We start from the raw sequence: 144,179 nt of genomic DNA, 5'->3' as shown, positions 1-144,179 counted from the left end.
AAAATACAAATGACAATAAATGAAGATCAAAGAGTCCAGGAAAGAGAGGAGACAGCAGAAAGAATGAAGGAAAAGATAGAACAGACAAACCAGCAAATAAAACAAGAAGATGAGAAGGAGAAGACAATAAAGATAGTAATGACTGATGAAATAAACCAAGGGAAAAGTACTTTAAGAGATTGAAAATTGAAATTGGATAACTTGGAAGATACTTTTGAAAGGGAGATAGGGGGTTTGGGTGGACATTCTGGAGACCTGGCAGCTTAGGAGGATAGAGATGGGAGAAATATCCAGACTGAATGATGAAAACACAGATGCTGATAGAGACAAAGATCCAAGAGAGGAGTATGGAAAGCAAGCTAAAAATGAATAAGAATTGATGTATTAAAATGGGCAAGAGATGATGGATAGAAAGGAACTATTTATTTTTTTCTAATATAATGATGGCCTGATTAAAAACTGGAATAGAGGTAGAAATAAGAATATACACCTGTATATAAAGCAATAGTTAGATGGAAAGATTGAACGTTGAAAGATGGTATTATTAGGTATGTTTAAATAATAGGATGATTGGTACTAGAATGGCATAATGTGACTTTGAATAACAAAATAATGAAGGACTATGTCTTAATATAAACATGTGTATTAACACTAGGATTAGTAATGGTGGCCTGACTAGAAGCTAGAATAGAGGTAGAAATAAGAAATAGGGGAATATTATCAGATATAATTTTTATTTAATAGAATATATGTAATAATTAGATTGCAAGATTAACGATTGAAAGATGGTATTACTATGTACGCTTAATATCATTGGCATTAAAATGGAACATTGAAATATTGAATAACTACTCTAAAACAAACATGTATATCAATACTAGGATTATAAAAGTTTTATTAATGTAATTATTATTATTATTATTATTATTATTATTATTATTATTATTATTATTGGTTAATCTTTAGTGAGATTCACAGCCTTTGAGACTGGTTAATAGCTCAGCAGCTCGAGTCGTAACCAAGGACCTAGGAACTGTTAATGTATCGTCGGAGGATGTAAGCTGTTCCGAGTAAGGTGGTTTTTTGTAGAGTCAAAATGTTCAAGTCCGGCAATTTTAGAATTTCTAAATAGCGGGGTAGCCCTACATCATCATCATCATCATCATTATCATCATCATCATCATCATCATCATTATTATTATTATTATTATTGCTGTTCATATCAAAATGAATTATACCCAGGGACCACATTGTTCATGTATTGATATTGATGTATATTTAAAAATAAAAACACAATAAAACTTTAAAAAAAAATTCCACAGGAGTTGGAATCAAGCTTTCAAACACTGTGTTGTGCTATTATCACATCTGCACTATGACCTGCCTTGGAAATGATAAAGGAAAGTTTCCTGTTGCAGATGGCAGTGCATAAAAAAAAAAACACCCAATTTTTAAAAAGTATGATTTCCAACACTTTTGAAGAAAAATATAATATTATAGCAGAGAATTCAAACCTTAGTTTAAAATATCTCAAACCTTAGTTTAAAATATGTCACCTAACTCTGTGCAGTTTATTGCATTAATCCTATCTATAATTTCCTTTGGGGGAAGCTAGGACTGAGATCTGATGCTTTATTTATTTAAAAATAATATCACAGCTGGCATTTGCATTAGAATGAAGTCTTATACTATAAATTGATGTGTCCCCACAAATCAAATAATAGTTTTCCATGAAGAATTTTCCTCAATAGTATAGCAGAGCAGACAAAACTTACATTTCCTCTCCATTTTCACTCTGATCATGTTATTCCTAGCTCTCCTATTCAATCAGCGCTTCCAAAATTTACATAGGCACAGATAAAGTCAATGTGCTTTACCCCGGAGTCATTGTAGAAGGAAATGAAGCTTATCAGACCAACCATAACAGTTGAAACAAAGGTGACAAGTCAGATGAATGGACATTAGCTTGTCAAAAAAAGAACAGCTGATACTGGGAATGGGAGCTTGTCTCAAATTTTAATAAATATTTTATCTAAAATAAAATTAGTTCTGTAGGGTATTTTTAGCCATTCATAAAGACATGTATCTCCCTTTCTCTTTATTTCTTTGAATAGAAAATATTTATTTTCCTTAAATGTCTCTGTATCAAGAAAAGGGACAGATTAATATAACCTCTATTATATTTGTCTGCTGTGGGGTTTTTTAGGGATTGTGGAAAAAGTGAGCATCGGGGTATTAATCTACACTGGGAGTTGATCACAATATTGTACACTGAAATGATGCCAGTAGCAGGGCACCACCACTCTTTCCAGTGGCTTTTATTGCACATTTTGTTGGAGCATGAATATTTTATTTTGTTCTCTTCCACAAGAACATCTTCACTGATATGCACTTTAATAAAACATGAGACCATGTTTTTTGGCATCTCCTTGGTTGCCTCCAGAACAGGCCCCATCACAATTTCATTAAGCAGAACAAACACTTCGGGTTCATATCCTTAATAGCTTTGTTCTGAAGGAGTCATAGACCATGTAATTTAGCAGCAAAATGTGTTCCTGGGAGTCTTGGTTGTGCTAAGAATAAAACATGTGCAGTCATCAATAAAAACTCAAAATATATAACCCAAAATATGAGGAGATTAAGCATCCTTTACAGGCTCTCCCAGGTTCATGGAATTTAATATAGTTTCTTTCCTGTGGAAGTATCAAAAATAAAGGCTGAAGTAGGGCATAGATATATTACCAAAAAAGAGAACATTTGTAATCCAATAAAAAAAAAAGCAAACACAAAAACACAAACAAAAACAGAAAGACTATCAAGCAGCGGTGGGTTGCTACCGGTTCGCACTGGTTCGGGAGAACTGGTAGCAGTAATTTGGCCTGGGTTGGCGAATCGGTAGCAACCACTGGCTGGCAATGCCCCCAAACCAGTCACCCGCTCGCTCACTCACCCCACCCCATCCCAATCAGTCACTCCTCACCTCCTGGGTGGCTTGCCTGCCTAAGCTGCCTTTCCAAGTTCCCACGTGGTGCCTGCCTGCCCTGCACCCCAAATGAGCTGCCTCCTCCTGCCTACAGGTAAGTCGCGCTAGCCCCCCCTCCCCAGAGCTTGCTGCGCCCCCACCCCCACCCCCACTGGGCTCACGATGTTACCTTCTTCCCATGGCTGGTGGCAGAGGGGAAGGCAAGACAGCGCCCATGAGGAATGTTGCTGTTAAGGAGGACTTCTCCTTGGCCCCAGCCATGCATTTTCAAGCCCAGGCTATTGCAATAGCTTTTTACTCCAAGCAGCCCAGCTGGGGTTCCTCGTTTCACTCCAAAACGCATGACTGGGACTTAGGAACAGTCCTCCTTAATAACCTCCAAAACTGTTCCAAGCCTTGGTTCCTTATGTAAGTACTGGCCTTCAACCTGGCTGTTTCTCTGTACCTGGCTTTCTGGAGAGGTCCCCAAAGCGCTGTGCTGTGAAAGACGCTTCCCAGCAAGAGAGCAGTGGAGAGAAAAAGCAGCTGCTGATCACTTGGAGCATTGTTCTCCAGTGACCTGTTTTCTCTCCCCCACTCTCTTGCTGGGCGAGCATCTTTCGTAGCACAGTGCTTTGGATTCTGTAAGTGTAAGTCCCATCCAGAAAGCCAGGCAGAGAGAGTCACGTTGCAGCAAAGACCCTTCTTTACTTTCAATTTCGCTTTTTCAGCATAGCTAGGGGGAAAAAAATTTGCTCCAGGAATTTACCTCTTTACAGCTAGCTCTTTGAAGCCCCGCGGCAAGAACTTAAAGTTTTTTTTCCCCTCTAGCCATCAGCTGGGACTCCGGAGGCAGCAATAGATTGGGAGTGGGCGGGGTAAGCGAACGGCGACCGGGCGATCCAACAGAGGCAGAGGGTGAGGGTGAGTGAAGGCATGGGGGGGGCGAGAGAGGGCTTTGGCGACCCCTGTGAAATGGCCGTTTGACCCCCAAAGGGGTCGTGACCCCCAGGTTGAGAACCGCTGTGCTAGATGCTCTTACTGAAAGTTTTAAATTTTGGGAGGCTCAAAATGTAGGAATCGGGCCAAATAACTGCACATTACTATTCTGTAGGGTCTTTAAAAAATGTGGTAATAATATTTCATAATATGTCAACAATAAAAGGTAAAGTAAGGTAATTAGATGAAGGTAGCAAAAAAAAATTATGATTGTTTCAGGATAAAATAAAATATATGTATGAAGAGCAGAGTATCTATGGAGATTCTTGGCCATCCAGGTCATGGTTGTCCCAAACATGTTTTAAAAACTGAAGCCATCCATTTGTGGTGGGTGGAGTCTAGGGCTCATATAGGGTGCTAAGAAAGAGAGAGAGAGACAAGAAAGAAAGAGGAAGGAAGGGAGAGAGAGAGATAAGAAAGAGAGAGAGAGAGAGAGAGAGAGAGAGAGAGAGAGAAAGGAAGGAAGGAAGGAAGGAAGAAAGGAAGGAAGGAAGGAAGGAAGGAAGGAAGGAAGGAAGGAAGGAAGGAAGGAAGGAAGGAAGACAAAGAAATAAAGAAAAAAGAGAAAGAAAGATAAAGGAAGGAAGGAAGGGAGAGAGAGAGACAGAGACAGAGACAGAGACAGAGACAGAGACAGAGACAGAGACAGAGACAGAGACAGAGACAGAGACAGAAGAGGAAGGAAGCACCATAAACCCTGGCACTAGATGTGGCTTCAGAAGATGCTTTGAAACAGCACAGCAATCTAGGGCTGGAAGGGATCTCGGAGGTCATTCTGCAGCAGGAAACATTACATCCTCTGAATTATTTTGATATCTCTAACAGAGAGGAAAATTGCCAGAAAGGAGAAGGCATTCACTAGGATAAGGCTACCATGCAGAGGAAGGCAGAGATAGTCCTTGATTTATGATCACAATTGAGCCCAAAATTTTGGTTGCTAAGCAAGAGTGTTGTTAAGTGAGTTTCACCACATTTTATTCAATCCATGACCTCTCCTGGCTCTAACAGTCATGTTCAAGCTAGTGAAGAACATCTGAAGGTGTGTATAATGTTCTAATGTACAGAGGTTATGGTTAAATGTGTGGCAGAAAGTGGACTCTGGATTTGTTTTTCCAAATGTAGTAAATGAGGTTGAATGTGTATAGTTTTAGAAGACCTCTGTGTGTGTGTCTGTATGTGTGTGTGTGTGTGTGTGTGTGTGTGTGTGTACGTACATATACAGTATATATAGTAGATAATGTATCTTTTTGTTTGGCTATACACACTCTATATTATGTAATATGTATGTACACATATGATATATATATACATAGGATTAAATAGTATATTTTGGATGTTCAGTAGTAGTAAATAAATAGACAGAGAAACTATATCTTGTTGAGGCCTTTGAGGTGAGGAGAGGCCAGGACCCTAACCCTAACCCTAACCCTTGACATGAGTGACTTCAAGTTGGCCACGCCCACCCAGTCACATGACCAACCAGCCACGCCCACCCAGTCACATGACCACCGAGCTACACCCGCAGTCACATGACTACCAAGTCATGCCTGCAGTCACATGACCCCCCCAAACCACGCCCACCAAGCAAGCCACACCCACAGAACCGTTAGTAAAAAAAAATTGAAACCCACCACTGCTATCAAGGCTGATTAAAGCTTAGATCCAGAAAAGCATAAAATATACAATCAAATAAAAAAGATGTTGAGGCTTCAGAAAGAGCTCAGAGAAGAGCAACAAAAATGATTAGGGGACTGGACAATGAAACATATGAGTAACAGTTTCAGGAATTGAGTACATCTAATCTAATGAAAAGAAGGACTAGGGGTGACATGATAGCAGTGTTACAATATCTATTGGACTGCCACAAAGAAGAGGGAGTCAACCTATTCTCCAAAGCACTTGACAGCAGGACAAGAAACAATGGATGGAAACTAATCAAGGAGAGATCCAACCTAGAAATAAGGAGAAATTTCCTACACAGTTAAAAAAGTGATCAGTGGAATGGCTTGCCTTCAGAAGTTGTGGTCCTCCATCGCTAAAGTTTTTAAAGAATTAATTGGACAGTTATTTGTCACACATGGTATGTGTGTACCATATTTCTTGGACTATAAGATGCACCAGAGTATAAGAAACACCTACCTTTCTGGGGGAGGAAAACAAGAAAAAAAACTCTGCCTTTGCCCTTTCGCCGCCACCCATTTGCCGTGGCCAGTTCACCACCACCGTGGCGTGTTCAGCATGGCCCATTCACCGTGGCCCATTTGCCACCGGCATGGCCCATTTGGCATGGCCCGTTCACCTCCTCCTGTTCGCTGCTGCCCATTCACCACCACTGCCCATTTGGTGTGGCCCATTCACCACCGCCAATCCCCGCCGCCTGGAACCAGCTGAAAATGCAACACGTGGAGGCCAGAAATGCAACACGCAGAGGCCAAAAACAGCTGAATGGTGGGTGAGCGGAGCTTCAGCAACATTCAGTGTATAAGATTCACCACAATTTTCATCCACTTTTAGTGGGAGAAAAAGTACATCTTATACTCCGAAAAGTATGGTAGTCTCCAGCTTGAGCAGGGGATTGGACTAGAAGACATCCAAGGTTCCTTCCAACTTGTTATTCTGTTAAACATACATTGATGCAAGGAAAAACCTATATAAAACAGTTTATAAGTTCCCATAATGTGAAGCTAATAATAAAAACAACAACAATATGATGTGGCAGTAATAATAACAATAATTACAACACCAATGTACTATTGCATATTCTTTTTTAAATGCAGGAACACACTAAGATTCTGAATTGATCATTGTAGCTGGTTTAAGCCCTGTGCCAAGCATGTAAGATGTTTTTCATCATCTACTACTACTACTACTATTACAACTACTAATGCTTTATTCTACTGCAACAGAGAGAGTTGGAAGTCAACACTTTAGTTTTCTTTTCTTCCTCCGCTCCTCACTTGTCTTTCTCTTTTTCAATTCTGATGATATTGAGGATACTTCTCCTTAGCATGATCTATATGCAAGAGCACTTAGACTTATATACTGTTCCATAGTGCTTTACAGCAGTCTCTGAGTGGTTTACAAATGTCAGCATATTTCCCTCAACAATCTGGGTCCTCATTTTACCAACCTTGAAAGGATGAAAGGATGAGTCAACCTTGAACCTGTCAGGATCAAACTCCAGACTGTGGGCAGAGTTAGCCTGCAATACAGCATTCTAACTACTGTGCCACTGCAGCTCCTAAGCAGTGATTTATAAACCAGAAATTAACTGGAATCGGCAATAACATTTAAATAAAAGTGAGAGCCAGTTTAGCATAACAGTTAGGGTACTGGCCTAAAAACCAGGAGACTGTGAGTTCTCGTCCCACTTGAGCTATGAAAGCTGGATGGGTAAATTTGGATCAGTCACTCTGTCTCTCTCAGCCCAAGTCATTTCACAGGGTTGTGAGGAAAATAGGAGAAGGAAGGACTATTAGGCATGTTTGTCACTTTAAATTGAATATGAAAAAAAGCTTGGATAAAAATCTAATAAATAAACATTTCACCTAATCTTGTCTCCTAAGGCTCTGTCTTCTGGCAGTGGCTGCTCTGGGAGCGCACTTCCTGTTCTGTGGTTCCATCTCCATGTGCCTGCCCCAGCTCCCAGAAGATTTGACAGCAGGCGGCTGGCCCGACCGGCCTCTTCTCTGCTTCCAGCAGCTTCCAGACGGGTTTTGGAAGCCACAGAGGAAGCCATCCTCAGTGCTTGGATGGTGGCGGCAGTGGTTCAGTCTTCCCATGCAGGGCTGCGGCTCCCTTTCCCTTTGCCGCCTCCCTGCCCTGGCTGCTGGAAGACTCTCTGCTCCGGCTCCTGGAAGACTTGGCAGCAGGCGGCTGGCCCGACTGGCATCTTCTCTGTTTCCAGCAGCTTCCAGCCGGGTGCTCACTGCTTTGCCCACATAGATGTGGTGAGGCCTGGGAGGTGCACAAGTGGGGGAGGGAACATGGGCTCATGCGGCTTGGCGCCTTCAGGCCGCACGTGTTCCCCCCCTGCAGGAGGGGCAGAGCTTGATGGCACATGAAGGGAGCCTCTTTCTGCCAGACCCCCTGATAATTATTTCGGGGATCTTATTCCTGTCTTATTTTCGGGAAAACATGGTATGTGATCACAACCATTTTAAAGAGCAGATGTAATTATTAGCAATCTATTTGACTCACCAATCACTATCCACTCAGCTCAGGAGCAATTTTAAACACCAAAATGGGACCTATTTTATTTTTCTTTCTCTCTCTGAATCACGTAGAACAGAGGTGTCAAACTCAAGGCCTGAGGGCCAGATCCGGCCCACAAGTTCTGGCCCACAGAGTTGCCCTGGAAATAGTGAAGGACCAGCCCCAGGTACTTCTGTGAGAATGGGCTTCTGAACTCCGTTTTTGGCTGCCCTGGCCTCCTGCAACCCTCTGCCAGTGAAAACAGAGCTCGAGGGGAGGGTGAGCTCTTTTTTCACTGGCAGAGGGTTGCAGGAGGGTTGCAGGAGGCTGTGGCAGCCAAAAATGGAGCTCGGGAGCCCATTTTCACTGGCAGACTGCTCGGGCCACCACAGGCATCCCCAACATGAGTGACGTCAAGCTGGCCTCGCCCACCCTGGCCATGCCCACCCCAGGCCCCTGAGATCAAACACAACCCTGATGCAGCCCTCAATGAAATCCAGTTTGACACCCCTGATATAGAAGCTAGTTTCCGTGACATCTGCCTGTTAATTTTAAAATAAAAATCAGAAATGAGCATACCTCATTTCACAGTAATGAAATCTCAGTCACCAGTATACTACTGCCAAGTTTGCTTTCTTTTAAAATAATTACTTTTTGAATTTAGGACAACTAAGAATAAAAGTAATTCTAGAGAGAATGGCTGGTCCCAGAAGGGCATTTCCAAATGATACATTCTCAAAAGAAAATTCATATTTGCTCCAAATATTCAAAGCTATTCCAAAAATAAAAAGTGTCTTGCATTTTTCAGTAGCATTTTTTTGTGTCTGTGTGAGATGGAACGGGAGGGGAAATAGTCATTGGCTTCCTTTTTCCTAGTTACAATAGCAGCTAATCTTTCCTTATAGCTTTGAAATTAGTTACATTCCAGCACAAGAGCTGCTGGGTTTCAGTATTTATACCTATTACCTAGTAGCACAGTGGAGAAGATGCAAGGTCAGCACTTAGTGCTGACACAAAGGGGCCATTGTAGTGCTGAAGAACTGTAGGAAGTAAAAGAAAAAAGCATTAGAACTAGCTGTTATGTGAACAATAAAATGATTTTATAAGATTAAAGTCCAGTCTGTTAAGAAGTTCCCAGAATTATAAAGAGGTTAACTTTCTTGCATGGCTAAACTGAAACCGTTTGGACTGCTAGAAAGAAAAAAAGATACTAAGTATCAGCCTTCTCTAACTGACTCCTTCCTGAAGTCTTGGAATCCAATTCTAATTATCCATCACCCAATGTGCCTATTGATGAGATGGATTTAGACCGCGGGTGTCAAACCCGCAGTGTCACATTGCCATCAAGTGACATTTTGTGACATTTTCCCCCTTCACAGAGTTGGGGTGGGTGTGGCCTGAGTGTGACACATCCGGCCCACGGGCCACCAGTGTGACACCCCTAATAGACTCTGTCTTTGTGTCAGGTACATAAATTCAGTATTTTCTTGGCTATGTCATAATTTGCATTGTTTTCTCCTCAGCAGATGCCTGTATTTGAACTCTTGTATATTTTAAGCACACGGGAATCAAGGGGGGTTTCTCCGCAGATGTTCAGATTAATATTAATTAATATTTGTAGCAATGTTCTAACTGTAGCAGAAATATAACCTGGAAGACCTCAACAGAAAATAACTTCCATATTGTTCCCAAGAATATTCATGGCATGGCAACTGCATGGGACCCTCATGGCATGGGACCGTACTATCTGCGGGACCACCTCTCCCTAGTTACATCAACCTACCAGATCAGATCAGGTAGAGAGGACACACTGCAGGTACCATCACCTAGGGAGCTGCATTTGATGGGTCACAGGAGACGTGCCTTCTGCGCCATCTTGCCCACTTTATAGAACATCCTTTTCCCTGAAATTAAATTAGCTCCATCCCTCTTGATATTCCAAAAGACCCTCAAGATCTGGCTTTTTTATCAGGACTGGGGCTACCAGGCGACAGGAGATTGCTTAGAGAAGGGCTGTCAAACTGGCAGCCTGTGGGCCGGATGTGTCATGCGCTGGCCACGCCCACGCCCGGTTTAGCAAAGGGGAAAAAGTCATGACACATCATGTGATGCTGCCGTGACACTACGAGTTATCAGATTGTTGTGCACTGTCCAGATTCATTTTTGGTGAGACGAGTGGCTATATATGTTTGATTAATAAATAAATTTATAAAATAAATATATGTGTCCATCAAGTTATCAGAAGTCAGGTTTGACTTGAGATACACTATACTTTTGGGATTAGAAAACATCATTCAGAATCACTCAAAATTATAGGCTAAGGATAAACATCTTTTTGATGCTGTGGGCACATTTGGAAGTCATCAGTCTTCTCATAAAATAATACTGCAGCTTTTGTGGTCAGTCACAACCTATCCATTTATGAGAAGTCAAACTGATGAAATTGCTCCCTGCCACCATTTCTGATCGATTATTTCTCTAAGATTGTTTCAATTTTATTTTCCTTTCCAAAACAGGAATTGCTCAAACTGGCTTTCAGAAATAAAACAATTCAGCAAGCTGAAAACAGCAGAAAAGATTAGAACTTCCATATTTCCCCTCACTTCTGATTAATCTTCAATAAGTAAGATTAAGCAGTGGGATGATATCCTTGCTTTTTTAAAGTTTCTGACTGAACACAGATAAAAAATCTAATCTAGTAGGCATCTTTTATGATCAATTGTCAAATCTGCTCTTGCCTTTTGAGGTGAAGTCAGTGCCACCTCACTTTTTGGATAAAGGAGTTCTATATACAAAGTATTGCTGCCACAGAAACCCTGCTGTAACTTTTGAAGACAGCTGTTCCTGCAGGAGATGAGCATCTGCTGATATTCAAAGGTGAATGTGCTTGCATTTCTTATGAAGTTTCATTAAAAAATAAAAATAAATACCTCCATTTCATGGTGTGTTGATCTCCCATGATTTTAAAAGGGTTATTGAAGTAAGCCATAGTGAGTTTTTCTCTTCCATGTGTGTGCCTTAGATTTCTACCAATATATTTAAAGCAGAACTTAGATTGGTGGAAATATACATTCTCTCTTTCAGGGATTTTTGTTAATGAAAACTGGTTACAACTGGCTATAGGGGCTACATAGTTGATTTCAACAAGAGCTTAGAAAATGTAGCAAATCATTTCTAAATTGTATGCCATTGTGTTATTTTTTTTAAAAAATAATAATAATATTACATTACAAAGTTACATGTTTAATTAAGATCCATAATTTCACATTTGTTTTCTTTAACAGTGCTGGCCGACTGAGTTTTTGTTTATTAATCTGTCAATTCTAAAATGGCACATCCCATTTTGTTTATTTAGTATTGCGAGAGCCAGTATGGTGTAGTGGTTATAGTCTTAAACTGGGATCAGAGAGACTCATGTTTGAGACTCTATTCCACCACGGAAATTATAGGCTGTCTTTAAGGCTTTGTCTGAGACCTACCACCTCTCATGACTGCCATGACAAGTTAAAGTGGCAACCTCATGTGAGCCACTTCAAATTATTAAGAGGAAGAAATATGCTATACTTTAGTTAAGTATATTTATTCCTTTACCCTTAAAGGAAAAGTAGTAGGATAATTAGACATTTGTCCAAGAAATTTCTCCTCCATTTTTGGAGGAGGTGTCCCAAGCACTGTACACATTCCTCCTCAAAACCAGCAAAATGCCCAAGTTTCTAGGAGCCTGACCCGGACAGCAGGCTAGCAGACTACCATAAAGATCAGGAAGCTCATTTTACATGAGCAGTGAGGTAGGAAATAATTTCTCCATTTTCCATTAGTTCCATTTGCATGAGTATTTTAGTAGGACCACCATATCAAGGCTGCAAAATCCATTCACAGAAAATAGCTATGACTTACCTGTGTATGTTTGTTTCCATCTAATTGTTGTCTGTAGTTTTGTAACCCAGATATAGAAGTTCATATCTATTGCTTATTAGACATCTATAAACTAGGTTAGATCTGGACATAATTCTACACACAAGGTAAAAATATAAACTGAAAGTATTGGAATTACAGAAAGCCACTTCCTTGTGGTAAAGCATTTCCAAACATTAAATTCCATTGTTTCTTCTTGTTGTAATTCTGGTTTTAAAATGTTCACAGAGTAATGAATTACAATTAATTGTATGAATGTATAAATGTATACAAATCAATGTATCTCAGTTCTTATTCTGGAAAATCTGGTCACTCCACCCAGTGGATATTATGTGCACCAAACATTGAATATCTGTTAAGTCACATTCTTTGTTTGGTGTTCTTTAGCCATCTTCATTGTAACTATTCAAATCATTCTAAGAGTTGTTTTATTATAATACCTTCAATGTTAAATATCATCCTAGTTAATTAACTTACTGGTTTATTACTGAACCTTTACAGAGCGTACAAACAAATGTTTATTCCTGATATGTATGCCTAGGTGCTAATTCTCTTTCCATGACAAAATGAAAGTTTCCCATCACTAGCTTTCTTCAACTGAATTTGGAAACCTGGAGATTTTTGAGTGTTTATGGAATATGAAATGACAAACAGAGACTGTAGGCAGAAAATCTCCCCCTTGTCCAAGTGGAGCAATTGAACATTCAAATGTTTCTCTTTAGCAAAAATTGTTTATACAATTGCTATGAATGCCCATAGCATTCAGGACATCCAAGAGAGTAAGAAGGAACTCAAGTGAAGGAAAAGGCTGCAAACTGTAATAACCGTGTCCTATGACCCAGCTGTCTTATTTCACATAACCAGTAAAATGTGCTTTAGAAGCCACTAATCAGTTGATTTCCAGTGGAAAAAGGTAACAATTCCTTTGCATTCAAAGGAAAGGAACAAAAGCAGAAACTGTGGGAGTCAGAACAATGGCGCCCAGGGTAGGCAACCTTATGTGGTAAAACTATTTGATTGCTATAAAGGCATTCTAGGCCTACCCCCCGCCTAGGGCAACTCCATAGCTTCAGCATTTCCATCCCCCAAACTCTCACAAAGCAGTGGGAAACTGACTGCTGAACATCTTGAATTGTGCTGACTTTGAGATGCAGGGAACCAGCAGAAAATTAGTCAATGCATATTGTCTTCCCTTCTGGCTGATTAACAGTAGAGGGTAAATAACATCATTCAATTAATGACTTGCCCCTTGAGTTTCAACTGACCCTAGAGTCACAAAAATCTCTTCACTCCCATTCCAAACCACCAGCCAAATAAACACAGATAGTGGAAAAAACATGAATAAGGGAATAGTAGAGAAGCAGTCTTTATTTTATTTCTTTTATGTGTGGAATGCAAGTGATGAGATTAGTTGGACTGGGAGAATAAACAATGCAGAGAGCAAAAGACGAATTACAGGAACAAGATACTGAACCTCAGTATAGGGACAGTAGGGGTAGAGATTAATGCTTGACTTGAACCTAAGAGATGGCAGCACCAGTCAAACTAATGGGAAAATAGACCACCCAAAATATTGACAGAACCCCACTGACAGAACCCCAAAATACCAGTTTTGTTGCTATTTCAAATAAACCAGAGAAAGAAATGGATTCATCTCCTCAAACAAACATCATGAGATAAAACATTTCTAGATTCAATAGAAAAATAAGCCAAGTAATGGTATGGAGATGCCCTCATCTTTGGGAAAATGTTGTATTTAAAGAGCATTACAGTTAAGTAACAAAAAGCCCAGGTTATTTTTTCATCATCCTCATCTGCCTCCTTCAATGAAGAAGAAAAAAAATACACCTGTCTTGTATAAGAAAGCTATTTATGGAGGATCATCCTGCTTGCTCTGCCTTTGTCTCCCATATGTCTTCATTCCTTACTTGCCACCTAATTTTAGACTCAGCACAAGGCAAGGACTTTTTTACATTTTGCCAGGGAGAGAGGTCTAAAAAGAAATCGAGTTGTTCCCTCATGTGCCTCATGGAACAATTTGTTTATTGAAGATTAACCCCCATCTGTTCCTGTTTTCATCACAGAGCACATTTGGAAATCTGACACACTTTGATGCCTCAAGGGCAGGCTGTAGAAGACAACCCCCTCAGATATCACAACCCCCTCAGATATCACACTGCATCCAAGTCCTACCACTAGAAGCAAATGTCATCGCCTACTTCCATATCCATAACACTTGGAGTTAATTGGAACTGGTGCATACCTACCCTAAAGGTGTATTACAGACTTAATTGCTAGGAAGAAGCTTCCATACTAACTTTAAATGTTTGATTTCTTCCAAAGAAGCAACAGCAGTTAAAAAAAAGCTAATGCTGTTTAAATTAGAGCATCCTTTCCCGGAGACCAATCAATTTCTTTTAATCTTTAGATCTAGTCTTTTATTTTTCAGTCCTATAGTTGTCTTTATAAACCCAAGCTCACTGCAATTGCCAAGAATCCCTGGCCCATTTACTTTTACTGTTCAAAACTATGTTCGGTGGTTAGTATAAGAGCCAATGATGATCCTCTTGGAGCAAGCCATGGGCCCATCTAGCTCAGCATTCTGAGTTGCACAATAGCCATTTGGGAAGCTCACAGGCCTGGACAAAAGAGCAGTAACTTACTTCCTATTGTGCCTCTGAATGGCTCATGCTCCAAGTAGTGACTATGGGGAGACAAGCCAATACCAGTAAATACCAGATCTCAGAAAGTTCTAACAATCACCATGTAGACTGCATTTGTTGTGACTCCGGCTCCCAAGCCTGTCCTCATGGAGGAAGATGACTCTGAAAGTGATGGGGAGGAACTGACAAGGCCTCCCTCTCCAGGACCCTCCTTTCTGGCAATGCCTCAGGTTCCAGCTGAAGGCCAGGAGGAAAGCATGTCGGGGCACCTACTAATAGGGAGTGATGAAGATCAATCTTGGATTGATCCCAGGCAGTGTCAGAGGGAGAGGCGTGCGTAGCAAAGGAAGAGGTGGGGAAGGGCCAGAGATTGCTGAGTCACTGAGCCATGCCCCACAGGGGATAAAAGTGGGTGGGGTTGCTCTGCAGGCTCTGTGACGGACAAAAATTGCATATTGTGAGCTTCGAATGGGATATTTTTCAGGCTTAAGGCTTGGACTTTGTGAATGACTTCTGACTACTCTTTGAACTCTTGGTTGCCCCAGCAACGGACTACAGATACGCTGACTCCTGTTTCTAGAGGTGATAAGAAACTTGGCAGGCATTCGGAAAGTAGCTGCCAGAATTTTTATCTGCTAAAGGGATTCAGGTCGGCTTGTAAAAATAAATTACTGGTAGATATCTTTTGCTCGTGTGTCTGCCTATGTGAGGTGGGGGGACAGAACAGCACTGTGTTCATTTCAAGCATAAGAGGAACACAAAATGGGTCATTTTGAGTTTTCCATTTTCTTTTGTTTCTTTGCTTGCAGAATGACTGCTACTAGTTGGTTATAATGGATGAAAGAGGGCATGAACCTGAAGGGATGTCTTCTTAGGAGAGCTGAGAGCATCTCACCTCTTTTTACTTCTTCCTCTGAGATTGTGAGGTGTGGCTGCTGCTATAAACATCCACATACATCTTGGAAAATCTGAGACAATCCGGAGATTTAGTTACTGATGAATCTATACACTTCCCATTTTCTTTTGTTTTTCTACTTAAATCTGTGGGTACAGATATGTATAATTTATAGAACTCATTGAGATTATTTTCGAAGTGCTGCCCTGTTTATTCTTATCAGTTTAACAGCCCCTTTTCTATTTAAGGTTTTTGACCTGGTTCAATGTAAGAAATTGGTGGTGACATCCTAATCCTCATTTAGAAACTGGCTGACATTCCCCTGATTCTTGATGCTTACTGCAACTGGTCACACAAAATCTGATTCTGAGCTGAGGTGAAAGAAATCTCTTCAGAACCAGCAAAAATGTATGATGGGGAATATAATAGCGCTAAATTGGCATGAAACTATTTTCTGGGTATAAAATTGTACAAGTTTTTTTTAAAAGGCCAACACCTGGACATTAGGAGTTTTCATACTCCAGTGATAAAGATATGTATATTAAGTATTAGAAAAAGTTATTCTTCAGCTTTAACAGGGCTTTCCCCCTACTTCATTCTGAATAAAGATTCAGATTGCTAATATATCTAACAAGCCCAGCAGCAAAAGGTTAGTTTGGGTCAACATATAATGGTGAGAAATAAGCAGCATAGCTGGTGATTAAAGACAAAAATAGACATTGGGAGTGGGCTGAAATAACTGGGAGAGTTTTCATTTTCTTTCTATTGTACTTCCCAGTGTCCATGAAAAGAATAAGGAAAATTATTCCCCATTCTCTCGAAATATTCTATTTTTCCAGTTCCATCAAACAGGAGAAAAGGGGAAAAAGAAAGATGAATGAATCTAGTTCATTTTCTCAAATTTTTGCAAATGCACAGTTCAAAATGGTTTCATGTTTTAAAAATTATGGCTTGTGGAGAACTATATCCCTACCCAGATTTGATGAGAGAAAAGAGACAGTTGTATTCCAATCTGTCCATTAGTCCAGGAGGCATACATCCACTCATAGAAAAATTCCTGCAAATTTGAAACCTCAGGCATCAGAAATTTGTCCAATCCTCATCCATCCATTCAGCTATAATCATTTCTATGGCAACCTTTTCCTAAACTTTCTCACAGTATGGTTTGATAGTTATTTTAACTTTTAGCTCTCTTAGATATGAAATTATATTTTGATAAATTGATTGTGGGCAATAGCTGGTGCCTCCAAATGTGTTTCACATCAATTTCCATTATTTCTAGATATGCTAGCCAGGCATCATGAAAGTTGAAGACATCTGGCAAGCTTTATGCTAGGATAGCTGAGTGTCTATATATTAAAAAATCTCAAATGTCTTCAGTCTCTTCAGGGATTTTCATTTAGTACCTCCTTCATAAAGAAACAGATTTTCTTAAAAACGTAATTAAAAAGTTAGTCTTGAACTGTTGTTGGTTTTTTTCATCAGTTTATTGTCTTTTGTACTTTTTTTGTTCAAGGCTCATTTATTTTATGAAGAGATTATGCACAAACTGAAAACAAATTCACCAACATGAATTTTCATTAATCCAGAATGTTAAAAGCAAGCCTTCAAACTAAATGCTACAAAAAATGGGAAATTGAAAGCTCAGCTAGTCACAATATTAACAGTCAATGGTGCCAACTTAATGCTTTGTTTAATCTATTGGCTTTAAAGAAATAAATGTAAAAACATTAAACTAAACTTCAAAACATAGAAAGAGAGACTTCCTGAAACAACCTTTACAAAATACATTTCTCAAAACACTTTGCCTACCAGTTCTGCTAATTCTTTTTCTCTCTCATATCAAGTGGTCTTAAATCTCCCAAATAAATTATTTACACTTACAAAAACTAATCAATGCAAAATCTGGAAAGAGAAGTCATTCTTCAGGCAGGGCTACATTTGTATAGACAGTCTGGCACATAAACATGCTCATACAGATACATAATCCAAATTTCTTTTACTATGGCAGTTATCCAAGACATTTAGGGGTACTGGAACAGTCTTATCTCTAAAAATGTAAGGCATTTCACTATTGTTTGACAAAGACTTTCATGTTGTGAATTTTTGTTTTCTTAACAAAGGAAAGATTCCATGTCAATAAATAATGGCATACAGGTTTATTTTGTTTTGTTTTTTTCCCCAGAAAAAGATAGCTCTGTATGAGGGGTGTTTCCAGTTAGGATTTATAGATCTGTAAGTGTCTATGGAGATTCTCAGTCATCCAGGTCATGGTTGTCCCAAAGATGCTTTTTAAAGAGACAACTGGACTTTCTTTGTTTTTCCTTGAAGATGTTTTGCTTCTCATCCAAGAAGCTTTTTCAGTTCTGAAGATGAAAAAGCACTTTTGGGATATAGATCGGTAATCATAGGTTAAATGTAAAAAAAAGGTTCTCTGTATAACTGTGGTCCCTTAATTTCCAGGGATTGGGTCTACTATTATCCCTAGCCATTGTCCATGCTGCCCGGTGCTGACAGAAGCTGTAATACAACAATCTAGGGACACACATTTAAAGGAAACTGCCTTAGAGCTCTGTGTATCTTGAAGTCATGTGTCCTGTATTATGAATACTGATCTATAGTTGACTGGATCTTTGGCTGTTTGGTGGGAGCTAATATGACTCATAAATGTCCCTTTTTAAGTCAGCACTAGTTATGACTGTACATATCATTGTCCTTGCTGTTGATTAAAATAGTATGTTATGTCACCCCAGCCTAAAGAATTTAACATCATTTAATCCAACCCTGGAACTCCTTGTTAAGTTTACCCAAAGGCTTTGGTACAGATTCCAGACAGCATGAGAGGTAAGACGTAGAGTCGCCAGGTCTGCTTCCAAAAAATAGAGGACAAGCGGGGGGGGGGGGTGGTTAAGTAGTAAAAAAACCTTAAAAATTTACAATTAAATTATATATTTTCTTACAAACATTTTAACACGTATTAAAATAATCACTTTACTTAAAATTCAAAACATCAAATATATTATAATAATATGTAAAATATTAAATTACATTTTACTTTGCTGTTGTGTGTATTTTTTATTTGACTACGCAGCTTTGATCAATTCTTTGTGTTTAAGGAATAATTCTTTAATTTCAGTACAACGTTGAGAAATATTAAAAAAATATACAAAGTTCACTTCGAACTGATGGTACAAGCAGTCGGTTACGTTCATCAGTCCACAAATTTCTCATGACACTGAAAATTCGTTCAACGTTTGCATTTGATACTGGAATTGATGCACAATACTGGAACAGTTTCAGTAAACTCGGAGCTGGCTCTTTCTTGAAAAAGTACGTCCACTTATCAAGGGATGAATCACCCTGCAGATGAACATAAACTTCTTCTAAGGCAGAAATTTCATCGAAGAGAGTGTTGGGTGGAAGTTCTTCTCGCCATGGTGATAATAACCAGATGTTCATCATTTCTTCTAAAGTTGGAGGATTATTGCGATCAATTAGATTGAAATAACTTAGCGTCTCATATACTGAATCAGTGAAATTATACCACTTTTCTAGGTACGCAATGGCTCTTTGATACACGTTGATGGCTTCTTTCTTGAACTTTTGCACAGCATTCTCAGGCAAATGTTTTTTACATAAGGCAAATAAAACTCATTCCAAAAAACTGCTCATCGTATTTTTTTTGCAAAGAATCACGCAGCTTACACATGATAATGTGAAGATCACATGCAAGAATTTTCTTGCTTTCCAGCTTCAGTAGGGTATCTTGCATTATTGACATGAAGAAGTGTGTGAAATATAAATACAATTCTGAAATTGTTGGTTCATCGTCCTTTGCGAGTTCATTTTCCTGATCCGAAATAAGGTTCCAGATAACCTTATGGCACTCATCAGATCCAAGAGAAATAAAATATGATTTTAGAGGTATCCAGTTTAAAAGAAGTCTTTCGACTGCTTTAAACAAACTTAACCAATGTGTTGGAACATGGCGCAAAACTTCATGGAATTCTGACTCGCAAAACTCAAAAAATGATTTCAACTCTTCTCGTTAATTCGCAGAATTCGAAAATTCGGCAAAAACCTTCAGCACTACATTTTCGATATCAAAAGATAACTGCTTTAATGCATTTTTTGCGCTGTTGTGTAAAATGTGATTATTGCAATGAGCATTCAATCTTTGTCTCATTCTAACTTATGAAAAAAAAGACAAAACGCGATTCTCCTATCCTTATTCTCTTAGACTGTACAGCTTTAGATTACGTACCATTTCATCATAAAGCTTTTGAATAAAAAAAATGTCCACTATTTTGTGAAAAAAAATAGTGAACATAATGTGAAAAAAGTGGACTGTCCGCTCAAATAGTGGACACCCCGCAACCCTAGGCCCCAAGAGTCCTATGGGAATCTATAGCAGAACTGCAAAGGGGCAAAACAATAAGCAGTCCCATCTTTTGAAAATGATTGTTAGAGGACAAATCACAGCAATACAGTATTCCAATCAGATAAGAAGAATGTGATCATCAGTGATAATGAAAGACATTGAGAGACCAAAGAAAATCATATATTTTTTTAAAAAAAATATTACTTGTTATGTGAAGAATATTGCATTTTGATATTCTGCAATGGAATTATGGAAAGGAAAGGAGTATTTTTATTTTTTGTTGGGATGTTACTATTTGAATGTTAACTTTTTGTCTAGGTATTCCTACTCAACTAGCATCTGACTAACGCCTTAAAATATCTCCAGTTTTGCTAATCTAGAGAGTACCTTATTCTGTACTTGCATATAGAAGACAGAGATGATGGGTGTTTTAACTGCTGGAATTGGTAAGTTCATAAACAAGAATTTTAAAAAGCCAAATGGTTATCTTCCTCCTGAAATATTTAGAGACCTCCTGCTGTAACTGAAAACCACTGTGTACTATTCTATGTCAGCTAATATCCACATTGCAGTCCTTAAGGCTTTCACTTAAGACTCCATTTAAAAATGCAGCTGGTTTAGAAATTGTTGTTAATATCTGCCTCCCTCTACATTTTTTCTGACTTATTTTGTCCAAGGAAGAGTTAAGAAACTTGAAAGCTTGCAACTTTTTTTTAAAAAAAATATTTAACCTGATCAAAATATTAACTGTGTGCAATTTTAATATCTATTTTTGTAACCGGTGTAACTATTACGGTTATCTTTTTTTTTGTTGAAAAACATCACCCCATAAAATAAGTAAGGCCCTTTCAATTTCAAAATTAGGCCCCAATCCAGATAGAAATGCATCTTAAAAACAGGAGCATAGATCAGATTGGAGGAAACTTAAGCTAAATAGATCAGAAAGATTTGAGATTTGTCTAAAGCAAAGCAAATTTCCCCGGAATCGTTCAAAGTAAATCTGTATTCTCCCTGTGGTCTGTGAGTGTTTTAAGATTCAAAAGCCATAGGAAAGGCAATATCTCCCGAAAACTTAATTGGTGGGCCCAAAATGTTCCCAGATTAAAAAGAGGGAGGAAAAAGAAGAGATAGCATAGCTTTGTGACCATTAAGTTGAATTTCAATCATAAGGAAACATTTTACTAGGCCTTTCCTAAAGTATTGCTTTGGGGGGAATACCGTGTGTACTCAAATATGTTAACTTGCTTTCAAATTTCTTCTGTGCTCCTTTATAATTCTCTTTTGGACTGTGTAGTATAGCTTCGGTGATTGGGCTTATTTTTCTTATTTTTTGTTGTAACACAGTCCTTTCTTATTCCAGATACTAGTTACTTAAAGCCCCTTCCTTAGCAATCCAATGTTTATTCTTTTAAGGATTTTTTGTTTGAGTTCGTTCTGAAGCTTAGTTATATATGGAAACTGTGCCATGTTTCTTCTTCCCTCACATATATCCCAAAGTTGGTTTAGTCTTATAACATTAATTTGAATTTATGTCCATTGCAGCATCTGTATGTATCTTTGTTTCTATCATTGTCATTGTTGGCAATACAATGCTTCAGCTCTGAATGCTTCATGAAGAGATTTGTGCCAGCTGAAGCTAGGTATCTGAGATTTTCTAGGAAAATCCTGTGATAGTGGTTCCTCTCAAAATTCTCCTAGACTGAGACTTTGAAGGGCTGTAGAGCCAAACAACAGAAAGTCATCTGGCCACTTGACCTCTGAGAAATAGGGAAGGAGGGATGGCAATGCTTTGCTTGAGGATTTTCACAACCCTAACAGAAAAATTGTTAGATTATCAGATCACTGCAAAAGAAAACTCCTTCAGTTGGAACACAGCTTCAAATAGCGCCCTTTTAACTCTTTTTCCTTCTGCTCATACTCAATTCTATGAACTATGATATTTTCTAACAAACTATATCCAGAAAACAATGGAGGGAGGAATAGAAATATATTTTCCTGCTCCACACGTAATGCTAAGTACTAAGAACAAGTACTACACTTTTTCTTCTGAAATCCTATAATCTTTTTTTAGAATCCTTGATCTCTATCTCTCTATCTCTAATTGCTCCTTCTGCACAAATAAGAATAAATACTACTCAACAATACCCCTGCATCCCTCGTGCAGTTTTCATCCAATTCCAAAGGAACTATATGTGTGAGAATTAGTTATAGGGATTACCAGGCAGCACTTTTTTTGGTTTCATCCTTATTTAGAATCATCATATTTGAGTGGCCAGAAGTTATTCTCTGTGGTTCAAACCCTCTATTAGAAATTGAACTCATGGACCTTCATGCTTTAGATGGCAGATGTCATATTGTACAAAACATTGGCTTTAGGTCCTATCTAGCTAACACTTGAAATTACAGGAAGGGATATAAATGCTATAAAATGGTTTATACAGTTCACCTCTTCTTAAGAACATGGAGCAGGGAGATAAAGATGCTATGCCCCAGGTGCAAGTTTTTTTATATGATGCCTGAGCTATCAAATAAACAATAAGCCTAGGATGAAGAAAACCCTACCAATTCTTCCCATAGAAGAAATTCTTCAGTGCCAGTTCATTCAGTAGAAATAGAAAGGGTATTTTCCAGGTCCATCATACTCTAAAAGACAAGAATTGTCTGGTGATCTTGGAGAAGTATCAAATGTCAGATCCAAAACCAAGAATGAACATGGTGATTCTTCCAAACTGAGTTATTTATTGTTTTACACCAATAGACAAAGTCTTGTCTTCATCCTCTTTCTCTCACACATAATATCTGGGATGAGTTGCCTCTTAGTCCTTTGGAATGCATCCTTCCCTCCTGCAAATCCACATCCTACTGCATTCTATCACATCAAACATGAATATGGCAATTGAGTCTGTAATTGCCTCTGATAGCATTGTGCCAGTATCTGAATTCCAGACAGTCAGGTGTTTTGCTCTTCCCAAAAGCAAAATTAACTTCTTACTTTTATATTGTGATTTGGACTGAATAATCGGGGAAGGCTGGGATGACAGTGGAATAAGATACTTTATAAAGATCATATGGCTGATGGTGGGCTGCATTATCATTCACCATCATGAAGGTGGTTCAAATCTGGATCAGATCTTTTCAAATCATTGCTGTAGCAGGAGATAAAGCACTATAGTTGTTCTTGGTCTTTCCTCATGCTTGGCATCAAGATCCTGATACTTGAGTATCGCATAGCTATGAAAAAAAAAAAACCTACCTTTCTCTCCTTTTGAAAACGTGGAGGCTCTCCTGAAGCCATATTATCATATAGCAGTATTCCAGTATTTGAGGGGCTGCCACAAAGAAGAGGGAAGGTCAACTTATTTTCCATAGCACCAGAAGGCAAGAAAAGAAGCAATGGATGGAAACTAATTAAGCAGAATCAATTAAACTAATCAAGGAAAGAAGCAACCTGAAATTAAGGGGAAAAAACTTCCTAACAGTGAGGACAATTAAGCAGTGGAAAATCTTGCCTTCAGAAATTGTGGGTGGTTCATCACTGGAGGTTTTTAAGAAAAGACTGGACAACCACCTATCTGAAATAGTATATGGTCTCCTGCTTGAGCAGAGGGTTGGACTAAAAGACCTCCAAAGTCCATTCCAGCTCTATTCTGTTTAAGCTATGACAGCAACAATGTCAGAGGATTATGAGCAATTAAATAACAATTTCAGCTGTTCTAGCCTGAGTAGAACATCACTAAAGTTCAGTAAGGTAAGTGTGCCAAGATAAGAACCTTGTGAAGAGCTCTTTCAAACTATTGTTAAGTTTGCAAGCCTGGAAAGTAGCTTTCTGTCCAGCTATTGATCATTTATTGCATTGTTATACTGTACCATCCAACAGATCTGGTGCAACCAATCAATTATACCAATCAACAAGAAATTGCTACATAAAATGGCTAAAAATTATGTATGGATACGCTTTTGTTTTGAAACTGATGACTATAGAAGTGGATGGTATCTAATCTTCTCTAATCAAATCGGTAGCCAGAAAAGATATCTAAGTATGGCTGATATACACAATTTGTTTTTCCAGGTCAGTCCACCTGCCCTATTTTGCACATCTTTAATAGTATCCCCACATACAGCTTTTCTGTAGCCAAGTCTTGGCATTAGCTGAACATGATAATTCTAAAATCAATGAGACACGATAATCATTGACATACCAACAGAAGTTGATGGTGCTAAAGATTACAATCAGTACTTGTAACATTTGCAAGAATGCAGCAGTTCTAAATATACATATATTTTCTAATAGCTACATATACAGGTGAAACTCAAAAGATTAGAATATCATGCAAAAGTTCATTTATTTCAGTAATGCAACTTAAAAGGTGAAACTAATATATGAGATAGACTCATTACATGCAAAGCGAGATAGTTCAAGCCTTGATTTGACATACTTTTGATGATTATGGCTTACAGCTCATGAAAACCCCAAAATCACAATCTCAGAAAATTAGAATATTGTGAAAAGGTTCAATATTCTAGGCTCAAAGTGTCCCACTCTAATCAGCTACAGTAATTAAGCCATAACACCTGCAAAGGATTCCTGAGCCTTTAAATGGTCTCTCAGTCTGGTTCAGTAGGAACCACAATCATGGGAAAGACTGCTGACCTGACAGTTGTGCAGAAAACCATCATTGACACCCTCCATAAGGAGGGAAAGCTCAAAAGGTAATTGCAAAAGAAGTTGGATGTTCCCAAAGTGCTGTATCAAAGCACATTAATAGAAAGTTATGTGGAAGGGAAAAGTGTGGAAGAAAAAGGTACACAAGCAGCAGGAATGACCGCAGCCTGGAGAGGATTGTCAGGAAAAGGCCATTCAAAAGTGTTGGGGACTTTCACAAGGAGTGGACAGAGGCTGAAGTCAGTGCATCAAGAACCACCACACACAGACGGATCCTGGACATGGGCTTCAAATATCGTATTCTTCATCAAGCCGCTCCTGAACAATGTCAGAAGCGTCTTACCTGGGCTAAAGACAAAAAGAACTGGTCTGTTGCTCAGTGGTCCAAAGTCCTCTTTTCTGATGAGAGGAACTTTTGCATCTCATTTGGAAACCAAGGACCCAGAGTCTGGAGGAAAAATGGAGAGGCACACACTGCAAGATGCTTGAAGTCCAGGGTGAAGTTTTCACAGTCTGTGTTGATTTGGGGAGCCATGTCATCTGCTGGTGTTGGTCCACTGTGCTTCATTAAGTCCAGGGTCAACGCAGCTGTCTACCAGGAGATTTTGGAGCACTTCATGCTTCCTTCCGCAGATGAGCTTTATGGGGCTGCTGACTTCATTTTTCAGCAGGACTTGGCACCTGCCCACACTGCCAAAAGTACCAAAACCTGGTTCAATGACCATGGGATTACTGTGCTTGATTGGCCAGCAAACTCGCCTGACCTGAACCCCATTGAGAATCTATGGAGCATTGCCAAGAGAAAGATGAGAGACATGAGACTGAACAATGCAGAAGAGCTGAAGGCCGCTATTGAAGCATCCTGGTCTTCCATAACACCTCAGCAGTGCCACAGGCTGTTAGCATCCATGCCATGCCACATTGAGGCAGTAATTGATGCAAAAGGGCCCCAGACCAAGTACTGAGTACATATGCATGCTTATACTTTTCAGAGGTCCGATATTGTTCTATGTACAATCCTTGTTTTATTGATTTCATGTAATATTCTAATTTTCTGAGATTGTGAATTTGGGGTTTCCATGAGCTGCAAGCAATAATCATCAAAATTATGACAAATCAAGGCTTGAACTATCTCGCTTTGCATGTAATGAGTCTATCTCATATATTAGTTTCACCTTTTAAATTGCATTACTGAAATAAATGAACTTTTGCACAATATTCTAATTTTTCGAGTTTCACCTGTATTATTTAGATATAATATCTAAATTAACTTGTTCCTCCTGACTAACCCATAGCCTGGTTAGAAAGTTCTCCTGATCTTTACTTCTTGGGCTTTTATTCTTTTGTGCCAATGTAATAAATTGAAGGCAGCAGACCCTGTGTGTGATTTAGTCCTGGAATTATTCAGAAGCAGCAACATGCTTATTTTATACAGAGCTATGAATTTACATTAACCATTCCCAGCCTATAGTTAAGAGATCATTAATAATCAATTTTAAAACTCTCGGTTTGTTTTTAAACATTCAGATTTTTATTAAAATAAAAGTAATATTATTGTTCCAAAATATTTGAGAATTCAAAAGGTTTTAAAAAGGAATATTAGAACGCAACATATTAGGAAACATGTATGAAAAATCTATAATGTTAAAGAAAAATCATTTAACATTTTTAACAACGAATGTAAAGATTTAAAGGTAGAAGATGTTACATGACTATTTAAAAATAGCAATAGTGTAAATTCACAGGCAGGTGAGGATACTTTAGCAAGCAGCAAGTTATTCCAGGCATAAGTTGGGAAGAAAAAGCGTTAGCTATTTTTCATGCAATAAAGCAAACCTGTATTCTGACTACAGAAATTTCCATAACTTATAATAAGAATGTGCTGTTCTTTTTTATTCAGGGACCTTGGAAACTATAATTTGTCATGTATTTATTTAAAAGATTTTTTTAATATTAACTATAAAAGAGAATTTCAAAGCAACCTTGAAATTAGAAGACAATGCAGAAACTAGTAAAATCCAAATCCTGAAAACTATTTTAAAAAATTGGATTCCAGAGCTCTACAGTAAACTACACTAAAGGTGAACAAAAGTCTCAGCCCACCCAACGCCAAGCACAGGTTTTAACTCTAATGGGAGATAGGGGACTACTAGGAGACTTCTCAGCTATACTTCAAATGACAACTTTTAAGATGATATCGGGGCAATTAAAGTATAAGCTTTCTGGTAGCACACAGGATTGGATCCTACTAACACATGCTTGGTAAAGGTCTAGTTAAGTGATATTCCACTGGAGATTTTGAGGAGGCCAAGTCAGTTTTGCCTTCACTGTAAAGTGTCCCAACCACTCTGAAAAGATTGTAAGTTTCAAAAGAGCATGGAACCTGATGTTAAAATTGCCTTCAGGGGAAATGAGGCAATGACAGACCTTCAGAAAATCAATAAAAGAGTATCTTGTTTACAGAACACTATATTCTGGAACCAACTAGATTTATAGCAGATTAAGCTGGGAACTAAGGAAAACACCTCTCTCTCTCTCCCTCTCTCTCTCTCTCCCACTCCATCTCCCCCCCTCTCTCTGCCCCCCCCTTTCCCCTCCCCCTATCTATCGTGTTAGAATTAAGTAATAAAAGAGACTTGAGAAGTGGTTTCATTGGATGGCAGCATTTAGACTACCTTGGCTGATCTGGAAAAGATAAACAGGGTTGGAACTAGTTAGTACTTGATGTAAGCCAGGCCTGGTGCTTGAAAAAGCCTCCTGGAAGAAGACAATGGCAACCAGAAGAGCACATGTGTATGGAGTCCCAGTGGCTGAATTTTACTTGAAGGACACTTTTATCTTTGGCTCTTCAGATTTTATTGAGACCAATTCCAAGGAATATCACCCCAGAAAGATGATATATATTTGGTGTCACTCGCTTGTATATCACATAGAGAAGCAACCCAGACAGAACAATCTTTTCTAGAAAAATCATTAAAAGGTGGATGTTTCATATAGTGAAAGATTATCATTACAGGGCCATCTGCAATAACGGCCACTGGCTTCAAAGCAATCAGCATGATAGGATAATTAAAGACTTGCCCCCCTTGTGCATATTTTCTGATAACAAATTTTACATGAAACATTTAATCAATATATAAAAAGTTTATATACATATATATATATATATATATATATATATATATATATATATACATACATACATACATATATATACATACATACATACATACATACATACATACATACATATATATATATATATATATATATATATATATATATATATATATAAAACATATTCTGAGTTAGTTTTAATAGTCTTGCATTAGTGTATTACAGTGATTAAGAATATATATTACCTTATAGTTGAGCTTCCTTAGAGCTAGTTCAACTGACAGTTCAGCAAGGTTTGCTTTGTATGCTTTTGTGTATGTATGTGGATTGTATGTGTGTATCAGTGTGTTATACCTCTTTTTTTCAATGGATTTGTTTATATTCTACAGCTATTTTACTCAATATTGGCTTCAGTAGGAATTGGCAAGCTTCATGTACAAATGAACATATTCTCTTCTTTCTTCAAAATATATCTTGCAGGCCGTTGTTGTTGTTGTTGTTGTTGTTGTTGTTATTATTATTATTATTATTATTATTATTATTATTATTATTATTATTACTACAGTATAGAATTACTTCATCTAATATCAGTCAGTTTTTCCACACTCTCATTGTCTGAATTGTTTTGTACATTACTCTCAAATGAAATTGATCATTTACTGGTATAATCATTTATTGATCATAAAGTACATTACTTAAATCCAAAAATAAAATATTACTTTAACTAAGTTTTGTGTGTACATGCCAGCTGATTCACTAGAAATTGCAATCCCACAATTAACTCAGTTGACAACAACAAAGAAACCATTAAGTGCTGTTGTTTCCTTCAGCATTGTGGATAGAGAAAATAAGAATAATTCTACGGAAATGAAGATTTAATACAGAGCTGCTACAGATATGCAGCATATGCATTGCTACCACATCTAATTTATGAGCTATTTAAATTAAGATACATAGTTTTAATCTGACAATGTCTCTGCCTCCTGAATCTCTTCTCCACTCCCATCCCTTTCAGGAACAATCTATTCACCTAATTCACCTTGGAAAACTTTAAATTGCTCTGCAATAGACACTGCTTTGGTTCCACAGTTGTGTCTGAAGCCACCACAATGCGATAAATACTTTCAGCACAGCCACTCACAACCTTGTGCCAATATATTGAAGCTGAATTTGCATCATCCCTGTCAGAATGGCCATTGGCAATTTGGCAGAAGGCTGCTTCTCTTTCTTGTTCCTACATCAATACTTTTGTCTGATGGTCTTAAGTGCATTCCCTCCCAATTAATCAGAATTCCCACAGCAACAATTTATTCGGCCACCAGTGACATATCTGCCCTTCACCAGAATGTAATTGATTACTTACACTTGAGGAAATGCAGTTGAAGGCATAAAAAGCAGGTTCTTACCAATTGAAACACTTATCTCCTCTAGCTACATTTCAGCCTTAATAAAAAAACATACAATTTTATACATTTTAAACTTAAAATACTTTCCATATAAAACTATGCAAAAAAGGGATACACGTATACCTTTGGGCTTTGCATAGCCCTGAATGTTCGCAGCTCCATTAATTTACATTAAACACTACCTTAAAGAGTAATGAAATTAACAGAAGCTTTAATACTTTAGCCAAATTCCCCAGTGGCAGTATCATCTTTTTAAAGTGTTTCAGCGAGATGGTGGATTCCCAGCACAAGGAAATTGCCTCAATTTTCCACACATTGAGCACAAGTTAAAATCTAGAAACCAGAAGAACCTAGGGGTGAAGAGCTAAATTAATGGGCCTCATTGCAGCTGTAAGTCAGAAATGTAATCACTGTTTACATCTTCTTAAGCGTTTGGGAAAACTCTCGGTGATTTTGGACCAAGCAAGATTTTTTGGGATAGCAGCCACCTGTATTTGGGGTTTTACAAAAAGGGGATACATTTTCAAGAAATATTCATTTTCAGACATCCCTCAATTTTTGCTAGCAATGGCCAAAACAATTCCCTAATTATTCTACCCCCAAAAAGGATAAAGAATTTCAGACAAAACTGAATCCTACTTCACTATGCCTCTGGTTCTTTTTTTCTGTCCACCCCTTTTGTCACCCTGCACTAAATAATTTCTGACAAATAGGATGGAAAGGCATTTTTGCTCAGCCCAAGCATTTATTCATACAAAGCTGATTCTGATACTTATAGCAATAGCACTTAGACTTATATACTGCCCCATATTGCTTTACACTAGAGAGGTATAGTGCTCTCTAAGCGGTTTACAGGGCCGGCATATTGCCCCCAATAATCTGGGTTTTTAGTTATTCTTTATTTCGGATGGAAGCAATGAGACTATAGGATGACTAAGTTGATCAAGATCCAATCCACTGAAAACAAAATAGCATCATATCTGTATCAGAGGTATCAGAGGCAAAAAAAAAAAAAGTATTAAAGCATTAGAGAATGGGAGTGGGAGAGGTTGTAATGCTTTCTCCAACTGCATGATCAGGTTACGTCTTACTAACAAAAGTCAGTGTCATATATAGGAAAGACTTTTTTGATATAGCGGTAGTCCTCGACTTAATAATTTGTTCACTGACTGTTCAAAGTTAAAACAGAATAAAATTACTTACAACTGGTCTCCGAAGTTATAGCTGTTGTAGACTCATGTGATCAAAATATGGGCTCTTAGCAGCACACTTAGGCAAACTGGGCAAGCAGGGACATTTCAACTCCACTCACCCACCTATCTCTCCCCCACCCATCTTTGCCATTTTCTCTGCCATGTACAATGGCACTTGTCCGTAAGAGCAGAGGGACTGCAACTAATGTACTGTAGAGGCCCAGAGTCTTTAGCCATCTCAACCAAGTGGTACCACTACCAGCTCTTACTTCAGCCCCAGGCTGCTGGTGCCACCAAGAAATGCTGCCACAGGGTCTATTTTGCCACCAGCCACCTCAGCACCACAAATCCCCAGTTGCCTTTGCTTTCTGATGTTCCACAGGCCTCACTGTGTCCAGTTGAACTTCGTTATTTTCCTCTCACTGCTGATGAGGCATTCTCAGTTTGATGCTATACAAGGCAGCTGCTGACCATGCCAGGTCTTCTTCCCAAGGCTGCGCAAGCTGTTCTCCAAATCACATGTGCTGTTCTCCAAAGAGTGTGTCCCGTTCTCATGACAATTTAGAAAGCCCTCAAAAAACTTCTGAGATCTTCCAAAGCATTGTGGGAATGGGGTGTATGTCATTCTCCAAATGGAGTGTCTGCCTTCTCCTCAAATCTGGGGAAGATGGTAGGATTCTATGGCCAGCAACTGCCTCACAAAGAACCAGGGTGGACATGCCTTGTCAGCAGTAGGAAGAGGAAGACAGAAAAGAACACCTGGAGTGGTGGAATGCAGGGCAGCAACAGTCTCAGAGTACGGTGAGGGTGGCTGGGCTGGAATGGCTGGGGCTTCCTGGGGCATCTATTTTGTGCCATGCTGCTGGGTAGCATCTTTGTACCATTTTGTTGGGGCTTCCTGGGATGGGTGGGGCTTCCCAGGGTAGCTAATTCATACGCGCCTACTGTACTACAGCTTAGGGGCTTCTTGCAGTTGCAGAGTTGACACACCAAGAACCCTTTTTGTGCTGTGCTGCTAGGCTATGCTGGGACTGGACTTCGTATTGCATATTCTTTCCCCGTTCTTCCTGAGCGTATGCTGAACTGCAGCACCCTCCCTCAACATTGTCGAACTAGTTACCAAGTCTGCATTACTATTAATCTTCTCATCGTTTCTATCACCAATTTTCTCCCACTTATGACTGTATGACTGTAACTTTGTTGCTGGTATCCTTACAATTTATATTGACTGTTTCCTCATATGATTTGATTGCTTATTTGTACCCTATGACTATCATTAAGTGTTGTACCTTATGATTCTTGACAAATGCATCTTTTCTTTTATGTACACTGAGAGCATGGTATGCACCAAGGCAAATTCCTTGTGTGTCCAATCACACTTGGCCAATAAAAAAATTCTATTTTATTCTATGTCCTGTATAAGGCTTCCCAGGGCCTCCCCCATCCCACCCCCCTGCACACTTTATCTGGGCCTCTCTTCACTTCGTACCTAATGATCCATGTATCTGGAGCTATGACAGCAACCAGGACTGGCCTGGATTGCCATAGTGATGCAGTCATGTAACAGCATGTTTTATGATTACATTGGTTAGTAATGGAAATTCTGAACCCAATTATGGTCATACTGTATGTCAAGGACTACCTGTATTTTGGAAAACTAAAAGAAAACTAAAAGAATATAATTACAGGTTATAATTTGAAACTAGATGCCTATATTTTCTGATTCTTGATGTATAAGAACTTTTATGCACTTAGCCATCTTCAAAGAAATTTGTCCTTTATTATTTTACCACAGCTCTAATAATTTGGTTTCTATTACTTTGCTAGCAATATAACTACATTTAAAGCCATAGATGCACACATGCACAAACACATGGTGGTAGAAGATCTACTGTGCCATATAATATCTATCTGTGCTTGCAGACTACACTTAGAATCAATTGGATCGAGTCTTGTCACAGAAAAGTGGGATACAGTTATTCAAAATAAACAAATCAGAGCAGCTTCAACCCTAGGGAAATGGGTAATAATCCTTAGGCTTTTTACAATTATACAATGGTATAATTATACCAATTTACAATTATCCTTAGACTTTTTAATACATACTATTATACCATTATATAAAGAGCAAAACTAGTAGAAATGTTATTGTTTATTCATTTGATTTCTACTTGCCTTTTGTTCATGGATTCAAGGTGATCTCTCATTTTCTCCACCTGTGGTTGTGGTAAATTGGGTTGAGAGTGACTGGCCCATCATCAACAATTAAGCTTCACTGAGGGGTGGTTTTCAACCTGGATCTTCCCTATGCCAGTCCAACAACTTTATTAGGCTACTCAACTTTCTTTTTTCTCATCTCCATGTGCATAATGCTCACTTTTTTCACCTCACTATATGTCTTCAAAATTTACCTTTTCTTCCCTCTTTGCCCAAAGGAATCTCATAATTAAAACAAGGTAAGCAAGCATATAAAACGTAAGTCCTTGAATTCTTTACAGTCTCAGCTTAACCATATGAGGCATTTATGTTTTCTTTATGTAACCAAGTATTGTGCTTTTGTTTGTTTGCTTGTGTCTATGCCTATAAAGGTCTAATAATGGCTGATGTGGTTTGTGTATGTGTGTTTGTGTCTCATCAGAGTAATGCATGCATTGTTTCTCTGTGTGGGACAGCAAAACAGATAAAAACAGCCTAATCAAGGTAGGCATGTACATGTTGTCTCTGTGGGTCCTATGTGTAATGGGAAACATGAGGAATATTGCATTTATTCTGCCTTAGGTGATATGATAGGGAAGATGGAGGGATGCTTACAATGGAGCAATTGACAATACTAAATGCTCAGCTATCTGTTCCATTGGGATGTGCCGTGTGATATTTTCTAGATTTTTTTTCCTTCTCAGCCCTTGCCTGATAACGCCCATTTTTCAACTTGATCATTTTCTTGCTAGCTTGTCCCAGGCATCTTGGTCCCATTTTTTTTTTTTTTTAGTTTCCTGGTAGGAATCCAAACTTGCCTTACAAAAGTTCTGTCTAATTTTCCATTGGGTTTGAAAAAAAATAAAAACCAAATGAATCACCTTGCAGAGATTAAAACGAACTTTAATATTTCACAGTCTGGTATTTACACAGCATCTGAAGCAAGTAAAACATAGTCTGTTACAAAAACGTTGAGATAACAAAGTTGAGGGATTCATACAGTCACAGCATGGAGGCCAGGCCACTCCAAAACAGGACAGGGCAAGGCGAAGTTTGGAAGGTGCATCTGCTTGCCCGCTACATTCTTCCTGGATACTCCAATCCATCTAAATTAGTTGGAATTAGATATTGACTTTGGATATTACTTTGCAATTTATATACTTGCAGCCTCATTCCTATATTATATCAACAGAATGTCAGGAATCAAGGTAGCCATAATAGGATACAGATATGGAACATTTTTACAGATGATCATAAAGTAGAAGTGGATTTCAATAGTTAACAAGAAAAATTAATAATGAGTTTTGTTAAAGAAACATGTCTACACTGTCATAACTAATTTTTCATTTGCTATGAAATGTTATATGGATCTTAAATATAGTTTTCCACTGGGAAGCCAGATTATCAAAATATGACATTAATTTTGCCAGAGACAATACTGTTCTATGTCTTTGATTTGCCCAAGCAAAAAAAAAATCTCCAAAACTTTGTCTTAATAAACCAAAGTCAAGGGGATGCTCCTTCAACCCCCTAATACAAATAAGGAGTAAAATAACTAGGGATTTCAGCATTATTTTAATAAAGAATAGATTATTAAATACAATAATTTGTCCCTGAGAGGGATTTGTACTCATTACAGTTGTCCTTTACAAGTATTTATTTAATACTAAGTGGTAATTAAACTAACTCAAGTCTCTAAATAAAATTTAAACTCAACCAAGCACAACACAGCAAAGTGAAAGACAATACTTTCCTTATTCTCAGGTTTTTAATAGAACTTCCCCAACAAATTATTCTTATAACTTTAAAGTTATTAAAGACTTAAAACTATAATAAACCCGATTAAGTAAATGCTGAACTAAGTGAAAGAATGGTCAGGGAGAATATCTTTTGTGGGAATCAAATAGAAGATATTTCTTTTGTCAAGGTTTTTGAAACTTCTATCCAGGGGTGGGCTGCTGCCCTTGTAACAACTGGTTCACCCGGAATTGAAAATGTGAGAGAGAGCGTGACATTGAAAAACTGGTGATTATACAGGATGTGATAGCGCCAGGGTGGGTGGGCAGGGCCAGACCTGGTTGGAACTACCGCTTCACCTGAACCAGTCTGAACAGGCAGCAGCCCACCACTGCTTCTATCTCTACTGTAGATCTTCCCATAACCTTGGCAAGGAATCTGGTCTGCTGTCTTGATAAATATTGGAACAACTGCATGGTGTTTTTTGAAAGACCAGAGTTTGGTTTCTTGGACCCAAATTTTCAAAGCCTGTTATCTGTGAAACCAACAAAATTTTGACTGAAAAATCATTTGTAAATGTCCTAACTTTATGTTGAATCATCCATTCAAGTCTCCAATTCTTTTAGCAATCAACACAGCAAGTTTTGAGACAAAAAAAAAACAGCTAAAAGGAAAGAAAGCTTTTTTTCCCCTTTGGGGCCATTTACAGACTCTATGTAGTGAAGAATAGTTGACTGAACAGAAAGGGAAGAAATGCTTTTCTCTCTCTCTCTCTCTCCTCACAGGTATATCCATGAGATGGAATAAAAATTATGGAACAGAAGAGAGTTGTAACCTCATTCAAGACCCAGAATTGTAGAAGTGGTAGCAATTGATTGTTAAATACCTTTGAGGCTGCACTTACTTAATCAGTAGCTGATGCAATATTTTATTTTCAAAAACAAGGAAAAATTTCCAAGATATCTGCCAAGACAGGGATACCAACCCTGTTCTTTAATCCTTGGTATTGTTCTTGCAAAAGGAAAGAGACTGCAGCACCATTCCCTAGGCAGATGTACTTGAGGAAGATTAATAAAGTGCCCATAAAAAGTAGCCATCCTATACCTCAAATGCATTATATCCTGTACCAAGGAAGTCCTCATATTTCCAACTCTGCAGAGCATACGAGAAGTATCTTGCACCTGAACAAAAGCCGTATTCTGCCATTTTTGGAATGCTGGCCATATCAATGAAGATGACATCTGATAACAGTGGATCTTCCAAGATCTATCGTGTGACCTGTGAACAGAACAGAATGTATCAGAGACTTCTGCCACCTTAACATCTTGGTGTGGATTTATATTCCCTTATATCTATATTCTTTGCCAATTAAGGGTTACATAATACTAAGATTCAGTTTGTTAAAGAATCAAGAATATGTATCACTTTGGAATCAAAAGTGAAAAGGTGCTTTAAAACATAACATGGGCACATGTGGAATATCTATCAGCACTTTATTAAACCAAATCTACCTCTGCCTATGATTGGACTGTAACTACCAAGTGCAGATGCATTGTCCTGGGGAAAGAGCTACTTTTCATATAGGTCTTGAGTGGTCAGATGCACATTCTGTCAAATCTGAAGAGCTATTTAGTTCCATTATGAATCAGTGCTCTGGACCCAAAACTAAAATAAAAAGACAACACATTGTTCCAGGCCAATATTAAGATGGAAAAATAGATTTTTAAGTTAACAACTATTACTGGACTAAGACCAAAGGTTGATGTGATTCAGATGAGTTGCCACATTAACTTGTTCCTTTATATAGTTTTTACATAACATACAAGTGATAATATGATTTGTTTCTGATTTAAAGTATTTTAACACCAGCCCATTTACTATGTGATTAGTGAGGTCTATGAGTCAGCCCATATATATTTCTATGTGATTGTTAAGCAAGTTGGCAAGTTGGCAGTTTGCACAAACAGCCTAGTTTAGTGGTGACTGCCTGTTTTATGCACACAAGGAATGTCTTTAATTACATGCACAGTCACAAAGAGAAGCAATAAAAGAAAACTCAATCAGCTTTAAAAGTGTCCATCAGAATCCCATGAATCAAGAGTCTCAACCCCCCAAAAAAGAAGAAGAAACGATCTATTGCAAAAGAGCACGTATGAGATTTATATGGGGGCAACGGAATTTATTCCAAAATGCTTAAATATTAACATTTCTTATAATTTAATGCCCTCAAGCATTTACAGGCTTCCAATTTTAAGATTATATTAAGTGACCTTTTTAGCTGTTAAAGTGGAAGGCATTTTTAAAAAATTTAAAATTCCTCTAGCATAGGTACATTAACATTGTTCAGTCTGAAAAGAAAACCAGGGGCATGCAAGCCTCTCAAAATATTTTAATAGAAATGCATATGCATTTAACAAGGGTGATTAAAGTCCCAGAAATAGAAGCTTTGCTTGGTATGATGCTAATGAATTAGGTGAAATTCAGTGTTTCCACCTCTGTGATTCCACATGTCCAATTATTACAATAATTAGTCCATATCAATGTACCTTAATGTTAAGTCTGACATGGGTGGAAGCTTCAGAGAGTTATAGAGCATATGCCCTCCACAGGATAAGCTCCTCTTATTCAAGCTAATTCTTATAATCAGACTTCTGCAATTAAGGAAGTACTGACTCCAAGGGAAAAAATAAACTCCTAAAATGTAAAATTCCTGAGCTCCAGAAACGCTTCTTCCCAACTGCCAATGCAAAGAAACTAGTCATAACAGCTAGGTTATCATGGGAGGAAGCAGGGTGGATAAAAACCAATGATTTTTTTAAAAAAATCAAAAAAATCAGATTTTTTTTATTTAAATCGGATTTTTTTGATTTAAATCAGATTTTTTTGATTTTTATCGAATTTATTTTAATAAAAAACTTTTGGGGTAAAACTCTATCGTAAGATAGTTTTCTATTTAAGATACATAAATAATTTAGTTTATTCACCATGAAATGGAACTTAGTTATGTAGCATGAGGCTGTATATTCTGCAACACTGGGACTATCGGTGAGTCAACAATGGGTCAAAAGAGTAGCAGAGATGACAGTTGCTCTTTAAAAATTATGATTTAAATCGAGTTGATTTAAATCAAGCCTTTTTACTAGTGATTTAAATCATGATTTAAATTGTGATTTAAATCAACTCGATTTAAATCAAATCCACCCTGAGAGGGAGTAATGGTAATGCCATCTACTATTATCCTGTTATGTCTGCCTCTCGTATTCAACTGGTTTGCCTGGTCTAGTTTGGCCAGCCTAGTCAACTTGGGGAAAAAACAATTTTTCTATCACTAAGGCAAAGAGTCTGATAAAAAAGCAGAAGCATAATCCTGCGACTGAGTCAGCTCCATGAGCTGCTACTTCTATTGTTACTGAGAAACAAACACTGCCAGCACTTTCAATGTAGGGAACAGCATAGGTGGCTCAAATGGGAATGTGAATAAGGAAAGAGAGTCACCAACTACAACTTCGGATGAGACAGCAAAGTAAAAGCCAGAAATATGCAGGTATTGTGCTACCTTAAATATTTCAATGACTTTATTATTACTTAAAAATAAGCCAAATTTATTTATGTATTTGTTACCATCATTTTAAGAACCGATCCTCTCTATATCAGATAGTAAAGCTGAAGTAAACATTTGTTCCAGTTTTTCAGAAAACACAGAAGTCAATGCCAAGATGCTAGAATAGCACTGCTGGCCATCTTATCGGTTGTTGATATTTGTGGACAGCATGTGGAAGAGCCAACACATGCATCCAGACGTCACCAATGCAACAAAGCATATTTGGTGTGGCTAAGCTACCCTAAGTTTCTTTCAGCTGCTATGCCCCAAATCTTTCCATTTGGCATTAAAAATGTCCTCATTTAACAACAGTTACTGAGACCCAAATTTCCCAATTTGGGAAAATGTGTCATTTAGAATGGCAGGTCTAGCAGTCTCCAATTACAGTCATTAATCAAGGACCTTGATCATCACATGATCATGATTTCAAACTTCCTGCCAGCTTCTCCATTGAAGTTGCTTATGGAAGGTGGTAAGAAATGTTGCAAATCACTATCATGTGACCGTGCAATTACTGTGATGGCTGGAGCTTCGAAAACTGTGTAATTACCATCTGTAGTTGCAAGCTTGAACAGTTGCTGAATTACTGGTTACTAAATCAGAACTACCTGTAAAGCTCAGTTGCTTCAAATTTTAACTATACAAAACATTTTTGGATACCTATCACTTAACTCCAGTCTTACTCATTCCCTTTGTAACAAATTAACAAATCTACATCCATGAAGCCTGAGCACTATGTCAGGCTATATAATATCTGTGGATGGCTGTAGAGACTTCAGATATTCCATACCTCATTTATCTATTACAAACTCCATTCTCATTTATTTCACTGGAGGCCTGGAATTGTGGATACATTTAAATATTCTTATTTAAATTCTCTCCTGGCCATATGTGCATGCCAAACAAGAGATATATTCACAAGAACAATTTAGCCAATCTACTGCAAAGTAGCAAACTAAGAGCATCACAGGGGAAAAAACAACTTCCACCCATGTGTACACAGCAGAGAACCATAGTTAATGTGGGATTATATGCATATTATTTAAATGTCCAGCCAGTAACAGTGTGGCAGCTTTATCTCATATTTCAAAGACAAAACAAACAGGAGACAATTTGCTTTAACACAAAAACTGAATGACCAGAGAAAGACAAATTATAAAATAAAGATAGAGGTCTGAAAGCTATGAAGTCACATATTAGTGATATGAGCAACAGAGACAGAATCTGTTTTCTAGATAGAAGTGGTGCTCTTGAATATTCTGAGAATTCACCTGTATTCGGGAAACAAGGGGATGATTATTTCTATATTGCCCATACATCTGAGCATGAATGCAGTGACACTGTGGTTGATTTAAAAATAGGAAACAGTTCTCTATGAACAGGTGAGGATGCTCAGAGTGTCAATTAGTCCAAATGAGCAGAGGGACCGCTGTGTTTTGCATCCAAGCCTGGGTGAATTCTTATCTGTCTTCCTCGGGTTTGCTCATTACTTGGCACTTCTTTCTTATCCTAGGGGAGTATTAGGTTCTCTATTGTTCCTTCACTTCAGCAATTTCTTTGAAAGCACATGCTCCAAAGCCCAATCATCTCTGCCAGTTATGAATGGGATGCCCCAATTAATAAAGACTCAGCTACAGTCTGTTGTTTCCAGTGGTTGTAACTAATCCTGTGACCTAGAGGCAGAATGAATTTTTTGGTAGATAGGATTTCACATTTATAATTTTTTTAGAGAAGATGTGGCCACGCTGGATGAGTTAATAATGTGAAGTGAGTGGAATTAAGGCTAAAAGATTCCTCCTCATCTTTTTTTCTTGGGGTTTTGGAAGGAATTTGGAAATATGCCACAATTCTGTATCTTTCCCACTTCAAAACTGAAGAAACCACCCACCAGTTTTCAGCAGTTGTGCTGAGAGATTGCTCTAAAGGCCATTAAAATAGGATAAAATATCCCAACAAGTTGGAAATGGATCAAAACATTAGAAAAGTGTTAGAACATTTAGAATAAATTAGAATGTTTCATTCAAAACACTTCAGGAAAATGCCACGAAGAAATACAAATTCTTCTCTGTGTAAGGAAGAGGCCTAGCAAAGATGACCATAGGATAAAATTTCTATTCTCAAAACAGTACCTTCAGAACCAAAGTGAACACACTTATAACACTAAAAAAGTGTAAAATAAAAATGGGTAACAGATAAAGCAAGGTTGATGGAGGGAAGATAGTAGTTTTAGTCATTAGGATTACCCGAGTCAATGGGATCTACTATGATATTCAGTTTTTAGAAAGCATTTCAGCGTGAGTATGTTATCGGCAGAGCAAAAGATAAGAAAGAAAACACTCTGCCGTTTCACAGAGCAATTCTTTGGGGATGTTTGTGTATAAAAGAGATGGACGCACAAAGCAGGCAAAGCTTGAAGAATAATTACACTCCACTATATGAACAATGATTACAAAATTATGCAACTGATTAACCATGACATACATGTAATTACTAATGAGTTTGATAAAATTTTAATTATACCTTGTTCTTCAGAGTATTCAGCAAGCCATGAAAATAATAATCATGTAGTTCTCTGTCACAGATGATTGCTCCAACAGGAGGAACTGTGACAGGATGGAAACTGTTTGGCTGGATTGAAAGGAAAAGAATGGAAAACCTGCTGCTGGGCAAAAATCTTACAGATGCAGCATCTATCTAGGAACTTCATTGGAATACTGAGTGAACCTCATATGCTCTAGTCAGAGACGCTCCTTCTAAATAGCCATTAGAACTGCAAATCAATTTCTATCAGCTGGATGATGCTTCTTTTAACTAGACAACTGATCTTTTATTATCAGCACTACACTTGTCACTTCTGATTTTGTCACTCTTCTCTGAAATAATAGGAGGACAGATGGGAAAAAATACCTGAACTAAGTGACTTTCAATAGAGAAAAAATATTTTCTATTATCAAGGACAACATATTTAAGCTTTCTTGAACTGACCAAATTTGGGACGTGTTTAGTAAGATTTGTTGTTAAACCTTTCTTCTAATTTTGTCAACAACTTTGACTTTTATTCGTGCCCCCCCCACTTTATTATGCAGCTTTTGATTGTTTGTGCAAATATCCATAGGATTGTACTAAAATATACTGTTCATACTACATCAAGATGTTCAACAAATATTTAAGATTAAAATCTTCATAAACTAGTTGAATGTCTAAATAGCTACAAAAATGATAGTATATATGTTTGAAAGATGGGTGGGTTGGAAAATAGGAAGTGGCTACCATATTAGGTTCTTTCTCCATATAATCATCCTATCAACTACGGTGTTTCATTGCTTGTCATTATTTTATATTTTTACCTCCTGCCACTGCACCAACCACAACAATCCTTCATAGCCAGGCCCAATAGTAGCAATTTACCAATAAAAAGCTAAGCTCAAGAACAAGGATGTTTTGGTAGTGCCATGGGACAATTAACCCATAAAAGCCTTTTATCCTTTGCTTACATTACCTCCCCATTGTGGTTTTTTTCTTTCTCTCAACATGGTTTTGTAAACTATTTTTTAATAAGAATCATAGGATGGTTGGCCTGGACAATGGCTGAGAGTAAGGTGGCATCTCTGAGCCATCAGACAGCAGTAATGTTTGGTGTTCTTAGCCCATCTGTACTAAGCAATAAAGCGATCACTGCAATTCTCATTCAGCAATCCATCTAGTCACTACAAAAATGGTGTAGTTTGGCCAAAATATGTGAGTCTTATCACTCATTCACTGAAGTTACATTTATTCAATTAAGACCTACCTTAGTTGTCTTTACTTTGTTTCCAGTACTGCAACTCCATCCAGACAAATCTGGTAGTACTTTACATTCCTCTCCTTCTAGACATGGCTGCATTTGGCACCACCACTTCTGAAGCACTATTGATGCTATGAGAAAACAAATGATACTGTTAAAAACATTAGCAATTCATTAGATTCATGCTGTATTTTTTCTTAACTCAACTGTATACTTCCAATGAACTCCAAAGATCTCAAAGTAAGGTTATATTACACAATGTACTGCAAGAAGAATTCAACACATTATCAGATGTTATCATTGCAGCTCCAGACTGGCTATAGATGGAAGTTCAAATCAATGTCCTATTAAATGCAAGTGAATATTATATATATGGTATGTGTAAATCAGAAGTATTGAACTTATATATCCAGATTTATTTATTTATTATTTTTGAAATAGGAACTGAGACAAAAATTCCTATCATCCACCATCTACTGTGGAGCGCACCTATGGAAGGAAGAAATTGTGTTAAAAATAATAACATAATACAGTTACAAGAAAAACCATTCTAATTTTTTGAGATATTTTCACGCTTACATGAATACACACAAACACTGTCCTACGCAAAGTTGAAAAAACTGTCCTACGTGAAGTTCAGCCATTGATCAAACAAATCCAAGATTATTTCCTGTAGTTGCATCCATTATGCAGCAAGCAAAGGCAAGAAAGCCATTTTTCAAAGATATTTCCAGTTGCCATTTTGCACAGAACTGAGGGTGAGCCAAAATGGTCCACTCCAACTCTGTGAACATGGTGAAGATCAACCTAGGACTTCCTACACTCAGACTGCATTCTTATCACTGAAATATAACCTATTTGTCTTTCTTTTAAATTAAAAGGCTATATGGTTACTTTTTATAAACAGATGATAAAAGAATGAGCAATGAAACAAAGGAGCTTTATAGAAACACAAGAATGCATTTTAAAAAACAATATCACTAAAATTAATTATAACTTCCTATTACAAGCACATTGCAAATAATGAAAAAAGTCTCCTATATAATACATACTAGGAAAAAAGGTTTTATTTGATGTATGAATATTAAACAAAAAATTACACTGCAAAAGAATAGAACAGTATCTTGGCAATTGTAATTAAAAGAACAGTAACTCTGGAAGGTTAAGAAGTTGAGCAGCCAAACAAACAGTATGAAACTTAAATTTTCTCAGTCAAAGCCATCTACCTTATCAATTGGCTTTTCCACCACAGGGGAAAATCTTTTTAAAGATTAAAAGCCCAAGGCATTTTTCATGTGATTTTTAAAATATATAGATAGAAAAAGATATATTTTTATCCAGGAAGTGTTAAAACAGCAACGCCAATCTTTCTACTCAAATATTCAAACTCCTACCTAGCCTCTTACAGGAGTATCTTTTTGTTTTTTAGTTCTATATTATTTTAAAAGGAAGTTAACTAGTTTCTCTAGAAAAGCCAGTGTTTCTTCTCACTAATCTTACTTGCCATCCTCTTTGCCATAAGTACTGCCATCTACAAATTGTAGTTTATTTTCTTGCTTTCTCCTTTTGCTATTTTCAGTTCTGGTGTAGCACTGAACAATTCTTAGTGGCAGCTAACATATGCTTATTCTTGGGAGGCAAGTTGCAAGCAAGTAATATCTCATTCAATACCTTTGAAAGTGATAAGAGTCAGAATGCTGTGTTGAAATTTGGGAGGCCCATTTGTAAATTGTCATTTATTCCATTGTATACATAATTCTATCTTTCCCCTCCCCCTTCCTCTTTTCTTAAAAACACCGCCATGCAGAACTATGACTAATTGTATGCAAGTTTACGTAGAACAAATATACATTCAAAATCTAGAGCATATATAACTATGTGAATGTAACCACACATATGCACAAAGGCCTACTGCTAACAAAAATCTCTAGACCCCAAGCAAACTTTTCAGAATAGGTCCCTGTGTTTCAGCGCCCTGAAACAGAAAAAATGTTATCTGCAACTGTCATGGTCAACATTTTTTCTTTGTGATGTCTGATTGTTAAATTCCTTAAAATTGAAACAAAGATGAACTTTCAAGCTGAATAGCCATGGATTAGTTTTTCTTTGTGTTCTGTGTTTCACCAACAGCTGTGACTGGCATTCTTCAGAGGAAGAGTAAGTTGATTAGTGATGTATCTCTCAGCAACTCATAGGCAACAGAAATTGGGTGAATGGCTTCTTGTATTTGATGGTGGCAAACTGATTTTTGTTTGGTTCCTTTTTCAATTGGTCCATTTTGAAGGAACACCAAGAGTACTGCTTCCTGACTGGTCTGGAACAGGTTTCTCATTGGCTCTTATGTAAGTGGAATTCTGATTGCTTTATTTTGGATAATTTCAAAATTGGTTTATTCACCAAAAATGTTGTAAATGCATTTTGCATTAGGCACCAATACCAATAAACAGCACTATACTTGTGAACTGCAGGTGTGTGTGTTGCTTTGTTCCTATCTGTCTGCCATCTTCCATCAGTTCATCAATTCCAAAACTAAGACAGCTCAGGTGTAAAGCCACCTCCTTTCCACCCCCAGACAGTCACACCCACACATGTCCAACACTCAAAAATTAAGTTCTTTAATTTTTACATTTCATTGCCTGGGATTATTTCATCAATTCGTTGTCCAAATACACACTGCTATGACACTATATTGGGTTGCTATCAACTTTCCATTCAGGTAGAGAAAGTATGTAGAAATTAACAACAAAAAAGGTAGACTAGCAGGGGATGGGCAAGGAAAAGCAACTGAACCTCAGAAATTATATTGGGAATTCCAGCTTTTTTCCCCCCCTATGAGTAAACTGAGAATCCAGAAATGGAGAATCACAAATTGTAGCATGACAAAATACTTATTTTAAAAATGAAAAAAAAAATCTGTAAAACAGAGCTTCAACACATCGTTTATGCAGATTCCTTATGCTCGGTTTAGCGCTCTTTTAAAAGTTGCTAGACTTGTGTTTAAGAAGCTGGCTTATTACTCTTTCCTTTGCTGCAAATGTGTATCTTGTTCAGGATTTGTATTCTGCATTGATCAGTGTAATTACAGGGTTTTCACTGTTTTTGCATAGGAGAGGGGAGAAACATAAAGTTCCAGCTCTTTCTGATATATGGGCAAGGCACCTTAGAAAGCAGATCAGACCTAGATTAAGAAACGGAAGAGAGGATATGCCAAGCAGAAGCACTTAGAGAACTCTTTTATACTTCACTGCATCCTCCTCAGCTTCTGTGACCCATCAGCTGGGCTATTTTTAGACAAGGTTTAGTATTGTTCCAAAATAATACCGTGTTCAGAAGTTTGGTAACTGACATGTTATAGATGCAGAACACCTTTCTGTCTGCCACCTATTAAATCAAGCAGCTTAACCCATCATTCAAAACACTTACCAATATTCATCCAGCCTTGCCCCATCATATGTTAAATACATAAAATTGTGGTTTTCCTACTAGCAGGTGACATTTGGTCAGGGAAAATGAACTAGGGGCATCCATCAATCACTTTCCTTAAAGTGTCCCACATTAATACAATAACAACAGTATCACTCACTGATTTCATTACTAAAGCAAAATAGACTTTATCATTGTGGCAGGAATTTTTACGCCAATACCCTGCCATTCTGGATGGCATTATAATAGTTATCTGGCCAGGTCTTAATCTTTAGTAAGGAACAAATGAAGAAAAGATACAGTGGAAAATACTTTCAAGATAGTATCATAATTCCCTCACCCACAAGATATGATGCTGGTTGGAGCAAGTATCCAGGAAGGAAACTTTAAAATATATCTTCATTAGTTGTGTTTTCTACAGAAAACTTTACATGTGGTCATACAGGGTAACACTGGAATAATATGAATGCAAGACTCATAACCAAGCCTACAGTTAACCAGAGTTGGGGGGGGGAACCATGATCAAAACTGGAACTGTTACTAGTCATATTCTGCAAAGCTAGGGCCAATGTTTCATTCTTAAAGGAAGAATAAAGATTGATAGACATTGACAGGAAGCACACAGTACAACATTGGTTGGAAAGTATGTATATTCTCCCACTAGTACTTTGTTGCCTTGGGACAGCTTCAAAGGTCCAAGACATGTTAATGACAGCTTACCAAGAACAAGCTGTCATGAAAGGTTAACTATAGCTGGGATTTGGGTCCTTGAGGTTCTCTGTTTTTCTCAGGGCTTTTGCCTCCCCAAGCTATTAGGCCTGGTAAACTAGACACAGGCAAAGGGATCTCAGTCTGCCTTTGTTGGCACGCCAGCAACACACTGATTTCACTTTGCCTGTCAGCTCCCTCCTATATCATGGTAATGCAGCTGCAGTCCAAAAGCTGAGAATACAGAAATGTGACAAATAAGCAAGCAATGTTGCATGGTGTGCTGCCCTCCTGAGCACAAAACAGTGAGCCTCAGGCTGCCTCTTTCCTCTTCTCTGCCACTGCAGTCAATTCTACCACTTCATTCAAACTAAGCAGGATCTGTCATTAGGTCTGAAATGGAGGAAATCTGATTAGCGTATTTGATGGTTTGTTAACAAGTATGATTCATAAAGCATAAAGTGTTTTATACAGCATAGTTTAGGTTAAGCATTGTTCTCTGTTTGGATAAGTTTAAATACGACTCTTCCTTGTTGCAGTATTCAGGAGAGAGAACTGCATGAGCCTAAAAATCACAGATTCTAATGAAAGCAAGGTAGTGTTGCACCATTACGTGACACAAGAATTAAAGAGAAGATATCACAATAGATTTATCCACTGTAAGGGGCAGATACAGGGGCAATATGGATTAATATCTGAGCAGGAACCCAGTTATTGTATAGCTATTTCCTCTCTAGTGACTTACAGTGTTTTTGTCACTTATGATTAAAGGCTGTCCTCATAAACTGGCAAAGCAATTAATGATGGTCTAAAATCCCTTGTGAAAAATAATACCTTAAAAACATAGATTTAAGATTTTTTTTAAAAAAGGAATGATATTATTATGACACCATTGTTACATAATTGATTTTTGTCCAGAAAGAGCGGCAGAACCGGAGACTCCGCAATCAATCAGGAATGACTCTCTACTGCTTTTCATTTTGTGCCCTTTGTCCCCACTTGTGGACCTCAGAGCCTTCCAACATTGCAAACTTCCAACATAATGATGTCGACAGCCAACCCTTTTAAAACGTTTTGCAAGATGTCAGTAAAGATGAAAACATGTATTGCTGAATTATTTTCTTCTTAAGGCAATAAACTGAAACTCTTCACCATTGACTTTTTTAAAATACAGAAAATTCTAATGCTTCATTTTAAAATTCTTGCAAATAACTAACATCCATCTTCACAATAACTTAATTGTCTGAAAAATATACTATAGTTTTAGAATTGTCCAAAACACATTTCAGTATTGGCAGCAAGACAAGAATTTTGGATGCTGCTAAAGCAACTGGACTAAAATGTTACATTTGCTTTAACTGAACATGTTAGCTTTCCCGTTTTAGAGAATTCAGTTTCCTCTTGTAATAACTTCAAAAGTTATTTTAAAGTATTAATATACCCATTAGCACAAAAAAAAATCCAAATTTTTGTTAGAGATTAACCTGAAATTGATCATGTCAATAAGGGTCAAATAAATAAACTGTCAGTATCTTTTAAAAATCTTCAGGCTTTAATGCTGAAAATACAACTGAATTTTGATTACAAAAAGGACCTTCCTTCAATAAAGATATTGAAGGTTATTATATAAAATATTTATAACTGTATCTACAATGATTTTTGGAATTGGCCTCTTCATTTCCATACAGAAGTAGACGTCTAAAGATATGCCCACTGATAAAGCTGAAGGAAGAATGTTTTTTAACCACATAGAGTTTTTTATTCCATTCTAATTTCTTTTTTTGCTCTCCTTTTTTTTGGTATAGTCAGTTCATTCATTTTTTATTCTCGGTTTCCTGTTCTCTGGTAGTGCTTATAGATACATATTATTGTTGAAGTCACCAGGGCAACAGAATAAATAGTATGCATTTAGCAGCCATTTAAGTTTTCCAGAAGCCCAGCATTTATTTATCCATTCTGTCATTCTTCTATTGGCATATATTGCTTATGCCTGGTACATATGCCCTATACAGGTAGTCCTCCACTTACAACAGGTCACTTAGTGACAGTTCAAAGTTACAACAGCACTGAAAAAAGTGACTTAAAAGACAGTTTTTCACAGCTACAACCTTTGAAACATTCCCATGATCATGTGACCAAAATTCAGATGCTTGGCAACTGGTTCATACTTATGACCATTGTTATGGCCCAAGGTCACTGATCCCTTTTTTCGACCTTCTGACCAGCAAAGTCAATGGGAAAGCCAGATTCATTTAACAACCGTGTTACTGCAGAGATTATCAACTGCAGTGATTCACTTAACAACTGTGGCAAGAAAGATCATAAAATGGGGCAAAACTCACTTAACAATGTCTCACTTAACAACAGAAATTTGGAGTTCAATTGTGGTTGTAAGCTGAGGACTACCTGTATAAAGCTACTACAATCCATAATCATCTTCCATATAATCTCAAGAATTACTGTTTTCAAGTAGAATGTTTCTGAATTTCCCATAACTTTACAATAGCTCAAACAATCATTTGAGGACTTGAAGACAATAGCTGTAGCTATGCTATGCTATGCTATGCTATGCTATGCTATGCTATGCTATGCTACGCTACGCTACGCTACGCTACGCTACGCTACCCTATGCTATTCTTTCTGACATTCACATTTCTTTTTCCCTTTTATGTCTCTTTTTTCTTTACACTTTAATTGCTAATGAATGGCAAAAAAAACTATATGTTTGACTGGAAACTCTTTCCTGCATGATGATTTCAATGAAATCTCAATGGTAATTTTAGGGAAATGCTTTGTTCACATAAACTGAAGCACTTTTCCAAAGCTGCTAAGAAATGCTAGTCTTTCAGGGGAATAGTATCCTATGTTTTTTAAGTAGTTTCTTGGCATCACATATAAATCCATTTGCACCAACCAAGCTGCCAAGCCAATCAATAATGTACCGGCAGACGCTTTGAGCCATTTCAAATAGATCCCAAATGACACTATTCAATAAAATATAGATGGGCTGAGGGTTTTTTTTTTTTTAGCAGTTTGCACAGGTGATTAGATTGCATGCTTTCATTCCTATGTGTTATACCTACTTTATAGTAACAAGTTTTCCTACTTTTTTAAGTAGATTTCAGGGACGGAATCTGAGATATTATAACTAAATTGATCTTCCAACAAAAGAAAAAAAAAGGAAATGTTGATATTTAAAAACATCCCTTTTTGAGTTAAAATAAGACACAATTGCACATAAAATATTGGCTTCTGAAGTCAAAACTGGGCAATAATTACAGTTTCAATGGAAAAATTCAATGAATTTTTCTTTCTTTTTAGAAAGAAAAATATATAGTCAATTTTCTGAATAAGCGGAGTCACTGTTTTGCTAAAACCAGTCAAATAATTAATGCATAGCTTAATATCTACAATACTATACAATTATGAAATATCACATGCATATACAAAAAGCTACCAATTTTTTTTTCTGTTGTTCATCTCTTCCATTAAATACGGTATATCTTGGTATCCTATGTCCTAAATCTCTTAGCAAAGCAGATCCTTCTTTTTCCAGGAGAGAGGAAGAACATCACTTAAAATAACAAACTGACTACAGTATTTACTGCACCAATTTCCTTTAAAAAATACTAAGCAGTTGATAACATACCATTGTATCTATACTATTGAGGAAGGCGATGTGACTGGCCTAGGCTTCCTGGCCTGTTTTGTATATTTTTATTCCACATCAGATTTCGTTTCCAGTAGTGGCAAGGTGTTGGTGGCCACAAATTTCTAGGAAGAATAGGAAACTAATAAGAGTATATCTCTTCAATACAAAACTTTTATTAGTTGTGAGCTATTATATTTGTTTTGGCAAGATTCAATTAATTTCACATTTTGGATATCTAAGTAATAAATATTACAGATTACCATAAAAGGACTCTACAATCAGCACGAAAGATTGCAGATTATAACCAGTTAATTGGTTATAACAGAATTAAATCTGTGAAGTTTCTCTAAAAAAAGATTGAAAATACGTGCTTGAATGAAGGTTGTTTGCCATTGCAAAAGAAAGAAAACAGATGGAACCTGTTGAGAAACTTCAGGAACTTTCCCATGTATGGACAGTGCATGCAATCTTAGGTCACATCTCAACTGAGACTTGAAGTCACAGGGCCAGTCATATTCTGCCAGACTCTGTTCCTATTACAAAACTGTTGAGGATGAATGAGTTCAGGACTGCAACAAAACATAACACTGGATGCCTATTTTATGGGGACAGCATGCCTATTTTCTCAAGTTTTACTAATCCATCTTCAAACTTTGTTTCTGATTGAATATGCAATAGTATCACCAATTTCAATACAAACTAAAAAGAAGTCTAGAAAGCAGAAAAGCTTAAAGAAATGAATCAAACTGTGCTGTAAAAAGCAGCAGATTTTGGATTACTAGACAACCAACTTTTCTATTCCAAAAATAGTAATTGAAGAACATTCAGTTATGCCCAGAGTCTTAACTAAGTTACTTTAACCTGCATTTGGAGAAGAGTCAGACTATTACTCCATCTAGCTTATTGTTGCTTCTCCAGTCTACTGATCCTCAGATATTTTTGGTCAATCACTCCCATAAAATCTGTGTTAATCTGGTTTATGATACTTAAGTAGCGGTCCACCTTACTAGCTGCATACTGAACAAATGCTTGCAAGATTTTTAATCCTACTTGGAGATTCCAAGAATTGAACCAATGACACTGAATACCACTAAACTACAGTGTTTTCCAAATCTTGATTTACCCAGACAGATACTGTGATGCTGTACAAATTCAAAAGCAGGACTGGAATGTAGAAACATCAGCCTTCCTTCTAATAGAAAATTATTCAAAGTGGCTAATCATGGTTGCTATTAATTGATTTTAATGACTATAGACACTCATTGACACTTTGAGCACAACTAAATGTATATTTGTATTCAAAATTAAGTACACCATTAAGTTAGTCTTTCAATATAATTTTTATTAGCTGTTAATAATAATTTGTACTTCTGGGCATTTCCTAATAAGAACTAACTGGTGAAGGCTGTGAAATGCTTTAAATCTGAAAGCAAGGCAAATGCTCTGATCATGCAGAGGCACTCATGTAGCAGCTGCCTATAACTCTTTAAAGAAGCTAAGTCATTTCTTTGTATTGTTGCATTTGGTTTAAAACATGCTTGACAGGAAGTTTAGTCTGCTCCCATGTGTGGTAAAGCATACTTCTGCCTTCAAATCAGAAGCACATACAGCCCTGTTACTTACAGAACATAGAATACCGAATAACATAGCTGGAATAGGTGTTAATAGCTGTTAAACTATAGGATCATATTTGATATAAATTTCCCAGCAAGCACAGCTATCCAGACTCACAGGCTCTAGAGCAGGGGTGTCAAACTCAAAGCCTGGAGGCCGGATACAGCCTGTGTGTGCTTAGATCTGGCCCACAGCGCCGCCCTCAAAACAATGAAGGACTGGCCCGCAATGCCTTTGCCAGTGAAAACGGAGCTTGAGAGTGCTGTGTGTGGCCCTCTCGCTCTCCGTTTTCGCTAGCAGAGGGTTGCAGGAGGCCATCGCAACTGAAACGGAGCTCAGGAGCCTGTTTCCACTGGAAGAGCACTTGGGCCACCACAGGCGTCCCCTGACATCGAGCTGGCCATGCCCACCCTGACCACACCCACCCTGGCCCCCCAAGGTCAAACAAAACCCTGATGTGGCCCTCAATGAAATTGAGTTTGACCCCCTGCTCTAGAGTTATGAATCCATCTTTTGATCTCACTATAGCCATGTCCAAGCATTCACACTGCAGACAGCTACACTTACCATCTACACATGAAGGAGCAGCATGTGTTGTCCCAGCCACCTGACCTGGAAAGCAGGAACATTTCACTGTTTGGGAGCGCTCTTCAATCTTATTCTTATTACAGCATCTGTGGGCAGCAATGACTTCACATGTACCAGGTTCTATGTGCACTGCAAGGAAGGAAAGCATATGGCACATCTATGTTTAAGGAGTAGAAAGACATATAATATATACAGAATAAAATAAATTAAGGAACAAGTAGATCAAAAAGCTTAGCAGTTTTTAAAAAACCTTTGCTAAATGCATTAAATATGAGCTGAGGAAAAAAATACAATTTTTCAGCAGCCAAGTATCAGCAAGAAGACATGCATCTGAAAAAAAAAAATCAAAGAGTACCATTCACAAATTGAGATTGCTCAGCTAAGGCTCAGCTGACTCCAAAACACCAGCTGTATCTAAAACAACAGGTTCAATTAACTGTGTTTATGGGTAAATCCAATGGTATACTCATTATAAAGTAATTAGCATTGGCTAATGTTGATTCCATAAAAAGGTTCCTCATCAAAACATTCCAAACTGAAAAATTACATTGGTTGCATGTTCTTGTCATAAACTCTGGCAAAAGTGTTTGAGTAAAATGTGGTACAAGCCACACATGAATACTTTTAGAGAGCAATATCCAGATGAACTTGCATCAGCTTTCCTCAACCTGTTGCCTTTCAGATGTGTTGAAACCGCAACTGTCAGAATAGCTATTCCCAAATAATCTAGACAAATTTCATGATAGGAAAGGCTGATACAGATATGCTCATAACTTCACTGCTTTTCGAATCTTCACTGATCCAAAACCAATCCAAATCCAAAGAAAAATTACATGTCATGACAATGAAGTAATGGACATCAAATTGAGGTAATCCAAAGCTGATTTCTAGATCAATTTGAATTTAATAATTTTGTAGATTTCCCTTTCCTGTCATTGCTTTTTTTCTCTTCTATCCTAGTGTCTAAAATTTATCATTTTTGAACATGATTACCAACTTGGGATCCAGGATTTTATGTGGAAGTACATTTGCCTTCCCTAGAAACCATAATCTAAAAGATTTATAGATGAGATACAATTTAATCCAACAGTCTAAGCTTTTTATATCTTTTTCTGTTACTCGAGCAAGTAAAAAAGTGCTCTGAAACTAATAAACCTATATTTTATAATACTGCATTCCATTTCCCTTCTGTAACTAGGTTTGAGTCAGCTGATATATTATGTATATTTATCAAATTAATTGATTGTTTCTTCTTACTGTCATTTAATTTACATATGATTATCAGTAAAGTAAAACTCAAGAATCTTTTTGAGAATTCTAGTAAAAACACTTCATATTTGTTAAGTGTCAATCATTTGTGACTCTTTTCCTTTTTGCTATTAATAATGTAATATAAGAGAATTTGCTTAACTTCAATTGCATATCACAAGAAATGAAGCATAATGGCCACTTAGTTGGCCCAAAACAGGGGTTTCTGGCCCTTTAGAGAGGCACTTTAAAGGAGTGTTTTCTTGGGATCTTCATAAGGTTGCAGACATGATTCTAATTGTAGAAACGTTCACAAGAATGACACAAATAATTAAATGATTAATTTACCTGGAATTATCTCATTTTTTAAAAGAACTACATTAACAGTCCCCTTGATATTTTCCTCAATATCTTTAAATTTGTAAATAAGGTAATGAACAAAGCTAGAGGTACTGAAATAATTTTCTTAAATGTCCTTCCTTCAATGTCCTTCCATGTCCTTCCCATGCATAGGAAAGGGATCCAAGTCCAAGAAGACTTCCTGAACTAGAGGCTCAGGACTCATCATCAGCAATTTTATTACCGTTATATGCATAAATATATCAGGAAGCAAATCTTGCATTTAAAAAAAAAATCTAAGAAAAGACACTGAAGATCAGTCTCTTAAAGAGACGGAGACAGAATTAAAATTATTTGTCCCAGATAGTAAGAAAAGTCCTTGGCTCAAAGCCTATGTATATTTCTGAATTATTACCACTTCCATTTATGTATATTTATTGATATTTCATGGACGTTTTCTACTAATGAACCATCACTTTCATTTCTGCCCTTAATAATCACACAATTATCTATCCTGCAAATGTTTGGTAATAATATTCCTGGCTATGAATTTGACACACTGCTTCTCTCTCCCTCTGTCTTTAAATTCTTTAGTAATTCAGTTTTAATGAAAGTTTTCAATATGCAAAAGGAACACAGAGTTTAGCTGAAGTAGATAAAGAAGCCAACAAGAATATTCCGGTTATATAATCTGAATAAGTAATCACATCTTGGATTTGATTGATTATAAATGCTGCAAAGGAATTTAACAGAACATATTTGACAAAAAGAAACACTTGTCAATTCATAAAGTTATTGTTTGTACATAATAGGTATCTAGATATTGTTCAGTATATGAAAGTCAGGTCACTACAGCAGACTTAAATGCGTTTTAATAAAGTGTATGACTAGAAATATTTTCCGTGAATTAGATTTCAGATATTGACTTGAGAATATAAACTGAAATTTCAGAGCTGAGCACAGAACTTAATACAAAGAGAGCTTCCTCTATACAGGGCAATTAAGCTTCTGCACAGACTCAGTTGCCTAAGCCATGCCCAGACTTCAGACTTAAGTTTCTGTTTCCAAATAAGCCTCATTGGCTGAGTCTGTTACCGTGCCTATTCTCCATTCAAACTCCATTGGTTGATTTATTCCAATCCATGAATATTCATACTCTGACAGCTCTCACTAAAGTATATCCTCAAAATATGTAGGCTAATAAAATTATCTCTTAGTATTGATCATTGGAAATATTAGCAATTTCAAATGAATGTCCTATGAAGGAATAATTACTGTTTCATCGCTAGCCTTAACAAAAAAACAGAGCTTTAAGTGCCATGCATCTCAAGCCAGTCTTTTAACATATCTACAAACACTGCTGTGCCTTCCCTTAGAATTCAGCAATATTTCCTGTAATAGGCTTTTTTATAATTCAAATCATAACCATTTACATCAGTCCAAAAAGCTTATGCATATAGTATTCTATGACAACATAACTCATTCTTTTTTTTAAGTCAAGTATATTTTAAGTCTGGTCAAAATATAAATGATGATGTGATCATCATTTATATTTTAGGGCTTTTTAGAACAAGAAATATGTAGTTAAATGTCTGTTTTCAAAAGTTTCGTACTAAAATTTTATCATTAATTGATAAATAACATTGAATACCTTATAAAAATTTTTACATAAATTTTCATATACCTACCTCTTTTCAATTCTTTACTACATTTTGTATTTGACTCCAAGTTTTTTATACATAATTTCAGCATCTTTTCTTATTAAGATTTTATTTGTACACTGCTCAGAGTCACTATGTGAGGGAGATGGGAAAATTCCAGCATTCTAGAGTCATGTGATTGCCATTTGCAACCTTCCTACCTGAAGGCTTATGTTACGCAAACTTATATTTTGTATTTTATGTTTGTTGATTGGTTTATGGTTCTCTGTGTTGTGGCCTATGAGCAAAACCAAATACAATACATCCATCCACTTATCCATCCATCAAACAGATAATAACAAAGCTAAATTATAGGAGTTTTGAGTCAAATCAAGGGAGTTACTATACATAGAGCACAATTAAATTGGAGGCTAGCAAATGTTATCCCAGGTTCTCCAAATTTAAGAGTTCCAAATTCCCACACTAATTTTAATAATTAACCAAAAGCTAATAAAAGCTAATAACATGGGATCTTGGCAAATTGGAGAGAAGCACCTGGATGTGTCTGTTTGTTTATTAAACAAATTTATATGACCTCCCATCTCACTATGTACTGGACTACTACACCATGGCAACCAGCAAAGACATGCACCAGGGGAATTTAAAACCCTAATCTCTTTTAATGCACATCACAAATATTTTAAAATGGCCAAATCTTTGATTGCACAATAACTGTCATCTTGACTTTTTTTAATCGCCCACCCCTACTTCTGCAGTTACATTAGACAGGTAAGGTCCGAAAGACTGCAAAATCCTATAACATTCATAATGATAAGACTTAGCAAATATTCACCAAGATGGACATTTTCAGGGGAATTGAAATCGTGGAGGATATCAGTGGCTACTTGTGATAGGTTTCCATTGAATATTTTGTGTTACATTGTGGAAACAGAATGGTGGACTAGGTAAGTTTTGATCTGCTCCAATATGGGTTTTCTTATGTTCGCCTTCTCAGCTGGCTATTAATATAATTCACTCAATAGCTGAGAAGTGTTTCACTAAATAACCAAGAGTGGGCAAAAAAGGCAGTAGGAATAGAAGTGACTGTGAACTTCCTGCTGGCTTCCCTATTGAGTTTCCTTCTGGGAAGCTGGTAAAAATCCTTCCTTCCTTCCTTCCTCCCTTCCTTCCTTCCCTCCCTCCCTCCCTCCCTCCCTCCCTCCCTCCCTCCCTAGAAAGCTTTTTGATAAACTCAGACCTTATGGTGTTATGCTGACTCCTTGAGGACATTCTTGAATACTTAAAAGATATAATAATATGGTACCACAGCAACCTTGAGAAAAACTGTTAATGAAGGAGATTCTATACTACTGTGGAATTGGTACAAAGAAAATTCCTTTTATCCACCTGGTAGCTTGATATTAGAGCTATAACCAGACAATTGCTCAGCCTCTCACCAGGAATGATTACACGAATCTTCCAACCTCTTTTCTTTCTGTATTTTCTGCTGCCCACTGGCTGATCACAGAGGAAGATAAGATATCAATTTCCCCATCTCATTCATCTGTAGACATTGGAAAAATCATCAGAGATTCCTTTGGAATATTGGGGACCATTGTTCAGACAATAAACAAATCTGGTTGACAAGCTCTGTCCCTTTTCTCAAAATCCCCTCTATTTTTGAGTCACTTTGGCTGTTCTTTCCAGAATTATCATCCTTGAAATTTATCTTACACACACTCTGTCCCCCAGTATGTGATTTTGCAGCCTTCTCCTACAAGCTCATCTATGTATACTTTGTGTGTGATCTATAACCTCAAGTCAAATGTAGTACACTTATAGAATATTTATTCAACATGTATCTAACTATTGACAGGAAGAGACAATGGGATTCAGGGTATTAATAGGCTTCAGGGTATTAATGAAAAATTGAAACAAATACAAAATTTTTAGATCCCAAGTCTCAAACTATTTAGGGTTATATGTAGAAAAACTAATATGTGTAGGTTAACTTCTACACATCGAAGTACATCACAGATAAAATCTTGCTAACATAATTATTTTTTTCAAGTTCAGATAATTTCTGATTCATATCAAGAGGCATTGGAAAGCAAGTCTTTAATTGGGAGAGTAAACTGTTCAGCCCTGGGTGAACTGAAACATGCTTTTCTAATCATTTAATAATGTTCTTAAAAATTTCCTTTGTTATTTGAGATTTATTTTGCTGATGAAAAACTTCAGCTCTATATTCTCAGAATTTCTATTAGTTTTAGGAAAAATACTAATACTGTGCTTGTTAAATAAAACGATCTGTGCATGGCTACAGCCTATTAGAGGCCATGTGTTCCAAAACTATTTCAGAAATGGGAAAAATCAACTCAGTTGTTTTGTGCTGGCAAGGTGAAGGTAACATTTAATAAGGAGCAAAATATGTTCCTTGAGCTATGACAAGATTTAGGACATTTATTTTACATGTCTAAGCTTCCCAAATCTTTCTTCTATTTTTTTTAAAAAAGAAGGCTTAACATTTTGGCTGTATCTAGTCTGGGGTGTTTCAGAAGTTGCAGAAAGGTTATCCACAGCTACATGTAGTCTAAAGATTAAAAATGTATTTAATTTATAAACTAAATATACTTTTTCAAGGATTATGTACTTATTTTTTTGCACAGAATATGAAACTTGTGTATACCAGATATTTTTTAAAAAGTAAGTAACTATTTTTAAATCAATGTGTATCAACTACTAAATGGAGGTATTCTGCTTGTGCTATGTAGTGTTTAAAACACTATATGTGCAAATGATCCAATTCATGTGGATTTGAAATATGATGTTAATTGGAAATAAAGCCTTGAAAAAAAATCACAATGTTTTAAAAGCTATTTTAACAAACCAGGCACTCTTTCAGATTTTCTATAAAACTATGCCCAACTTCCCAAAACTTATAAATATCCCAAGCCATTTTTCACAGATAACAGTATGATTTGGTGAGAAAATGGGGGGTAGTATTGTGGGTGTTGAGTCTTGTTTGTTGTTAAGAATGTACTCATTATGAATATGCATCTAAGTAATTTTAAATACCTAAAACAAAAGATTCTCAAGTAAACAAGGGCAATCTGTCATACTAATAAATTGCAAGCAGTATTTGAAATTGCCCTGAAATTTGCAGCAATGGTCTCCAGATTCACCTTCATCATAAGCATTATGATATGTAAAACTATCACATAGGACAAAACCTATATGAACTGTACATGAAAAAGTAGAAATGTTCATTATGGAAAATAATAGGAAAAAATCCCGAGACACTTCTTGTGAGCAACTTCTCTCTTCAATTTATTTAGCTTCCCCTCCCCACCCAAATATCTCCATGTTCAAATCCATCTTGTTAGGTTTTTGCACTAATTTTAAAACTAGTTGATCTGTTAATCTGATTATGCATACTTTGAAAACAAGAGGTTTTTCTGGAGCATTTGGAAGTGCAGCACTTCTTTAATGCAGTGGCATCTTTTTCAAATATACAATCACCTACAATTGTTTGACATAGTGAAATCCTTATACCTGACAGTTCCCAAACAGTTTCCTTCCAAAAAAGTATTAATGGTGTACTTACCTGCCATTTTTCATTCCTTTGTAAAAAATTCTAACTAGGGGTGTTTTTTGAGGTCACCCAAAGGGATTCATCTTTTGTATTACTAATCATTTTAATCACAAAAAGTAGTATCAAAAGACTGAAAATTCATATGAATGTGAATAATTCCTCCAGAGAATTACAGAGATTTCAGAACTTTTCCATGATGTTTCTCTCTACTGATCAGATTAAAGGGACCTGATCCCAGCAAACTACTGATACATGCAAATATCAAAGCAAACTTGAGAAAGCACCCAAAAATATTGGTACCCCACCACTTTTCCCAAAAGAATCCCAAGTTGCACTAAAATACACTGAAGCTGGCACAATTAAATTCCACTATTCTTTAGCAGACACTCTGTTTTTGATGTATGACTTAGCATATTCTTGTAAATAACAACACAATTGAAAATGGCATGGATATAAGTATTGGTACCTTTTAAAAGGCATTCTTGGATCTTAGTGATCTCTCAATCAGACTATTTTAATTATCATAGGCATCTTCAATCTCATAATTAGTCACTCATCCTTTTTAAATTGAGAAAAGTACTTGCTCAGGCTTTTTGTGTCATTATGTGCAATATAGTGAACATAGGTTAATGTTAAAGTATGGTAAATGTAAAGGCTACAAAACATCTCTAAAGAGCTTCATATACATGTGATCATGATTGTTATTACTATTAAGCCATTTAAGGTCCATAGGCCAACCCTCCTGGATGTGGGTTGGAAGAGAAAAATTGATCCCAGATTGAATAGGAGAATAGTTCAAATAGTGGAGAAAGAGCTAAGGAATATATCAAAATAGATCTTGGATGAGGCCTCCCCGTCCCCCGCCCCCAAGATCAAGTTGAAACAATAGCAAGTCATCTTATCCATCACTGGTTGAAAGAAAGTGACTTCCATGAGAGAAGCCCAGGAAAATCCCACTACTGAAAGACAGACACAAACAAAACAGACTGCTAAAATGCATGTTCTCTTGTACCCTAAAACAAAGTGTGGGTTGTTTGCTGGAAGCTTGATGCCTGATCTGGCTTGAACAATGCTATTGTTTCACCCACTGCAATTCTGAAAGCCTGAAGACTAATTTACAGCTTTATGATCGACCACAATAGGAAGTTTGCTTGATTTATGATTACTCCATTTATTCTCTGTCAGAACTGTGAAAAATCCTGGTTTAAATGTCATCTAGACTGCAACATTTCAAGCACTCTTTTCAGCCTCAATATAACTGATCTGGGACAATAATATTGAGGCATCCTACTAAGTTGCAAGATATGAATTTTATATGGATATTAAATGTTACTTTGTTTATAATTATTACTTCACATAATTTGACATTATTATAATCCATAATGACCTTCTGGAACTATCTAAAGAAATGAATAAATTTGGGGGTGTATTTGTTAGACTAAAAAATCCTTGACCAGCAATCCTTAAATTGATATGTGATATAACAATGAAAGGATAAAGATCAGGAATGGATTGGTGAATCTCTATTTAGCAAACCATGGCTCACCTTTACCTCAGACCTCAAACTTAGTAAGTGCTGCTTGTTTCTTTCAAGTTCTGCCAGCTTCTCATAACTTTTATTAATAGATTTGGTTAGAACAGTTCATTTATTCATTAACTCTGGCAACCAGGTTAGAAAACAGAAAGAGCTCAAGCAACAGCAGATACTGAAAGATGTGCAAAACAATCTTGGGTGTTCAATGAGCCATAAAGAGCTTCAGGAATCCACACAGTAACAGCAGCTATATCAATACAGCTGCATCTTTGCAGGACAGTCAAACACTCAAAGAAATGTCCTTCTATGGAAGTAGCTCAAATGCTAAATAAGAGAGAAAAATAAAAATGGAAGAGATGGGGAAAAAATTCTAGCACCAAAGAGTCTCATAAGTAAGTACAGCAGAGAACTGGAATCTAGACCCTTGGGCCTGCTTTGGGATTTCTTCTCAGTATTTCATTAAATTTATGAATCTACAATCTGGGCACACTTATTCTAAATTATGAATCATTTTGTGCTTGAAATCCTATTTGCTTTAGTGTCTCTCTTTAATAAGCAAACTCTACTCCTTTATCCAATGGTGGATGGATCTGTATCTGATCCATCCACCATTGACATATCTGACATACTTTTTTGAATTATAAACAAAAGAAGTGTTAAATAAGGATATATTAGAATGTGTGCTGGGGCCAAACATGCTACTGTCATCTTTGGCACAACATACATGGGCAGTTGTTTGGGATAGACACATTGGAAATCTGACTTCATATTACTATTCAGAATACTGATAGTAAGGATTGTTTTGTACTAACATAATTTTCACTCCTTAGTCCTTCAAAAACCGTTTGATTCATGATCAATTTCATGCCTAGTAGTTAATGTATCAGGCTAGAAACCGGGAGATCATAAATTCTGAAACCAAACGGGTGACCTTGGGACTATCACTTCCCCTCAGACCTAGAAAGGAGATAATGGCAAACCTTGCCAAGAAAACTGCAGGAACTTGTCCAGGCAGTCTCAAAAATCAGGTACAACTTGAACGGGAGAAAAAAAAATCCTTGAAATATAATATATTGTAGGCAATTAATACCATAAGCCTTTTAATGCTTCTGCAACCAACAGTACAAAACCTGCCATTCACTCATTGCCTTGTGCTACCCTGCCACAGTTCCTGGAATGGCAAATTTCCTTATTCTATCTAAAAAGGGGGTGGGGATAGTGCCTCCCTCCAACTTTTTCAGCATACATGAAGTATATAGTGACCACCTCCTTTATTATTTCAAATCAGCAGGTTCCCAGTAAATAAAATGGGCTAATAAGTTATGTTCCATAAGCAACTTGTTCAAGTTTGAGGCACGTAAATCCGCAGATTTAAATGAGTGCCTCAGGAGTTGCTGGGAGCAGCCACATACTATTTTTTTTTGAAGGAGGAAAGCCTTAGGGTAGTAAGGATCAACTGATCCTCAAGAGAAAAGAAGGAGTAGGAAGTTCTGTCTATGTTTGAAATAATTATTTTAGTTCACACTCATTTCTGTCTATGTGGCTGTTTTAAGCCTTGTTAATGAAAGGGGCTTGCAGAAATATTAGGGAAGAAAATAATTTGGGTGACATCTAATATTCAATAAAAAGAAGGTGATCGCAATCATTGTAATTGATATCACCCCAAAATTAAGATATTCAAACTAGCATAGTAAATAGCATCCAAACTTTCAATCCTAATTCTTGAAAGAGTGATTCACTTCATCTTCCAAAGGATTTTACTCACACTGTAAACTTGTCATTGTATTGATTAAAATAAATTTTACTCAGTTAATGAAACTTCCTTTCAAATAAGTATGTACAAGGCTGAAACATCTAAATAACTATATTATGCGATAGATTCACATTAATATATTTCTTTGAAATTAATAGGTGTTAATGAGATGAACCTGTCTTAATTTCATGAAGAACTAAAATCCCAAAATAATTTCTAAAGCTATGCCTTAATCTTATTCTTTACTACAGCTTTTGTGATTTTTCATCGCTTAAAAATACATAGCTTAAAAGTAAAATATTACTTTAGTGCAGAAAAAAAATATTTTAACTTGATTAAAAGGACCTCAGCAGCAGGAAAAGATAATCCTACAATGAAATGTGTCATTATATTCAAAACAGAGCAACTTCTTTGTGTCTAATTTATAGTTCTGCTATGACAAACCTCATAAATTCACTTTTTTCTTTTGATTGTGTTTTTATATAAATATAAATTATCATATTTTTCTTCCCTCATAAAGACAATGTCTTTCAATGTTGATACTAATTATAGATTTATGGCAGCCCTTACCTCTTTCTCCTGTAATGTTTTTGAGAAGAATAATGTTCTATGTATTCCCAAGGGACTACATGAACATGCTTTTTAAATATTCCAATACCTATTATGTATTACAAGAATTAGAGTTGCTCCAATTCAGAGGACTGCATTAATACCAACTGAATTTGGATTTATTTGTTTATTTCTTGAAATGCCTTTTACATCAAAGGACAGGACAGTTTGCATATATTTAGATTTCATTTATGTAAGCATAATAGAATGGAAAATTGGGAGGAAAGGCCATCCTCATTTTGTTTCTCTCATTTCTGGAGGAACTCCTAGATTTTAATTGCCTGTAAGTCATTGATTTTTATCTGTTTAAATGTTCATATTCTTTCCTGCATTGTTATCTTTAATACCATTGGTTTTATTTTTCCACTGTTTTTATTATTTTATGCATGTTAATTTTTAAAAATCATCTTGTTATCTTCCCAGAGATCTCTCATTATTGGACAGATTGAAAAATGATAGTTGAGATTTTCTCAAGCTGGTAGAGAGAGACACACAAAGACTATGCTTGTTTTTTCTCCCACTAGGAGTTACTTTATTATTCAAAATTAATTTGTCTGCAATTGTCTTGTTCCTTGGTTTTAACCTTAATGCTAAATTTATATTTGTGTTCATTCCTTATTTATTTTCTTGCAAGCTAACAATAAACAGCCCAACCTAATAACTACCGAGACGACTCCCACCAATACCGACAAGGCAAGCCACTATAATATAAATGAGAAGAAACCCTACTAACACTGTTACTTAGGTTGGGTAATGAAAGGTCTGCAAGAAAACAATCAAGCTAAGAGACCACCGAGGACCTCTCAGAAATAAAAGACCATGTTTTGCTATAGATTACAACAGAAAGGGACTAACTAACAATTTTCTCAAAACCTTTTTCAAGTGTTTCTCCAAACATCAGAAATCTGAATGTCTGAAAAATCCAGGTGATTGGGGGGGAGGGGGAGATGCCATAACTGACATTTAATGTTGAGATTAGTAGGATTTGTTTACCTCCTCACTTGACAGAATTGAATTTGAAGAGAATTCAATTTAAAGCCAGCATGACACTTTAATGTCTGAATCTGAAGATACTCTTAAAAAGTTTCTGATGCACCTCAGCAGGAGGGAGATTTAATTTGGGGTGAAAAAAAACTCAAAAAGATTCTATCCATTTCACTGCAGCCTTCTTATTTGCCCAAGGTAAGGGTTCTTAATGCCTTCCCCACATGGCCAGGAGAATAAAATAATGGGGCAATAAAGATTAGGCTGTAAGAGAAGCATTATAATTAATGAGAAAGAATGATTGTCAATGGAGTAATTGTCAATGTAGGATAGATACACATTTTAAAACTATGAGAACCTTTGCACACAAAAGGATGAAAAACTGGCACCATGGGTTTTTATTTACACGAAGAGGCCAAGGATATATTTCTTGTGTTATGTTACAGTTGTGGCATTTTAAAGACTGACAGATTTATTGCACTCATAAGCTTTTTTGTAGACTAGAGTTCCCTTCATGCATATAAATCAATTACAAGATATGTTAAGTTCTCTAGATAATCTCTTTCATACACATACTTGAGCACTGACAAAAGTAGAGAAAGATTATGAACTATTTGGCAAAAATGCCACGAAATGTTACCTTGAAAGCTTTCTGAACAACATTTTAGCCTCGTAGGACTCCTGTGAGGCAGTTTTAAAATTCAGTACAGAGTAATGCTCAAGGCTTCCTAGAGTGTCAGTGATGAACACAGATTTCAATTTCTCATATCCGTATCCAGCATTCTAGCTACCCCACAGGTATTACTTAATACACAGAGAGAAAACTCTAGGAAGCTTAAAACTAAAATAAGCCATGTTTTCTATTCTGATTTATTCTATTTTGATGTCGTAGGGTATTAGCCTTATTAATCAAAAAGTTACACTGTCTCTTGAAATAGGTAGCATGACTACATGAGAAACAAAGCAATGTGCGTTAATTTCCTTTTTAAACAACAAATAAAAAACCCTGCTCGGTTAGTCAACCCGGCTATAAAGCAAACGTGAATCACAACAGAGCTCACCTCTAGGTGAGATATTTGTCTTCATAAATATGTATCTCTTTACGTTTACTTGTGTCTCACTTAAGCTTGAAATATTGGAAGGATTTTCTGAGGAAGAGGAAATGTTTAGAAATTGTGTTTCTATTCTTCATCACTGCAAGCTTTCCAATATCTGTTCCAATAGCAAACTGAATTTAGCTCAGGGAACCTTCTCAGAAAGACACTCAAACCATGTTTCATTTGCAGCTGTTAATAACACCTGAAGAATATAGAGAATCATCATTAGTGATGGAACATTCAAGATTCAAGAGACAAGCTGTTCCACTGATTAATTGTTTTCACTGTCAGGAACTCAATATGGTGCATAAACTGCAGAATCAATGGATAGCACAAAAGGATAACACAGAGAAGAGATTATGCCATAAAATAGATAGGAAAACGCTTTGATCTCAGATATGGTATGTGTGCTATTTGCTAAAATCCATACAAGGACAGGGAAGCCTCTTTTTTTATTTTGCTATGTGCATCAATTTAGTATTGTGGTTAAAGGCTAGAAAACAAGACAGCATGAGTTCAAGCCCTGCCTTAGCCATGAAAGCCAGCTGGATAACCTTGGGCCAGTCACTCTCTCACAGCCCAAACCACCTGACAGGGTTGTTGTGGGGAAAAGAAGAAGAGGAAGGAGGGCGCTCCGGGTATGTTCGCTGCCTTGAGTTATTTGTAAAAATAATAAAGGCAGGATATAGATAAATAAAATTTTAGCTTTACTATACAAAAAAGAAAAACACATATTGTGTGGATGAATTCATTCAGCTAAACTTTTAAATAAGCCATTAAATCTTGACCAGATAAAATTATGTTCCTTGGTCTTTCCATTATATAGATGACAAGCCATCTCAAAAACAACTCATATTTATAATCCAAGAGCTAAATCTAGAGTAGTTCTACCTTTTCATTATTATGGAATAATAATCATTTTTGTACTACTTCTCACAACCAATACTATTAAATTCCAAATTCCTTAAATGTACACATACACAAATACACACATATGCATATCTACATATTTTGTATTCCCAGTTTTAAACTGTATTTATTGTATAAACATTATATCGATAAAACAATGGATATCAGTTCAAAATAGGCCACTAGAAGAAGTTCATACCATAAGGGTAAGTGTAACTGATTCTTTTTTTTTTTACTTTGGCCTGAAGTTAATTACTAGACCCCATTAAACAAAATTTGGGATCTCCCAGTATATGTGAGAAAGAATATTTTGTTGAATCAATCTCATTTTAAGATAATATTAGCATAATATGCTTTAAGATATTATAATATAAAGATATCTTTATTAAAATGATATTTCAATTCTTTATTCCAGAGATCTTAAAAATAAGTGGTATCAATCCTAATAATACATTTCATAGTAATTAAAAAAAATACCATAGACTCAGAATCATATAAAGCACATTGCAATACAAAGAGTAATTCAGGAATTGTCAATGCTGCCGAACATCTTGCTTAATTTGCATTTTAGTTGAATATAGAGTTATTTTGCAATTTCCAAATTTAGTTTTATTATAACCTGAATAATTTAAAACATTGCTCACAAAAATCTCATCTAAAATATTAATAGCTCTGACAACAACAATTTAAAAAGATTGTCCCAAAGTATAAGTTTGCCATATGTCTTGCATTCTGTAATGTACAAAATGCAGACACAAAATGCAAAATTACTATGACTAAAAATACAGCCAAGCATTTTTCATAATGTCAAAGAAGTCACATAACACCTTTTGAATTTTGTCATATATGTATATATGTTATAAGAGACATGAAAATCTAATAACCAAGCCCCTCCAAAAAACTCTATTGTTTTATATCAATACATTTATCTAGGCAATAAAACCCCTGATACATTTACTTTGTTATATTGTTTCAAACTTGAATATAAGATACCTTAAGTAACATATTCAATTAAGTAAAATACACACTTGGAATGGAAATGGAAACAGATGAGATGCATTCTAGCTAGATGCAATTAGATGTGCTTAGTCTGGATAGACTGACAAACATGAGCATCCAGAAAGCAGGGCAAGTGACATGACATGCATCCCGATGGCATCTATATTTGATGCAAACTATATTATTCAAGTCATAATTGTGATGATATTACACACAAAATGTCATCATGGTTTATAACATTTGCCCAGGCCAACCACTTGCTCAACTATATCTCAACTATACCCAGTTCCAGGTTAGGGGAGATTGGTTTTAGCAGTTCCCCTCAAGGCTTAGATCTGGCCATAGGGCTGCACTGGAAACAGCAACTGACCGGCGTGCTGTGCCTCTGCCAGAGAAAACAGAGCTCAGGAGGGCCATGAGCAGCTCTCCCAAGCTCCATTTTCGCTTGCAGACGGTTGCAGGAGGCTGTTGAGCTTGGGAGCCCATTTTCACTGGCAAAGCACTCAGGCCACCACAGGCGCCCATGACACGGGTGACGTCCAGCTAGCCATACCCACCCTGGCCACAGCCACCCCAGCCCCCTGAGATCAAACACAACCCTGATGCAGCCCTCAATGAAATAGAGTTTGACATCCCTGGCTTAGAGTAAACAGGCTAATGGGCCTTTGACATAAGAGCAGGAACTCTGCAGGCAAATGAATCTATTTACTGATCTATCTCTACTGTTATGTGAGTAGACATCCATCATGCCACGGAATTCCCTTCACTTTTTTCCTGCCCATATTTCATCCCACACATCTCCCAAATTTACACCAATGGACAAGTAATTTGTGCTTAAAATGTTATTCTTGTGCAGCATTTAAAAACATTATTTCCACCTTTTAAATAATATTATTCAATAATTCAAAATGATTAAGTAAGTCAGGGCTCGTGACTTGTCCTGATATGAAAATGCAGACAAAAGGAATTTACATCGACCTCTAAACACCACATTAAAATAAAAATAGGATTTTACATGCACAAAATATCTACATACACAGTCTTGCTATAGCTGAATAAATTCATGGTTATGATTTGGGAGAATGTATGATAATGGCAATATACAGATTTACAGCTATCCCCAACATGTCAGCTAATGCCAGCTGACAAAGCTCCAAGGATCTGCTTAGGGCTTTTATTTCATATCAAGTATCTGTGGAAAGAAAAAACCCCTGCTCTACAGTGGATGCATAATGAGAATGATAGGAGTCTCTCCCCCTTTTTTTTTCTTTCTTGCTGAGCTGGAAGAAAATGTTTTATCAGTTCTGTCTGAGAAGGCAAATCAGAGCAAGTGCTTAATGCTGAACAGCGGGAAACTGTGGGAGAGCTGGGGACAATTTCCTGCCCTGTGTGCCATGCTTTTCACTCCAGTTTAGCTGTTATTTTCCCTCCTGATTTCCCCTATCTTTTTTTTTTTTTTAGGAAAACTTACCTTGCACAAGCCTATACACACTGTAAAAGAAGAGAGAACATGAATCCTGGATATACAAATAAAATAAAAGCCATGTCCTAATCCAGAGGACCTTTAAAAAGGAGCAGTCAAGCACATTTTTATGCCCTCATCTGGACAGCATTAGTTGCCTCTCTCCAAAAATATAAATGGCTTATCCAATCACTCAGTGACAAAACTGATCAAAAAATACATAGGCGACAAAGCTCCTAAGAAATGAAAACAAAAATCCATTTCCATATTATGACATGAATTTCATGGTAGACATTTTCCTGTGTGACTAAGATGACTTCTGATGCATAAACCCAAAAGAGAAGAAGAGGAGTAGATTAGTATAAAATATAATGTCCAATATGTGCATTTAGTGTATATGTCAATAGTTAGGAAACTTCTCAGGCAGTTGGTGTCACTGTACTATTTTATAAAATGTCACAGACACAGAAAAATAAAAATGAAGTATTTGTATTTGTGTGTAAGACAGAGAGAGAGAGAGAGAGAGAGAGAGAGAGAGAGAGAGAGAGAGAGAGAGAGATTTAAAAAAATAATTCAATCTTACTTTCTTTAGGTTCAATAATAATACATTGTATCAACACAAGTATGTAAAGTATTTGGTTTTGTGACTTCTACTGATTATTTTAAATATTTGGGACTTTATATTTTTAAAAATATTTCTAAATATGTGAAAATAAATATGTCAAAACATTTAAAAATATTAATTTGGATGTTAATAGACAGATTAAAGTTCCATTAAGTTTGTGGGGCAAAATTTATGCTGTGAAATTAATATTGTTCCTTGTTTGATTTGTCTTCAGAAGGATCCCAGTGTTAATTCCAAATAAATATTTTTGTCAGATCAGAAAATTATTTAGGAAATTATTTTGAAATATCATCCTTTATGGGCCTTAGTGAAAAATTATTAATTTCCATCAGAGTCAACTTGCTTGGATAAACGTATAGTAAAAAAGCTGTTTTATTGCATGTTGCAAGAAATCTTTAGGCACTACTGGGGCATAGATTAGATTCTGATATTGAGAGTCATGAATATTTAACCTTTTAATAGAACTCGAACGTAAGAATAGATGATAAAAATTTTTATTGGAAAGTACAAGCAGGAATGAAGTAGTGATTTCAAATAAATTATTATGTAATAAATAAATGGTCAAAGCGCACCCACAGTCAGGCTGTTGCATTGCATATCAATTGTGGCTTCTGAATAGTCTTCAAAGGCAGTCTTATATACAGCACATTGTAGTAGTCTGTCCTGAAAGTAATGAGCCAGGTTAATATAGCAGTTAAGGTTTCAAACTAGAATCGAGGACAGTGATGGCTAACCTTTTTGCCATCGCGTGCCAGGAGAGGGGGGGGCGGGGGAGGGTCGTGCGCACACATGCCCATGTGCATGCGCACGCAACCCCACCCACCCCCGCTCCTGGCACATGATGGCCTGGTAGGCCCGTTTTTCTTTCTTACCTGGCTCCAGATCCTCTCTATGCATCTGGGAAGGGCGAAAACAACTTTTCCCACTCCCTTGGAGGCCCTACGGAAAGGGCGCATTTCCCAACTCTCGGTGGGACAGGAAGTGACGTTTTTTGCTGTCCCCAGCCTCCAGAACCTCTCTAGGAGTCTCTAGGAGCCTCTCTAGGAGTCTCTAGGAGCCTCTGGAGGCTGGGGACAGGAAAAAACGTCACTTCCTCTCCCACCGGGAGTCAGGAAATGGGCCCTTTCAGCCTCCGTATGGCCTCCAAGGGAGTGGGAAAGGCTATTTTCACCCTTCCCAGATGCATAGAGGGGATCTGGAGCCAGGTAAGAAAGAAAAACGGGCCTTCCCCATCCCCCCCAGGCCCTCCAGAGGCAGGAAACAGACTGTTTCCCTACTTCTGGTGGGTCCAGAAGGCCTGAAAATCAGCTGGCTGGTGTGCGCATGCACCCCAGAGCTGAGCTGGCATGCCCACTAATATGGCTCCGCATGCCATCTGTGGCACATGTGCCATAGGTTCGCCATCACGGATCTAGGAGATCATGAGTTCCAGTCCCACCTTGGACACAAAGCTGACCAGGTGATCTCGGGTCAACCACTTTCTCTCAGCTCTAGGAAGGAGGCAATGGCAAGCTACTTCTGAAAAACCTTGCCAAGAAAACAACAGGGATTTGTCTAGGCAGTCTCCAAGAATCAGACACAACTGCTTGGGCTTCATGTTTCAGGTAAAGGTGCAATTGAGGCACCAGTCAAACTGGGCAAAGTTTTCCCATCCATGACCCCCACTTGCCTAGTTGAGAAGACTTCCCCAAGTTGGTGCTGTCCTTTCAAGAGTGTGCTGCCCTGCCCGAAGTAATAACCAGAGACAAACAATAGCCAAATGATTTCTGAACAACCAGCATTTCTTGTCCTGCCAGGACCTTGTTTGCAGATACCGAAAATGAAATCTAGACCTAAAACTCAGCAGCAATAATGTCAGTTTTAAGGAGTTTCTTTTTCAAGCTATTTCATAGCTGACATCTGAAAATCAAGAATCAAGTGATAGAACTGATCTTTATCCCTTCTGTGAGGTAGAATCCTCTTTAATCTATCTGTTATCTTCATGTATAATGTACATCTATACATTTTATTAACATATTAAATTACTAAATTAAACTAGATTATTAGCAAAACTCAGATAAGCTCTCTCACTATTAGAGGTAGGCAACACAAGTAGTTCTTCCCTATCATAGCAGCCCATGGAAATAAATTTTGCTTGGGAATGAAATAACATGGTTTCTAAATCCCCCACTGAGCTTAAAATTCTCATATAACTTTTTCAGATATTTCAAAGGGTTTGTTTGATTGCCCTGGCCTCATAGGTACTGCTGAATGGGCAGAGAGAAGCTTGCTGCTACTTGGAGGGCAAGGATCCCACAATGATATCTTATGCTCTTAGTCTGCAATACTATTAATCTTCTCAATACTCCTATCACCCATCTCTCCCCACTTATGACTGTATGACTGTAACCTTGTTGCTGGTATCCTTACGATTTATATTGACTATTTCCTAATATGATTTGATTGCTTATTTGTTTCCTATGACTATCATTAAGTGTTGTACCTTATGATTCTTGATGAACGTATCTTTTCTTTTATATGCACTGAGAGCATATGCACGAGGGGTGGGTTCTACTTACCTTTACTACTGGTTTGCAATGGGATCGCGCGCAAGCACGCTTCGCTTGCGCACGTGCCTTGCTTCTGCACATGTACCTTGCTTCTGCGTATGCACAGATCGCTTCTGATGACATCAGGGTCAGTGGGCGGAGCCACCAGCCGGTTTTACTACCAGTTCTACAGAACCGGTCCGAATCGGGGGCAACCCACCACTGATATGTACCAAGACAAATTCCGTGTGTGACCAATCACACTTGGCCAATAAAGAGTTCTATTCTATTCTCTTTTTATTATCCGGCTCAATTGCGGCAATAAACTCTATATGAGCCATCTTTGAAGAATACCTGAAAGCCAATGTTGGTGCAAAAATATAGCAGGTCATATCCTTGCTTGTGTTTACCACTAGGAATATATTAAAAAGTAGCTTAAGGTCTTGAACTGGTTATCAACCTTGTTTCTCCATAATGGCTGAAACATTGAGGAACAGGCTCTCTGGTGACATCTTGTCTCAAATATATATAATTATTCTGGGTATTTTATTGTTTGCATGGACACTTTATTGTTATATGCCATGAACAGTTTAGATTTTAGTAGATGTTTCAAATATTATTATCAAGAATACAGGTAGTCCTCCACTTACAACAGTTCATTTAATGAATATTCGAAGTTACAATGACATTGAAAAGTGTGATTTATGACCATTTTTCACACTTACGACCCCAGCAGCATCCCCATGGTCACATTATCAAAATTCAGACACTTGAAAACTGACTCATATTTCTGATGGTTGCAGGATCCTGGGGTCACCTTTTGCGACCTTCTGACAAGCAGAGTCCATAGAGATGGCTTATTCACTTAACAACCATGTTAATAGCTTAGCCACTGTGATGATTCAGATGATTCACTTAGTAACTGTGGCAAGAAAGGCTGTAAAATGAGGCAAACTCACTTTAACAAATGTCTCTCTTAGTAATATAAATTTTGGGCTCAATTGTGATTATAAGTTGAGGACTACCTATATTTAAATCAGTCATCACTCTGGACATTTTAACTGTGATTTTTGTGGTTGTTTTATTGTGCTTATTAATAAAGGAAAACATTTGTAGCTCAAGGTTGAAATGAGGGATCTTCCTGAGCTTAGTTTTCTTGCAAACGTTTCATTACTCAATGATATTACCTTGTTTGGGTAATGAAATGTCTGCAATAAAACAACCAAGCTCTGAGAGAACCAATGACCCCTTATTGTAAACAATATATTTGAGTGACTTGGTGGTACCCTGTTTTCCCCAAAATAAGACATGCCCTGATAATAAGCCCAATCGGGTTTTTGAGCACATGGCAATAAGACCAAGCGCTTATTTCAGGAGTCAAAAAAATATAAGACAGGGTCTTATTTTGGGGGAAACACGGTACATGAATCCAGCAAATAGACAGACAGTCCATGGTAACACTTTAGCATCGTTTCCTCATCCACTACAGAGAGTCCTCGACTTACAACAACAGTTCATTTAGTGACCATTCGAAATTACAACAGCATTGAAAAAAAGTGACTGATGACCACTTTTCATAGTTATGAATTCAGATGCTTGGCAACTGTTTCATACTTATGACCATTGCAGTGTCCTGGGGTCGTATGATCCCTTTGCGACGTTCTGACAAGCTAAGTCGATGGGGAAACCAGGTTCACTTAACAATGGTGTTACTAATTTAACAACCCAGTGATTCACTTTACAACTGTGGTAAAAAAGTCATAAAGTGGGACAAAACTCCCTTAACAAATTTCTCACTTAGTAACATAAATTTTGGGCTCAATTGTGGTCGTAAGTTGAGAACTACCTATATGGCCTTTAAAGGATTACATATAAATGTGTATATGAAATATATCAGTGTAGGTGCTAAGAGTCGACACCAACTTGATGGAACATAATCAATGTGTACACACACAGACACCAGGATGTCACAGTAGTTAAGATCCTGAACTAGGAGCCAACAGACCCAAATTCTAGTTCTCTCTTAGGCAATAAAGTTGTCTGGATGACTTTAGCCCAATTATTACAGTATTTCTCATCCCTAGATTGGAAGTATGAAAAACATTTAAGTACTAACCTACAGCATGATAAGATTATGACCCATAACTTTCAATGAAGCAGCTTTTAGCCTGCAGTCGATTGTTTTGGGCTGACCACCTCTCTCACACACATTTACACTTATAATCACAGTGCATCTCCTGATCACAAAAACGCTACCTACACCTATTCTATATAGTCCAGGTCAAACAGAAAAGACTCCAAGGTTGTTTTACCATGTCAGATAAACCAATTAACCAAAGGCAATAAAGCTTAAGCCCAGAATAAAACTTGAGGTGCTTTTTATTATTATTAATCAGTGGTTTTAAGATTGAAAGGCACAATAGTATATCAGGTCTACTATATACACAGCTGCTTCCTCCTCCTTCTAATATATTTCATATCAGAAACCTTGAGATGGCCTTGCCAGCCAACCTGCATTTGAAGCTAACAAATATATTGCTTTTCAGAATGAAAATATTACTGCTGCCCAAGACTAGTACGGATGTGAACAAATGATGTGGGCAGCAAGCAGCTGAACTCAAAGTCAGTGAGTCTTTTAAATAGTTTTTTTTTTAAGTTATAGAGTTAAACTTCTAAATGGGAATACTATATATGTCTAAACTCCAGATTTCCATTAAATTGTAAATTCTCAGAGAACATCCTCTCTACATCCAGGTACTCAAAAACACCAACAGTTGGCCCTGTAAATTCATTATGAATAATTAATGAAGTAACAGAACCTTAATAAACAAAAATATTTTAATCAGTTCTGTGATTATTCTCAGTTATCAGATTATTCTCAGATTATCAGTTCAAAATTCTGTGAAGCTGCCTTCAATTAAGAAATGTCCTAAATTCCCTTAGGGATGGGAATATATACAGGTTCATTTTTGCAATGAGAAGCATACTGTGTACTTCTCTCCTTTGTGTCACCTCTGAAATCAATCAAAGTTTCAGCTCAGTTTTGCATACAGACAGCTGCACAGTCAATCCCAGGTGGGTGAGGTTTTTCCTTTAAATAAAAATTTATGTATTTTAACATTTAACAGGAACCGTTTGATCAAGAAATCTTTCTTGAAATAAAAGATAGCTCTATACCTGCACAGAGATCTTAAAGCCCATTACTATATTCCTTTTATCCATTATCGTATTTACCTAAAAGGAATATAGTTTTCCATCTCTGCCAAGTAATTTATCTATAAAATAGTAAAGTCAGCAGGTTCACTAAAAATATCATAGCAAAGAAGGATGCTGTTTGCTATCTGATCTTCCTTAAATTCAGAATCATCTTCCTTTTAAATAAATATGTATATAAACAATTGTCATGCTCTGTCATATCACACTTTCAAATGTGATAGCTTTTTTGAGACTAGCTGAAATTGGACTGCCACTGAAAAGAAAAACAAGATTTGTTTTTGAATGGGAGACCACCTGGAAATTCAAAGATTATTTGTTAGAATCAAAAGTGAAGAGAAACAAACAAAATGTTCAGTAAGAAAGCAACAGAAAACTCTTTCTATTCCATTATCAAGGACGCTGCATAGATACAGTCAACAGAAATCAAACCCAACATGAAATTATGTATACCTTATTTTCATTCATTCATTCATTCATTCACAGTATATTGTGCATATGAAGTTTTATTTCTTAGAACCCCAAAAATCACCAACTAGAACCTGGTACAAAAGTGGAAGACTTCTGAACACAAGATCTTTCTCAGAACATCTCTGCCAAGTGTAGATTCCAATCCATTCATATAAAAATCCATTCCTAATTTTCCCAAGCTTTCCTTAAATGAATAGTACCAATCCAAAAAGAAATAGCAGTGACAAACTCAGACTCAGAAATACTTGTAAAGTATGCAAATATATGGCAAATCATATATATATGATATATATGGCAGTGAGTTGAAGAATCTTGCTGTGATTTTGAATGGATAGAATCATTTAGTAGCACTTCCCATATTTAGCATGTTGCATAAATGTTTAAAATAAAATAGTTTTTGTTCTGTATTACCCAATTCCAGTAACATGATGTACAAACTGGCAAACTAATTTTTATCCTGTTGTCTTATGGTAGGAGAGATAAAAGGAGAGAAAAGCAACAAAAAAAGGAGCTGATCCATCTACAACAGTGTCAAACTTGATTTCTCTGAGGGCCGCATCAGGGTTGTGTTTGACCTTGTGGGACTGGGGTGGGCGAAGCCAGGGTGGGCATGGTCAGCTCAACATTGACACGTCAGGGCACCAGTGGTGGCCCGAGCACTCTGCCAGCAAAAACAGGTTCTCGAGCTCCGTTTCCAGCTGTGATGGCCTCCTGCAACCTTCTGCCAGCAAAAATGGAGCTCGGGAGAGCCGTGTGCAGCCATTTTCACTGGCAGAGGCACTGCGGGGCTGGTCCTTTGCTGTTTCCAGGGCAGCCCCGCGGGCCAGATCTAAGCACACCGCGGGCTGAATCTGGCCCGTGGGCCTTGAGTTTTACACCCCTGGTTTACAATATCTGGAATCGACACAAAAGTCAAACCAAACAAGGAATTAAAAATAGAACAGTATAATGATGAAGAGGGGTTGCAGCAGACAAAAAACAACAACAATAACAACAAAACAAAATAAAACAAAATGATGAAGTAGGAAAAACAATGTTATAATTATATAATAGTTTTACAATTTACAATCTACAATATTGGGCATTCTACAGTGTGAAACCATCACATATAATTTTCCAATCCCCATTTCGTAGCCCCAGAGAACATGCAGTACTTCTAAAACAATAAAATTAAATGAACAACTTTGAGCAAAGTATGTTTGGCCATAGTAAGATACACATCTGTGAAGCAAAACATGTCCACTTGAAACCTTAAAACCTATTCCTTTCCCTAATCCACTAAAATCCACAAACTTTTCCAGGTGCTCCTACCCACTTATATCATTGCAGTTTTGACATAACCCCACATCCCCTCCAAATGCATGTATCAAGGTAATGTGTGGTTGCTAAATCTTAGTTGAATTTATAGGCTAAATAGAATAAATATCTCTATTTCTAGTGGAAAGAGCTGTGATACCTTAAGATCTTTATAACAGACCTGTTCTTGTTTTTGATCAGAGAAAAGACAGGATAGCTCCTAGTTTATTCACCACTTGAATTGCCCAACTACTGAATGGCAGGAGAAGTTTCATGTCTTCCTTGATGCAAGGCAGTGCAGAAGCACTATTAAATGTGCTAAAGCACGTTAGCATATCTTCTCCATATATGAGTCAAATGAACCTGCAAAGATGGAGCGCAGTGGACCACATGGTTAGAACTCTAGGCTGACAATCAGCTACCCTGTGTTCGAGACCCAAATGCTGCTTTGTGATGAGATGAGCTCCTGTTATTCGCTCCAGCTCCTGCCCATCTAACAGCTTGAAAGCAAGTAATCTCAAGTAGATAAATAGATACAATTTTGGTAGCAATTAACATGAAAGGAGCCCAACCAAGTATCCCTTGGGCAACAGTGATGTCACCATCTAATCCTTTCAACCCAAAGTGCCTCAGCGCTTCTGATGTGAAAGCAGGAGCAACCTGCAGAAAAGCACTGAATGCCAGCAACATAGAGACAAGGCAAAGGCCATTCCCACAGGCCAAATGAGATGACCTGACAGGTTCTCTGTTTCTTTATAGCTAGGGTCTTCCAAATGTCTTAGACTGAATGGACTTTATCACAACTATAACACATTATTTCAACCCGCTGGCTAGAGTATGCGTACGTTATAGCCTAACATGTCAGAGGATACAAAATTGGGGAAGATTTCTTTCCAATATATAATTGTAAACTTTCTCACTATTACATTTCTTTCTCTTTCTTAGTTTAACCACGACATTGCTAATCAATCTAATCCTCTCAATAGTAGGATTTGATATTTGGCAGAATTCAGTTTTTTAATTACTTGATAATCAATTCTAAAATCAGACATTACTAAGTTTCTCTAAAGCAGATTGCCAAATAAGAAGTCTGTGTTCCACACTTGGCTCTTATACCTTGCTACTGCTAATATTCAATGAATAATTAAAGTTTTAAACTCATTTATGCTTGAACATATTCAATGATTATCAGAGGAACAAGTAATGTTTTTATTGCTTGCCATTACTACGTCTTAACTAAATGTAGAGAAAAGAAGAGAGTTATCAACTTTTCATATCAGCTTTGCAGAGTATATTACAAATCCTTTATAAAATGGTAATTTTACTCATCTCTTTCACCACAGTTTATATAAGTTTATAACTCAGTGAATGTCTGTCATGCTGGTAAGATGCTATTACATAGCCATAAATAAAGCCATTCAGATCTGTATATGGAGAGACACAATTGTGTGTAAAAAATATGTCCATTCTATTTTATTCTATGTATTCAGAACTGGAAATTCACTTCAAATCAAGGTTTTATTACTAGTTCTGCTGCTGAATTCATATGGCCATTGAACAACATACACACTTTTGGACACAAAGGATAAAGATAAAGAATAGCATGAAAAAAATAAGTATAAAATATAATAAAGACAAAGTATAATACATGCATAAACAAATATACCTGCATAAGAGACAAAATATTATATTCAATCATCAATAATTTCTGTTCAAGAGGGAAATAAATTTTCAACAGAATTTTCTTCCAAGCTTCCAAATTCTAATCAAAACAATCTTTATACATTATACATTGGTATGTTTATATTAAAAAATATTTAATGCCTTCACCAGAAAATACTGAAAAAAGCTGACAACTTCACATATATTTTCTACTTGCTAAGCCACACTTGTTCTTAGCCAAAAGGCTGAGAAGTGATGACATGATAAAATGGCTAAACAAACCAAATCACCCTCCCCCCAAAAAATAGGCGACCGAAGCATCGTCCTCTGCTCTATGCAGACGATGCTGTGATCCTTTCCAGGACTCCTGTAGGCCTTAAAAGAGCCTTGCAAGCCCTTCTCCAGTACTATAAAAACAATAAACTGGACATAAAATATGAGGAAACAAAGATTATGACCTTTGCAAAAAGGCCAAAACTTTATTCATGGTATCTAAATGGCCACAAAATAGAGCAAGTAACCACCTTCAAATACCTGAGGGTGGTAATTCAGGCCAACGGTTCAAGAAAAGCACATGGAGAAGATGCAGCAGCCTTGGGCCAAAGATCAGTGAGCACTATTCTTAATTTTTTCCATACAAAGGGAGGATACTATGTCCCAGCTGCTATTTAGCTTTTTGTGGCCAAGTCACTAGCTCAGCTCCTTTATGGGACCTTGCTTGGACTGTCAGCTTCACGTTTTACATCATTAGAAATAGTTCAATCCAAATTCATTAGATCAATTCTTCAGATGTCATGTTGTGTCTCAAATGCACTTCTGCGTCTGGAGACAGGATTGATAAAAGTCGAAACAAGAATCTGTATAGCATCTTTAAATCTCTGGCTAAAGCTTAACTTCTTTCCGCAAGGTCTTGCTCCATTAATCCTCCAAGACAAATTCTCTTCATCATGGATCAAGGCTGTCGAGTCCAATCTTGCCAAATTAGGTTTCTCCCCAGCTTTAATACTCAAGATGGACTATGATCTAGCAAGACAAACCTTGCCACAAAGGGTGGAGGACATTGAGAGGCAGGCGCACTTAGAGAAAGCTCCGCTGTTTCTGGCTCCAGATGCCACTAGATGTGTTGTTGCTCCTGCCAGCTATCTTAGTCAGTTGGAATCAGCAAACCACCGAAAAGGATTTGTACTTGCATGGTGCCATGCACTTACATCGGCCGTTCTGTATGGCAAGTATAAAAGAATACCATTCACGGAAAGACTGTCCCTGAAGCTCAGGAGAGGTGGAGACTGTGGGACACATGCTCCTTAGATGTACGGAGATTATAAAACATATAAAACATATTCTGCCAATAACTGCAAAGTATCTTGGCCACGCTGACACTATCTTCAGTGGCTGCTTAAGGTTGAACAGGCCAAAACTACAGCACAGGTGGTCAGATTCTGTGCAGCAGCACTGGGGATTCGTCGCAAATACATGTCTTCTTCACCATAGCGATGTATATAACAACTGTGGCTAACCCTTGCACTGCTTAGCCATTCCCCTTTTAGCGTTGAACCCACAATAGGCCACAGAGTTTAGAGATTGCAATAACTGTATAGTCAGACCATGTAAAATGGACACTGGATTTTATTATAGATTTAGCGGTCATTTATTATTTTAAACTAGAAGTCTTAAGTGTATATATACTGAGTGTTTTTATTTGTTTCTGGTCTAAGACTGTAATAATAAAATTGAAATTACTTGCTAAGCCAGAAGAAAAATAGAAGGGATGACAGTTATAAAACAGTTCCTGGAATAAATGAAATTGATGAAAGCTGCCACACATTATAATGGGCGGGGGGGGACTCCCCACCTTATAGTAAAACTAGTTGATACCCCTGCAGTGAAGAAGGGGATGCAATAGAGCATGTCCCATTATCATTTATGTATATTCTGACAAAGTGAACTAATAAAAACAAAAATCCTGGAAGGGTATATGCATTAGTGCTTGTCACAATGGAAAATACTTGGTATTCTGATTATGTCTTCACAATTTTTAGCATCCAATATTTTAAACACAGAACTTAAGGGCTACTTACATGCACTTTGAAAATAGAAATAGAAAAGTATGGACAACTGCAAACCCACCCAAGTTAAGCAGTACATTTCACCACCTTGATTCAGTGATGATGCTTACTTTATAGCATCCCCTAATTCTTCTCTAAAATTAACATCTACGATTGAAAATGTTTTATTTCACATTTTCCTTAAAGGATGTATTTATCCAGTGAGGGTTTTACTAAACAAGCTGAGGTTCTTGGAAAAGAAAAGGAGGGACAGCCAATGTTTTCATACTTTTCTTCTCCAGCACATCGTTTATGCAGCAGGGAACATCTCCATTGCATGTTATGAGTTGTCTTTCACCAAGAATCCTGCAATTCTCAGCTTGACTTCCAAGGTCATACTATCTTGGAAAATAATCCCCTTCCCCCAATATTTTGACTTTGAATTATTTTATAAATCAATTTGTGAGAGTTGAAGCAGGGGGGAATTAGGGGACAGGATGAGTTCTTCAGGCATCAACTTTCTGTTAAAGCGTTTTTGTTCAAAATGTGTGTGTGTGTGTGTGTACTGTATAATTCTTGTTGCTTGCACTTGCAGACATCTCATTATCCAATATGTATATATGTAAATCTACATATATCGTCTTCTATTGGATTTTTTTTTCTAAACCAGTTTTCTGAATTTGGATCTATTAGGCAAAACGGAAGGAGTTCAAAGAGAAAGCCTGACACTACAGCTTCTTTCATCAAACAATTGCATTTAAATAAGCATATCAAGAAAATTGAATCTTAAACTCATTAAGGCAACCAATTATTAATTTTAAACTCGAGAATGTCCAAATCAGCAAATTCTGCTAGTGATCATTGCTTTCATCACAGTATTTTTTTATTTTTATTTAAAATTGTCTAAATGGCTTTTTAAAGGTAGTTGCATTTATTTATTATTATTTATTTATTTATTTATTTATTTATTTATTTATTTATTATTTATTATTTATTATTTATTATTTATTTATTTATTTATTATTTATTTATTTATGAATGAATGAATGAATGAATGAATGAATGAATGACATTTCTATACCGCCCTTCTCCCGAAGGACTCAGGGCAGTGTACAGCCATGATAAAAATAATACCAACACAAAAATTAAAAACAATTTAAAATAATTTAAAGCATTGGCCATATTTAAAACCCCTAACTAAAACCCCTTTAAAACCATTTAAAACCCACTTAAGTTAATTCATTCGGTCAGGCCGGCTTGCTGAAACAATAAAGTCTTCAGTGCACGACGGAAGATGCGGAGGTCGGGGATCCTCCTTATGTCCAGGGGCAGCTCATTCCATAGGGCAGGAGCCCCCACAGAGAAGGCTCTCCCCCTGGGGGATTGCCAGCCGATACTGTTTGGCCGATGGCACCCTGAGGAGGCCCTCTCAGTGGGAGCGAATCCGGCGGTGGGAGGCATGCGGTGTCAGAAGGCAGTCCTGTAAGTATCCCGGTCCTAAGCCATGGAGCGCTTTGAAGATGGTGACTAGCCCTTGAAACGCACCCGGAAGACCATTGGGAGCCAGTGCAGCTCGCGCAAGAGAGGTGTTACATGGGAGTGACAGGTCACCTCCATAACGACTCGCGCGGCCGCGTTCTGGACCAGTTGGAACCTCCGGGTGCTCTTCAAGGGGAGCCCCATGTAGAGAGTGTTACAGTAGTCCAGACGCTGCTTTGGTCTCTAGGAAAATGTTTATTACATATTCAGAGGCACATATACATAGACACATATGCACACATATCCCTATTTCAGTCATAGAATATTCAGCAGACACTGCAGCTGAACAAAAATTAAAATCATAAAATACAAATCAGTCTTTATATGCTCAGAAACTAATGTGTAAGAGAAATCCACATATTTAAGAGCTACTTGTGATTTACTATTAAAATCCAACATATACTTAACATTTATTTACTTACTTACTTACTTACTTACTTACTTACTTACTTACTTACTTACTTATTTATTTATTTATTTATTTATTTATTGTTTAAATTTGTATACCGCCCTTCTCCCGAAGGACTCAGGGCGGTGAACAGCCAAAATTAAAATACATACAATATAAAACTTAAAATAATTTAAAACAGAATTAAATCGAATTTGCCTTCCCAAAAATTAAAACCCATTACCCTTAAAATAACCCATTAAAATTTTAAGCCAGCCCAGCTTGCTGAAATAGGAAGGTCTTCAAAGCTTGACGGAAAGTACGGAGGTCCTGGATCAGTCGTATTCCTGGGGGTAGCTCGTTCCAGAAGGCGGTGCCCCCACAGAGAAGGCTCTCCCCCTGGGGGTCGTCAGTCGACATTGCTTGACCGACGGCACCCTGAGGAAGCCCCCTCTATGGGAGCGAATTGGCCAGTGGGAGGTTATCGGTGGCAGAAGGTGGTCTCGTAAATAACCGGGCCCTAAGCCATGGAGCGCTTTAAAGATGAGAACCAATACCTTGAAGCGCACCCGGAAGACCACCGGAAGCCAATGCAGCTCGCGCAGGCAAGGTGTCACATGGGAGCGCCATGTCGCCCCCATAATTACCCGCGTGGCCGCATTCTGGACCAGCTGGAGCTTCCAAGAGCTCCTCCAGGGGAGCCCCATGTAGAGAGCACTGCAGTAGTCCAGGCGAGAGGTGATTATATTATATACATAAATTGTCTCACTCATCCTGAGAAGCATAGTGTGTGTGTATGTGTGTATTCCATATGATGGAATAAAAATTGCTGAACTATCATACTGTTTTAACATTACAATTCTGTTCCGTCTTAAAATATGTTGGCCTCATGCATCACATTCCCCTAAATCAAATTGTTGCCTCTTATTCTAAGGAATTTCTTGACAAATTTCATGAAGAGGATAATTTAGTGAAACTGAATGTCATAAACAAATTATAATCTCTCTAAAATAATTCCAGACATTATTATAGAAATTTATTTTCATATGCACCTGGCAATAAATTAGGAAGTGAAGAAAGAAAATAGATTCTCGGTGGTTATTTGAAATGGGACTATGTGCTGGTTTTAGGTAAAATATTAGAATTGATTTATCTATGGAAGGGCATGAATGGTAAAAATAGAATACAGAATAGAGTAGTATACATGGAATCACATTTCATCTTTTTCTTCTCCCATATATTAGGGGGAATATTCCTTAAGGGAGGGAGGGAGGGAGGGTTCCTTTCTATGGGGGGGGGATTATCACACACATCCCAAACCATTAAATCCTGATCCCCTTGCACATAAATTTCCTATACATAATGTAGGCACCACTACTGAAAACTGGGATCTTCAGAATGCCATTCTACTGTCATCTTGGAAAGCCATAGCCACAGGAGTAAATATACTCATTTGAGGATGCATTGAAGCAATGCATGCCTGAGCAACACTTTTAATTTTATTTCGTTCCATTCATCCTTGGAAATACTTAGGAAGACTAATATCAGTTTCTAGGCAAAACTTCCTTCCACATATTTATGAAGCTGAGATTTAAAAAAAAACAAAAAACATTTTACAGTGCAACATCATCGGTGCCTCCAGCTTCTCTTGCAACTATTTCCAAGTACTCCCATTAGTAATTGCAGCATATGCTAATACATTTCAAAGAAAATATAGAACTATTGCACAACTCCTGAAACATCTTTTCAACACTGTTGTGTCTTTCACAGCACACAAAAAGTAGAACCAGCCTTCTGACATAGGTCATTAAACACAAAAGCAGTTTGGAAGAATGCCTCATGTATGAAAGCCAAAAATGCAGCCGAACCGGAGTTCATAGGTTCTTCTATTGTTAAAAAGCTCTGTTGCATCAAAAGCTGTTATGGTCAGAAAAGAGGCAGTGAAGCAGAATTACTTTAGAAGTATCACTTTTATGCAGATACAAGTATGCAACAGACATGAGTGGAATTCAAATCTGAATTTCTTAGCCCAATTTCCATCAGCTCTTTCTCATCAAGCGAGAGGCTTTGCTTTCAAATGAGAATTAGAAAATAGCTTGTATACGAAAAATGACAGAACTATATTTACAACTCAAAAGACTACAATGCAGTTATGCCTTTGAGACTCAAGCAGCATTTGCTTTTTCTCTCTCTCTTCAGACAGGTACTTATTATGCCTTTCCTGATCAATCTCTTCCTCCCTCTGCCTTTTCCTGCTCCCTTTACATATCCCTCCCCATATGCCCACTTTTTATGTAATCCTACCACATTCCAGGATACACACTAGATAGCAGCAATGGGATTTAGGCTCCTGCAAGCAAACCAAAAAGGCTCCCCTGCCCTTATAGACAAAACTATTTTCCTAACTACTCTAGGTGATTATTCACTTTTAATTGCTTCCAATAGCAGGAAGCCACACAGGAAAGCAAGGTTCAGACAGAAGTCCTCTGCAGTAATTAATCCCTGAACTTTCCTCTCCTTGCAGGTCACAGTAGAGAATTCAGGCATGGCAGAATATATTTTTAACATAAAAGATAAATTAATACTATTGTGTTAATTATGTAATACTTAAAAGTACTTTTCGGAATATAAGACACACTTTTCCCCCCCTCACAAAAGAGGGTGGAAATGTTGGTGTGTCTTATATACTGAATACAGCCATTTTGCGGCTTCTGAAATCCCACCCCATGAATCCCATTTTTGCCAAAAACAGGCCTGTTTTTCATAAAAATGGGAAGTGCAGAGAGTTTGGGAGGCCTGCAGAGTGCTCCTGGGGGCTGGGGAGGCCAAAAATGCAACACGTGGAGGGTTTGGGAGGCCAACAATGGGCCTGTTTTTTTGCAAAAATGGGGCCTGCAGAGGGTTTGGGGGGCTTGCAGAGTGTTCCTGGGGGCTGGGGAGGACAAAAATGTGACACATGGAGGGTTTGGGGGTCAAAAATGGGCCCGTTTTTTGCTAAAATGGGCCCGTTTTTTGCAAAAACGGGGCCTGCGAGGGTTTGGGAGGCCTGCAGAATACTCCTGGGGGCTGGGGATGGCACAAACGTGACACGTGGTTTGGGAGGCCAAAAACAGGCCCTTTTTTTGTGAAAATGGGCCCATTTTTTACAAAAACAGGGGCATTTTTGCCCTCCCCAGCCCCCAGGAACACTCTGCAGGCCTCCCAAACCCTCTGTAGGCCCCATTTTTGTGAAAAACGAGCTTGTTTTTGGCATCCCAAACCCCCCATGCATCATAATGGGATGCACAGAGGGTTTGGGAGGCCTGCAGAGTGCTCCTGGGGCCAGGAGGGCAAAAACTTTTTTTTTCTTGTTTACCTCTTCAAAATTTTGGTGCGTCTTATACTCTGGTGCATTTTATAGTCCGAAAAATATGATAATTAAAATTCCACCATACAGCTTTTATCCTACAAACACCTGAAGTTCAGCCGATCATCAGTTAACACCCTTATAAACTTCTAATTTATGTTGGTCATACCATAAGCAATGATGCATTCCTATACTTCAGTAAAAACTAAAAATTTATAGCGCTGCTTTTTAAATTTTATATCTATTTGGTTTTGTTTTGCTCATTTGCAAATCCTAGGCTTAACTAATTGCTAACTGACATTACTTGGTTTCATTACAAAGGGGCTCTCAAAAATCTTCCCTTAATTACCAGTATCAGAAGGAATATCCTGAATATCCTTCTATCTTGAAGGAAGAAAAAAGTTCGGATGAAATGAACTTGAATGAAAGGACTTGACGGTCAATTTTCAAAGTCCAGCTCATTTTGAGAGCATATGGTATGGGAAAGCACTTTGACAGAAATAGTCCTTAGGCAGCATACATTTGTAAACCAGAGGAAACATGAAAGAGGAACTCAGCTGGAAACTAGATTTCCCCCATCAATGTTTATTCAGTTGGTTGCCTGAATAAATCCTGAACCAGGAGTACACAACTCTCAGAAAAAGACGGGTGAAATAATACAAGTATATAAGTTAGCCCTTTGGAACAACCTCTGCCCTGACACCCTTTTAGTTTTCCAGAGGGCTGTGAAGGGGGAAAACTATATCTTCCCTAAGCATTGGGCAAGGACGGGGGTTGAGCTGTGAGGACACTTGGTCTGACACCTGGGGAGAAGGATATTTGTTTTTAACCATGTCTTCATAGAATGTTGTGAGCCACATAATCATTATATGGGATAGGCAGCCATATATGCCCTATAAATAAATAAAAATTACAGGCTGAGGCAAAGAGGCAGTCCCGGAACCAGTGAAATCTGGGGGCTGGGCATGGGACAGAATGTATCTGCCCTCAGTGTGGAAGGGATTGCCACTCTCAAATTGGCCTTTTTAGTCACACACTACATGCTGTTTTAGGACCTCTTTCCAGAACACGATACCATAGTCTCTTGAGACTGAAGGATGCCAATGATGAATGAAAATTACAATTTTCTTATATTAATATAGTGAAAGGATTATTCTCCTCTCCAGTCATGTTATCATATTCCATTTTGTCATACGTAGAATTAGAGTTGATAACATTTGGAGGTTTCTGAGAATTGTACTCAAGTCTTCCGGGGACACATTTGGTCTTGGCAATCTCAGGTTATACCACTCTGTCCTAAGTACATATGGTGATGTTTTTTATGATATCCTTGTTTACAAGTGGGGCCCCAAATGAGTTATACTCATGTGGAAATTCAGATAACTACCTTATATGAAATACTTAATCCACCTAAATTCTATCTGTTAAGGGGTTTCTTCAGGAATTCTGACTAGCATCTTTCCAATCAAGGGAAGATCCCCAAAACTGAACCTGAAAGCTTCTGCTTGAGAAGCAAATGTTTTAACACCAAGGAGAAAAGCAGGCTGTTCCCTTTCTCTGTGACTATCAAAAGCCTGCACTATTTGAAGATGTGTGAGAACAGATTAGGTGTAGATCATCATGGGGAATATCTATGTGGTTGCTAGAAATCGAAAACAACTTGATGGCACATAATCAATCAATGAATTAAAAAAACATCCATACCTTTTTTCATTCTGAGAGAATGAACTGTGAGTAAGAAATGTTATAATAATGGGTCTAATAATGGGGAAAATTCAACCAAGAGTCTATCATGACACTACACACAGAATCTAAACACAGCCAGATTAATAGAATACCACAGATACAGCTAGTCAAAAGCTAGGTACTGACAAACTTGACTATTAACAAAGCAAATTAACACTTCTGACAACTGTAGTTGCAATATCTCTGGAAGGCAGCAGAAAGAGAGAAAAAATGAAGTACAGTGTTCTATTAAACACTGCAGATATACAATAAAAGAAATAATTTGACTTACCTGAATGGCTTCTGTGATATGATGAGGCCAGTGTCAGCCTTCCCCAAAGCATTATAAGGCAGAGAGAGAGCACCAATACTCCTTTGCTCAAACTTTGGACGTTCCTTTCACTCATTCTGCCATGCAAAAAATAAAATAAAAATGAAATAAATTAAAATGCCTTACATTGGGGATAGAGAACTTTGAGTCAGAAAGGGAAAGAAGAAGATGCACAGTTATAAGATTTGATCAGATTGTTCTTTCTACAAACAGTGAAATTATATTTCAGCATTTCTATATTACAATCTTCCCTAATGACAAATTACAAATATGTTATCCTTTTGCCTGTGAAATAACTTTTGAATCAGCAAGAAATCCCACTGGCAGGATGCAGATTTTTACACCACCAAGTGCTTCAATGAGCTGTATAAAAAACTGTTTCCATGCTTCTGCTAGTAAAAAATAAAACAGTCCTCTAAGCAAAATTCTAAAAATACGAACATAAGGAATATCCAAGCTCACATTTTTTAAGGAAAAGTTTTATTCCCATTATATGTCTGCAATCACACATTCAAACATAGGTATGAAACAGCTCAATGGTTTTGGCAATTTACTGACATGGTGCAACTTCAACTTGACTTCTCTTGCTGCTAATCAATCAATTAGATTGATTAAAGCCAAACTGAATGACAGCCATCTCTGGAAAAATACAGATAGTTGCTTCACTTATATGCAGCAAAAAATGTAACCATATCATTCTCACAAAGGAAGGTATAATTTAAAATAAGTCAGAAATCCATTTATTAATGTGAAAGCAACCATGCCATTATAAAAATGCTTAAAATAAATAAGAAAAGACAAAAGAGGAAACCATAAACCATTAAGTAACAGGAATGTATGAACCTGACAGAGAAAAAGCTGTTCCATGCTGAAGACAGATTAGAATATGGATCTTCTCTAATCTCGTCTAACCCCTACACCATATTGCCCCTAGCCCTTTGAAGTACTCTCCATCAGGAAAAGAAAGCCAACAGCTGAATGCAACAACAGTTACTTCTGCAACTGTATCTAATTTAGAAAATAAGACATTAGATGATCTAGAGTTGTTCTGAATATTAAATGTTCTGGGCCGGGGGTGTCAAACTCAAGGTCCGCGGACCCTGGGCCACAGGGCCAGCCTGAAAATAGCAAAGAACTGACCCATGGTGCCTCTGGCAGCCAAAATACGTGGGGGGTGCCTCCCCCGCACCTCATTTTCAGCCTGAACGACCTCCTGCAGCACTCTGCCGGCCAAAATGGGGCACGGGGGTGCATGGCCCCCACACACCTCATTTTGGCTGGCAGGGTGCTGCAGGAGGCATCCTCCCATCTCCCCTCCCCCCCAGCTGGCCCACGGAGAACTACAATGCTGATCCGGCCTTCAAAGAAATCCAAGTTGACACCCCTGTACTGGGCCATGCAATTCATACATTTTCACTGCAAACTATACACCGTTCATTTGTTTGTTTGTTTGTTTGTTTGTTTGTTTGTTTGTTTATTCAATTTGTATGCCGCCCCTCTCCGAAGACTCAGGGCAGCTCACAATGCATTTAAAATCATTATAAAAAACATTTAAGAATTAAAAACATTAAAAACATTAAAACTCATTCACACCATTCATGGCCGGATCTCGCCGGATCGCAAGAGCGAGATCAATGGCTCCAGGCCTGCCGGAAAAGCCAGGCCTTCACCACTTTTCGGAAGGCCAATAGGGTGGGGATGATCTGGACCTCAGAGTATAAGGTGCACCTTTTTCCACCCTAAAAGGGGGTAAAAATTTAGGTGCATCTTATACAGCAAATGTAGCCCCGCCCACCCACCCACTGGCCCCACGCCTCTATCTCGCAGCAGTTACCTCCTTGCAAGCAAATGGCAAGAAAAAACAGCTCCTTTCAGCTTCAGCACAATCTAATTAGCACAAGTTGATTGGAGGTCTCCCGACTCTCAGCTGATTTGCTTTCAGCTGTTTTGTGCAGAGCTCTGCTGCTTGCTGCAAAGAGGTAAATTGCTGGAGCAATTTTTTTTCCTTGTGCTAATCAAGCTATGCTGAAAACGAAAATGAAAGTAAAGCAGGCTGTTTGCTGCAAAGAGGCAAAATTGCTCAGACGCAGAGGGAGATTTCTTTTTCTTCTTTTCCTCACCAAAAAAGGTAGGTGCGTCTTATACTCCGGTGCGTCTTATACTCCGAAAAATACAGTAGTTCATAAATAACAATGGCTGAAATGTTCCCAAGCCTGATACAACATAGTTCTGTTACAGTTATGAGTATCTTCATAATGGCCTATCCAAGAACACTAAAAATGACATTATAACTTTCTAAGCATGGCTTGGGGAAAGGTAACATATTTATTCTGAGTAATAGTAGGGTCCTTAGCAGTACTGAAATGTAAATTTTGTTACTACCGGCTCTGTGGGTGTGGCTTGGTGGGAGGGGGGGTAATATGACTGAGTGAGCATGGCCAACTTGTTTTTGTTTTTTTTTTACTTTTACTTTTAAAACCAAAGAGCCGAAGAGGTTGTAGAAAAAAATGCTTTTAAAAATAAATTTAAAAAGCCTCTGATGATTGTGCGGTTCAGCTGGGCAATTGGGGGGGGCAGGGATTTTTGCTACCAGTTCTCCGAACCACCCGCATCCATCGCTACTGGATCGGGCGATCTGGTCCGAAGAGGGAGCATTTCACCCTTGGTCCTTAGTATTCCAATTCCAAATAACCAGTTTATCAGAACTTTTCTCCGTCTCAAGAATCAGTCTCACTCTCAGGGGCAAAAGACAGCAAATTGGCTTTGTTCTTTGCATAAAAAAATAGCACTGAAGTTCATTCTTTATATGTATGTATGTATGTATGTATGTATGTATGTATGTATGTATATATATAATATATATCAAAAGAATCTCCTTAGTCTCCCAATGGGCAGCAGGGAGCTTGCTGGCTGCTGGAGGAAAAAAAAAGCCTAGAAACTAGTGGATTGGGATTTCATTGAAATAGGGCTGCAGAAAAATTCTTGGTTTACGTAGGAAGAACCTGGCTAAAGATGGGATCTTAGCCAGGATTTTAAACATTTTAACTAACAAACATATAATGTTTGGGAAAACAACCGAGATTTTAACTTTTTACATGCACACACCCTGCCGTTACTATTTCAAATCTGGTGCTGGTAGTCTACTTTGCTGGGATGGTCCCACCTCTTCGTTCTGATTGGTTGGGAGTCCCAGTCTGTGTCTATTGGCTTGGCTTCGGGTATATGGTCGGTTTTTCTCCACCAGGTGGCAGGGCTTCATCTTTGTGGCTGGCTGGAATGTGATTTGGCTGGAAGTCTCGGGGTGTGTGTGTCTGGCTTCTGGGGTGTAGATTTTTCTGTCTGTGGGTGCTGGGACTCATTTGTTGACAAGGGCTAGTTTCCAGATGTCTGGTAGGTGGGAGGTATCGTCATGTTTATTCATGTTATGGGGGCGTTTTGCTATTTAAATGGCTTCCATAATTATTCTCTTGTTGAGGTATTCAGTTTTGGAGATTAATTTGGTTCCTGTCAATTTCCTGTCAATTTCCTGTCCTGTAGCTTTAAGGTGCTGGAAAAGAGAGGAAGTTTTTTTCTTCTTTTCTGACTGCATTCTTGTGTTCTGCAATGCGTGCATTTATTCTCCTATTAGTTTGTCCAATGTATATGGCTGGGCAGATTTTGCATGGTATTTCATAGACTCCTTGATTTTCTAGCTGGAAACTAGCCCTTATCAATAAACGAGTCCCAGCACCCAGAGACAGAAAAATCTACACCTCAGAAGCCAGCCACACACACCCCGAGATCTCCAGCCAAATCACATTCCAGCCAGCCACAAAAATGAAGCCCTGCCACCTGGTGGAGAAAAACCGACTATACACCCAAAGCCAAGCCAATAGACACAGACTGGGACTCCCATCAGATCAGGTGGGGCCTCTCTAGGAGTCTCTGGAGGCTGGGGACAGCAAAAAATGTTGCTTCCTATCCCACCGGGATTTGGGAAATGGGCCCTTTCAGGCCTCCGGAGGGCCTCTGAGGGAATGGGAAAGGCTGTTTTCGCCCTTTCCAGATGCATAGAGAGGATCTGGAGCCAGGTAAGAAAGAAAAACAGACCATCCCAGGCCCTCCGGAGGCAGGAAACAGCCTGTTTCCCTACTTCTGGTGGCCCAGAAGGCCCGAAAATCAGTTGGCCGGCGCATGCATGCATGCCAGAGCTAAACTGGCATGCCCATTGATATGGCTACGCGTGCCACCTGTGGCACATGTGCCATAGGTTCGCCATCACGGTCCTATACCATTCCAGATAAATGACTGACCAATTTCTTCTTAAAAACCTCTAGTGATAGAACATCCACAACTAATTTTTCTTTTCTTTCTCTGATCAAGATTGATTTAACTCTCCCATAAAATTTTTTGACAAGCATTTCGCATTACTACAAATCCCATAACTAGATAAGCATTTAAGCAATTGCTACTTACCTCCTATTGGGACTTTACAGCTACTGTCTGTGCATTGGCCAATCTCAGGTAGACTTGGTGTTTGAAAAGAAGGGGAAACATTAGGGCATCTAAAAATGAAAAAAGCACCAGTTTACATTTTTTTATTGGTGAACTGAAAAGTAACTTGCAAATATTGAAAGCCTCACAGTATCTTCTAAATGTTGAACTTTTTCATAAAATATTGCAGGCCAGATTTCTATATATGTATCAATTTTTATTTTATTTTTACGTTCCTTCTTCTCTTTCCCCATCCAAATACCCCATCACCATCTATTATTTTATTCAGCCATCCAATATCAAATTCATGGCAAACAAATCTATGCTTATTTTATCTATATGTTAAAGAAGGTTTTTGAGTAATATTATTTTGCATAAAATGTCTCTGTTTTACACTTCCACCAATAGGAAACATTGGTATTTCAGTTTGCATGTGGAAATGTATGTATTTTAAACAACTGCTTTCCAATGAAGTTAACTGAGTTCACAGAATAACCTATTGGTAGAAAAATCAGTTCAGTTGTTCCCAAACATACTAGGGAGAAACTGACTAGAAAGTTAGGTCATATAGGTTTTATAGGTGTGGCTAGAGAACTAGCTATCTCTAAAACCAGATCAAAAGAACTCTCAACCACATAACCAAGAAAGGTCAGATGACACACACAAAAAGAACCATGGTAAATGAAAAACAGCTGGAATCCTTTCCTTTCCTTTCCTTTCCTAATAAGTGAAAACCTGAAAACAACAGTTATGGCACAATATATGAAGATTAGCTGCACTCACTCTTAAGATTTATGTGCAATTGTAGGCAAGAGAAAGGACTGAGTGAGTGAGTGAGTGGGAAATAGAATAGTTAGTGAAATTAAAATATAAGGACATTTTGATATACCGTATTTTTCGGAGTATAAGACGCAGCTACCTTTTTTGGTGAGGAAAAGAAGAAAAAGAAATCTCCCTCTGCCTCTGCCTTTGAGCAATTTTGCCTCTTTCATTTTCGTTTTCAGCATAGCTTGATTAGCACAAGGAAAAAAAATCTGCTCCAGCAATTTACCTCTTTGCAGCAAGCAGCAGAGCCCTGTGCAAAACAGCTGAGAGCAAATCAACTGAGATTTGGGAGTCGGGAGGCCGAGCCAATCAACTTGTGCTAATTAGGCTGTGCTGAAGCTGAAAGGAGCTGTTTTTTCTTGCTGTTTGCTTGCAAGGAGGTAACTGCTGTGAGGCAGAGGCCAAAGGGTGGGGGCCAGTGGGTGGTGGGGCTACATTTGGTGTATAAGACGCACCTAAATTTTCACCCCCTTTTGGGGTGAAAAAAGGTGTGTCTTATACTCCAAAAAATACGGTAGTATGATGAAAAAAGCCTGAAGTTTTGCCATCATTTTTAGAAAACTTTGTAGAGAATTGAAATATATACATTAACTTGTATAAAATATACAGAAATAAATAAATGATAGCTACTCCGTTCTTGTGAAAGACAAGAATGGATTATTAACCTCTAGATTAAGAGGAAAAAGAATTTCACAAAAAGGAAGGAGTAAGTCCTTCTCTTATTAAAATAAATGTAATTTCACTTGCAGAAAGAAAGCATTCTTTCAGTTGAGTTTGTCCTATATCTAGAGGAATTACAATGCTCTGGTCCTATCTGATACCATTCATAAAAATCCATCAATTCTAGAATATCCAGAAGTCAGTTTGGGGAATACAGGATATACAACTGTCTGGGCTGGGATGTTTGGAGTATTTAAAAAATTTTATTTCAAAATCCTTTTAAAATGATTTGGGTACATTTAAAAAAGGCAATGGGGGGGGAAAGTTCCCAATTTTATTTCCACATTTTAATATCTGTAAATTGGCAAAACAGAGCTGCTGTCTAGAACACTAGAGCCTATGGCAACTGCGAAACAAACCACACTCAAGCCTTTATTTCTGTTTTTCAAATTTTGATCTTTAACTAAGAAATGATTCATTGACCAAGAAATGAAAAGAGCAAGCAGAGAAACAATCCTGTCCAATGCAAACACAATTTACCAGGAATGGGGGAAATGACAGCTTCACAACCTTGCATATTACCTGCTGGGATTTAGCAGAGTCTGAAGAACTACAGAAGCTATAAAATTTTAATGCCCAATTTGAATTTATTAACACTCAGACAGAAAGCAAGTGCATGTTGCTTGTAGTGATATAGATTCCCAACCGGACACAGAGCCAACTCACAGCTCTTTCTGATCAAAACCTGAACTGGGTTTCTCTAATGATTTATTTCTTTAAAACAAATATATTTGTTATGAACCTATTAATCTATCTTGTTGGTTTCAGGGAGCTTCTACGTCTCCACAAGAAACTGCCTGAAAGGTTTCTGGATGCCAGTGCAATTGTTTTAGATGCACAGAATGACAACAAAAGAGAAAGACTGCTAGGTTTGTGGATCAACACACTATTATACACTCCTTTTTTCTCATTAATTCCTACTTACAGGAGATGAATATAGTTATATCAAGATACAAATTAAAGATTTATTTTGAAAAGCATCTTTTGCATCATTATTTATCTCCCAAATATAAACCAATAATCCATGAATTACAGGCTCTGACTCAGCATTTTAGGAAGACACTAAACAAGGGTGACATGGTAATTTGTTATAATGATGGTTAAAACATACAATATCTTTGTACAATTAAGGGGGAACATTGTGAAGCTAATAAGATCTAAGTCTTTTAGTGAATTATACCGATATGAAGCACAGTTGGGGAGCCCAATATTTTGGCATCACAATTTTTCCTTTCCCATCTTCGAATTTCCTTCACAGTAGGAATTCCTCTAGCAATAGGAAATTCTTTAGCAAAAGAAATATTTTAAAACATATTTGTGAGGGGGAGGTGTGGGTGGGTGTGCATGTGTATGTGTGTGTATATATGTGTGAGCCCAGGACTAATGATTCTATATATTTATTTATTTATTTATATATATATATATATAAAATCATTAGTCCTGGGCTCTCTCTCACACACACACACACATTATATATATATAAAATACAGTCTGGTATATATATATTACAGTCTGATTTATGACTGGTCTTCAAACTTATGATCATTGCAACATCCTTGCAGTCATGTGACCGCAACCTGGACACTTGATACCAGCATGCCTTTATAAGGGTTGCAGTGTCCCACATGACCACCATTTGTGACCTTTCACCTGGCTTCTAACAAGCAGAGTCAATGCGAAAAGACATATTTGCCTCATAATTACAGCGAAAAAGTCGTAAAATCAAGCAAAAACACACGATGACCCACTTAATGACCATATCGCATCAGACATTCTGATTCCAAGTGGGGTCATAAGTTGAGGACTATCTGTATCACTTTAGGTTGATAATACAAAAAGGTTAATGTGATTTTGGACAAAAGAAAGCTAGAAGGTGGAACAAGAAAATGTAAAATTAATATCCCTGACATAGTGCTGAAATCTGGAGAATCCTTGAATTCATGAAGGTGAGATAGGTTCCACAAATGAAGAATATATGTACAACATAGGCATTGATATTTAGCATTTGTAATCTTATACTATCCCATCAAAAAGCCCATCCAGGGAAACAAGCTGGTTATCACAGTAGCTTTGAAAATCTCTGAGATGATTTCCTAAGGCTTGAATGGGAGGAGAGAACTTTTGGCATCATACATTTCATTTATGTATATTTATTTAGCCAGGTACTTAATGAGCAACTTTATTCTACCCTTGTATTAGTGCTGGTACAACTTTACTGTTTCTATTGCTATTGTAACGACTGTTTATCTGAATTATATAGTTAACGTTGTTTTAACATTTTATTGCTATTTTAATTGAATTTGGGACAGCTGCTCTGACAATGTTAATAAGGTGGTAAAAATCCTACTGTTTTGAACTTCGATGCTCTACGCCACTATTGTAACTGCTTTCCCTAATGAAGTGTCTTAAAATATATAAACCTTCAACTCCCACTGTGCTGAATTATGGTAACTGAAATCCAAGGAACCTGAAGTGCACCACACTGGGAAAGACTGTCAGAGTTTTAAGATCTTTTTCCTTCTTTTATTTAGCCTACATTACCCAATGTCACTTCTGATTGTTCACTTCAAAAATACCTGCTGAAACCACAACAGACAAGCATATATGCACTGAAGCACTTAGATCTCTGTTAAAAATGCATTAATACTATAGCGCCTGTGGAGTGCCATCTGGTGACCTTCTTTAAAAAACCTGGACCATTTTAGAGAAAGGTGTATCAAAAATCATTTGGAGGGCTGCTGTAAAATGTTAGTAGAGCAACTCATGGATAAAAATCACCCAGATCCGCTTGGAATTGGTTTCAAAATTTAATAAAGTTATGAAGAAAAAGAAGATGTCTGTACAGAATTGATGAGGTGGTTGGGCAACATCTTATGTTATCATCTGGGAAGAATTTGAGCCTCTTGCTCCTGAGGAAATGGCAGAGATCTGAGCTCTATCACCTGCAAGCTAGACCTTCTCCTCTCTGGTCTCACCTGTTAAGAATTATGGGGAAGGCATGGTGAACTGGAGACATCTATGCAAAAGTGGAGCTGAACCCTATTTTTGATATATATGCCTCAATCTAATTGGAGTGCCAGCAATGTATAATCATCTGCTGCAGTTCTAGCATTGAAGCTGAGGTGAATCTTTTCTTTCTTTCTTTTCTTTTCTTTTTTAATGAAAGTAAAAAAGCTTTCATTTTTTGTCAATGTCTTAAAGCCTGTGCTGGAATTTTCATGGAAGGTATTGAAACAATATATTGAGCTGTGCAAGGATTATCATTTTTCCACTGCAATTCACCCCAAAATACTGAAATATTTTGAAACCCAATTTTTTTATCTTCTTGTTCAATTTCTTCCAAATTTGTATATTATTATTAGTAAAAACTCTATTAATATTTCAGTAATAATCATACCTATATATTTTAAAGATTTGTGTTCTATTGGAATCCACAAATCTGTAGAGATTTCCTATTATGTTTTGGAGGGCATATGAAAACACATCAGATCCGATTTGTGAAAATTAATTGATAATGCTGACACTTCCACAAATTCCTCTAACTCTTTCTTAATATAGTTATCTGAATGGGAAGTATTTGAGAAAATCAGAACTATATCATCTGCAAATAGATTTAAAAGATACATCTCATTACCCAATTTTATCTGACTGTTGAATCAAGTCACTATTTCCAGCTCTTCTATAGCTTGGTTGAATAATAAAGGTTACTTTTAGCCTAAAAGTAAATTATTGTTACTGAGTTTTATTGTTTAAATGTTTCTTTCATGTTTTTATACCTGAGTTTTTGAATTTTTAAACACTGTATATTGCCTCAATAGCTTTTAGCAAAAAAGAGAGGGGATATAAAATATTAACAATTTTGTTCTGATAAAAAGCAAAATTAATGACTAAATAAATAAAAAGGCAAAAGATGTACTAGCTAATGCAGGTTAATTGGTCCTCTGGGAAAGAAAGGACCCAGCATACAGATGATATCTTGATTACACAAAGTCTGCTTTAAACTATCAGTTTAAAGAGCCACACAGCAACTATCAGTATCAATTATACTCCGTTACACAGGCAGACAAATGAAATGAAATCTTGTTGACACAGACCTTCAACAAAACAAAGATGAACTGCAGGAATCTTATTTAGCCTGTAAATTTTGAACAGGACCCTGGTCAGCACCCCTAGGCACTCTCACCAATGGAAGATTATTAGCACATGCAGCTCTGTCCTAAAGAACCCTAGGTCCGTGATGGCAAACGCATTGCATTAGGGCAGTGGATCTCAACCTTCCTAATGCCACGACCCTTTAATAAAGTTCCTCATGTTGTGGTGACCCCCAACCATAAAATTATTCCTAAAATCATTGAAAATATGTGTTTTCGGATGGTCTTAGGCGACCCCTGTGAAAGGGTCGTTCGACCCCCAAAGGGGTCCCGACCCACAGGTTGAGAACCACTGCATTAGGGGGATTTGGGCACACACATTCGCGTGCATGCACGCTTTGGGCACTCGGTCCTGAAATGATTAGCTATCACTGCCCTAGGTTAATAAATGATTCAAGGAAAACTAAGTGATGATGTGGGCAATTTGCAGAGGTCATGTAAGGAACACTGAAAACCACTGTGACTTATCATGCATCACATACTTCCTAGATATTTATTACCATTTTACTCAGATCAGTATATTTTTGAATGAGAGACATATTGAGTTCTTACATAAAGGTAATGAGAGAGGGGAAGAGACAAAGGCTTTGGATCTCAAGAAGTCCTCCAAAACTTACATTTTTTTTCATAGAGCATTACTTATGTTAGATTATCCTAAAATTTATCTGCCTCGAAGTGATCTTAAATAAAATTATCCCAAGATTTACCAAAGGAAAGGAGATTGAAGATAAATAAAAAAGCAGTTATATTGAAATGTAGCTCTCAAAGTTATTTCCTGTAGATTGGTAGGAGATTCCTGTAGATTTCAACTACTTGAAGGCATTCATTATTCAAAGTACTGTTAATTACAGTAATACTTATTAAATTATTTTCATATACTAAATGTTTGTTGATGAACAATTTGAAATTTCATAAAGGGGTCAATGAACTGAACAGTTTGAGGACCCATGCTTTAGTTTGGTTCAGCAAGGTTGTTGTTGTTGTTGTTCCAGTAGCCAGGAGATCATAATGCTACTGCAAAGTAGTAGTTTGGCTTGCCAAAGTACCAGTTCTGTTTTATGATACACTTGTGTGCTTCCCAAAGTGTGCCACCAGAGGGCAAGCTGGGTTCACACCAGAGAGAAAGACAAGTAGCTCTTCTGGCAACATTACCCAAGGCCCCTTCTCTTCTGGCAGCTGCCTCGAAAACAGGCACTGCAACCACTAAGGTTCAGAGCCTCAGGAATCTGACTCCCTGCACAGAGCACCAGCTTGTCTTTCCAATGAAGTGGTACCTATCTATCTACTTGCATAGAACATGCTTTAGAACTGTTAGGTGGACAAAAGCTGAGGCAAGTGACAGGAGCTCACCCTGCCAGACAGTGCTAGGGCTCAAACAGCTGGAGCTGAGACTATCTCCAATGTCATTAAGCATTGAGCCACCGCACTTCAGCAGGGTTGTTCTGACAAAATTTTGAGTCTAAAAGGAATCTTAATTTTAAGGCAATGTTTCTTATGCTGGTAAACTTATTCTATATGTTTATTAGATTTCTATTCCATATTGCATTCATGTATTTAAAAGGGTTTATATGAGGTTTTCCATTCTATCCTGATAACAATCCTTTGAGGTGTGTTAGGCTGAGAGAATGTAATTGCTTCAAGTCACCTTTCAATATTTTTATGTTAAAATAGTTTTTATTGAATATAAATATTAAAAAAGACATACGTAACATATACACAACGAACATTTATACAACATATACACAAAAAGAATATAATTTCTTCTTAAGCATTTTTTCAGAGTGACGTTCTACAATTCTACTTATAATATATTCCTTTGGTCTAACATCAAAAAATGGTTGGAACAAATAACAAAAACACAGATTGAAAAAGAACCAGAAACATTTTTATTAGGAATATTTAACAAATCATACCCTAAGGATATTAAATATCTTACAATTCACATATTAACTGCTGCAAGAATAATCTACGCAAGAAATTGGAAACAAGAAAAAATACCAAGTGAAACAGAAGTAATAGGGAAAATTTTAGAATGCGCTGAAATGGATAGGTTAACCAAAGAACTACAAGAAAAAGAAGAATCAGACTATTATAAAATATGGAATAGTTGGTATAATTGGTTAAAAATTAGAAATATACAAAAAATATAGGGGATATATTACCGATTGATACATATATATGTAATAAAAATATTATTAGATTACAGAAAGGTCACCTTTCAATATTGAAGGTCTAATCCTTCAATATTGTTGTGCACAGATTATTTTACTGGCATACACAAATTCATGAAAGTAATCTGGTTGATGTTCTTGAAATATAACCATAAAACTCTCTGATTCTTTTGCTTTGTGAATGATCTTAAGAGAATGCTTAAGAAAAATATTCTATACTCATTGTTACTACATCATAAGAATTGGCATGGTGCTTCTTCCTATGATGCTTTTACCACAAAACAAGGATACTGTAGAGCCTTCTGGACTAATTCTAGCAAGTTATATTTGTTTCTTAAAACTAGCAGCTAAAATCAATTCCACAAATATACCATCATAAGCTGAAAAAAAATCAAAAGACCTTGGTCCAATTGAATGGGCTCATGAGTAACTAACTTGGTACAATCAGAGACATCTGTCTAAATAGACAGCTTAAAGTATGTACTCTTGTAATTTGTGATGCCTTATAAAGGAAATTTGAAGAAGACATTTATCATTAATCTTAGTTTTAAGCTGGATATGAAACAAAGGAATAATGCAAGCAAATATTGTCTCCTGTAAAATGCAAATGTAATGGCAGTCAGCACTATTACATATCACATCACCACATCTAGATTTCAGAATACAGCCTTCAATTAAAATAATCGAAGAAAATTGGTTTCAGCCGAATTCTGTTTTCAGCATATTATTATTGCATATGCCCTATCATGCCTGGTCTATATAACTTCTCTGGTTGTGCTAAGTTGTTGCTCAGGAAAACTAGCATGCATAAAGCTAAATACCCTTGCTCAGAATTTCAAGTAATAATTAATATATCATCAGAATTTGTACAATTCCTTGAAGTTTTTGCATATCAGTGATATGTCTCTAAGAAGAGAGTAGATATAAACAAACCAGCACTAGAAATAATTCTGAAATGACTGATGTATAAATGGATGCATGCAACACTTGGAGCTATTTGAAATGAATTAAACATTCATAACATTATGCTATTTATAATACAGATAACCAAGCAGACAAAAATTATTTTGAATTTGTTCTTGAAAGAGATAATGACAACAGTATTTACAACGGAAACTTACATTGGAAAATCCACAATTTTCCAAATGTGGATTTGCAAATTCATGTATAGTAGTAATTCAATGACTTATATAAAGTTCCATAGCAAAATCCAGTTCACTCAGATTCATATTTCTCTTTTATTTCACACGAAACATATATTTACAATAAAATACTAATTTGTCTCATTATTTTGCTGCTGTACTCACATTTAAGCTTTATGTGGTTTTGGTTGGTTTTTATTAACAAATTATTACTTATTAATCTTATTTAGGGTAGATTTCTGAAATCAATTATTTTACTTTAAGTATAACTGCATCTTGGTTCTATGTCATAAATGTGATAAAAGTTAAAAAATGATAAGCCTCCAGATATAGATAATGTAATTGCAGAAATGCCTGGAAGAAGTCAGGTTAATAGGGTATAAGAGGTACAATGAACAAATTTTGAGAAGTGCAGTATGGCTTTATGCTGAACAGGGAATGATAAAACAAGATTTTTAATCTACAGTCAGTCAGTGACAAATATATGTGGAAGAAAACTTATTGTAGGATAAATAGACTTGAATTATGGAACATTTTCTACAAATATGGAATTGACAGTTGGGTGCTAAATATACAAAGAATATAAAATGAAAAGTGCTAATATGGGAAAATATATTGAATGCTTAGTATATGAGTCAATATTGATCAGGGAATCAGACAAGGATGTGTCCTTAGTTCTTAATGTATTTATGGATACACGTATAAAGAATTTTGTGGAGGTATCAGAAGTAAGTTGGGGATATGAAGATATAATTGTATGCAAAACTTTAGCTCCTTCAAATGAACAAAAGCTGATCCGATCTTTATATGATACAAAGTTAAACACTAAGTCTTATACATTTTTTTTTATATGCCACCCATCTACTCTAGAAAGAATCTCAGGACAGTTTACAATTAAAATCATAAATATGAAAGTATTAAATTATTATTAATAATAAATACAAGCTAAAAAAACAAAGGCAAGGAGAGTACAGAGACATATTCGCTATTAGTCTACCAGCCATCTCCAATACAGAGTACCCCATCAAGACCCCAAGCCATCCAGCACATCCACACAAGCAACACTCCTCTGGAAAGCTAAAAAAGTGGGGGCAGACCTCACTTCAGGTGGCAAGGTGGGCAAGCCACAGCAGAAAAGGTTCTCCTTCTAGACCTGACCGGCTGAAACTCTTTGACTGACGGGGACCTCAACAGGAGTCCCCCTTCTGCCAGACTGAGTGAGATAGGCCAACCCCACTGGGGCAATTTGATAATTATAATTTAAGTGCTGTTAAGTTAAGTGTTTTAAACTACTGTTTTAAAAAAACACACTAAATATAATTAAATGGAAAAATTTACAGTCCTTCTAGTCAGTACTATGTAACACAAATAGCAGCTTTGAAATGTTTCCTATACCCACTAAAGAATTGTCTATTCTTGTATTAGATTTTTTTCCCCACTTTTCCTAGAAAGTTTTTGCTGATTTAGAACTATTCCCAGCTCTCCTTGTACGCATTACATATTTGTGATTCCCCCATAATTTTTCAAAAATATTGAAGTCTATTTGGGACTATTGCAAAATCTTTATCTTTTTTTCTTCTAAGTACTTCATAGGCAATTTGAAGGTATATTTCAGCTCTCTATCTTGCTGAAATATTGAAACACTTTTCAATTTTAATTTCTTCTTCAGATAGTTGTTTCTAATTAGAAAATGGTATGAACAATTACCAGTTATAAATAAATGGCAAAAAAAACCCTAGTCCAAGTAAATGAAAGTTTGTACTTTGACAAAAGGTTTACAGAAGAGGTAAAAATAGATGAATACATTTTAAGATGTGCAAATGCTGTAGAAAAGGTTGTATAAGGTCTATTGTGAGTAATGAATATTTGTAGAAAGAAGAAAAATGTTGTATATAAAAGTGGGTTTCTACTCATATTGCGATATGGCAATAAATCTGGAATAGCAAGGAAAATATAAATATAAACTGAATGAAGTGGGAATGAACGTTGGGCTTACCTTGAACGTTCCATCTAGGTGCACTGCTGGAGTGTCCAAGCCTGGGTTCTTGTCAGTCAGATATGATGTCACTGGGTTGGAATTTCTTTGGCCACGCCCTCCATCTTCCGGCCGAGCCTTCAGTTTTTTCAACGGAAACAAAACCATGGAAGACGCCATCTGATCAAAACCGACCACTCCTGGACCCCGGACCAGCACAAGCCAGGGTGGAATTTGGACACTCCAGCAGTGCACCTAGATGGAATGTTCAAGGTAAGCCCAACGTTCAATCTCCTGTGCACTGCTTGGAGTGTCCAAGCCTGGGATATACCCAAGCTAAGTCGAAGAAGGGAGGGAAGCAGATCGGTCCAGGGTCCCCTCGGCCGATAGAACTCTCTGTTAGACACGCCTCCCAAACGCTGCTTCGGCTGATGCGAACTGGTCCAACTTGTAGTGCCTCACGAATGGCGAAGGAGAGGTCCAAGTAGCGGCTCTGCAGATCTCCAAGATGGAGGCTTGCGTAGCCCAAGCAGCTGAAGTGGCCGCACTACAAGTAGAGTGTGCCGTAATGCGACACGGCACTGGACAAGCTTGATGTTCATAGGCCAATGTGATGCAAGCCTTGAGCCAGCGACCAACTGTAGATGGTGAAACCTTCTTCCCCATTGACCTGGGCTGAAACGAAACAAACAGGGCCTCCGTCCGTCAAAACGAGGCCATCCTTTTGACATAGCGTTGCAAGGCTCTGCGCACATCAAGGGTATGCCAGCGCTTCTCAGTCTGATTCCTAGGATTAGGGCAAAAATCTGGTAAAATAAGTTCCTGTGCCCTATGGAACCAAGAATTAACTTTTGGAACAAACGTAGGGTCCAGTCTTAAAATGACCCGGTCCAGATGAAAAATGCACAAATCCTGACAGACCGAAAGCGCCGCCAACTCGGAAACTCTGCGTGCAGAAGTAATAGCCACTTTAAATGTGAACAACTGAAGAGTGGAAGATCTTAAAGGTTCAAAAGGAGGCGAGGTGAGCGCCTGCAAAACTAGAGAAAGGTCCCAAGGTGAACCACGGACGGCAACAAGTTGGCAGCACCTTTCAAGAAACTGCGAACCTTGGGATGGTGTGAAAGGGGAATAGGACCCTCACCTGGTAAAACAGTTGCCAAGGCACAAAATACGCAGCGTATTAGTGAACAGCTTCTTCTTCAAGCCGTGCTGCAAAAAGGCGAGAACCTGCGGGACAGTCGCAGCTGTTGGTACAAAAGAATTCTTTGCGCACCAGCGACAAAACAACGCCCAGATGGCCTGGTAGATGCGAAGCATTGACTGCTTCCGAGAAGCTAAAATAGTGGAAATTACCTCGGAGGAGTAGTGTTCCCTCTGGAGAGCTTCCCACTCAATCGCCAGGCAGTTAACTGGAGCCATTGGGGGTCTGGATGTTGAAGAGTGCCCTGACTGAGGAAGACCCAGTGCGGTGGCAACCTCCAGGGGCGCTCCGTCAAAAGGGACATGAGGTCTGCGAACCATGGACGTCTCGGCCAGTACGGCGCCACTAGTAACACCTCCGCCTGTTCCACCAGAATCTTCCCGATCACCTTCTGGAGCAGGGGAATCAGGGGAAATGCGTACAGCAACCCGGTCAGCCACGGGCAGCGAAGGGCATTGACCCCTTTGGCCGCTGGAGTCCAAAATCTGGTGAAAAACCTCGGAAGATGAGCATTCTGAGGGGTAGCAAACAAGTCCAGGATCGGGTCCCCGAAATGAACAGTGATGAGATGAAACAGGTCCGGGTGAAGATGCCATTCGGCCTGGTCTATCGTAGTCCGGCTCAACCAATCTGCCGTGGAGTTGGACGTCCCGGCGATGTGTTCTGCTTTCAAGGACCGAAGATGCCGTTCCGCCCAGAGACACAGCTGCCTCGTCTCGCGCATGAGGACTTTTGAATGGGTGCTGCCCTGTCGGTTGACATGCGCCTTGGCCGTAACACTGTCTGTGAGAAGTAGAACATGTTGATCCTACAGCTCGGCCCGAAAGTGTTGAAACGCCAGGTGCGCTGCCTTCAGCTCCAGCCAGTTGTCGTCGTTCTGGAGATCTTCCTGAGACCAACGCCCTTGCATCACGGAGGCTCCCAGATGCGCTCCCCAACCAAAGAGACTGGCGTCCGACATCAAGACCAGTCTGGGAGGGTCCCGAAACAGGCATCCTTTCTCCAAGGCTACCGACAGCCACCAGTCCAAGGAGCGAAGCACCTGTGGAGGATCCCTGACCTTGCCTAGAGAATTGCTGCTCCCTGACTTCTGACTGGGAAGTAGGAACCATTGTAAGGCTCTGGTATGAAACCGAGCCCAGGGAACTATGGCAAGGCAAGATATCATCTTTCCCAATAGTTGAGACAGGAGAAGAAGGGGCACAGTGCCAGACGCCTGAATCTGCCCTATCAACTGTCTGATGCTGTCCTTGCGTTCCTGCGACAGAAACACCTGAGATAACTGGGTGTCTATTACCGCCCCCAAATGCACCAGTCTGGTGGATGGAGTCAGATGGCTTTTCTCCCAGTTTACTGAGAAGCCAGGATCCTGCAGGGTCTGAATGGTAAGATGAAGGTCTCGCTGTGCCTGACTGGGAGACGATGACTGGATCAGCACATCGTCCAGGTAACACTGCAGGTGGACTGGATGGGCCCGCAAACGAGCTGCCACCATGTCTAGTAATTTGGTGAAGGTGCGGGGTGCTGATGATAGGCCGAAGGGAAGGTATTGCCAATGACGGCCCGCAAAGGCAAACCTGAGAAACTTCCTGTGGGATAACCTTATGGGCACATGAAGGTAAGCCTTCTTGAGGTCTATTGATGTTAAGAGATCCCCATGTCTGAGGCCTCCCAGGATCGAATGCAGAGAATGCATCTTGAACCTTTTGTATTGAATGTGAACGTTGAGGTCTTTCAGGTTCAAAATAGCCCTTTGGCCCCCCGAACTCTTTGGCACCAGAAAGAGTATGGAGTAGAATCCAAAATCCCTTTGACCAATCGGTACTGATTCTATGGCAGCGATATCCAGCAAATGCTGAATTTCGGTCTCCATCATGGCCCTCTTGGTGGCATCCCTGGGAACTGGACACTGAATGAAACGATGAAGGGGTCTGGAACAAAATTCTAGTGTTAGTCCGAGTCACAGTTTGTAAAGCCCACGCGTCCGTGGTGGAATTCCTCCACTGGTCGGCAAACACCTTCAACCTGCCGCCAATGGGAATGTGGGCCCAAGAGTCACTTGGAACGATGATAGGGGCATCCCCCTGAACCCCTGTAGTGGCCTCTGGACTGTGATTGCCGAGATCTATCTCGGAATCCTGATCTGTCATGAGGTCTATCTCCTCCCTGGAAATATGGTCGCTGAGATTGGGAGGTGGAGAACCCCGCCTCCGCACTCCAAAAGGACTGCCCACGATAGTAAAGAGCCTGTCTCCTATCATATCTCCTATTCAGCTGTGGCAACACCTTCCTCTTGTTCTTCCCTTCTACTAGGATGGGATTTAACACATCACCAAACAGCTGTTGTCCTTTAAAAGGTGCAGCTGCCAGCCGGCCCTTAGACCTAACATCTGCTTGCCATTGGCGTAGCCATAACAAGCGTCTAGACGCCACATTGGAAGCTAAAGCCCTGGATGCGAATTTTGCCGCAGTAATGGAAGCATCAGCTGTGTATTCAGTAGCGGCAATCAACTTACTAAGGTCTTGTTGCAGTAGGGTATCCTCAGGGGAAACCCTGGTCTGAAGCTGTTTGAACCAGAGGAGTGAAGTTCTGGCCATGAAGGAAGCAGATCTAATCGCCCAAGCCGCAGCCTGATCAGTTTTGCGCGCCGCCAAATCTGCCTTCAATCCTTCTGCGTTATCAGAGGGAAGAATAGAGGCCGAAGCCAAATTAGTCAAGGGGGAATCCATAGTAGGAATCTGGAGAAGATCCTCAAGTTCCTTCTCTACAGAAAACAACTTCTTATCCATGCCACTAGGAGGAGAAACAGAAATAGGGTGTTCCCATTGCCTCTTAATTGTATCCACAAAGAACTGTGGAGATGGGATAACCTCCTGAGTAGTGCCCTGTTCTGAAAACAGGCTGGCACACAAATCCTGAGAATCCCTAGGGGCAGAAGTAGATTTATCCACCTGGCCCATATTAGCAGTCATCTTAGCCTTCATTAATAATGTTCTGAAAAGGTGAGATTTGAATAAACCAGAATAAGTAGGCTTATCCTGAGAAAGGCCTTCATCCCCAGACATCTCAAATTCACCTAATTCCTCCTCACCTACCAGGGAATCTTCACTGTGAATAGATTGAGTATCCTGATAGGATTCCTCCCTGTAATCCCTATGTCTAGCTGGCTGAGTCACAGGGTCTGCCCTGGAAGGCCTTGGGTGAGCAGGAGCTGGAAAACCCCTCTGGGCTAATGCCTCATCAATGCCCTGAGTAATGGTCTGCAAATGGCAAAACGTTAAGTCTGAGGACAAAACCTGCTGTGCAGGCTCCTGTGGGCCCCTGCTGCTGTGGGCATAAAAGTAGCTGAGGGAGCAGGGCCCTGAACATCTGGGGCCTGGGAAGGCACAGGAGTAGGCAAGACATGACCTTCCTGAAAAGGAACAGCGTGAAACTCCTGTTATTCCTGAACAATAGTGGGAGACCAGTTAGGTTGCTCCTCTTGAGGCCCTTGATTTATAATAACAGTGGGAAAAATATGGGGACCCCAACTTTGATCCCCTGACCCCACAGGGGATTTAGAAGCAGCAAAAACAGCCTGCAGTTGAGCTTTTGCAAAATGTTTTTCTAAAGCTTTTTGTCTTCTCAAGGCATCTTTATCAGCAGCTGCAGATGATTAAGATTGATTAGCCTGGGTGTTAGCAGAAAGCTTGCTGGATCTCAATCTTCTAGAGCCTTCAGGCTGAGGTTGAGGAGCATAAGTTTCCTCAGAATCACTACTATTGGCCATAATGGACACAATATAACAATCAAAGTAAGGCAAATGTAAAAGGATTACTCACTGCGCAGTTCAGAGCTTATAATGAATTGCTAAACCGGCAACACGGTTTTTTTTACAATAATCAGGCAGCAGCAGCAGCAAGAAAGGGCAGCCCAAGTAAATTGTTGCCAAGGCCACAATTGTAGAAAAAAATACTGGAACACGTTTACTTGCGTGAGCAGAAGCAGATCCGGCTCTCCAAAGCTGCAATCCTCTCAGTTTTCGCCCAGCTGCCTTCCACAATAGTTTGCTGTGCCTTTAAGCCCAAACAAAATGGCCACCGCCAGCGAAATGGTGACTATTGGCCATGCGGTCAGCACGCTCTCTCTCCTGCAGCAATCCGCGACGAAATCTGAAGCCTCGGACTCCCCCGATGCTTTAAAAGGCTTCCCCAAGCCTTTCCTGTGATCCTGGCTGCACTTAGAGAAAACGGCCGGCTGGGAGCGATCTATTAGCCTCCTCTGCAGAGCGCTCAGCTGCTGACTCATACTCACTCACTCACCCAAGCTGAATTCAAAAGGCTCGGTTGTTTTTTTGTTTTTTTTTTTTTGTTTTTTTTAAGAATTAAAGAAATTGGCCAAATTAACTAAGAAAAATACCTTTAAATTTAAATAAATTTAAGAGCTAACTCTAACAAGACTTTCCTCTGACTGAGTTGGAAAAACTGAAGGCTCGGCCGGAAGATGGAGGGCGTGGCCCAAAAAATTCCAACCCAGTGACATCATATCTGACTGACAAGAACCCAGGCTTGGACACTCCAAGCAGTGCATAGGAGATTGGGTAATTTAAGAAGTGTGTGTTTGAAAACAACAAGTGAGGGATTAAATATAATGTGGAATGAACAGAAAAGTGAGCAGCAAGAATCCAAGAAGCATACTCATGTGATTTGGTCATATAGAGAGAACGAATGAGAATAAAATTGTAAAAAAAAATTGAGAGTGAGATGAGAATCTATTATATAAAAGTTACAAATTATACACACACATAACCCATATATACACATACATTAAAAATGAATAGGTTGAGAGGAAAAGGAAGGCTGAGAAAGTTATGATTGGATAGAGATGGTTAGATTTTCAAAAAGAAGGAGCGTTGGTCCTACCTGATACGTTCCTTCTCGTTGAGTGGAGACAGCAGCCAGCGTGGGTAGTGCCCATCCAATCAGCTTGAAGGACTGAGCCTGTCAATTATTCCCAGTCCCGCCCTTGTTGCTGGGCAGGCCAGCTTTTGGCGAAGACTAGAAGACAGACTCGGTGCGTGGGAAAAGGAGAGAATCCAAAAAAAAAAAACAGACCAGACAGAACAACAACAAGCCAGGTCCAGCTCGAAGAAAGGGAAGGGTCTGGCTGCTGTCTCCACTCAACGAGAACGAACGTATCAGGTAGGACCAACGCTCCTTCTCCATTGAGAGTGGAGACAGCAGCCAGCATGGGACATACCCAAGTTCACTGTCCCGAAGTCAGGGGGGGATCCTGCTGGACCGTATCATCCTCTCCGGCAACAACCCTTTGTAGAACCCGGCATCCAAACGGGGCCTCGGCCAATGCAAACTGGTCGAGTTTGTAGTGTCGAATGGAAGGACTAGGCGAAGTCCACGTAGCTGCCCTACAAATTTCCAGCAAAGGAGCCTGAGTAGCCCATGCGGCCATCGTAGCTGCGTTGCGGGTGGAGTGTGCTGTCAATCATGACGGACGCAGAAGGGATCTAAAATCATAGGCCGCAGCAATAGTCTGACGAATCCAACGACCGATGGTCGAAGACGAGACTTTACTGCCTTGGGAGGTAGGTAAGAAGGAGACAAAAAGTGACTCCGAACGGCGGAAAGGAGCCGTCCTCTTCAGGTAGATCCGCAGTGCCCGCCGGACATCAAGGGCGTGCCAACGACGTTCCCAAGGATGAGTAGGCCGGGGACAGAAATTAGGCAGGATAAGTTCTTGCGCACGGTGAAATACAGAGTTGACCTTCGGTACAAAAGTCGGGTCCAAACAGAGTACCACATGGTCTGCGTGGAAAACACAAAGGTCCGGACGAGTAGACAAGGCGGCGAGCTCAGATATACGGCGAGCCGAAGTAATGGCTACCAAGAAGGCAACCTTGCAGGTGAGAAGTCTGAGACTGGTGGTCCAGAATGGTTCGTATGGCGGGCCCGTAAGTGACTGCAAGACCAGTGGAAGATCCCAGATAGGGTAGCGGTGCAGCACAGGAGGACACAAGTTCTTAGCTCCCCGGAGAAACCGGCGGATCAAGGGGTGCTGAGCTAGGGACGACAAGGAACCACAGGTAAGCACCGAAGATAAGGCTGCAATTTGTCGGCAGAGAGTGTTAAGAGAGAGACCTTGGGCGAGGCCCTTTTGCAAAAACATCAGAATATGTATAATAGATGGACGTAGAGGCATCACGTCAACTTGGCTACACCAGTTGCAGAAAATCTGCCAGGTGGCAGAGTAAATGCATTCCGTAGAAGGATGTCTGGAGGATAGTAAGGTATGGACAATGTCCGCCAGAACGTGTACCTCCCTCAATGAGCCCCGCTCAATCTCCAGGCGGTCAGATTGAGCCAGGCCGGGTTTGGGTGCGTCAGGGCACCTTGCGAGAGAATATTGTCCGAGAGGGGTATGCGCCACGATGGGGTCACCTATAGGGACATGAGGTCTGCAAACCAGGGCCTCCGAGGCCAAGGAGGTGCCACAAGAATCACTTCCACTCGCTCGGATAGAATTTTGCGGATGACCCTGGGAAGAAGAGCCATCGGGGGAAAGGCGTACAGAAGGCCCGAAGGCCATGGAGCCCGAAGAGCGTCGACGTCGGCTGCTCGAGGGTGCGGATATCGAGAGAGAAACAGCGGAAGTTGGGAGTTCTCGTGAGTCGCGAACAGGTCGATCACTGGACGGCTGAAGCGAAGAGACAGGTCCTGGAAGATGCGCGGGTGGAGACGCCATTCCGCATTGTCTATCCGCCGGCGACTCAACCAGTCCGCTTGAACGTTCTGCACCCCAGAGATGTGTTCCGCCCGAAGGGAACACAGATGGCGCTCTGACCAGAGTCCCAACGTGACTGCCACGGCCAGAAGAGACTTCGATCTGGTGCCCCCCAGCTTGTTCAGATGTGCCTTTGCGGCGACGTTGTCTGTGAGGACAAGGACGTGAGCTCCAGAGACCAGGTGGCGGAATGACTTCAGGGCAAGGAAGACAGCCTTCAGTTCCAGCCAATTGATGGGACGACGAGCTTCCGAGGGCGTCCAGGTCCCTTGAACCAGTTGACCTTGGCAATGGGCTCCCCAGCCCAGGAGGCTGGCATCTGTTGTCACCACCACCCTCGAGGGCTCGAGGAAGAAGCAACCCGCAGCGAGAGCAGGGGAACGCCACCACCGGAGGGATCTGCGTACCGCAGGAGGAAGCGGGATCGATCTCGATGAAGTGCCTCTGCCCGCCTTCTGCAAAGGCAAGAGAAACCATTGGAGTTCCCTGGCGTGAAGCTGGGCCCAGGGAACTATGGCTATCGCAGATATCATCTTGCCTAATAGTTGAGACAAGATATACGGAGAAACTACCCGACTCCCTTCAACCTGGGAGACTAACTGCCTCAGGCTATTCTGCCTATCAGGGGAAAGAAAAACTTTGCCCTGAAGAGAGTCGATCAGGGCACCCAAATGTACTAGTCTAGTGGAAGGAGAGAGATGGCTCTTTTCCAAATTAACGGAAAAGCTGTGAGCTGCTAACGACTCAACCGTCAGACGGATATCTAGGGCAGCCTGCTGTACAGAAGGGGACAAAAGCAGAATATCATCTAAGTAACACAAGAGTCGGACTGAACGAAGACGGAGCCAGGCCGCCAAAGCAGCCAGCACCTTCGTAAAGGTGCGGGGGGCAGAAGAAAGGCCAAATGGGAGAGCCCTATACTGGTAATGTGCTCCGCCATAACAAAACCTCAGAAAACGTCTATGGGAAGGAAGGATAGGGATATGAAGGTAGGCCTCAGTCAGGTCAATGGAAGAGAGGAGATCGTCCCTCCGAACACCATCAAGAATGGTCTTTAATGATTGCATTTTAAATTTTCGATACACGACGTACCTGTTCAAACGATTGAGGTCCAGAATAGGACGCCCCCCCCCCCGATGACTTAGGGACTAGAAACACCCTTGACTAAAATCCCAAACCTTCCTGACCCGGAGGCACAGGTTGAATAGCCTTGATAGACAGGAGATGCTGAACCGATGAGTCCATAAGGGACCTCCTTTCAGGATTACGAGAAATCGGACAGCAGACAAAGGTGTGTGTGGGGGGCAATAAATTCAATGGCCAACCCAGATTTCAAGGTGGCGTGGACCCACTTGTCCGAGGTGGTTTCCTCCCAGACGGTGGCAAAAAGGCCCAATCTACCACCAATGGGAGGGTTCGGAATGCAATCAGCGACGGCGGCGGGTGAAATGACCTCCTCCCCCTCGAAAGGGCCGCTTGGAAGTAAAGGGACGCCCCCTGTATGACCTGTCGGAAGAACCCCGCTGCCTACTAAAGGACCCATCTCTCCTAAAGAAGGGGAAGGACGAAGATGAGGAGGGCCCCCCCATCCGCACCTCGTGAAAAGGAACGAGGAGGGTAAGGAGAGAAACGAGGCGCTCCTCTCTGGTAGACAGCTGCCAACACTTTCTTTTTATCCCTGGTTTCTGTGAGGAAGGGGTCTAAAGCGTCCCCGAACAGCTTCGTGCCCTTGAAAGGAACCGATGCCAACCGCCACTTGTGCCTGGCATCCGCCTGCCAGTGACGAAGATACAGCAGACGACAAGCCGTGACTGCCGAAGCCAAAGACTTTGCAGAGAACCTGGCAGCATTCAGGGTAGAGTCAGTGGAAAATTGTATGGCAGCCACAATTTTATTCAAGTCCTGCCTGATACGGGTATCACCAGGGGCTAACTTTTCTTGTAATTGACGCAACAAAATCAAGGTTGTCCAGTTGAAGAAGGATGGTGTAGTGGTTGCTTTAATCGCCCAGGCAGAGCTCTGAAAGGCATTTTGAAGCACCTGATCAGATCGACGTTCATCAGGACGGAGACCTTCATCTGGCTCACCCAGGACATTAGAGTTAGGAAGAAGAGCTGCAACGGGGGCGTCAATCTAAGGAATTTAAAGAAGAGCCTCAAGATCCGAAGAAACTTGAAAGTTTCGTTTGTCGTTTGACGAGGGAAGAGGAGCAGCGGCCGGAGACTCCCACTGTCGTTTCAGTACATCCAGAAAGAGAGGAGGCGTAGGAACGGATGTTATAGGTCTAGCGGGTTCCGCGAACATTGGGTCCAAGGATCCAGAGGAAGACGAAGTAGGAGCCGGATCAGCAGTTGGCGAGGATAAACGGGCCGTATTAACAGCCTTGAACAGCAATGACTTGAACAAGGCCTGCGGAAAAAGACCTGTGAAAGCAGGCTGATCCGGGGGAAGGTCCTCATCCTCTGACAGATCAGAATCAGGATACTCTTCATCAGTCAAAGCTGAAGGGTGACTGTAATGAGAACCGGTAGGAGAGACGGATCGAACGGAATGAGAACAGTCTTGGTCACTGCGGCCCGATGAAATAGGAGAAACCGCTCTCACCGTTCCACGTCGACTGGAAGAACCTGACCGGGCAGCCAAGGACCTTTGAACCGCCGCCTCAATCATTTGTTGAAGCTGATCTGGAGGAAACAGAGGGACGACTGAAGTCAAGGGACAGACAAGTGTAGGATCAGTAGAAGGAGTCGCCTGTACAATCGCTGGATCAGGAACCGATCGTTGAGTAGTTGAGTCAGAGCCCCACAAGTTGTCATCAGAAATAGTGACTGGGCAGTCCTGTAGAGACATCTGGTCCGGAGTAGGAGAGCGAGGCACGACAGCTGGAGACAAATTAGACGGAGCAGGAGGTGGCTGAGGAGCGGCAGGAGGTAACTGGGCGCATGCCTTGTCACACAATTTGGTTAAAACTTTGTCTCTACATTTCTCCGCTTTAGAAGAAGAAGAAGAGGACAAGTCACGTTTGGTAGACTTATGATGAGAACGTGAGAGGTGAGAAGTCTTGGATGGAGGCCTGGAGTCCTCCATAGCAGATTGCTGGGTAACAGGCATGGAGTCTGATTGGCCAACTTCGCCTGCACTGGCATTCTGGCCGTGCTTAGACTTGGAAAGGGCCTTAGGCATGGCAGACAAAGGGCTTAATGTAAAAAACCCCACGCACCAGTCTCAGCTTCAATAATTGGACCTTGAGATGGCAGAAGGGAGCGAAAGGAACTCCACAGAAGGCAGCAGCAAATAAACTGTCACTTAAAGGACACCAGAAAGGAGTCAGGTAGACTAGGACGGGAGTGTAACAACTCCACAAACTGGTAGACGTGGCAGGGTAAGGCCCGAGGAGATTGCTGGAGCGTTGCTGAAGAGGAGGAAATAAAGCAGTCAAACCAATAGAGTAAGGCCACAGTCCTGTGACCGTTGTAGAGTAAGGAGTGGGGGGCGTGAAGCTCCACTAGCCGCCAGCAATGTTCAACGCAAGAGAAAATGGCTGCTGCCGCAAGGAGGGGGGGGCGTAAAGCTCCACAAGCCGAAATTTATAAGGCACGCTTTTAGATCCGACCCGCTGCAGCGCAGAAAGGGGGGCGCGAAGCTCCTCAGCTCAATCAATTGCCCAAGATGTTAAATAGCTGCTGCAGCGCAGAAAAGGGGGGGGCGCGAAGCTCCTCAGCTCAATCAATTGGCCCGAAACGTTAATGGCCGCTGCCGCACAGAAAAAGGGGGCGCGAAGCTCCGCAGCTCAATCTTCGGGCCGCAGCGTCGAAAATGTGGGGCGAGGTGACTCAGGCAAAATTGCCATGCTCGCAACGCTCCTCAGTCCGTTTTACTAGTTTGCGGTGATCTCCGTGCGGAAAGAAGCCTCAGACAACAAAGTTCAGTCTCTAAGTGGAGCGCAGGTCTCGGATAAAGGAAAGGCCCTCAACGGTGGGAAATTGCAATCCAAAATGGCCACCGCTGATCCAGCGAGCGCGCCGAAGCTGCCGATAAGCAAAGGGAGGTGGAACGGGCTAGAACGATGAGGACGAGAGGAGCGAAAAAAGGGGAAAATACCCCAAGGAGTTCAGACAAGAAAGGCAGTCCCCTAGGGGAATAGGGGGCAGGGAGAGGCCACTCCCTTGGCTAAGTCCGGGAAGGCTAGATTAAACAGAGATCCAGGCAACTCACAAATTCGAAGTCCAAACGGTCCAAAAATCAGCCAGAATAATCAGTCAAAGTCCAAATCGAATAAACAGGTCACGGTCAAACAATCCAAGTCGAGAAAACCAGAAATCCAACACGAATAAGGCAAAATACAGAAAAATAGCTAGAGAGAAGTCCCACACACCAGCCAGCGCTGAAGGACTGAGCCAAAAGCTGGCCTGCCCGGCAACAAGGGCGGGACTGGAAATAATTGACAGGCTCAGTCCTTCAAGCTGATTGGATGGGCACTACCCACGCTGGCTGCTGTCTCCACTCTCAATGGAGAAAGAGGAAAGCACTTTTAAAAAACAGGCAATGTATTAAGTAATATATTGGTGTAAAGGAGTGAAGGATGTTTGCAATAATAGTAGAATAGTAGAAGCACTGATTTAAACTAGATTTAGTTGGGTTTCCTTTTCTTATCTTAATCATTTTTTTACTTCTTATTTCTTAGATCATTTCTGCATTTTGTATAACACTCTTACCCCAAAATGGAATAGTATGATGAATACAGATCTATATATACACTGATGCAACCAAGTAAACTAGAGAACTAAGAAATAAATGGTTCTAAATGTTGTCTTTGTCCATTTAAACATATATAAGATTGATTGATTGATTGACTGACTGACTACATTTTTATCTTGATTTTTATTCCATAGAACTCAAAGGTATAGAAACAATTCCCATAATCTAGATGTAGACACTGATTATGTTTAGGCTTGCTTGACATAGTAAATCTTTGGATCAAATAGCTTTAATTTGAATGTAAATATAAATTTGAATATAAAAATTCAAATAAAATGCTTCTTTCAATGAATTAAAAATCTCTGCATAAAGAAGGTAAAGAAAAATATTTGAAATATGTCACCGAAATAAATCTGAGAGATGTATTTAGTTGATGACTAAACTACTCAGCACAAAATACCTCATATGTCTCTTATTCTATAAATCTCTTCTTCCCTCTACAAACAATTGTTAGATAACATTATGTTGTAGAGATGCAAACAATCGAATCACAGTCCAAACAACTGAATCACTATATGAAATTCATTTCAAAAACTTCCCAATGCCAATAAATATTTTCTAGGAAAATACCTGAAATATTGGAGCAACAGATTCCAGCCTCATCTGAAGATGCATCTCACTGACAGAAAAAAAGGCAAGCTAATTCGGGGGTTTTACCCATATTAAATGTGGACATGTATTTTATTTATTGCACTATGAATAAAAAACATCATGAGTGTTTCTTTAAGATACTTGGTATGAACTATAGAGGGGAGACTCCTGGGCGGAAGCAGCAGGTAAATGCCAAATCTCAGGAAGTGCTCATTACATTTTAAAGATAACCCTATATTGCTCTCCATACTGGCAGCAGTAATTAATGGTCTGAGTACCAGGGAACAGTAAAGTGAAGCCAGACTAGGAAAAAGCTATCATCGCTTTTCCTCTTCAAGCACCATAGGACCTGTTCCTGTACACTGCAGCTAAGCCTAAGCATCACTGGGACAGCTGATAGAGAGGTGATCTCCTGGGTATCCCACAGATTCTCAAAGCTGGTAAAAAAAAAATTAGGAAAATGGAACAATGGTTGAATCAGATTGTTAAAATCTGTCATTTTAGAACAGTAGTTTCATTAAACTGCTACAGGAAAAAAAACACAGAAAAGCTTTTCCCAAAAAAGACTAAACTAACGTAAACTAATGCCATACGAATCATGCCAAACATCTATGATTTTGAAGTACTTTTAGGCGCTGCCAATCTTAATTTCTGAAACAGAAACAAAGCCAAGACAGCTGCATCCAACACAGATTTAGTCCCCATGAAGCTTTTCTTCCAGGACTGATTTGAGTTAGAGCACGCCAGGTTTTAAAGCCATGCTTACTTCCCATTGCATTTGAAATGGAATAATAATACAGTTGCATTATGTATTGCCCTTAAAAGAATTAAGGGTTAAATTAGCTGCTGGTAGAACCTTTTCCAATATATTATTTATATCTTATGTTTATAACTTTCCTTTGATGGAAGGAAGGGAGGTTGAAAATAACCCTAGGTCTGATGAAATGCCTTACAGTTTAGGGAAACAGACAGAAGGAAACAAAGCCATTACAGAAGAGAATCTTGAATCCAGAGGAGGGAAGTAATGGAAGAAAGAGATTCAGAGTAATTTTGCCTTAATTATGCTAGGTATAAATAGTAATGGGAAATTGCTATGGTAGATTTTTAAGATTCTGTTACACTACCTACTACTAATAAAGAGTTTTCCAGACATCAATTTTTTTCCTGAGTTTACCAGCCTCACAGGATTTTACACGTGGTTAATTTTACAGCAGATCATTATTTGAATTCAGGTCAGGTCCAATGCTCTAATCCAGATGCCCTTCAAATATTTTGCATTACATCTCATAAGCGCTGACTGACCCTGTAATCAAAAACATTTGGAGGGTACCAGGCACCTTCCTCCATCTAATCACTGTTGTAATAATCATTGGGAAGAATTACTTCAATAGCAATATTCATACGTGTTAATCAGGTCAGACAAAGATGCCATGGTTGGTTAATCTTGACTATTTTTAGCTATTTTTCTGCCTTAGTGTATATATGAGCATAACCTATTCTTAATTTATAGTTCAATTTAGTGCAAATAAAGAACATGAGCTAATGCGGTAACCACATTAAGTGGATTGTGTCAACGTAGCCATTAAGAAGCCCTAAATCTTATTTGATGGGTCAAATTACTTAGTTTCAGAAAAAATTCACACTTTGCCCAGAGGTAAGTAATGGAAGAATTAGAAGGCCCTTCATCCAATGTCATCAAAACAGCATAATTGAAAGCTCTCAAGCTATATCTAACTTAAATTAATGTTATCAGTATATATTCCAAAGCTCAGAATACACAATGCATTATGTCTGTGAAAGTCTGATTCAGAATATTGAAGAGATAATAGAATTATGTAATGGATGTTGAGTCCTATTCTGTTTCATGACCTAATGCTGACTATGGAATCTGATGCTAACTAGTCTTTCCATTACTAAAGAACACATTCACCACATGAGTTCTGTCCTTGGTGAGAAGTAAGAGATTTAATACAAAATTCAAAATAAGCAACATTTAAATTCCTCCCCATTTTTCTCTCTAACAACTGTTATAATACCAGCCAAAAAAGGATATTTCACTATATTTTTATCTGCTTTTATTTCAGGAACTGATTACAGAAATGAACTCTTCTAAGTTATCCTAGGCTTCTGAATAACAACTATTCTACATCTAAATAGGTTCTGTGGCTTACTGGAACTTTTAATATTTACCTATACTCAGTGGTGGGTTTCAACCAGTGTTATCACCTGTTCACTTCATGCACACGCTTCACGCGTGCATGCCAAACTTGTGCTCTGCACAAGCGCAGTGTATTAAGGAAAAGCTGAGATGCGGCAATCCACTCTGCTATGCCTTTCAGCTGGGCTAAAAACGACTGAAAATAAGGTATCTATAACGCAGGGGCAGGCAGGAAGGCCAAACTAACCGCCAGAGAGAACCGCTTCGGTCTCACCTCACCAACTCCACTATGGCTCGCACAAACTGGGGAGAACCGGTAGCAAACCACCACTGCCTATAGTGGTCTTAAGAGGCTTCAACTATCTCTTATCTGTGGTAGAACATTATCAGTTAAAACAAAACGTCTAATACATTTCTGATCTTTTTTTGTTGAATTTTGTTATAAAATTGTCACCGGAAGAGAATTATTGGGGGAAAAACAGTTCTGAAGTAACAAAAATTCATTATATCCTTTTCTAACAACCTGTAAGTGAATTTTATTTGTTTAGTTTATTTATCCATTTTTTATGCTGCCCATCTCACCTGTGTGACTCTGGATTATTTATGAATAAAGCCATAAAATCATATAAAAGCCAGAGTTGAAAACAAAATTTTAAAAAGGACAAAAATAAAGTTAAAAAGAACAGTTGAAAAGTTAAAAAAGACAGAGGGGGGAGATGCCTTGAACCTACCAACCACCCCCAGAATTGCATGCCACTCTTAAACCTCCATGCCAACTGGCAGAACCTTGACACTCTTCCAGCAGGCTAGGAGAGAGAGTTCATCTTGCCTTTTAGGGAAAGATATTCCATAGGGCAGGGGTAAATGGCAGAGAAAGCATTCTTCATGGTGAAATTCTTTAACCAATGGTTTAACCCTTGCTGCCTGACCAGGTGGGATAGGTCAGTGAAATAGAGATGAGGCGGTTCCTTGGGTAACCTGGTTTCAGGCCACAAAGGGCTTTAAAGGTGATAGCCAACACATTGAATTGCACCTGGAAGCAAACTGGCATCCAATGCAGTTCACATAGCAGAATTATTATATGTGCAACTCTATGGGTGCCCAAACTGTTCACCCCACCACATTTAAAATCAGCTGCAGCTTATGGATACTTCTCAAGGGTAGGCCTATGTAGAGTGCATTGCAGTAGTCAATACAGGAGATGTCCGTGTATAAGTGACTGAAAGAAATGGTAAAGAATCATCTATTTTTCCATTTGCCACAGAAGCAAACAGGACTGATGAAATATGAATGTATTTAAGCCTGCCCATAAGTACCTCTGCACCTAGTGGATAAGGAAGTCATTTTGAATTATGTGATTATAAGAAAATACAGTTATAACACAGGAGGAAGTTGAGGTAGGAACACTATCTCGGTTATTTTTCTTTTTTCAGGCAACACCTCTTGACCTCTGCAGGTGATTTTATCTACTGAGACAGGTGAACCAAGTGTTTCAATAATTTCTTCTTCTCTCCTTGGCACTATTTCTGCAAGATTAAACACCTTGTCAGCTGCAAGTGTCAATCTGCCATCAGATGTCTATCTCTGTCAAGGTCATAGACAGTTCACTATTACAGAAGGAAACTTGGAGGTGACTTATTACCTTCCCATCAAAAGTCCAGTATGCCTGCAGGCCACTGGAAATTCTAAAACTTTTATATTATTTGTTTTTACCCAGTTGTTCTTGCAACAAAATTTGCAGGAAAATAATAGGAAATGAGAAAGACCATCTTATCCTCTGAAACAAGACAATATGGCATATTCTTTTTCATCAAGAAGTAGAACATCCATCTTTCTCTTTCTTTCTCTCTCTCTCTCACTCACTCACACACACAAGAGCACAGTATAGTATAGATTTCAACTGTATTGTTAGTCACCAAGGATAATTTTCCAAATTCACGTAGAATAAGACTATCAACAGCTACTTTGTTCAGAAGACTTTCTCTTATATTCTACATTCAAAGCAATATGCCTTTCACTTGCTACTTGTTGCAATACTCATGTTCAGATCATGAACTTCTTACAGACATATTATGGCACTCGTAGGAAGAGATAACTCTGAAATCTGATTCATCATAGCTGAATAACTGATGTGTCGTAACAAAAGCTAACTCCACTAGATCATTCTTGGTTTTATCACAAAAAAAGATATTTACATTTTCACATTTTCATTATAGTCAAAACCTGTCCCAAAGGTAAGAACTGAAGAAGTTTCTTGAACGAGAAGTGAAACATTTTCAAGGAAAAACCCAAGAAAGTCCAGTTGCCTTTTGGAAAAATACTTTTGGGACAACCATGACCTGGATGATTCAGAATCTCCATAGAAACTATCAAAAGTTGTTAACCTAGAAAAAACTGTAACCAGTTACAGGAAGTTTTACTTCCACTTTCATGAATAAATGTGACTAGGTTGAGAAAACAGTATGGAATAATAATAACAAAATAAAATAGATGCCCATAACTACGGCTATACACACACACACACACCCTGACACCCTGTATATATTAATGTGGGGGGAGGGTATACATACAGTTCACACACACACACACACACACACACATATATATATATATATTGTATGTATATTACAAACACACATTAATACATGCATTGCACTACTCCTTTATTTTAAAAAATGCTTCTTTTCAAAAAGGAGTTTCAATTTCCATTTCTCTCGTAATGTATCTACACCACTGGGCAGTAGCAATAAGACACATTTTCCATATGCCTCATCAATAAGGAACGCTGTTGAAGCCCATGAACCAAAACAGTAAAGACAATGAAAAATTCTCCCCCCACCCTCGACCTTTCCCTGTTTGGGTGCCTCATCCATCTGCTGAAGGTCAGTCAATACAGCCAGATGTTCTCAGATCCTCCAGGCATTTGAAATGTGAGCCTCTGTCCTTGAGCAAGTCAGAGAAATGCTTATCACATGAATGAATAATGCGGGCATTATCATCTGCATATAGAGTAGCCAATTCACAGCTCTCATGGGGACATCCAGGCTGCAAAAATACAGGTTACAAGGCAACACACTACTTGTTATTCTTCAACTCATATGGGTCCTGCCAAATTATATCAATGACATTACAGCCACTGGCCCCAGTTCCACTCTCCCTTCTTCTATGTATTTGAAAATATGAAAATCTCTCCATAAACCTAGTTCTCCATTTTAAATGAATGCTATCTCTCATTGCCTCGCATGGGAATAATAGTCAGAAATTCAGAATAGCTTAGCCTAGACATAAAGCAGGAAAGAGCTATAGTACAATTAAACACATGGCAACATGATGAAGAGAATCTTGAAGAGTATTCAGAAGCTATAACTGGTACAGTGGCATGGACAGTTCTGGAGGCCCTTCGGGTGGCACATCTCTCACTATTGTTATGTGAGCTGCACTGGCTGCCTGTTTGATTCTGGATCCAATTCAAGGTGTTGATCCTTTAAGACCTTTTATGACATGGCTTCAGGATATATGAGGAGACACCGTACCCTAATGGACTAACTCAACCCACTTGTTCCAGTGGAAAGGGCCTACTTCACATAGTGTTGGCCAAATTTCAGCTGGTGGGGTCAAAGAGAAGAGCCTTTTTTGCTGTGGCCCCTACCCTCTGGAATATTCTCCCATCAGAGGTAATCTGCCCCCACACTCCTGACTTTCTAGAAGAGCCTAAAAAGTTGCCTCTGCCACTTGGTCTGTGGCACTAACAGGGGCCTGTTACATTGAGGTAGTTGTTAGATAGAGAAGATTCTCACCCCCAAGATGCCCATCATCTTGGCTCTTAACTTTTAATCTGTTATTCTAATTTTAATTGTTTATAGGACTTTTTAACTTTTTAATATACTGTAAGCCTCCCAGAGTCACTGTATTAGTGAGATGGGCAGCATAGAAATTTAATAAATGAATAAATAAATATTCTGAAGAGAGTCCAGTTCTATTCAATAATGTAAGGGGCAAGGATTACATTGCAGCCTAATTGCAGTTGTTCAGTCTGCCTCTCACTTACAATTGTCTATGCTTAACAGTGTTCAATACATTTATAGTCAGGTATTTTTGGCTTTTGTTCCTTAAGATACTGACTGAGCAAGATACAGCTGAAAATCTGTAGATTAGCCTCCAGTCAAAACGATTTTCCCCTAGCTCCCTTTCTCTAGCCTTCAAGAGCATTCATCTGTGTCTTGTGGCATCTCCATCTGCCCCAAACTGTTTTGGGTCATTGGCTGTATTTGAATGTTCTGTCATGAATTCAGTGACTGGGCTCACACATCAAGCTACTGCATAAGATACAATGGGTCACTGAACAAGCTGCAATAGATACAGTCAAGCATCATATTAAGCTATAAATAATGGTCTAAGTAACTACCATTACATATTCAGAAGATCATGTATGTCTTTATTTCTGTAGATATGTATAGCCTAAACTTCCCTGCTCTGTAGGCATCTGGGTTTCTAGAATGAAATCACTATTCAACTTTGGAGTCTCACTTACAGTATTTTTCATATACAAAACAGAGGCTTTCTACAATGCTTTTTTATATCTTTTGTTATCTCACGCTTTAAACATATAATGCAATTGTTTATGTTTTGCTTAACTACCCAGAATAATTAAGAGTCGGGCAACACATAAATTTTATCACCATCATCACCATCACCATCACATCATCAACATCTGTGATCAACCATAAAATATCTGCCTGTCCCAGGTCCCTGGGAAGGACTCAACAGGTAGATGAAAATGCCAAATCAAATCTAAAATCTGTCTGATTGTATGACAATCATAATAATCTAACTATAAAGTGATGTAGCTCACAACACACCACACTTAAATGTGGTTGGGAAAAAAATGTGGATAATTGATGTGGCAATACTAGAAAACAGTAAAATAGAACAGCGGTCACCAAGTGGTGGTCCATGGACCACTGGTGGTCCGCGAGAAAATTTTGGTGGTCCGCAGAAAAATTATTTGCATTTTTCATATTGCATTAAATCAGGGGTCCTCAAACTATGGCTCCTGGGCCAAATACGTACAATGAATATTTGTGTTGCTGCAGAATCTCCCCCTTTGGGGTCTTTTTGTGCGAGTTGGAGGAGGGCAGAAATTCTGACCTGGAGTCTGCTTCAGCCTCCTAGTCCGGGGCTTTGGGCGAAGGCTAGAAGGAAGTGCCACTCGGGGCAAAGAGCCGGAGGGCCTTATTCCAGTGGGACAACATCATGACCTGGAACTGGCTAACCATCTCAGCCTGCTGAGCCTGCAAGAGCCGGTATCTGGCCTTGCACTCCTGCAGGTCTTCCCTCTGCTTGGAAAGCCTATGCTCGTAATCCTCAGTGAGGTGCTTCTGCTAAGCCTCCTTCTTGGTCAGATCCAATTTGAACTGAGCTAGCTTTTGCCAACTCTTTCTCATAGTGGCTGCTTAGCTCCAACAACTGCTTCCTGTTGGTGCCCTAAGGAGCCCGGTGAGGAGTAGCTGGGAGGGGAGGGCAAGTACAGGCGAGTGACATCGAGTTGGCCATGCCCACCCAGTCGCATGACCACCTAGCCACGCCCACCCAGTCGGTCATTAGGCAGATCATATTAGTAGTCCGTGGGATTTAAAATTATGAATTTAGTGGTCCCTGAAGTCTGAAAGATTGATGACCCCTGAAATAGAAGACAAAGAATTACAGAAGATAATAAAAGTATTTGAAAACTGTAGCTGAAAGTTTTTGGCATAAACCAGCCTTGGTGGTCCCAGAGATTATCAGCACACTGGGCTCTGTGCTAAAAAAATCTTGAATGGCACTTAGAGAATCTGTATTGGAAAAATTTCCGTTTGTCAATTTAAAAAGGCCACACTGTTTGATCTGCACATATTCTTCACTGATGTGAAGAATCAAAACAGCTGTGATTTCATATTATTATGCAGGTAATAATAATAATCTAACCATCCTTATAACTTGGTTAGAAAGAAAAAAATCCATTTAGTAGTACATGTGAATGCTTTTATCTATACATGCATTAATCTATACATGCATTATATATGTGACTAGACCACTTACTTAAGCTGAGTGCTCTATGCTGATTTTAGCTTTTATTTGAGACTTGGCAGTGATATAGTTGATTGATCAGTTATGGATAAGTGTCGTTAATGGACAGTTATTTCCTGATAGGCAGAAGATATGCAACAGCTGTATATTTTTTGTTAAGATTGTTTTCTATATCTTTGGTTTCTCCAAACTCTATCCTCAAATCCAGCATTTGATAACTGTATCTATCCAATGAATACCAAGATGCTGGTATTCAAGTAAAAAAATGCTCTCCTGGAAAATATATCCATATGGTAAAGGTCCATATTTTAGTCTGATTACCCACTTTCATTTTGGCAACTTTGTACGGTTACAGCAACATTCATTTACCAGGTTAGAGGACCTAACTTGCTAAGTCTATCTATCAATAAACACATTAAAACTAAAACCTATGGTCTCAAACTCTTTCTCTGAGGTCTGGTTCAAATATTATGTTAAATCAAAAATGTGCTTTATGTACCGTATTTTTAGGACTATAAGACGCACCTCTTTCCCTCCTAAAAAGGGGTGAAAATTTAGGTGCATCTTATACACCGAATGTAGCCCCGCCTACCCACTGGCCCCCACCCTTTGGCCTCTGCCTCCCAGCAGTTACCTCCTTGCAGTAAGTAGCAAGAAGAAACAGCTCCTTTCAGCTTCAGCACAGCCTAATTACCACAAGTTGATTGGATCGGACTCCCGACTCTCAGCTGTTTTGCTCTCAGCTGTTTTGCATGGGCCTCTGCTGCTTGCTGCAAGGAGGTAAATTGCTGGAGCAGATTTTTTTTTTTTACTTGCGCTAATCAAGCTATGCTGAAAATGAAAATGAAAGTAAAGCAGGCTGTTTGCTGTTTGCTGCAATGAGGCAAAATTGCTGGGAGGCAGAGGCAGATTTCTTTTTCTTGTTTCCTCACAAAAAAAAGGTAGTGCGTCTTATAGCCAGTACGTCTTATACTCTGAAAAATACGGTGGTTCTGGTTTGCTATATTGTATCAATCCAGTCTGCAAGGCGATCAAACTGGTCAGTCTTAGAGGAGATCAACCCTGACCGCTCTTTAGAAGGCCAGATCCTAATGATGAAACTACTTTGGCCACCTAATGAGAAGGAAGGACTCACTGGAGAAGAGCCTAATGCTGGGAAAGATTGAGGGCAAAAGAAGAAGGGGACAACAGAGAAGGAGGTGGCTAGATGGAGTCACTGAAGCAGTCTGCATGAACTTAAATGGACTCCAGAGGATGGTAGAAGACAGGAAAGCCTGGAGGAACGTTGTCCACGGGGTCACGATGGGTCGGACACAACTTCGCAACTAATAGCAGCAACAACAAATCAATCCAGTCATTGTACTTTATTAAACATGGCTTATGGTTTGTTTACTATGTTGTATAAATCCAATAAACCAAAATGAAAGAAACCATGGGTTAGTAAAATATGTATATCTTGCCAAAAGGAAAAAGGGATTAGTCTGTCTAGCCTTGGATATCTCAATATTAAAAATGCAACCTTGGTTTCTGTCCTTCATTCCCCACAAAGAAAATATGAAAATATCTCCATAAACCTAGTTCTCCATGTGAACAAAAGGCAAACATTCCTTTTCCTTGTACATGCTGTACAACTCAACAACTGAAGCCAAAATACCAGGAAGTATGCTGGGAGCCATTCACATGACCTTTGTCTGCAACTCTTTTAAACAGTCATGCCTTCTCCAATAGTCATGAAACTTCCCTCCACAACTGCCATGCAATTCTGGAAAAGGATGTATTTGGTTTAAGTAGTATCACACAGGTAATATGTTTGCAATCTATAACAGTCCAAAGCACCTTTTCCCTTTCAAATTCAAAGCATTTCTTAACTTAATGTTGATGAGCTCCTCTGGGTTCCTTCTAGAGGAACTAGGGATGAAATCCAGCAGGTTCTGACAGGTTCTGGAGAACTGGTAGCAGAAATTTTGAATAGTTCAGAGAACCGGCAAATACCACCTCTGACTGGCCCCCGAGTGGGGTGGGAGTGGAGATTTTGCAGTATCCTTCCCCTGGAGTGGGGTGGGAATGGAGATTTTGCAGTATCTTTCCCCTGCCACGCCCACCAAGCCATGCTCATCAAGCCACACCACATCCACCAAGCTACACCCACAGAACCGGTAGTAAAAAAAATTGAATTCCACCACTGAGAGGAATTTTATGTATTTCTTATATTTTCTGTATCTCTTCCCCACAGTAAAAACACAATCAGATAAAACATAATAGATCCTCTTCCTTGGAGTATAATGACAGCAAGAGCACTACTGAAATGTAGTCAACAAATAAGGTCAGCAAGTCATGGAGTCATGCCTGCAAACAAAACAAATGCAGTTCATGACAGTGCCAGTTAAGGGACCAAAGAGGTTCTGGTGGAATGCTAAAGAAGAAAGTTTCAGTGAACTTTCTACCGCAATTACCGTATTTTTCAGAGTATAAAACGCTCCGGACTATAAGACGCACCTACCTTTTTTGGTGAGGAAAACAAGAAAAAGAAATCTGCCTCTGCCTCCCAGCAATTTTGCCTCATTGCAGCAAACAGCAAATAGCCTGCTTTATTTTCATTTTCGTTTGCAGCATAGCTTGATTAGAACAAGAAAAAAAAATCTGCTCCCAGCAATTTACCTCCTTGCAGCAAGCAGCAGAGGCTCGTGCAAAACGGCTGAGAGCAAAACAGCTGAGAGTCGGGAGTCCGTCCAATCAACTTGTGGTAATTAAGTTGTGCTGAAACTGAAAGAAGCTGTTTCTTCTTGCTGCTTGCTGCAAGGAGATAAACTGCTGGGAGGCAGAGGCCAAAGGGTGGGGGCCAGTTGGTGGGCGGGGCTACATTCAGTGTATAAGACGCACCTAAATTTTCACCCCCTTTGGGGGGGGGGAAAGTGTGTCTTATATTCTGAAATATACGATATTATTTCCCTAACTCCTTGTGATTCACTTCTACTAAATCTACCAGTGAATCTACTTGTGATTCACTTGTGAATCTACTTGTGATTCACTTCTACTAAATTCCTGCAGCAAGGAATTACAACTTTATAACTTTTTTTCTGTGATTTCAATGTTTCCCCCTAACAATCTAGCAAGAGCACTGCTAGCACTACTGTCAGATTGCATTATCAAAATAAAAGAAGCTACATTCTAAGGGATCAGGGTAACAAAGGCTAACCATTACAAAGCAATGAACTAATTTAAGCCAGTGTGCACAGACACAACTGCAGGAATTCACTCAACTCCTATTCCGTATTGTCATTAAACAATAAACATTAAACAATTTGGTTTGATTTTTCACAACATTCTTTCTTTATTCAAGAGTCATGGCAGTGAACTGCATGAACCAGATTTGCTGCAGGAATTTAGTAGAAGTAAATTGAAGAAATTAAGGAAATAATAATTCGTCGAAACGTGGTTTTTTTTAAAAAAAATCATGGTCTAAAATAAAGTGGCTTTTTATTTTATTTCCACTCCTGCCTCCATCCCAGAAGCACTTCTAAAAAATAAACCTCTACTTTAAACAACTCTACTTAGTGGGCAAAACGCTAATGAAGACCTTTCCATCATCCTATATTTTATAACATCATTCATGCCTTGGCTATCTCTCTAGATTAAAACAATAAACAGTATTTTGGTCTGTCCTTCAAAACTACTCAGAAGCTACAGCTGGTACAGTATGCAGGAAATCAAGACTTTAAGAGTGCTTCTCAATTTGCCCAAGTACAACCACTACTGCAAGAACCTCACTGGTTGTCAATTAATTTCTGGGCATAATTCAAGCTGTTGTTGTCTCTATTAATTCTTAAATCCTACAGCATTTCAGCTTCTTCATTTCCTATTACTTCGTCTACTTTGTGATCACACAATTCTTGCTTGCTGGAAAATGGTGTTTCTTGCAGATATTCCAATGCACCATTTTTGTCATGAAATTGTTTCTAATCAGTATGTGGAGCAGCTAACTAAATGGTCAGCTTCTTTGCAAAGACATCATTTACTGTTGGTTGCAATCTTCTCAATACTGGTTTTATATGCATTTGTAGTTAATGTTTAGTCTTGTGCAGCAAGAATTTGGCTCCCTTGTCTCTTTCTTCAACTTTCCTTCTTTTAGACAATGCTAGATCTTGTTGTTATTTACTTTGCCTGCTAGTTTTTTATGTACTGGCTATATAATACTTTTACTAGCTATGTCTCTTTTCTATTCTTTATTTGGGCTTTCTTATAGGCCAGTTTGATCTCTTTGATATTTCATGGTATACTAGTATCTTCCTCTCTGTCCTTCAGATGACTTTTTTTTCTTCTTTAACTGCCTGATGTACTTGAAATATTCTAAACCGGGTGTCGGCAACCCACAGCTCTGGAGCCGCATGCAACTCTTTGGGCCTCTGCTGTGGCTCCCTGTCGGCTGAACCCACCACTGGCTGGCCCAGCCTCTCACCTCTCCTCCCAGTCACTCCTCGCCTGAGAAGATAAGGCCGATGGTGGAGAATGAAGAAGTGGCCCAGGGCTGATTCTCCGGTACCTCATCTCTTGCTGGAGCTTCTTCCGGCCCTTGGTGCTGGGCATGCCTCAGTCACTTGGGGAGATGGGCAACCTCAGTCACTTGAGGAGACACACCACCCCCAGATACTGGCCAACCCAGCCATGACCGACGCTGGCCTCGCTAACACAAGGGCTGGCAGGGTGGGAATGGGATCCAGGAGGATGAGACAACAAAAAGGGGGATGGGCCCACAGCACCCAGCCATGGCTTTAAGAAGCTCAGGAGAGCAGGAAAATGGGGCTGGCCCCGCCGAACCTTGGACACTCACCCCAGGGGTCAGGCACGGAGAAAGCTGGAGTGCCTTGCCAAAGATGCTCATCAGCCAGTCAACCCACCTGCTGCACATGCCTTCGCTGCACTTTGGCCAAGCCCGGGTGCTTGCTTGAGAAGGATCTCCCTGCTCATGCGTGCCCACCCGGCCCTCCCACAGCCAGCCAGGGGGTCATGAGAGGAGAAGGGAGGAGGAAGAGGAGGGTGGCCAGAGCCTTAGTAAGGAGCAAAGCGGCCCTGTACTTGCCTTCGGGCCACATTTGTGCTCAAGGCAGCCTTTGCCTCTTGCCGCTTTGGGCTGGAGCTCGTGTGCTCCACAGTCGGCCAAAGAGCTGTGAGGGTGGACACGGAGCTTTGGGCTTGGAGCTGTAAGCAGCGTCCTGTGGCTAGGGACAAGTGGGACAGGGTTGCATTGTTCTTCTGCGTCATAATGGGCTCCAGGAGGAGGAGAGGACCCCATCTCCCCCATTGTGAAGCGCACTAAAGTTCACTGTGCTGCACAAGGCACTGCGAGAGTGCCTCATGGCTTGCCAGATGCCTCATATCAGAATCAGAGAGAGGGGGGAGAGGGGGGGAGAGAGAGGGAGGAGGAGAGGGAGAGAGAGGCATAAGAGACACACAGAGTGATACAGAGAGAGCAGGGAGAGGGGGAGATAGAGAGGGATAGGGGAGAGACATAGAGAGATAGAGAGAGATATACAGAGAGAGGGGAAGAGGGGGAGAGACAAACAGAGAGATACAGAGAGGCGTGAGAAAAAGAGATAAACATAGAGAGGGAGAGTTACAGAGAGGCGTTAGGAAGAGAGAGAGAGACATAGAGAGGGAGAGATACAGAGAGGGGGTGAGGAAGAGAGAGAGACACACACACAAACACAGAGGGAGAGATACAGAGAGGGGGAGAGAGAGGGAGAGAGAGGGAGAGGCATAGAGAGATACAGAGAAGGGGAGAGGGGGAGATAGAGAGGGAGAGGGTGACGGGAAGAAAGAGTGGGGAGAGAGAGAGACAGACAGAGAGAGAGAGAGAGAGAGAGAGAGAGAGAGAGAGAGAGAGAGATACAGAGAGAGTGGGGAGAAACCAGAGAACTTAAACCAGGGTGGATAAAAATCAATGATTTTTTTAAAAAAATCAAAAAAAATCAGATTTTTTTTATTTAAATTGGATATTTTTTATTTAAATCGGATTTTTTTAAATAAAATGTTTTTTGAGGAAAATATATTACCATCCAAAGGTTATTCCATCATGAAATAAAGATTAGTTTTTTTTAATTATGTAGAATAAGGCTGTATATGTTTAATTTTTTTGGTAAATAAATTCCATTAATCCATTCACAATGTCATGCCCTTCCAGAGGTTTTTGTAAGATTATTGGGCAGTTTCTCTGCCTACAAGATATTATCACAGATGCTTGGTTTACTTTTGCAGTTCTCAAAACTGAATTTGACTCAGCAGAGATCACATGCCTCTTCTTCACAGCAAAAATGTTATAACATGAACAGAGTTGAGAAAAAGACCTTAATCCTATTGTTCTACAAACCTATGAATACGGAATCAACCCCTTCAGTGCTAAGTTTCAAGAAGTTCAGTGAATAGAATAGAAACAATATTTTTCTGATTGTTTGGAGTGGAATAGATCTGCACAAGAAGAAAGTGAAACTAAGTGTGAGGAGGAAGGGGCAAGCAGACAAGCAGTACAAAATGAAAGTGAAACTTTCTGAGCACAATACTGCACAGCCACAGACAGACAAGTCTTTGGATCTTTTTGTGTGTATGACCTGAGGTTTATCACATTCTTTCCTTGGAGGAAAAAAACTATAATAGCAGCAGGCCGTAAAAGAGACCCAGTTTGGCAATATTTTAATGAAGTTCCTTTACCTATCGGTAAGGCAGGCATGCGTGCAAACTGCAAACACTGCAACAAAGAAATGCAAGGCCTGGTGGCCCGAATGAGGCAACATCATGAGAAGTGGTGTGATGAAGATGACCAAAGAAACACATTTGAACAGGCAGGATCTTCAGGTTGGTAAACATTTTTATTGAATCATATTTCTAAAGACTGCCTTGAACTGTCATGTTTGAGCAAAATTATATTTCTTATTATTACTGCATGTTATTGTCATTTGGTACAGTTATGAAGAAAAACAAATATTCCTTTTGGGGCAGTGCTGTGTACAATAAGCAGAAATTGTATAAACAATAAAATAACAGCATTGACTTTTTTGTTTAGGGGAATTCATGGATTCTGGAAACTATCCACCTTCAAGATCACCATCCTCCTGTTCTACAGTTTCAGAGTTATCCATCCAGGATAGTGCTTCATTAGCATCATCATCATCAAACATCCACAGCCACATATCACTATCACCTAAAAGAAAGAAAAAACCCTTCCCTCCTGGAACCACCATAGATAAGTTTGTGATAAAAACTAGCAGATTAGAAAAAGAGTTAATTGATGAAAAAATTACTCAGTTTGTTTATGCAACGAACTCTTCTTTCCATCTGACTGAGAACCCACATTTCATTAATATGGTTCAGTCACTGAGACCAGGATACAGTCCACCCAGCAGAGCAGATATTGCAGGGAAACTGCTGGATAAAGTGTATGACAGAGAAATGGAGCAATGTGCAACAGCTCTGGAGGGTAGAATTGTTAACCTAAGTACTGATGGGTGGAGAAATGTCCACAATGATCCTATTGTATGTGCTTGTATAACAACAGAAGAAGGGAAAGTCTTCCTTGCACAAACAATTGATTCGTCAGGAAATGCACACACAGCAGAATACTTACAAGAAGTGGCAGTAAAAGCTATAACATGTAAACAAAAATTCAAATGTCTAGTACGCAGTTTGGTCACAGACAATGCTGCAAATGTATCCAAGATGAGAAATAATTTAGAAGAGCAGGAAGGGAATACAAAGCTAATAACATATGGTTGCAGTGCTCATTTGCTGCACCTCTTTGCCAAAGACTTAAGTGTTCCAGAAATAAAGACTAACATTGTTGAAATTGCTAAATACTTCCATAACAATCATTTTGCTGCAGCAGCTCTGAAAAGGATGGGTGAACCAAACTAACGCTCCCACAAGATGTTAGATGGAACTCTGTGGTGATGTTATTACCATAGGGCATCCTGGTTGCTTCAATTTTCATTATTTTCCCCTGTTGATGGTAAAGGTGGCACATTTGTCCCACCCAAACCCCATTTCAGTACCACTGATACTACCATTCAGCTGGTGCTTATATTTAATATTATAGCATTGGCATCTTTTAATACTTGTGCTAGCTGGTTTTGGGGGGTGTAACAAATTTCAATGCTGACAATCTTATTTTGTTGTTTTGTGGTGTTCAATACAATCAGTTATTATTTGTTTCAATTCTTCTTTTGTCTAGTTGGAGGACTCTGTTCTTTCTGAGGAGAAAGAAGAGGACAGGAACCCTGGTTTGGGAATGAAAACAGTTCAATAGCAATGCTGGCTTCCTCTGCTATCAATTCCCCCTGATTTGCCTCTACTGCCTGAACTATTTCTAGCAAAACTATTTCTTCATTACTGAATCTGTCATCTGCACCTCTATAACTGTCTGGTTTGGCTCTGCAACCCAACAAGACAGACACAGACTTCAGAGGATAATTAGAACTGCAGGAAAAACAATTGCTACCAACCTGCCTTCCACTGAGGACTTGTATACTGCACGAGTCAAAAAGAGGGCTGTGAAAATATTTACAGACCCCTCGCATCCTGGACATAAACTGTTTCAACTCCTACCCTCAAAACGACACTATAGAGCACTACACACCAGAACAATTAGACACAAGAACAGTTTTTCCAAACGCCATCACCCTGCTAAACAAATAATTCCCTCAACACTGTCAAACTATTTACTAAGTCTGCACTACTATTAATAATCTTCTCATCGTTTCCACCACCCATCTCCTTCCACTTATGACTGTATGACTGTAACTTTGTTGCTTGCATCCTTACGATTTATATTGATTTTGTTTCCTGATTGCTTATTTGTACCCTATGACTACCCTTATGATTCTTGATGAACGTATCTTTTCTTTTATGTACACTGAGAGCAGATGCACCAAGACAAATTCCTTGTGTGTCCAATCACATTTGGCCAATAAAAATTTCTATTCTATTCTATTCAAAGTTTCAGTTTCTCTGCTCTAGGTAGACCTTTATAGTTCTTCCAATTCTCTGTGAATACTTCATTTCATATTATAAATCAACGATGATCTGATAGTCTCTGTTGTTATTTCTGATTCTGGATGTTCTTTCCAAAACTGGTGCATTCTTTTTAGATATTCTCTTCTCTTGGCTTTGTAATAGCAAATAATTACTTTTTCATTAATATAAATATTGGTAATCCAGTTTGTGTTAGAATGTTTTTGTTTTCATTCTATTTTGATCCTATTTATAGGCTGTGTTTGGAGTATTTGGTAACTGAACAGCATATAAACTGCAATAAATAAAATTAACTTCTGATGCAGCTCAAAAACATGATGACAAAACCCTATTAACAAGAGAGAGTGAAATCAGCCTAGCCTGGACCAAGCAAATTCGGCAGCCATAGAATACTGAATGTTAGAGGGCAAAATCAAGTTAATGGTGAAGAAATGGAATAGAACATCAAGGAGGAGGTTATGCCTGAATGACTGGCTGAGACTCCTAAACAAAAACATCTTACCTGCTTACCATAATTATGTATAAATGATGATTATAATATTGATTTAGCAATGAAATGTTAGAAAGGTTTGGATGAAGATGAAGATAGAAGAAACTTATGGAAGATGGAGAAGAAGCCTCGAAGATAACACCGAGATGTCACAGGGAAGGGAGGATTGATGTATTAAAGGTTTGTTTGCCTTAAAAAATAAAAAAAATTACTAAAAAAAAACATCTTACCTGCTAAAAGTTCATACTGTGAGACAGGTGATGCTCAATGCAAAATCAAGAAACAGCCTTTTCATATAAATTAATGACATACCATGTGATAAAAACGCAAGGAAATTCCACTGTGAGTGCCTGCACATATCTGGATTCTTGTAGAGGTCCTATCGTTAATCTGTGCCTCATATGTACTCACTCATTCAGGTAACATGAATTGGTCACTTTCACTTAGAGCGTTTTCACAATCTGATCCATTACATAACTGACTATGAAACTGAATCCTCTGGAAATTCTGAAATAAACAAGTAAATGGGTTTATATATTACCTAACCTATTTGATAGATTTGGCTTCAGTATGTTGTATAAGCAAGCCACTGTGGCTTGTAAACTAAGATAAATTGTATATGTTCTCTCCTTGAATTCAGTTTCAGGAAAGTCTTAAAAAGAAATGAGATTCTCCATGATTTTGGCCCTCACAGCACTTGAATATTTTGCATGATTTAATTTGCAGCTGAATGTAACCCAGATATTTTTCTTCCAGGTCAACATTAATGTTTGCAATAGAAATTACTGAACTTATCTTCAGTTTCATAGTTTACACAGTCCAAGTTCTCTCCCCAATATTTCTGGGTTTCTAAAGCAGCAATAAAGGACATTTGGCAGAAATGGATTTAAGATGAACAACTGAAATAGCATTTACATAAATGGATTAGGAGCATATAACTGTGAAGAAGAGATTTAACACTACTCCATACACGGCATGAGATCAGCATTAATTTATTATACTTAGAACAATCTCCCTAATGGAACTTTAAAAATTAATGACTTCCTGTGATTTTTAAGAAATGCCCTTCCTAGCAAATGCAGTAAATTTGTTTTTATCATTGTTTGGTCAAAAGCAAAGAATCTAATTATCTGTCAAGCCTTCAATGAGTGATGTCATAGTTTCCTATATTTGTATTTCCATTGAATACTGTAGTTTTCAACCATTGGTTTCAACCAACTGATGAAAAAAAGATATGAATAATGAAAGTAAATACAATAGCAATATCACTTAGACTTAGACACTGCTTCACAGTGCTTTACCGCTCTCTCTGAGTGGTTACCAAGTCAGCATATTGCCCCCAACAACCTGAATCTTCATTTACTGACTTCTGACTGAAGGATGGAAGGCTGAGTCAACCTTGAGCCAGTGAGAAACTGCTGGTTCAAACTGCTGAACTGAGAGCAGCCAGCAGTCAGCAAAAGTAGCCTGCAGTACTGCATTCTAACCACTGCGCCACCACGGCTCATACTGCATCCTTCTGTGTAACACCTGGATTTATGAAGCACATATACATTTCCTTGTAAGTTTGTCTTCTATGCAAAGACAGTAACTTCAATAAGTTGCAAAACAAGTGTAATCAGATGTATGATTACAAGTTGAGAATGAGTGCTAAAAACAAAGCTTTTATCTCAAATGTTCTATCTTATTTAAGTCTACCTTAAAAAGCTTAAAAAGTGTTTCTTCTTTACAACCAAATGGTCCAGAACAGTTTAATTTAAAAGAAATGTAGATCCTGGCTCTCTTCAAGAGAGAGAGGGAGAGAATTCAGTTGATGAAAGAGTGCTAGTTTAAATGGGAAAAGGTGGTATAAACATAGTATAAAATTCTTCCAAACAGTCAGAATAAGTCAGAAAACCTGTGATTTAATTTCAGTCACAACAATCCTGCTCATTTCTCAAAATGTATAAAATGAAAGGCTGCAGTGTGGAAGTATTAATTTGTAGTTGTTAATTATAGTTAAAAGACATATTTTTCTAGTAAAAGGCCTAAATAAAAATATTTACCTAAAAATGAATATACAATTAAGAAGTAACCAAAAAAAACCCAAACACAACTGCAATTAAATCCAGTCAGGAAAACTCTGCCATTAAGATAATAAGCCTGATGATCTTCTAAAATCTTTACAGACTAAAAAAAACCTCTGAAAACTGTAAAATGTTTTTTGTTTATTTTATTATTTATTTTAACCAAAGTATAATGAAATCCAATTTTAGCATGTTTTCCCTAGTAATTAAGCTACTGGGTGGTAGACAAGCTTTATTTGGAGCATACCTCAGTTAATTTTCCTTTTCTTCCCTCCCAAAAATCCAGTTTTAGTTAATAATAAATCTGTTTGAAAAGTTAAAAAAAGATATGAAACTGATATTTCTGAACTTACCTAAAACAAATTACCAGAGAAAATGGCAACTGATAAACAATACCTAACATAATTGGTTGAGGAATAATAATAACCATTCACAAATGTCAATGCGGTGAATCAAATCAAATAAACTCTTCCTTTTAAATGCAAAACCCTTGTGACATATAAGAATTCCCTGAAGTTCAAATTTAGATATTTGCCAAGAAGGTTGGGTTTTTTAGGATTATTTAACCCTATACATAGGACATAGCCATGTAAGAAAAGACAAAATAGGAAAGTATAACTGTCTGCTAGGAATATTAGAATTGTTCTTTGTCCAGCATTTTCTTTTCCATGATGGACAACCAAATGGAAATGGAAAGCGATAAGTAAGACATGCATGACAGAATAGGATAAATCTTGCTTTGTTTCCCATCAGCCAGTACTCAGAGCCATATTGCTTCCAATACTGTAGGTAATATAGAACCTCTAAGACTGCATATTAATAACTTTTCTCCTTCAGGAATTTGTGAACTAGTTGTGTACTAGTTCAAATGGTATACGGGAATTACCTTGGGAGAGCAGAGTGAGGGAGGGATGCTGTTCAGTGAATGATCAGATAAGAAAAGACATAGTCCAAGAGAAAGAAACTCAGAAAGGAACTTCTCTAACTTCTTGGGTTGAAAAAGAGATGTGGGGGATTTGTGCTATCAAACTTGCAAGATTCATCAATGCAGCTTTATAATAAAGTAGAATGAGGTCATCTGGTCGTGTGCCCTGTATGGTCCACCTGGGAAGGCTGACATCAGTTGATAGGAAACCCTTTTTAAAGTCAGCCTATATCCATCACTTTTTCATGTAATAACAAATTACACAATTTAACTATGACCTACTTCCTTGCATTTGTTCTGAAACACACTATTCAGCTTCACTGGACCATTCTAGTTACTATACTAGAAGAGATGGGAAAAATATGTCTTATCCATGTTCTTAGTATGAATATTACCTGCACCTTTTTAAAAAAAAAATTTAACTGTTAAAACCATGTTAAACATCCTAATTTTGCCACACAGAAGTTTACTTAAAACAATTTTATATATCTTATTCTGGACAACACAAATATTGCATTGCTGTACATAAGGAAGATCATTATATTCTACTTAACATGCAGTTTTCTACACTTATCATCTATCATATGATGTTGATATTATTCAGTGGCAGCAAGTAGACATGGCTGTCCTGTATCTCAAAGTCCTCTACTTGCATAAACTCAGTGGTATTCCCACATTTTCTCTGCATAAGAAAAGGTAAAGATGTCCTTGAGTCAAACTTGATTCCTGGTGATTACATGGACACAAGCATGAATTTATCTTGACAACTATGCAGAAGTGGTTTTCCACTGCCTTATTCCATGATGTGTTTTTCACTTTTTAATCCAGCAAAACTTCTTGGTATTCCTTGGCATTCTTTCAATTGCTAACCAGAGCCCAGATAAGTCCAGCTAGGTTCTGCCATTTACTGAAACTTGTATCAGAATCACTCAATTGCTAAGAAGATGCAGGAGACATCTTTGTCAACATTTAGCTTTCTTAACAGAAAGCAGCAAAAAAGAGCACTTTCGATTAATCTGGTAAAACTTTCTGGATTATTTAATTCATGATACAAAATTGCCAGACTTTAATTTTTACTTTTTTTAACAAAAATATTTAAATATTACATCATATAATAACGGTTACATAAATTTTATGCTTAGTTTAAAAATAAAATAGACTCTTCCAATCCCAAATTAGGCCACTGAATCAAAAAATGCTTAAAAGGAAAACCAAAAGTAGCTCTGTGGGTTAAAAAGAGCAACAGGCTCAATTATGGTGCTGAAAAGAAATTCCCGAATTTAATGTGAATTCAGGAGTGCTTTATTCTTTAACCCTAAGAAAACAGCTTAACCCTAAACAACTATTCTTTATTGGAATCCAGTTGTTAAATCACAGAGTCTGAAGGAGGGAGGGAGGGAGGGAGGGAGGGAGGGAGGGAGGGAAGGAAGGAAGGAAGGAAGGAAGGAAGGAAGGAAGGAAGGAAGGAAGGAAGCTCATCCCCTGTATTAAGGAACTTATTTGTGTGGGGAAAATAGAGGTAGTGGAAAGAAAGATGCAAGTCCTTCAGCATTAGTATTATAAGAACCCATTTCTCAATTTCAGATTTCCACTGTATAATACAAAAATCATTCAGCTTCCTATTATTCACATTGCCTCCTAAAAATATTAATCATTAGATTTAGAGAAATGATCAAGCAATTAGTGATGATAATAAGAGATGCCTCTTGGAAATATAAAGTAAAAGTGAACGATGATAATAAGAAACTGTCATCATTTCCTTTTACTTTATATTTCCAAGGGGTACCTTTGTTATACAACAAGGAGCTTAAGGGTTTTATATCATAGTGGCCAACACTTGAAGTATTTCCTTTGAAACCTGGCCATGAAGTTGCATTCATCTGATTTAATAATGCATCCATTTTTTGGCAAAAGCTTATACAAATTAAAGCAGATTCCTGAGATTCAGATTTTCTCTAACAAAAAGTGCTGAACATTCCTTGATATTCTCCATTTGCTAAAAAGAAAAAAAGTTGGTAATAAAGTCCAGCATATTACATGCTATTTACCCTGTAAATTGGAACGATTTATGCAAAATTTCAAATCACAATAAAAAATCCTTTGTACCTTGCCCATTATCCTTTCAGCACAAGACTCCAATATTATTCTGTTCTTACCTTACCAATCTACTATCTTTGTTAATTCTGAATAATACCAATTTCAGACAAGCTCTAATATGTCTTATATGAGTCAATTTGCTAGCTCAGGGATTCTCTCAGACATTGACCCAATTAGATAAAGAGTGAGAAACGGCCCTTGCCGTTTCAAGAATAGAATAAAATTCTGCAAGGTAATAATTGTATTGCCAGCATTCTCATGGAGACGCTGGTCAGCAGAAGAGCTCATCTGCCAACTGTCATTTTTGGGGGGATTTTACTGCAAGAGCATCTATTTCCTCACAGATAGAAGGACTACTGTAGTAAAAAGAAATGAAAAAAATGCTTTCATCAAACGATCCAATGCAATTATGTCCTGTAGTGAATCTTCCACTAAAAGCTACAGAGTGTGACAAAGAATCTTGTCACTTTTTAGTCTAACACATGTAAACAATCATGATATTAGAATGCAGATTTGGACTTGATTCCCTTTTATGTATCAGTCAATGTCTTCATGAGTATAGTTTACTTGCATCCTGTGGAAAGTTTAAAATTGTTTCCAAAGGGTCTCTCACAGAAACTGTTAATGGTCCATGATGATGTTGGATTGACTCTTTCCAGAACAATAAATTACAGAACAATATAAAAATGAAATATGAGGTATAATTTACAAAAGTCACATGGTTTACTTCAGACCCAATGACTTATCCAACAAGAAACTAGGTCTCCACATCTTAACTAGCAGAAGTATACTAGGCTATGCCTTTACCCTGAGAAGAAACGGCTATCTATACAAACGGCAGGCCTCCTCAAGGGGAACACTTCATGTCACGATGCTGCAGCCACCATTCCAAAAACAATTGTCTGCTTCCTTAAAGCTGTGACCATAGTATCTGCTACAGTGCCTGTGATTCCACTATAACAAGATTCTACTGCAAGAGCAACATAGCTAATTCAAAGCATATATAAACACTCATTATGTCAAGAGTCCAAGGGACGAATATTTCTTCCATTGGTCCCCAACACACAGTATTGTATTTTCAAGGGATATCCATCCTTAATCCATTTGATGGCATCACTCAGCTATCGAAGATACAACGCTTGTCTTTATTATAATACTTCAGTACAGCGCAGGCTGGATGATATCCTAAGGCCATTTCTCCACTAACAACCTTAAAGCCTCTTCACAGCATCCCCCAGCCATCCCTAGAGTGATATAAAGCCTGTTCTTCATTGCTATCATGCTACAACAATAGTTGGATGACTCTAGAAGGTACTGAAAGTCACAAGTATAGAAATGAATGAAGTAGTATCAGGTCTGGAGCTGGCATCCATCAAGCTGGAAAGGGTTTTGTGTCCCTCCTACTCCACCCCTTAGGAAGAATCCCTGCAAGTATTCCAAGGCTGACAGTCAGCCACACCTCACAGCCTTGCTGCCAGATTTCAAGGGAGCTGCCAGCCACCCTGTCTCCAGCACTTGAGACAGGAATGTTCTGCTGTGCTTTTCCTAAGGAGCCAAGAGACCCAAAAGGCTGCAAAGAGCATCCTGCTCCTCCCCCCCCTTTTTTTTTTTTAATTTACCTGTATCTCTGCCCTCTGATTCTTCACCTCCTTCCCTTTATCTCCAGGGAGAAAATCAGAGCTGAGGCAAAAGACGACCCTAAGCCTATCGCTATGTGGATGATTTGGGGAGGGGGGGTTGTCAGGTGAGATTTACTTTGACGGGAGAGTTTGTTTTGACTTTGCACCTCCGCCATTTTTATCGAGCTCCCCCCCCCCCAAAAAAAAGGGGAAAAAAAACCAGGACCCCAACGAACACCCGTTGTCGCAGCCAAAATGGAGTTTGCCTGTCATCCCTCGCAGACCTGACCGCTGCCCTGCCCTGCCCTGCCCTGCCCTGCCGAACGCGGCACCCGAACTCTAACGGGAGCGCCAGGATAAAGGGAGGCTCGCTGTCCCCCCCCCCCTTTAGTAAACGGAGAAAACTCTCGGCTTCTTAAAACGGACGCCGGTGCTGAATCCCGAGGCGGGCAAGTAGTTCGCTCTGCCTTCCGGCGACCCCGCTTCAAGTCCCAAAGCGAGAAAGTAACCCGGTCGGCTCCGCCAGGCTTTCTGAAAGCCGGATCACGATGTCCCTTCCTGGAGAGGGCAGGCTGGGCAAAGCGGCTTCGATTCCCAAGCCCAGGGGAGCGGCTGAAGGTCTGCGAGGAGACCCCCACGCTCGCCGGGGGACCAAGGGCAAACTTTACTAGCTCCGATTCGGCGCCTCTGCCTCTCGCAGCGCTTCCGTGCTCCCCCCCCCACCCCCGACTCTTAACCCAGTTGGCGTCCCAGCCCCTTACCTTTGGCGCGCCTTCACAGCCGCTCCGCCGGCGCGTCCTTGCGGCGGGGCACGCCGCTCCCCATTTTCATCTCCCCAGCTCGCTGCGTGCCGGGCGGTCGGTCCGTCCGGATTCGTCCGCCGTGGCTGAGACTCAGCAGCGCAGGCACGTGCCCGGGCCCTTTCGGCTCTGGCGCCAGGAAACGGCTGGCATCGCCTCGCTTCGTCCCTCTGGCGGGGCTGCCCGGCTCTGCCACTCGGCACACGCGCGCAGCTTTTGGAGGAGGCGCCGCGCGGCGCGGCAGCAGGCTGCCCGTGCGCTACTCGCCGCCAAGCTGAGCTTCAGGCTCCTCAGGGGGCTGCCGGGGAAAGGAGAAGACAGCTCAAGGAAGGGCTGCAGCGACCCCCAGAGCCCGAGGAAAGGATTGCGTCTCATTATTGTTTTTTTTGTGGGGGGGTTGCCCCTGGTTCGCGTTATTTATTGTCGACCTTTTTTTTTTTTAATCTTGCTGTCGAGAGATCAAAACGCAACTTAAAACGCGATCTTCCTCCGGGAACTTCTGCCAACCGGCTGCTTCTCTTATCTGAAACTAGAGGTATTTCCGTGGAATTCCTTATCTATCTTTGTCGGCAGAGAGTATTCGTGGGCTTTCCATTTGCAAAAGGTACGCGGCGGACAGAAATTCAACGGAAGAACGCGTGCAGAGATCCCCTTATTGAATTTATCTGCGCTCCGCGATTCAAGCCCGTAAGAGATTTGTAACGAGAGGCATGGAATATCATTTCCTCCCATTAATACAACTGATTTCTTCCTTAACTCATCCGTAATGTATGGCACAGCGAATCGGAAAATCACGTTTGATTTCCCAAGGTATCTTAATGCCAATGTTTAGTGTTAAACGTATTACCGGCATTAATACCAGAATTATATGCCCATTCTTATCAATAAGTGGGAGAAAGATTGGATTTTAAAGGAGTAGAATTGAAGGAAAATTTCAATTTCCTTTATCTTTATCCTTCCTCCCCCTTCCCCTAAGCCAAAAGCTACCTTCCCCCATGTTCAATTTTCCTACAAATGTTATGCCACAGTGGCTTAAGACCAAAAACCCAAGTAAATTATGCCCACAGTAGAATATGGGCATAACCAATGCCATATTTGTATATGAATTTTGTTCACACCAACTTCTAAGCCAAGATTTTTTAAATGCATCGTTTGCTGAGCAAGCTACAATGAGCTGCATTGCAGGCATTACTAGAGCTAAATGAAGCATAAAGAGAAGTGTCTTGGAAAGTACACTGCCCTGAGCAGAACATCCTTATCAAAGTATTGAGGCCATTCGAACAATCAGAAGGCTTGGCTGTTTCACAGACTTTGACATGATTGCCATTTATGCTTTTCCATGGTACGTAAGATTTCCAGTAGGACTGATAGTAGTTATGCCTACATGTGGAAACCTTCTGGGAAGGCCCTTGAAAAAACATATTAGACCTTTTGGAGAATGTAAACTTAAGGAGGAGCACTTTGCAAAAGGCAGGCACCCCTTCCCATGCTTTGCACAGTCCTACTCTAAAACTTAATGAATTCAGATCCATGCTAAATCAGAACTATATTAATGAATAAGTTCATTCAGAGACGTATCTGTACAACTATGCCCTTCATACATCCCATTCATAAATACAACTCTTCAAAAATCCACACATTCATGACACAAGGTCAGGTCATTTTACTTTTGCCTTTTCTCTCATATTTTTTTCCTCATCTTTCGTTTTTTAGATTGTTTCTGTATCCTTGGGGATTATCACCAAAGCACTTACAAGCATAGACAGAGGCAGCCCTCTCAGATCCATTTTGGACCTTGGGAAACTCCAGGAAGTCCAGGTTCAATCCAAAACAGATTGGCCTGTCTGATCATGTCAGGGTTTTTTTCTGCGGGCAAGATTAATGATTTACCTGATTATATAGTATATTTAGGAGACATAGGTGAACAGAGGGGTCTCTAAAGAGTTTGACTCTAAAGAGTTTGGCTATGTCTTGAGAATTATTGCAGAATAGCTAGGATTCAAAGAGCTGTATATAGCAACATGCTTTTAGTGGGGTTACTACAGGTCTAGTACAGAGCTGCGTTTATAATTGTTTAAGAAAGCGTCAAGATTATGAATATGAATTTAAAATTCTGTGTCTGTACCAACCTCTTCTTAGGTGTTTGTTTTTTAACACCTAGGGCTTCCAATTTACAAACAGCATCATCACCATTTTTAACAGATAGGTAGTATTTACAAAATTTGCTTTGGAGTCCTTTCTTACGTTCTTTTCTAAGTTTGAACATCATCTCTCTAATCGGTGAAATGCTATTTTTTTTACTATCGGTTTGTGGGCGTGGCTTGGTAGGCGTGGTGTGGTGTGGCTTAGTGAGCATGGCTTGGTGGGCATAGCAGGGGAAGGATGCTGCAAAATCTCCATTCCCACTCCACTCCAGGGGAAGGATATTACAAAATCTCTATTCCCACCCAACTCTGGGGCCAGCCAGAGGTGGTATTTGCTGGTTCTCCGAACTATTCAAAATTTCCACTACTGGTTCTCTGAACTACTCAAAATTTCTGCTACTGGTTCTCCAGAACCTGTCAGAACCTGCTGGATTTCCCCTCTGTCTCTAATGCAGCCTGCAACATATGTGATTAAGTCTTCCCCATCAGATGTTTTGGGAAAAAAATGCTACTTTCTCTGATAAAATTACCATAGCTACCTAGAGAGCCTTAAAAAACATCACCCCCTAGAGTCAGAAACAACTGGAGAGAGAAAACCTTTACCTTTAAAAGGTCTGGATATCTTCAAATAATTTTCCTTTTCTACAGAATAGTTTTTTTCTGTTAGATGTCTTTGAATAATTTTAATCCTTGACTCTATAATTTCCCAATCCCTCACTTTATTCTTATCCTCTACAGAATCCCATTGCCATGCTGATCATGGGCAAAAAAGGTTCTTATTTCTTCACCCTACCTTCACCCTTTTCAAAAGCCAGCTTGAAATAACAAGCCAGGTTTCAAAGATTGCACATTCTCATCCCTCTTTCTATCCAGGCAAGTCCTTCTGTTTATAAAAACTTGTGGTGTTTTTTTATAGCAGGTGAACAGATGGGCCGTGGGAATATAGGGGTGGGAGGAACCCACTAACTGTTGTTCTATT

General features: G+C 38.9%; 1 protein-coding gene across 1 annotated transcript; it reads right to left on the bottom strand.

The window, feature by feature from the left end:
- Positions 1-33,493: 33,493 nt before the first annotated feature.
- On the bottom strand, positions 33,494-141,128 carry TAFA3 (TAFA chemokine like family member 3). The gene is made up of 7 exons (XM_070939838.1): positions 141,018-141,128; positions 91,485-91,573; positions 86,991-87,106; positions 51,671-51,820; positions 41,713-41,837; positions 35,307-35,599; positions 33,494-33,690 (listed from the first exon to the last, which is right to left on the bottom strand). The coding sequence occupies exons 3-6, from the start codon at positions 87,103-87,105 to the stop codon at positions 35,588-35,590; spliced, it is 402 nt and encodes a 133-aa protein (XP_070795939.1). The 5' UTR covers position 87,106; positions 91,485-91,573; positions 141,018-141,128; the 3' UTR covers positions 33,494-33,690; positions 35,307-35,587.
- Between the last annotated feature and the right edge of the window lie 3,051 nt (positions 141,129-144,179).

The sequence above is a fragment of the Pituophis catenifer genome, unplaced genomic scaffold (assembly GCF_029215685.1).
Source record: "Pituophis catenifer annectens isolate HBS135680 unplaced genomic scaffold, rPitCat1.0.hap2 SCAF_3, whole genome shotgun sequence".
Classification (NCBI taxonomy): domain Eukaryota; kingdom Metazoa; phylum Chordata; class Lepidosauria; order Squamata; family Colubridae; genus Pituophis; species Pituophis catenifer.
This window is presented reverse-complemented; position numbering and strand designations above follow the sequence as displayed.

Coding starts and splice junctions, on each gene's coding strand:
- TAFA3 (XM_070939838.1), bottom strand. CDS start 87,105: ATGAGTGAAAGGAACGTCCAAAGTTTGAGCAAAGGAGTATTGGTGCTC. Junction 51,821..86,990: donor ATATCACAGAAGCCATTCAG/GTAAGTCAAATT, acceptor CCTTCCTTGCAG/TGCACATAGAACCTGGTACA. Junction 41,838..51,670: donor TGCTCCTTCATGTGTAGATG/GTAAGTGTAGCT, acceptor GTTTTCTCATAG/CATCAATAGTGCTTCAGAAG.